Source organism: Cornus florida, unplaced genomic scaffold (assembly GCF_030987335.1).
Source record: "Cornus florida cultivar Cherokee Brave unplaced genomic scaffold, ASM3098733v1 CherokeeBrave_3.0.0_Hap2_Chr07, whole genome shotgun sequence".
NCBI classification, from domain to species: Eukaryota; Viridiplantae; Streptophyta; class Magnoliopsida; order Cornales; family Cornaceae; genus Cornus; species Cornus florida.
In genome coordinates this window covers 44,469,459-44,613,637 of record NW_026775577.1, presented here as the reverse complement: position 1 = coordinate 44,613,637, position 144,179 = coordinate 44,469,459, and the positions used below count along the sequence as shown (strand labels likewise).

General features: G+C 36.5%; 5 protein-coding genes and 1 long non-coding RNA gene across 12 annotated transcripts; 5 read left to right on the top strand and 1 right to left on the bottom strand.

Moving 5' to 3' along the window:
- Positions 1-42,489: 42,489 nt before the first annotated feature.
- Positions 42,490-54,265, bottom strand: LOC132267656 (uncharacterized). 2 transcript variants are annotated; one of them, XR_009469038.1, is made up of 3 exons: positions 54,023-54,265; positions 42,920-42,965; positions 42,490-42,534 (listed from the first exon to the last, which is right to left on the bottom strand). It is a non-coding gene; the product is annotated as an uncharacterized LOC132267656 (long non-coding RNA). The 2 variants fall into 2 exon arrangements; XR_009469039.1 differs by lacking the exons at positions 42,490-42,534; positions 42,920-42,965 and adding exons at positions 53,024-53,271; positions 53,458-53,672.
- Positions 54,266-55,556: 1,291 nt separating this feature from the next.
- Positions 55,557-82,876, top strand: LOC132267120 (receptor kinase-like protein Xa21). 6 transcript variants are annotated; one of them, XM_059768185.1, is made up of 9 exons: positions 55,557-55,808; positions 62,260-62,419; positions 62,559-62,830; positions 63,922-64,000; positions 75,872-76,234; positions 76,328-80,667; positions 80,748-81,530; positions 81,649-82,024; positions 82,543-82,876. In XM_059768185.1, exons 7-8 carry the CDS (start codon positions 80,759-80,761, stop codon positions 81,999-82,001), a joined length of 1,125 nt encoding a protein of 374 aa, XP_059624168.1. In that variant the 5' UTR covers positions 55,557-55,808; positions 62,260-62,419; positions 62,559-62,830; positions 63,922-64,000; positions 75,872-76,234; positions 76,328-80,667; positions 80,748-80,758; the 3' UTR covers positions 82,002-82,024; positions 82,543-82,876. The 6 variants fall into 6 exon arrangements, with proteins under 6 accessions (XP_059624168.1, XP_059624162.1, XP_059624163.1 ...); XM_059768179.1 differs by having other exon boundaries at positions 76,328-81,530; XM_059768180.1 differs by having other exon boundaries at positions 76,328-81,530; positions 82,540-82,876.
- On the top strand, positions 74,438-80,030 carry LOC132316657 (LRR receptor-like serine/threonine-protein kinase FLS2). Its single transcript, XM_059815130.1, has 4 exons — positions 74,438-74,636; positions 75,872-76,234; positions 76,328-76,530; positions 79,992-80,030. Exons 1-4 carry the CDS (start codon positions 74,438-74,440, stop codon positions 80,028-80,030), a joined length of 804 nt encoding a protein of 267 aa, XP_059671113.1.
- A 4,326-nt stretch (positions 82,877-87,202) lies between the features above and the next one.
- LOC132316656 (putative receptor-like protein kinase At3g47110) lies at positions 87,203-91,822 on the top strand. Its single transcript, XM_059815128.1, has 4 exons — positions 87,203-88,064; positions 88,148-88,510; positions 89,266-91,248; positions 91,403-91,822. The coding sequence occupies exons 1-4, from the start codon at positions 87,203-87,205 to the stop codon at positions 91,765-91,767; spliced, it is 3,573 nt and encodes a 1,190-aa protein (XP_059671111.1). The 3' UTR covers positions 91,768-91,822.
- Positions 91,823-93,388: 1,566 nt separating this feature from the next.
- LOC132316655 (putative receptor-like protein kinase At3g47110) lies at positions 93,389-93,766 on the top strand. The gene has a single exon (XM_059815127.1). The coding sequence runs from the start codon at positions 93,389-93,391 to the stop codon at positions 93,764-93,766; it is 378 nt and encodes a 125-aa protein (XP_059671110.1).
- A 1,347-nt stretch (positions 93,767-95,113) lies between these two features.
- Positions 95,114-101,917, top strand: LOC132316654 (receptor kinase-like protein Xa21). The gene is made up of 6 exons (XM_059815126.1): positions 95,114-95,315; positions 96,256-96,618; positions 96,991-97,094; positions 98,257-98,331; positions 100,777-101,356; positions 101,538-101,917. The coding sequence occupies exons 1-6, from the start codon at positions 95,114-95,116 to the stop codon at positions 101,915-101,917; spliced, it is 1,704 nt and encodes a 567-aa protein (XP_059671109.1).
- Positions 101,918-144,179: the final 42,262 nt, after the last annotated feature.

Here is a 144,179-nt window from a genome sequence, read left to right as displayed (position 1 = left end):
CACCATTGTATGATCTCCATTCTTATGTCTGAGAAGCTATTAGCTGCCGATCTTGTACACTAAGAACGGGTTGAGAATAATTAATGAATACATAAATCTAAGACAAGGTATTAAATATTCAAAAATTATTTAAAACATTAAAATCCAATTGAGTTGACTCAATTGCTCAGAATCATGCAATAAAAAATATATAATTTATTGAAATTCCCAAAGTTAAAACAATCAAACCATAGTACTCAGACCGGGTTACATCAGTGCCCTAAGAGAGGGATTAGCTACTCATGACAATACAGAATATCATCTGTGTTGTTGTGGTCTTCATCATCATGGATGGCACTTTTCTTTTCAGGATCTTCACCTTCTAAGATTATAGAAACCCTAAAAGCCGCCACTAGAATATGAAAACTCTAAAATAATACGAGAGAAAAGGACAATTCTTCTGTGGCCTTGTGCCTTCATTTATAGAAGAATTAAGGTTCTAGCGGGCTTTTAGATCTTTTGGCCCATCTTTAGTGAAATTAGACTTAAAAAGGATAAATCCCGTAACTTATAATTCTAATATGTCATGGATGGCTTGAGCTTTAGAAGTAGAGCTCGAGCTATTTGGCACAGGCTCAAGCTTTGGAAGCTAAGCTCGAGCTTTCTTGAACATGGCTCGAGCTCCATAGAATAGCGCTTAATCTTTACTTTTGTACTTAGTCAAATTTCTTCAACTATTTTCCGAAGCGTCTTTTCCATCAACACTTAGAATATTTTTTTGGGTTCTCTTCCTTTTAACAGTGCTCAATCTTCTCTTCATCGTGCTCGAGCTTTAGGTGTAAAGCTTGAGCTTTTGGCTCAGGGCTTGAGCTCTGAGTGATAGTGCTCGATCCCTTGAGGTCTGGCACGATGCCCTAGGAGCTTGACTTTCTCTAAAATTAACTTTTCAAATTCTAAAGCCTTGGGCTCGAGCTTTTAGGCAAAGGCTTGAGCACCCTGAGGTAAGGCTCAAGCACCCTTAAGTAGAGCTCGAGCTCTAGAGGTCAAAGCTCAAGCTTTGATGCCTTAGTTGATTTTCTTGTTTTCTTGCGGAGCTCGAGCCTTAGAGCTGAGGCTTGAGCCTTGGCACTTAAATTCCTCTAAACTTCACCATTTTGGCTCTCGGCTTGCTTTGAATGACCGTTAACGACTCTGTAAGCTTCAATATCAGTTTTTTCATCATAAAGTCTCGGTTTGAACATTTCTTTGGGAAAGTACCTACAAACACATAATAAACATAAATCAGTCTAACAATGGATATAAGTATCACTTTATGTCTTAACATATGTATATTTAAGGGCTTGAATAAGCAATATTCAGCACTCATTACACCCCCAAACTTACAAATTGCTAGTCCTTTAGCAATACAGAACTAAAAAACCACTTTCGTGTACAAAAAATTAGGGTTTTAGGGACAGTCGAAACTGTCCCTAAAAGCTAGAAATTTGTCCCTAAAAGTCAAATTGGTTCGTCACTAAAAGTAGCATGACAAAAGAGCTTTAGGGACGGTCAAGTTTGACTGTGACAAATACATTAACCTTTAGGGATAGTTCTTACTGTCCCAAATAATACCGTCCCTAAAACTTATTAGGGACGGTATAGACCGTTCCTAATAAGATACAAATTAGGGACAGTTTCTGGGACTGTCCCCAATACATAGAGCATTAGGGACGGACAGACCGTCCCTAATACGTTATTTTTTATTATTATTATTCTATTAGGGATGGATAGGCTGTCTTTAATACATGATTTTTTTAATTATAATTATTGTATTAGGGATGGGTAGACTGTCCCTAATACTTTATTTATTTTTTATTATTATTATTTTTTTGTATGCTTGATTTGTGGGTTTAACCATTCTAAATATATACAAAACATAAACAAAATAGATTCACAATAACATTAAAAAAGATATTACTAGCCATAAAACAAAATAAATCCACAATACATATTCAAGATCCATAAAAATCTCCAGTTTTCTAAACAAAAACTAAAACTGCTAACTAGTTTTCTAAACAACAACTAAAACCATTTGTACATTTCTTTCCTTAGCAATTTCGGCCCTTTTCCTAGAAGCCTCGTCACATGATGAGGAGGCACGTTGACGCTTTGGAGCCACGAAACCATGTCCGAATCCATGGCAATATCCCTTCCTTATGCCTAGTTGGTTTTACACTATCTCAACATCATTTATGGTTAGACTTGGACCATCAGAATTTTGAGAATTTTGTGCAGCCTTTTCTTTCATTTCATCCTGCAAAATATTTAAGTTCGCTATCAAATTGAAAGAATATGGCATAGGAATAAATCATGTGTAAGCTAGAATATTAATCTCAATAGAGAAAAAAAAAAATGCTTATTTTCAAAATGGAAGGATGAGTACACTGCAATGACAAACTGTATATCATGTGTGGAAAAAAAATGCTTATTTTCAATGGCTAGTTTTGTATATCATGTGTGGAAAGAAAGAGATAACAGAATAAAAAGATTACAATACCCCTAAATACACTTTTAATGGAGAATCTCAGTTTCTGGAAACTTCAACAAGTGCTTCTCCAATGGTCAAGGCATTAACACCGTGGACAATTTTTCTAATCGGAAGCATGAAGAACAATAAATAAAAATGTCATATCTAAATATTCATATATCATTGTGTATATAAATATATGAACAATTGTGAACATTGAAAGATTGTCACTAACATGTAATGTGCAACTAATCATTGGGACCATTAGCCCAACTACAAAACTAATCATATTTCAATTTTGATGCTCAGAATGATAACAAGCAGCAACCACAATACAATAAAGAATCATCACCATCTGCATATAATATTTCAATTGGCCATGACACATTCATAAGCTCCAATCCTATGGAGCAAAAAGAATAAAATGACTACATACCCAACAAAATACATGTTAGCAAGTGGTTTCTTCAATTAAATTACTCAGACAGGAGCTACATAAACAGCCTGCTTGGGATGTAACCTATGGTGCAAAAGAAGTGATTTTTTACAAGAGAGAATCTTGAGAATGGAGCATTTTATCTGGAATGAATTACATTTGCTTCATACTTGTATATGATAAAACAGAGAATATGGATGGCGTGCTTGTATGTATCAAACATTAATTCCACGTCCATAAATATCCAGCAATCTTTGCCAAAAACTACTAAAAGAAGAAAGGGCCAAAAAAAAAAAAAAAGACAAACAACATTTGATTATGCGCGACATTATAAATAATTCACCACCCCCATCAGTTATACCCAACACAAAACACCAATTCAAAGTTCAAAACATGTACACATTAATACCCAACAATCTTTGCCATCTACAAACTTTGATTTATTTCTTATCTGAAAAAGGTTATTTTAACTTATAGATCCATAAAGAAGTGCCAAATAATAGAAAAAGTAAAGCTAGTAAAACATATCCTAAATTAGGAGATCATGCAACATCTTTGCAACCCTTGATTTCAGTTTCACACATGGTTGCTAGTTATTGAGTTTGATATTTGTTTTGAAAAAAACATTTGCAAGAAGTGCACGTAGAGTAATTAAGATGTCTTTTGAGGCGATCTGCAAATTTAAACGTATCGACTTTGAATCAAGAGGTTGTGGAGAATAATTATTGGTCTAACAAATGAATGCAATCCACACTAAGAACACTCTCATAGTAAATTACTTTTTACTATCATAAAATAACCCTCATCTGTTATGTACAATAGTATAAGTTTGGAATTTATGTCCAATGCTTTCAATTTATCTTCAAAATATAAAGATGAAATTAATACGTAGTACTAATATAACTCAATTTGGATTTCCTTTAGTGAATAATTTACAGTGATTTCAGTTTCACACATAGTTGCTAGTTATTGAGTACAATATTTGTTTTGAAAAAAACATTTTCAAGAAGTGCACAGGTGGAGCAATTAAAATGTCTTTTGAGGTGAATTGTAAATTTGACCGTATTGACTTCGATTCAAGAGGTTGAATGTGTTGGGAAACGTGCAAGTTTTTAAAACTTTTGAGGGATTTGCAATCACGGATCTTGATTCATCACACAGAGACAAGTTTTATGCAAAGATAAATAAAAGATGATGCATAATTCAATAAACAGATTGAATACTTACATCAAAGGTCTGAGTAAACCTTTTGAACTTTCCTCTAAAGCGAATGTTCTCACTTATTGTAGATCCCTTTAGCAAGATCCTTTCTCCTTCCGTTCGATTATTATCTTCCCTTTAGGAATCACCAATATGCCTTGATGAATGACCTTGGAATCTAGGCTGGTGGTAGCCTTCTTTAGAGGAGAAAACAAAACCCTAAAATCTAGAGAGAGAAAGTATATTCCTTTTTCTTGTTCTCCAAGTCCCCCTAAAATATGCATGAACTCATGTATATATAGGCAAAATAAAAATAAGAATAAGAAAACAATAAATCATTCTCCATCTCTAATTCAACTTTCTCAATCCTAACATGACTCCAATATCAACTTGGGCTATTGGTGAGAATCCTTTTGGGCTTACTATTTTCTTGGCTCCTATAAATTAATAATTGGTCCGGTCCATTAAACCATGGACCCAATTCAATTAATTCATAAATTAATTTCTACTCCACTAAAAGAAATTAATTGCACTCCAATTAAATAGTAAATAACCTCTAAGTCAATGTTGCATTTTGACCCCTCTATGCTTAATTATTTATCGGATAATTAAAGCCATCAATCCGACAACATAATTAATATAACTATTTTGTTACCTTTGATTATTTCCGGCTCGATCACAATAAAATATTTATTTGACAAAAAATAATAATAATTTATTAAATAAATATATATAGAAAACATTTGTCTAAAACATACGAAGGCCTTCGAATTTAATTTGTGATCAACCATAATCAAAACAAAATAAATACAAATAGCACTGATGTAAATATTGAGAATATAGACCTCTAATTATTAATTACATAACTACCCAAAGTGTCGATCTAAGGATCCCGAGGTATCCGCCGAACAAATCAAAGTAATTATTAATTAATAAAAGAGTCTATACTTCTCTCATGCTTGAGAGTCAAAAGCCATGACTGTAATAGAGAGCAATTGCATACGACAGCTCTCGCAATATATCTCAATCTATCATGGACTCGGTTTAAGTCTTAACTAATTAAATGTCCATCCATAATTACCGACTTTAAACCATTTATGATTACTAATTTATATCATAGTATTAATTGCCATTACATACATATATAAATATATTTTGTAATCAAGCAGACACCATCAATTCCATAAAGAATCGAAAAATAATACATTCCATTCACCAATTGTATAATGCTTTAATAATAATATCCAAATAAGAAACCATGACTTTTACAATCCAAAATTAGAATTTGCTATGCTAGGGCACACATATCCTAACAGAATGCAATCCACATAAAGAACATTCTCATAGTAAATTACTTTTTACTATCATAAAATAACCCTCATTTGTTGTGTACAATAGTATAAGTTCGAAATTTATGACCGTCACTTCACATAAATAGTATCAAATGTTACCTAAATATCCCAATTAACTCCTTCCCATGCTTTCAATTTGTCTTCAAAATCTAAAGATGAAATTAATACTAATATAACTCAAGTCAAGATTTCCTTTTGTGAATAATTTACAGCGTTTCAGAAGTAATGAATATGAATACAACCTTAATGGAGTAATTGAATCCATGTTCTAGATATTTGACTTGTACGAATATAAAAAGATGAAAAGCATGTGCATTAAAGATGATAGACCAATATACAATGTCTTTAGCATTATTAATACTATGGAAAATAAAAAATTTATATATATATATATATATATATAAGAGAAATAGATATTACCATGAACACTTTGATGGTGAACACTTTGATGGTGAAGCTTAAGGCCTTCAATACTGGGAAAGAATTGTCGACACGCTGAGCAAGGAAATGTAGTAGTCCTAGGAGATGGGAACCAATAATTTCATTTCAATTTATAATTATAACAATTAATTAGTAAAAACAATAGAAATTATTAAAAAGGGCTTTCATATATATATATATATATATATATATTACCTGCATAACACCCAGAGAAGTGCCAAATAATAGAAAAAGTAAAGCTAGCAAAACATATCCTAAATTAGTAGATCAGGCAACAATTTTGCAACCATTGATTTTAGTTTCACACATCAAAGATAGCAAGGGAACCACAAGCATTCAATGTTTCCACAATAAAAAGAACCATAAAGACGTATAACCCAGAAAGAAAATCACTAAGATTAGCAGTTCAACAAGAAATTAAAGACTGTTGAATCCGCTAATGGTAAGACCAGAACCTTATCATTTTCCCCTGCCAATTGTTGAACCCCAGTGGTAAATTTTCATAAGCAATTGGGCTTCTACACAATATTGCCAAATAGTTTGATGGTAAATTGGCCGATGTTGATCCAATGGTTAACAAGGGACTGGCAATTGGGCTTTACTAATTCAATTAAACATTTGAGAAAATTTTCAAATAAATTCTGGCCTTCATATTTTGCTACTGATCAGGACATCAATAAATCGGGAAAGAGAATGTATATAATTTTGTATATCATGTGTGGAAAGAAAGAGAAAACAAAATTTTTAAAAATAAATCCTTTCCTCCACTACAGATGATGAACAATGTGATCAATACAATTCGATTAAAGAAGCTGATTTATGTTAAGAAGTGTAATTGCCCTTTGCTAAAGAAATTGTTGCGGCAAAGATGGGAACACAAGCTGCAATGATGAGCAGAATTAGCAAATGATTGATACAACATTAGCAACCACATCTTTTTCATCCTCAGAATAAAATAAAAGCAGGACTTTCTGAACCATTATTCAAACATTCCAGGTACCAGAGTTAGCCCTCCAATTTTATACTAAAAATTGCAAACATTTTGTTTCCAAAAAATCCAATAGAATATATCTATTCCAACCCTCAACCTTTGTTTCATACTCATTTCCTTCACATATTTGAAAAGACTCTTGCCATCTCCAGTTCAACCCAAAGTTTCTTGAATCACGGCGTTCTTTCATTTAATCTAGAAATTTTAGAATTCCTCATGGGCTGTTGTGTGCTAGTTCTTGAATTAGTTGTCAAGAATTCCAAGTTCTACTGAAACTTTTCTTGCCAAAAAATTTTTGAAAATTTTAATGCTTTGATATGCAATGTTTTGGTCAAACATTGTACATGGAAGATTTCTTGCTGGACTAAATCAAATGCTGGTCTGCCTTCACAAGGGTTCTTGAAATAATTTGGATTAATTAGATGTCTTTCCTCATTACTTCGACAGACCTCTGTTTAGACCATTCATTGCTTCCGCACATAGCTGAACTATTTTCACTCATCTTATTCCCAATTGGTGGTACATGCGCTTAACTTCTCATAGACATTCATTATCTTATTCCCAATTGGTGGTACACTTTAGTGTATCAATTTATATAATTAATGTTCTATCTTTTTCTAGAACCTTTCATATCGTACAGACCCTATCATATGCTTTTTCTATGTCAATAAACTGATATATGCATAAATTTTTCTTCTCTTGTAATTTCTTCATTAATTGACTCGGTAGAAAAGTAGCTTCCATCTTTAATCTCTCAATCATAAACTAAATTCATTTATAAGTTTTCTACCACGATACAACTTTGTATATCATGTTTAATTTATATAGGAACAAGGGTACTTTTTTCCATTAACCAGTCATCCTCCTAGTTTGTAAAAGCTAATAATCAGTCCTAGAAATTAATCAGACCAACCACATCAATATCACATAATTAGATTCCCAGGAAAATTATCAAAAAAATAAAACAAAAATAAAAAATACAACCTGTTGAATAGGTATTGGTAACACAACATCAGGTGTTATTACTTCAAATCTGATACCATTATATACTTTCCTCAACCACCAAAGTTGCAAGTACAATTCTACAAATGTGACTTTTTTCCTAAATTGAACATAATACAACAAACAAAATAAAAATAGAACCCAGGATTCAAATTCTGTCAAAGTGATTTCATAGTCTAACAAGCACATAACAGAGTTTTTTAACAAGCGCATAACAAGTCAAACTCGTGATATCTCAAACCTATATTTCCTACACTGATACAGAATCAGACCACAAGCCGACTCCAGATTTGTAATTTGCCCCTTTGATTATTAGGCCTTTTGCAATTTCGAAACCCTACAACATATATTTGCATAAAAAAAACTAGGGTGAGGATCATTAAACCGAAGTGCGTTATATGAATGTCAAATCAAAGATGGGGGTTCTCTGAAAATAGAAGAAAGAGGCATAATCCCTAAAATTTTGAAAAAATAAAAATATTGTACCTGAAGAGTAAGAGTCAATATTGGAACGATTGGGTCATTCAGCCAGTGCTGCTGAAAGAGGGCGGAAAAGGGTGGAAGAGCCTCAATCTTCTGCGAGAGTGGAAGAGCTTCAATCTTCTGCGAGGGTGGAAGAGGTGGAAGAGGGGGTGAGGGCTTGAGGCAGGTTGGAACTGATGATAGTATATGGATCGGATGTAATATTATTAAATGACATAGTTTTTTAGTATTTTATTAAATAAAATAATTTTATATATTATAATTTTTCTTATAAATGCGCCAAACAAGGAATTAAGCAGCAAAACAAAAGCGCCAAACAAGGAATTAAGCGCCAAGTTTTGCCGTATAATTTTTTGTGCAATTGGGGACGGGCCATTTAAGTTTTTAGGGACAGTCTATATGGCTGTGCCAAAAAAATAAGGTTTTAGGGATAGTCTTTGAAGACTGTGCCTAAAAAAGAAGGTTTTAGGGATAGTTTTAGAATTTCTTGTAGTGACGGTTGCATTTAGCCTATGCAACAAACCTTTAAACTACTAGGTTATCCCTAGTGGACGAGTTATAGTCTCGTGAGATTTTCAGTGATGATAGACACAAACATCTCAAATAGTGCCTTAATTGCACAGTAAGCTCATTCAAGCCTGTTTTCAAATCATAATATCCCAGCAGTTCATCAATTAATAAAATACAGTAAGTACAACAAATTATATCAATTAGAAAAACTTTCAAACTTCCAATTTCAATTTAGCAGCCATGGTCCCCACATGTTAGTTTAATCATTTATTCAATAATCTCAATCTCCAAAACCCTTTTTAGAAGTGAACTCACAATTTCAAATATGTGGCTTACTATCCAAACTTGTATTTATTCCATGCTATCCATTTACATGCAAACTTTTAAAATTTCTAATTCCCAAGGTATTTTTCTTATTTTCTACAGGTATGCATTTTTCAAAAGGGTACTGTGTAATGTTCAGGTCTATTAAGCTTTCTAAATCACACATGTAACGAACTTTCGGCCAATGACTCCCAAACTAGATGATTTTAGGGTACTAAGTGTTAAAGCACCCCTCCGGACCTAATTGTTCAAGTAATTTAGGCAACATAAACCTCTTATGTAACAAACTTTCAGCCAATGACTCCCAAGCCAGATGGTTTTAGGGCATTAGGTGTTAGAACACACCCCTAAGAACTTAATTGCTCGAGCAATCTAGGTACAGACCTGAACTTGACCCTTTTCTTTTTCTTTCCTTCATTTTTTTTTTTTTTCCTTGGTTATCAAAATCATCAAATTTACTTGTTCATCTTAGTTTAACACAAAACAAAACAAGACTTTAAATTTATACCCCACATAATTCATGCAAGTGTGAATATGTGCAAAGTGAAGTATTTCAAAGATCAAAATTATCAAACAGTAATTATCCTGACAAAGTGGACCATAGGCAATTTCAAAAAATTTAAAAAATTCATTTCCAACATAAATTTGACATACAAGCCATCGCTAACCAACATCAGACTGTATAAAGACATCATAATAATCAACAGACTCGAAATCATGCTTTAAACATCACAAGTCATGCCCTTGTGTTCAATATATCATAAACAAAAATTTTGAAATATGTCCCTTACCCCCAAACTTAGCGTGCACATTGTTCTCAATGTGTGAAAATGAAATAGAGTTTGATATTATCATGCTTATCTATCAAAAGAAAATATAGACTAGCCCTAGAATGCTAATCTACATGGGATGACGGAAGTTCGGTAGAAGAAGAACTGGCAGATGGAGTGCGGCGTAATAGCTTATTAAGTTTGTCGTTGATTATGAATCTATTATTTTTGATAGTTTGCTTAGTTATATGAAAATATTTCATGATATAACTATGACAGATGGCACTTAGATTCACTAAAAATTGTTGGCTAATGCAATGCGCACACAATTGTCTAGCAGTTTGATTTTTTTATGAATAAAGTTTAATTTTAATAAATATTTTGGCATTAGTTTGTCATCTAAAATTATCTTAAACAAACTACTTTCGCACTAATAAGCAAAATATTTCTTATTTTTCAAACAACTACATTAGAAAGTATTAACCTCTTTGCTAAGCAAATCCATGTATTATATTCATTAGAAAGTTAACCTCTTTTGTCAGTTTTCATTCTAAGTTGTTTCTATTGAATAATTCGCTCCTTTGACAGAAAAAAAAAAAAAAAAAAGTACGAGTAGTATAGAAGGTAAATCTTTTTTTTATATATAGAAATATGCATTAATAATCTTAGGGACATTCTTATCATTTTTTTTAGAAGAAAAAGAAAAGTGAGAGTGCATTAGTAAAAAGAGGAGCATGAATTAAGTTTTTCTTGCTTCCTCCATTTTGTATATCACAAACTCTTAGGTCCAATAAACAACAAGAATTAGTCTTGATACATTTCCATGCTTTTGAAATATTGTATTAATTCCATGGAAATGACACAACAATGGTTGCACCATGCATAAGAAGTGTGGATAATTCATGAATGCATACCTCTCAACTCAATTACCAAAGTCAAGGTAATTTGTAAGACTATTAAAGCTTCAAGAATAATGCTGGTGTGTTCATGTTGTGAACGGCAGGCAGTGACGGAGCCAGGATTTCAAGTGAGGGGGGGCACACTGCCTTAAAAAAAAAAAAAAAAAAAAAACAATACGGAATACATTATATATATATAACAACTATAAAATTCAAAAAGACAAAGAAGAAGAAAATTATTAAAATATAAAAGGAAAGAAAAATAAAAGAACTTTAATAGGAAATAGTTAAAAAGTTTCAATTGAGGAAGAAAATTTTTGACTTTTTTCACTAAGAAAATTTAAGAAATATGAAGAGTAAAAGAAAAAATAAAGAAAAAATAAGAATATAATTTTAGGAACTACAAATTTGAGGGGGGAGGGGGGGCGGGGGACTATATAAATTTTTTCATATATATGAAAATTTTTTTAAAAATTACCACATATATTATAGGTTGCTGGCCAACTCAGGGGGGGCACGTGCCCCCCCTAGCCCTTGATTGGCTCAGTCCCTGATGGCAGGTACTTTACCAGATGAGATTGGTAACCTTAATTTTGAGGTACTTTATGTCTATGGAAACGCTTTGATTAGCACCATTCTGTTCAAGTGGAAAAATACCAAGCTCTATCTCGAATGCTTCTAGGCTAATCATCATTCAAATAAGCCATAATTCATTCACTGGATGTATACCCAATATGCTTGGTAGTTTAAGATTCTTGCAGTTTCTCGGCCTTGATTCAAATAGTTTGACTGGGGAATCCTTTACCCCGGAGTTGAGATTTTTCTCTTCTTTAATAAATTGCAGACAATTGAAGCAATTGAGCATATCATTAAATCCCCTAAACATCATACTTCCAAATTCATTGGGAAATTCGTCTTCCTCTCTTCAAGCCTTTTATGCATCTAGATGCCAGTTCAAGGGCAACATCCCAACTAGAATTGGGAATTTTAGCAACTTGTATATCATACACTTGGGAACTAACCAACTGACAGGACCTATCCCAAAAACAATAGGGGCATTACAAAATCTTGAAAGTTTTTATCTTCAAAATAATAGATTGCATGGATACATTCCAGATGATTTTTGTCAGTTAAGGAGATTAGGGGACTTATACTTAAGTGATAATAAGCTACTGGGACCGATTCCTACATGCTTGGGTGAGCTTAAATCTCTAAGATGGCTCTATCTTGACTCCAACAAATTGTCTTCCATAATACCATCAAACTTGTGGAGCCTTGAAGATCTATTGGGTGTTAACTTATCCTCAAACTTTCTACGAGGTCATCTACCATAAGATATCAGAAATTTGAGGGTCATAACACAACTAGACTTGTCATGGAATCACTTATCAGGTACACTCCCAAACACAATGGGAGGAGCTCAGTCATTAGTTTCTTTCTTATTGGACCGCAATGAAATTCAAGGTCCTATTCCTCAATCACTGGGCAACTTGATAAGCTTGGAGGTCTTGGATCTATCGAGTAACAACTTGTCTGGAGTTATTCCCAAGTCCTTGGAGGATCTCAGATATTTCAATTATTTCAATGTTTCTTTCAATAGACTAAAAGGAGAAATTCCTACGGGAGGACACTTTGCCAACTTTACAGCCACGTCATTTTGGCATTATGATACACTGTGTGGTGAAACACGATTGTAAGTTCCCCCATGCAAAACCAACAAGAATCCGCAATTAGCTATTCTGAAATATATCTTACCCCCTATTGCATTAGCAATTCTTGTTATGGCCCTTGTGTTTTTGTTGATGGGACGCCGAAACAAGAAGATCAAATTACAAACCCAAGTAGATTTGCCTTCTCTTGCATGGAGGAGGGTTTCGTATGAGGAACTTCTATAAGAAACAAAAGCATTAAGTGATACAAACCTAATCGAAATGGGGGGTTATGGTTCAATATATAAGGAAGTGCTCTTAGATGGGATGAGTATTGCAGTAAAGGTTTTCAATTTGCAACTAGAAAGAGCTTTCAAGAGTTTTGATGTCGAGTGTGAACTAATGCGCAACATTCGTCATCAAAATCTAATTAAAATTATCAGCAGTTGCACTAACTTGGATTTCAAAGCCTTGATACTAGAGTACATGCCTAATGGGAGCCTCGAGAAGTGGTTGTATTCTCACAACTGTTGCTTGGATATCCTCCAATGATTAAATATCATGATAGATGTTGCATTAGCCTTAGAATATCTACATCATGGTCATACAACACCCATTGTTCACTGTGATTTGAAGCCCAGCAGTGTCCTCCTCAATGAAGACATGGTTACATGCGTTGCTGATTTTGGAATTGCTAAACTCTTAAGTGAAGGGGATCTTATGGTATAAACCATGACCTTGGCAACAATTGGGTATATGGCACCAGGTGATGTTCCATTTCTGTTATTTAATTTAGTTCATGCTGAGGTATTCCTATTTTATTATTATTATTATTAAATACATTAAATTCTCCATTCCATGCTAAAGTTCAGTTCCAATTTTGATTTCATAATTAACGTTAATGTCATGTATAGAACATGGAATGGGAGGAATAGTTTCTATAAGAGGTGATGTCTACAGTTACGGTGTTATGTTGTTGGAAACATTCACTAGGAAGAAGCCGATGGAAGAAATGGTTGCTGGGGAGATGAGCTTGAAGCATTGGGTGAATAAAGCATTAATGGATGGTTCAATCATTGGAGTTGTGGACTGTAATTTGATGGGAAGAGAAGAAGAAGATTTCTCTGTGAAGGAGCAATGTGTATCATCTATCTTGGGTTTGGCCATGGAATGTTCAAATGATTCACTTGAGAAAAGGATCAACATCGAAGAAGTCTTGGTTAGACTCAAAAAAGTTAAGGTCTCCTTTCTAGCAAATATTGGTAGGACTATAATTTAAAAGTAATCAAGATTATTATGTATCAGGTTTAGTAATATTATGTACTTCCCACATTATTCCTGTTATAGTGAGGCTAATATCTTCTTTTTATTTCACAATTTAATCAAGAAAAAAATGTCTCTATATATATATAATCAAAACTGAAAAAACTACTTCAATTTGAGCAAACTATGCAAATTGAATTTGAATCTTTAAATTCAAAGTCAATTGAAAAAAAAAAAAAAAAAAAAACCTACTTCAAATTTTTTTTTCCCCCTAAATAAACCTACTTCAATTTGCATATTTTGACAAATAAAAAAGAGAAATCAGATGTGGACATGGAATTGTCAAAATGCAACAAAATTAGTTATAGCCTCTCTTCTTTTTTTTTTTTTCGATCTTGCATATAGTGCCTAAAATGTATTAATACACAATTTTTTCTCTTAACATAAAAAAAAAAAAAAAAAAAAAAAAAAAATGATTTTTATTGAATTTTTAAAGATCATATAACACGAGTAATGATACATTGATGATTAATTCCAAGTCATTGTTAAGAGTGAAGATGATATTAGGGCAATATTATTGAAAAAAGAAAAAGAAAAAGAAAAGAACAAATATTAGGGTAATAGGGTTAGAGTCGTTAGACAAAAAAGAGTATAGATGGGCCTGGGTTCTATTTTAATAGGGATAAATGGTTATAATCTGAATTAAGTTGGGCTCATATTAAATAAAAGGAGCTCATATTAGGTTTATAGTACGTGGGCCAAGCTTTCATCACATAAAATTATCAAGGAATCTATATAGTTTTCATCAACTCCAAACGAGTCTATTAACAAGTTTATTCACGAACATATTCGCAAACATACTAGCCGAGCCAAGATTATTTGAAATTAGCTAGTTAAATAAACAAGATTAAAAAATCTATTTGAAATTGATTCGCGAGTCGAAGTCCAACTGTTCATCGAATGCTGGGTTGATCTAAAACCCTAACCACACATAATCAATCACATAGTTGCTGAAGGTATGTACTATATTCTTCGACAGGTGGAGACACATAAAAAGTTGCTGAAAGTAAATTACAAGGAATATAGTAGTCTCTTCTTTTTGACTTGACTCTTCAGTGGCAACTATAACCTCTTTCCTTACCCTTTAAAAAAAAAAAAAAAAAAGAAAAGAAAAAAAAAAAATCTATAACCTCTTTCACATAGTCTTGCAAAAAGCATATTTATTATTATTTTATATATATATCACAAAAAATAATTGTTCAACCAATGAAAATTCCTGATTTGTGTCCCAAGAAACTTGTATTGTTTTTTTCACTAAATGGTAAATTTTTACTAGCATAAAGCAGAACTAGAAATGATTAATATTTCTTCTTTCCAAATATGAAAAGTTTAGATTTAAATTATATATCGCAAATAATATTGGTGGTGCAAAAAGTAGTATGAAAATTAATCTCTTTGTTTAGGAGAAACACCATGTACAAGAAAAGTGAGTGTGTAACCGAGTACGTACTTGTGAAATGTATGCCATTCAAGTCTTCGGAATCTATAATTAGTCAAGTTTCAAACGATGTTTCGTGATTCCATACAATGCTTGATTTCTCTATCTTATATAAGTCCCGCTAAACTAATCTATCGTTATACAAGTCCGTTAATAGTAATTTACACATATGACTGCCATGGACAACACCAGTTGCTTCCTTTTTTCCATCTCATTGCTAGGAAGCTTTTTCATGGTTTGCTTGTCTAGCTCCATCACAAACTTGACCACCGATCAATTTGCTCTTCTTGTCGCCAGAGACCATATTACTCGCAACCCTGAAGACGTATTGGCTAGTAATTGGTACGCCACTAGTTCAGTTTGCAATAGGGTTGGTGTCTCATGTGGTCTTAGGCACCATAGAGTCACAGCCTTGAATCTCTTTTGTATGGGACTCCAAGGCACCGTCGCTCCACATCTTGGAAATCTTTCATTCCTCGCGTCACTCGACATTAATCACAACAATTTCAATGGCTATGTACCTCAAGAGTTGGCTCGTTTGCATCGATCGAAAGAAATCCATCTACAATACAACTACTTTAGTGGAGAGGTGCCATCATGGTTTGGGATCTTACCAAAACTACATCAGTTGCATTTGAATAAAAATAGTTTCACAGGTACGGATATAAGAAACAATTCTTTGCATGGAAACATTCCAAAAGAGATTGGTAATGTGACGACCCTGGATTTTTTTAACCCAGTGTGTCCTGTGATGACCCGAACCGGATCCAAGATGCAGAAGCAAAATGGCCTCAAGAGATGTACGACATCCCTAGGCACCACGATGACTCCCTATGAAGCCACGGAATTCAAATGAATAAAGCGCGGAAGCAAAACAAAGATAAGTCCTTAGAGATGTGCATCATCCCTAGGGCACAAGAATGGACTCTCAAAGAGTTTTGAGACTCAACGAAAACAAAATGAAGAGAAGGGCATCAAAGCCCTACAAGAGAAGAGTCAGGGGAAGAATGGTCATTTTACCCTAAGAGGGAGGAATATAACTTTCAACAAGTCAAATTAGATTTAACCATCCCCGAGCACTCAAGATGACACTAAGTGACGAGAAACCGAACTCAGAAAGGAAAAAATCAACGGAAAAAAAATATCCGTGAAAATCTGAGAAAAGAAAAGGAAAGAAAATGACCGGGTCATTACAACCTTCCCACCTAAAAAGGGATTTCGTCCCCGAAATCCAGCCCCAACAAAACAAAAGGCGGAACTAGGATAATTACGGAGTACATTTCCGAGTATCCCACACAACATGCTACAAAAGCAATCCCAAAACTGAAAGACAAAGTACAAACCGATGTCATTCGCACGACAGGACAGCACTCAAAAGGAAAGTGACCACGCGGCGACACGACAAGTCGAAGGTCACACACAGAATCCAAGGTCAGGCAAGGGAAAGGAAGACAACAATCAAAAGCATCTCTCCTGACGAAACATCATAAGGAATGAAAAACAACCACCAAAAGAACTCCAAGATACCCACGGATTAAATCAAGGTACTGAACAAAGACGACGTGGCAGCACGAATAGTGACCAGAACCCGCCCACGATGTACTCAAATGCGTGGTAGCAATGAAAGTTCTAATACCCGCCCACACTTACTCGTCAGTAAGGTAGCATCGACGGTAACTAACACTCACCCACAACACACAACTTTGTACAGTAGCATGATGGTATAAGGCACTAGTTCATAACTTGCCCCCCACTAGGTCTACCCATGAAACCTCTCGATACCAATGACATCAATGTCGCAAAACGATCATGGCTAAAAGCAATGTGGGAACCAGACATCTGTGAGACTTGGAATATGGTCCAAAGACGTTCCGGACCATCCTGGCCAATTCCAAACTCTGACAACAATATCATAGGCACCATTATGCTTAAGGCCCCACATCCTCAATACAGTAAAACCAACATCTCTAACATCTCAAAATACTACTATCAACAATATCAATCATGAATCCAAAGCCTGAAAAGCAAATCGAAACCTTCAGAAATCAAAACGAACCTTACTACAAGACATTTCATCGAAAGTCCTTTATATCTCCCTGAAACAGATCAACTACAAGACTACACCGTAATCAAACATCAGATCCAAATCCCTATCATGGATAACTAAATCCTCAAAATACAAGTCCACCAAGTGGCACAAACATCAAAATCCTGACAACTAAGGTGACAAAAATAAATCTCTCGAAATCGTGTTTGGCAACACCAAGCAAAATCAAAATTCCTCAACTTCGATCCATAAACAATCACTAGAATTACGATTCCTCAAAACTACACCTAGTCACAACTAGGATGAGATGACTCCACAAACAAGCCATATCCAACAGCGATCCTTCAAAACTCCTCCTAAGGGTCAACCACATCAAGGTCTCCAAAACTGAAACAAGTCTCCAAAAGACATCCCGGAACAGCATCAAACTCATACAACGAGTCAACCAAATCCTCAATCAAATGGACACAAGTCCCCGTAAAATGATCTCACATCAATCAACTCACTCTGAGCACCACAACCCGTCAACAACCATGGTAAAAACTCCCCAAGGGAAGACACGAAAGAAAGGAAACCACCAGTCCTAAGAAGGACAACACCATGACTCAGTCTTTGAAACGAAAGACAACAAGGTTAAAGACTTCACCCCCTACATGGAAGTAAGTCGACCAAAATCAATCAAATCCTCACCAAGGACTCAAGACAACAATAGTGATCCTCACGGACCAACCAACCCCAAAACCGTGCACAAGGCGACGAAGAGAAGAGACTCACTCCTTGTGAAGTCCCTTACTTGAACCAAGAAAGAGAAAAAAACCCTATTCTCCCACAAATGTCAACACAACAAACACGAAAAGGGAACAAAAGGGAGAACCAAATATGGGAGTCATGCATATGACAAGGAATGCAACAACCAAATAAATAAATCTACTCACATAAATAAAAATCAAGGGTACATGCAGCACATCTTCACGTAAGCACAATATCATATCACTAAAGCACAGTAACAACATGGCATCTCAAAGCATATAAAGAAGTCATGCTAATGCCACACTATAAGGAAACAAATGTGGATAAACTTCCACCTACTTATGCATCACAACATCATAAATCATACTACTAACATGGTAGTAAACAAAACTACAAAAGATAAAAACGATGCAACAATGAACCCTATGGACATCGTGTCCTAGAGTGCCTAGAAAAAAGGAAAGATCAATCCTAGCCATAATCCGACTCCAAAAACCAATGTGACAACAACCTGTCTCAAAGCAAACGTGAGCCCTTACCACAATTGTAAAACTCTAACAATCCATCTCCGAATGTAAATGTGACACCATAAGTGACACTAACAATGCAATGCTCTCACTAACCCAAAACATCAATCAACCGACTCGATTCCAAAAGCATTATCACACAAGGAAAACTCAAATGAAATGGCTACTCTAGCCATACAATCAGACAACCGAATCAATCTCAAGAATCGTCCTAAAATGACCATCAATTACTGACTAAAAGGACTACGCCTATCGGAACAAAAACCAATATTGATTCCATCCGAGCTGCACTCGTAGCTAGCCAGTATGGTAGCATGATAGTGCGATGCACCTGCCCACAAACGTACTCGCCCAAGAAAATTACAATCTCAGAGGAACCTTTCGAAACAACCAAGGATCCTAAGAGGTCCATAACCTCATCATAGCCCCAAACCAACAAATCCAGCACTACGGCTGTGCCTAATGGCTCACCCCATGAGAGCCTAAACAAAAGGTGACCCTCCACCTATCCAAAGCCAACTCTAAGTCAACGACGACCCAAACTACCATAAAACTATAACTACCATCACCATCAACCTCAACTCATGCCTCAATGACCAATCTCGTGTCATGCCAAATATGTAACACAGTTATGCATACACAAATCTAATCTAGCACATATCATATGTCATGCTATTTACATTAGAATCCAAAATAAACTAAACAGATAACATACCACATATAGCACATAAGCACATAAACATGTTATCAAACCAAAACATGTTATCATGAAGCATATAAACACATATAGCATGGCAACAAAAGCATGATATGCACCCAAAACCCGTCGTCGTAAGGTTTTTGAACCTAACAGCTCTGATACCACCTGTGCAACCCTGGATTTTTTTAACCCAGTGTGTCCTGTAATGACCCAAACCGGATCCAAGATGTGGAAGCAAAATAAGCAAAATGGCCTTAAGAGATGTACGCCATCCCTAGGCACCACGATCACTCCCTATGAAGCCACGGAATTCAAATGAATAAAGCGCGGAAGCAAAACAAAGACAAGTCCTTAGAGATGTACGTCATCCCTAAGGCACAAGAATGGACCCTCAAAGAGTTTTGAGACTCAACGGAAACAAAATGAAGAGAAGGGCATCAAAACCCTACAAGAGAAGAGCCAGGGGTAAAATGGTCATTTTACCCTAAGAGGGAGGAATTTAACTTTCAACAAGTCAAATTAGATCTAAAACATCCTTTGGTAACTTCATATGAAGTCCCAAGGTCAAAGGAAGAGAAATCTTAGATGAACCCTATCCCGGTTCAAACCGAATCCGACACCCTCTTACTAAAACAAGGATATCCTGAGCTAGGAGAAAAATATGAAACTAAAACTGGTACCACTGGAAAGAAAATGAAAAATTAATGAAGTTAGAGTCAAGAATCACCTGATTCGGAATCCGGACAGAAAAGATACCAAGTCCTGAAGTCGAAGGAAGGGAAACCCTATCCTGGTTCGAACCAAATCCTGACACTACTTCACTAAAATATGAATAACTTGAGGTAAAAATGGAATATGAAGCTCTAATTGGTACCATTGGAAAGCTTATATTGACACGGTCAATTTAGACTCAAGAACGGACCAATTTGGTGTTAAAACGAGTGAGATATGGCCCGATGAAAAAAAGTGTCTGGAGCAGGAACAGTACTCGTGGGCGCCCACCCAAAACCTGCGGGGGCCTGCCAAATGTGGTAGAATCTCGTGGGTGCCTGCCCAAAAGCTGCTGGGGCCCACCAAATGCGGCAGTGGCATGGGCTGGAACCTCAAAAAATGCAGAAAATGGTAGAAATTGCAGAAAATGGGTTTGCAACGCGGTTTCCAACACCAAGACGACATTCAGAAAAATGTCGTGAAGAAACTCCCCTCGAAATCACATTTTCTATGTGACGGAGTAGAGAATGAATTTATTTCCTAAAGGAAATCCCTAAAATGCCCTTAAGCAAGATTTTTCAACAAATGGGTAAAATTAGTCCATAGGAGGTTCAAAACACAAACGAAAGGGTTTTTCCTGGAAACGATCATGCACGCAGACATAACTTATCTATTTGAACGCGCTACAATGATCCATGGCTTAAAAATACCGCCAATGCAAAATCTAACCCCCCAACGGCCAAAATGACAAAAAAGGAACTTGGAATGAAAACTTAGAATTCAAAATTTTGAAATGGTTTCAAAATACCATTTGGCCCTTGGACACACTTCATACATGGTTAATGAGATCCTAAGGAAGAATCAAAATAGAATTCTCACACCCAATGCAAACATGGTGAAACAAAAACTCAATATTTTTCAATATTTTTATAATATTCCATGAAGTCAAAAATTACATAGGATACAAATTACATGTCATTGGCCTCCGGCCTCATCTCATACATGCCAACTACATTGTAAAGAGTGTACTCATGTACACATTACATATATAGAATCAAATATATACATTTTGATATAAAAGACTATAAGTGGCATTCCAAGCCAACCTTTACAAGAGTTAAAAACCTTCAAGTCTAGAATCATCCAAGCATAATGACAATCTCGAACCTTGATTCTTGTACCTGAAAAATGTCCCCACTACGTGGGTGAGTAACATAAAGCTACTCGTAGGAAATGAACATGCATTGACCTAACATTTTACAATTATATCACCTTAAGGTGAAACATGTTAAAAGGGTTCATGCCACCTAACGTCTATATCAAGTGAGACTTAAGGAGCATCATAAGCTACTTATGCAATTCAAAGCGAACAACAGCATACAAGTATATATGCTCAAGTATACTAAACAATGTTGAAACATATTATGCGACATATAAGCATACATCTCCAAGTATACTAAACCATATTAAGATAAGTCATGCAATGTCTAAGCATATCTACACAAGTATACATTAATATGGAAATCTCATGAATCAAGTACACAACCACAAGTATACTAAGCGAAAAGGATTGCACATAAGACAAGTATACACGTCACAAATATACTACATGCAATTTAAACTCACGGAACAAGTATACAAGTTCAAATATACTAAATAGTATTCAATTACCCCAAACAAGCATCAATTCTCAAGTTATAAGTAATCCATGATTAACAATTTGGAATTAAATACAAAAACAACAAATAGTGGAAAGACTAGGACATGCGGTCGCTAGACCAAGCAAGTATTTTCGGGTAATTACGACTCACAAGGTACCACCTAGTGCGCACTTATAACTTAGAAGACTCTTGTCTCCGTACTAGAGCCAAACCTTTGCCATCATATAATTTATGTCCCCACAAGCTTTCTAAAATCAATAAGTTCAAAACTTATACAAAATCAAATGCAAGTTACCACATTCCATGCACAAGTAAGGTTAATTCCACACAAACCATGTCCTATAATTCAAGTCTAAATAGCATATGACATGTCGTGTCCTCAATATGCAATTTATACATAAAGTAAGAATATTTTACAATCATTGAACCACATTACCATCCTAAGCCACAAGTACTAAATAGGCTACAATTTAGTATCAAGCTTTTAAGGAAATCAATTATAATATTTTAACAAGTTATATACCTACACAAGGTATATATAAACAACTTATACAAGTCAATGATATTATATATCATGCTAAGTCCAATTACCATTTCAAGAGGCCACAAGTACTAATTCTACATCTAATTAGTAATATGCTCACAAGGTAATTAATTTCACTACATTTTAAGGGATTTTCAACCTAACATGAAAAGTCTCTAGATTCTAATCCCTAATAACCTCAAATTAATATATGTTAAACAACATAATATGTTTAATACATATATCAAATCAAAAGAGCAAAATGGGCAAGACATCATCATGTAGATTTTAATTAATTTAAATTAATTAAAACTCTAATTTTTTTAAAGTTATTCAAATGATCCCAAATAAATATATAACAAAGACTAAGCCATGGCCATGCCATATATCAAGTCAAAAATGGAACACAAGCAAAGTACAATTTAGTAGAATTTAAATCAATTTATTTTCATTAGATTTTTATATTTGAAAACTCATTTAAATCACTCCAAATTAATATACAACAAAGATCAAGTCATGGCTATGTCATATATCAAGTCTAAAGTGAGTTATATGCAAGTTATAATAAATCATTTATTTCTCAAATTGATATAAAACATGCATACAACTTGTATTTCATACAAAAGTAAGTAAAAACACTTAGATAATAACCTATAACACCCCTTACCTCACAAGAGGATTGTTCCTCTTGAATCCAATGAAAATCTACACAAAATGGCAAACCCTTCAAGGGTTATGAAGAGGAGGATGGGGGGAACAAAAAGTATTCCAAACTTTATGGTCTAAGGTAAGTGGAAGGGCCTCAAAGATCAAGGTCAAGACCTATGGCTTCAAGCTCCATCCATGGAGGCTAGGGTTTTCTTGTAAGGAAGAGAATGAAATAATGTGGTTAAGTGTGAGTGGAGGAAATATAAATCCTCCACTCAGTATGTGCTCTTACACCATGGTCAACACATACATCTATGGTCAATTATACAAAAACCCTTCTTTAAAACCATAATCCTAAAGTAGCCCAAAAATATTTGTAAGACTTAATTTGGAGCATACACTTGTCACTCATCCAAGCATCCATTGTAGGCTTAATCCTAAGCCTACACTTATCAACCATCCAAGCCAACAAGTGCACCTATCCTAGGTCAACAAGTGGTTCAATCTTCACCCTCCACATGTCATCATCCAAGGCATCAAAGTGTCCCCACACAAATGTCAACAAATGGACCAATGAGAGTGTGACACTTGTCACACTTTTCGAAAAATATAAAAAGGTCATTTTTGAAAATATCTTCCAAAGCAAAATGCAAAATGGTCCCCAAGACGAAAAATAATTACTTTACAGTAATTATACAAATGACTCCAAATTATGAAAAATTCCAAAGAAGGGTACATCCACACCCCTAAGGAAGAAAGACCACAACTAGCATGTTTTTCTACAAAAGTAAAAATACACATAGTATGGAATTTAAATATCATGGATGCATGCAAAACCGGAATCAAATCCGAACACGAAAAGTGAGGTTATGCCAACAAAGTGACAACCGAGAAAAAGACGAAAAGTAAATAGTGTCACAAAAGTGAAAATGTGAAAATAACTCAGTCCTCAAAGGAAGTCGTCAATCCACAAAAAAGAGTCTCAGAAACCATCCCCGAGCACTCAAGATGACACTAAGTGACGAGAAACCGAACTCAGAAAGGAAAAGATCAACAGAAAAAAAATATCCGTGAAAATGTGAGAAAAGAAAAGGAAAGAAAATGACCGGGTCATTACAGGTAATCTCTCTAAACTAGAAATGCTGCACTTAGAGTTTTAGCAAGCTCAAAGGGTCCATCCCATCTTCGATCTTCAACGTTTCTTCTTTGAAGTCAATTGATTTCACAAACAATAGCATCTCTGGAAGTTTGCCAATAGATATATATAGCCATCTTCCTAAACTTAAAGGGCTTTATCTTTCTTTGAATAACCTTCATGGCTAGATTCCCTCCAATTTATATAAATGCAGGGAGCTTTAATATCTATCATTATTATTCAACAACTTTAGTGGCAGCATACCAAGAGAAATTGGCAACTTGACTATGCTCAAGGGGTTATATCTTGGTATAAATAACTTGAAAAGTATGATTTTAACCTCACATCCAACTCATACATCATATCATGTAATTATGTATTCATTACAAGCATATACTAATATAATAAGAGAGAAAATTATGTATGTGTTACTTTTAACGAATTTGCAAGTGTATTTCCATCAAAAATGTGTAATCTTCAACGTCTGAAGTAATGAGTTTAATCAATAGCTCTCTAATAGGGTCTATACCATCTTCAATCTTCAACATTTCTTCTTTGAGAATAATTGATTTAACAGACAATAGCCTCTCTGAAAGTTTGCCTATAGACATGTGCAACCACCTTCCTAAACTTGGAAGACTTCATTTTTCTTCGAATCAGCTTAATGGGCAAATTCCATCCAATTTATGCAAATGCAGGGAGCTCCAAATTTTATCATTGTTATTGAATAGCTTTAATGGCAGCATACCTAAAGAAATTGGCAACCTAACTATGCTCAAGGAGTTATATCTTGGTAGAAACAACTTGAAAAGTATGCTTTTAAGTTTACATCTAACTCACAGGTTAGTAGTTTCAATATGTACCTTTTTGTGGTGAAGAAATTCCTTAAGCAGAAGTGAAAATTGATAAACTTGCGTAGGAGCTATTCTCCCATACTAGCTAATTGTTCAACCATATCATTCATAACACTAGCTAAATATGTCTTATAAGTCTTTTATTTTCATTTTTATTTTCAATGAGTGCATATGTGAGGATGTTGTTTTGTGGAGAAAAAATTCCTTAAGCAGAAGTGAAAATTGATAAACTTGTGTAGGAGCTATTCTCCTATACTAGCTAATTGTTCAACAATATCATTTATAATACTAGCTAAATATGTCTTATAAGTCTTTTATTTTCATTTTTATTTTCAATGAGCGCATATGTGAGGATGTTGTTTTATTATTTACTTATATATGTCAATGTCGGATGCTCTAAATATACCTGACCATCAAAACAAGGTATTCATATGATCATCATAACCCGCCCGGTGCTTTTGTGCTTGGAAACATGGATACGGACATGGACACGGGTACGATACAGTATGAACATGGCTATATGACAAATCTTTAAAAAATAAGCCATAGATACGGCATTGATACGTCAAAAGAAATATATATATATATATAATATTATTGCATGTAATAATATAAATAATAATTATTATTATTTTTACTCATTTTATCCATATAATCATTAATGAAATCATTATAAATTTGGTGCTTAGAGCTAGATCCTTGTTATTTTAGTGAATTTTATATTATTTTGTAACTAACCCATAATATTTTTAAGTTGCACTTATTTTCATCTTTTACAAAAAATAATTACAAAATCATCCCACCGTGTTTTGAAAGTGTCCAAAACATGTCATTGCCTTGTCCATGTTGTGTCCCAACTATATCCAACCTAAAAAATATTCAAATTTCAACAAACTTTTAGCTGTGTGTGTGTGTCTTATACCGCCATAACACCCCTAGGTGAAGTGTCTATGCTTCTTAGCTCTTGTGTGACTAATTATTGTTATTACATAATTATATATTCATTACAAGCATCCTTGTATAACAAGGAAAAACTTATATATGTGTTGCTTCTGACAACTTCGTAGGTGTTATTCCATCAGAGATAGATAATCTTCAAAGTTTGGAAAACATGAACTTAATCGATAGCTCTCTAACAGGGTTCATCCCATCTTTAATCTTCAATAATTCTTTTTTGAGAATAATTAATTTCTCAAACAATAGCTTGTTGGGAAGTTTGCCTGTACATATGTGCAACCATCTCCCTAAACTTGGTGGACTTTATCTTTCTCATAATCAGCTTAATGGGCAAATTCCATCTAATTTATACAAATGCAGGGAGCTCCAAGGTTTATCATTGTCAATCAATAGCTTTAATGGCAGCATACCTAGAGAAATTGGCAACTTGACTATCCTTAAGGAATTATATCTTGATGAAAACAACTTGGAAGGCATAATTTTAAGTTTCCATCTAACTTAGAAGCTAGTTTTGATATATATTTTCTTGTTATATATAAAAAAATAGGTGATTTCAAGATTGAAAGGAATCTGTATATTGCCTTACTTTGAATGTGTTTGAATATATATTCTTTATAGTGTTGGGTCATTATGTAATTACTCATAGTAGTTAGGGTTATTGTGTAATTATGTAATTAGGGTGTCTAACCCTTGTTCTTATATAAGCCTTATTTAGAAGGCTACAGATAGATAATAATACACAAGGATACATTTTTATCTCTATCGCTCTTTCTCTCCCTATCTCTCATGAATATGAATATGGTATCAGAGTGGTATAAATTCATAGGTATGGGAAACAATAAGTGTGTTGTCCTTGTATGAGAGTGACTGGAATCGTGAGTATGTCGTCGGTGTCTTTGTCGGAAGTTCGTGTCGCCAGTAGGTTGAGAACATCACCTATAATCGTCATCATCCTTAGTCGCCGTCAGATCTGAAGCCCGTAGTCGTCGTCGTCAGATCTGCAGCCTCCTTCGTCGCCGTCAGATCTGAAGCCCCTTGGCCGTTTGTGTTGTTGCCGCGTCGATCGTCAACAAGCTCGCCGACACCCACCGTCATTGTTGGCAGAGGTGAAGCTTCATCGATTCGCCCTTTTTTCTTGGTCAGAAGTTGCGGAGGTTGTGTGGTGTCACCGTTGTGTGCTCACCGGAGTCTATTGGTGGGGTTGTGAAGAAGAACAAACCTGTTTGGTTATGCAGCAACACTATGCCAATCCTGGTTTACTAAAACCGGGATAACAGAGACTTGTTTTGATCCAATCCAGTTACCCAGATCCGATCCGATTCCAGATCCAACCCAGATCTGACCCGGTTCCTGATCCGAACCAGATCCGGCCCGGTTCTAGATTTGAGTCCGGTTTCAGATCCTACCCGGTTCCGATTCTACATTTTTCCCAGGTTCATTTTTTTAAAAAAATCTTTTCCATGGCTTCCAGTTCAGATCTCCTATCTCTTGCATCCTTTAATCCTCCCATGACTTCAGTCAAGCTTAATGGAAAAAATTACATTTTATGGGCCAAGTCAGGGGCCATTTTCCTGAAAGCCAAAGGCTTTAGCGATCATTTGGTTCAAGATAAACCCAAAAGCAGTGATGCTAATTTTAGTTCATGGGAACAAAGCGATGCTCAGATCATCTCCTTAATGCTGAATTGTATTGAACCTCATATTAGCTCCAACCTGTTATATCTGGACACTGCCAAGGAGATATGGACCCGACTCCACCAGTTATATTTTGGTGCTGGTAATATAACCAGAGTTTATGAGGTGTGTAGACAATTTTTTGATCTCCAGCAAAGGACTCACAGTTTAGAATAATACCTCTCACGGGCAATGGGACTGTGTGAAGAAATGAATATGTATCAAACCATCACCTCTGATGTGAAAAGCATGTAGCAGCAACGTGAGGATTTTAATGTTGTTCGGGTTCTCACAGGATTGTCACAAGAGTATGAACCTATTCGTGCACAGATTTTGGGTAGCCCTACACTTTCCTCTCTACCTGATATGTTATCCAGACTCCAGCGTGCCACTTTATCTAGTGGCTCTTCAGGTAGTACTTCCAGTGGTGTCACTGCTCCTTCTAACAGTGAACGTTCTGCCTTAGTTATGAACCAGGGTGGCTTTCAGTCTTCTCGTGGAGGTGGTAGTGGTGGTCGTTTCGGCCGTGGCCGTGGCCGTGGTCAAGGAAAAGGCAGAGACTCAAAAATTTGCACTTATTGCAATCTTACTAATCACACGGTCAATTACTGTTAGGATCTTCAATGGAAACCACCATTTTCTTCCAATGCACATCAACTGACTGCTAGTGATGGGGATTATTCTCTCTCTGCCACATCCACTGCTCCACATGTGGCTGTTGAGACTGCTATGGTCACGATTCCCCGTGATGAGTATGCTCAATTTCTATCTCAACAACGGACTTCCACCTTATCTTCCATGGGGTCCTTGGCTCAATCAGGTAGTGCCCCTACTTGTCTTTTGTCCTCTAGTCAAAGTCCCTGGATTCTTGACTCTGGTGCATCCGATCACATGACTGGTAGTTCTCATCTCCTATCTGATTTTCAGTCTGTTCCTTCCTCTCAAAGTGTTACTCTTGCTAATGGATCATCAACTAAAGTCTTGGGTTTGGGAACTGTTCATCTTACCCCTTCTATGTCCCTTTCCTTTGTGTTATATGTTCCTCAATTCCCTTTTAATTTGTAGTCTATTAGCAAAATTACTAAATCTCTTAACTGTTCTGTAACATTTTATCCCATATGTTGTCTTTTTCAAGATCTCAAGACGAAGAAAAGGATTGGTATGGGACATGAAGTAGGTGGCTTGTATTACTTCGATCTTACACCATCTCCCACGGCTCTTTAATCATCTTTGTCTTCTTTCTAGTGGCACTGTCGTCTCGGCCATCCCTTACTATCAGTTTTGCAACGTCAAGTTCCCGATCTTAGTTATGTTAAGTCTCTGTCTTGTGAAACATGTCAGCTTAGTAAGCATTGTCGTGTATCTTTTAAGCCAAGAGCTAATAATCGTGTGGCTAGTCCTTTCCAATTAGTTCATTCAGATGTATGGGGACCAATAAAACATATTTCTATTAATGGATTTCGTTATTTTGTGACTTTTGTGGATGATCATTCTCGGATGACTTGGTTGTTTTTAATGAAAAATCGTTCTGAGTTGTTTTCTATTTTTCAAATATTTCGCAAAGAAATCAAAACTCAATTTGGGTGTTCCATTAAAGTTTTACGTTCTGACAATGCCAAAGAATATTTCTCGGACCCTTTTGAGACTTATTTTCATGCTAAAGGTATCATTCATCAATCCTCTTGTACTTATACTTCGCAACAAAACGGAGTAGCTGAGCGTAAAAATCGTCATCTTTTGGAAGTCTGTCGTGCCCTTTTATTTTATATGCATGTTCCCAAACATTTTTGGAGTGATGTTGTTCTTACGGCATGTCATCTTATTAATAGGATGCCCTCGTCAATGCTATATGGTAAATCTCCTCACTCTATTCTATTTACCGACTCCGTATTGTTTAATCTGACTCCGCGGGTCTTTGGTTGTGTGTGTTTTGTCCATAACCTTGGACCTGGTCTTGATACACTCAACCCTCGTGAACTAAATGTGTTTTTCTTGGGTATTCACGCACTTAGAAGGGCTATCATTGTTACAGTCCTCATTTCCAACGCTATTTTAGTAGTGCTGATGTAACATTTTCTGAGTCTATCCCATATTTTTCTGATTCTACTAGTCCTCTCGATATTACTTTTGAGCCACCTCTGCCATCGGTTCCCTCTCAGTTTCCTGTTTCCGCACCTCCTCGGTCTGCTGTTCCATTACAGGTTTATACTCGACGACCTCGACCGCCTACTTCGCTCCCTCCATCTCCTTCAGAGTCTTCGGATCCGACGCCTTTACCTAATGATTTGCCTATTGCCTTTCGTAAAGGTATTCGGTCGTGTGTTACTGCATATCCCATTTCGAACTTTGTCTCCTATCGTCATATTTCATCCTCTTTATCTTGTTTTTTATCCAAAGTATTTGCTACTTTTGTTCCAAAGACATTGCAGGATGCTCTCTCTGATTTCGGTTGGCGGCAAGCCATGGTAGATGAAATGGATGCCCTTCATCATAATGGAACATGGGATCTTGTTCCCTTACCTCCGGGCTCCAAACCAGTTGGTTGTAAGTGGGTCTACATAGTTAAATACCTTCAAGATGGATCTATTAAGCGGTTGAAAGCTTGTCTAGTGGCAAAGGGGTACACTCGGACTTATGGTGTTGACTATGATGAGACTTTTTCTCCTGTTGCTAAGATTTCTTCTATTCAGATTTTTATTTCCATTGCTGCCAATTGTGACTGGCCGTTATTCCAATTGGATGTCAAAAATGCCTTCTTACGTGGTGACTTGGTTGAAGAAGTTTATATAGAGCAACCACCTGGGTTTGTTGCTCAGGGGGAGTATTGTCACACTGTTTGTCGCCTTAAAAAGGCCCTGTATGGATTGAAACAATCTCCATGGGCTTGGTTTGGGAAATTCTCTGAGGCGGCATTAGAATTTGGTCTTAATAGGTGCCAAACCGATCATTTGGTATTTCACCTGCGCACTAAAGCTGGCTTCATCTTTCTTGTGGTGTATGTAGATGATATTGTGATCACAGGTGATGATTCTGCAGGCATTGCTAAGTTGAAGTTGTTTATGCAAAATCGGTTCCACACTAAAGACTTGGGTAAACTTAGATACTTCTTGGGTATTGAAGTTGTTAGATCCAAGGAAGGTATAAGTTTATCTCAACGAAAATATGTGTTGGATTTATTAGAAGAAACGGGTATGTTAGGTGGTTGTCTGGTTGATGCTCTTATGGATTCAAATACAAAACTTGTGTCTGACGAGGGTGATCTATTTAATGACCCAGGTAGATTTCATCGCCTTATTGGGAAATTAATATACCTCACTATCACTCAACTTGATATTTCATATGCAGTTAGCGTTGTAAGTCAGTTTATGGGAGCTCCTAGAATGCCACATTGGATTGTTATTCTTTGGATTATCCGATATCTCAAGCGAGTTCCAGGTTTTGGGTTACTATACCATTCAAATGGTCATCTCAGGGTGGAAGGTTTTACAGATGATGACCGGGCTGGTTCTTCTTCAGATAGGAGATCTACTACAGGCTACTGTACATTTGTAGGAGGAAATCTTGTTATGTGAAAAAGTAAAAAGCAAACGATGGTAGCTCGATCTAGTGCTAAAGCTGAGTACAGGGCAATGGCACATACCACTAGTGAGTTGACATGGATACAAAATCTTCTAAAATAACTTGAGTTGACAGTTGAAACTCCTACTCCATTGTTCTGTGATAACCAAGCAGCAGTTCACATTGCATCGAATCCTGTGTTTTATGAAAGAACCAAACATATTGAGGTTGATTGTCATTTTACTCAGGAAAAAATATTAAGTGGTAGCATCTCTACTACATTTGTGAAGACTGAAGATCAACTAGCTGATATGTTTACCAAAGCACTGGGTCATAATCGGTTAAGGACTATCTATTCCAAGCTGGGATTATTTGATATATATTCTCCAGCTTGAGGGGGTGATGTGACGGCTCGAAGTAATGATGTGGGGAGGCGGATGGCTTGAACGGAGATCTGAACTTTGAAAACTGAAGCTTTATCATTGCCCCGTGACGTTTCAATCAACGTGACGGTCTTCTATAAAATCACTGATCTACGCCTCCAAACCTCTCATTTGTCCTCTCCATCTCATATCCAAGCACTCCGTTTCCCCATTCTTCTTTGACAGCGAGGAAATTATCTCCGGCGAACCTTTCTTAGAAGTTACTCGTTTTCAACTTTCTGCAGTGACTTTGTTGACTCCATTTCCTAAGGTTAGTTCCAATCTCTTAGAAAATTCTTTCCTCTTCTTCTTCTTTTTACATTCGAGTGTTCTTTCTGTCATTGTCACGATGAATGACTTAGAGTCCATTCATGCAAAATACGAGATCCCCAACGAAGTTCTCATTAAACGTTGTCTCAGGAATCTGACCATGAGGACTGGTAATGGTCTCCTCCAAGGGGAGATCCTCTTTTCTTCTCTTTATCTAAATTTAATTAGATTCCCCCTGCATCCTTTCTTCTTTCTTGTCTTTAATAAATTAAACCTCTGTCCCCTTCAGGTAAATCCAAACTTCTTTAGGATCTTGTCAGTCCTTCTGGTCATGAACAACGACAGAAACCTAGAGCCTGATTTTCTGGACCTTCTCCTCTGTTATAGGATCTGTAAAATTAGGCAGGGGGACATGTACTATCATCTCTTCCCTATAGCCAAACAGTCGATCTGCACGGACAAACCTGACTTTGAAAATGGTTGGAAGAAGAGCCTTATAGGGGTTTGAGGGGCCTAGCAAGCTCCAGCATCTAGAAACTTCCCCATCCCGACTGCTTTCAGCGAGTGTTCTATCCCCTTATATGTTAAATATAAAAAACATAAGAGCGAGTGCAAATGTGAAATTTACCTCCCACGCTATTATTCTTTCCTTTGCCATTCTCTGGGCATCCCTTATGATGACTTGAGTTATGACATTTGCAGGGCTAGGTTTCGTATTTTGGAAGAAAAAGTGTGGACCAACATCCCTTCATCTTTCGAAGTACTTACCTCAGACGCTCTTAATAACATCTCCCTCCGAGGATTCTGTATGGATGAACTATAGATCCCATCATTCGGGAAGAAGAGGGATAATCCTAGTGCTCCCAATGCTACTCCTGCCCCTACCCCAGCTTTTGGGTCAGCAAACCCTCCACGCGCTCAGGAATTTGACCGGGGGAAGGGGAAAGTGAAGGGACCCCAATCCGAGAAGGGTGCTGATTCTGATCTGGATGAAGTTCCCTTAGCCCAAAAGATCTGGAGTTCTAAAATGACAGGGCCCAATACACAGAAGGAGTTGCCCCCTCAGCTAGCGCTATTGGCGGAGCAGAGGGGACCTTATCCAACCTCTCGACGGTGACCCTATGGGCCCTTATGTTCGTCCAAGTGGATGGAGCGGTGGTTGCCCCCAGCGACACCATGTTCAAGGATGGTCTGACCGCTCTGTCTTACTACTCGCATATTGGTGGTACTCCTTTGGAGTGTCGCTATACCACAAGCTTAAGAGTGTGTGCATTAAGGCGAGGGCCAAGTTTTACATTTATAAAAGCCACTACTACCATTCACTAAAAATATAGCTAGGGCGAGTAGGGACCGTCCCAAGGGATTGTGAGGATCGAGCAATGTCGTGGAATCGTTATTAGGGCTAGTAGGTCAAGTGATCAAACAATTGGTTGGTTGGTTGATTGAAGAACAACTAAATTAGAATAAGTGATAGCTAAAGAATGCAACTAAGAGTAAGTAAGAGAGAGAGATCTTGGGGTTTAGAGATCACCACCAAGCATTGCGTTTCTATATCATTGACAAGTGATTAATGAGGGCAAATAGTGTGTTGCAATATTGGTGTGTGTGTGTGTTTGGTTGATTCAACAACCAAGGATGACTAGTTAAGCATGTATTGTCTAAACATCATACGAAAGGCACAATATATCTAAGCAATGAAGCATTTATTGTCTAAACAACATGTGAAAGGCACAATAGATCAAAACAAGTCATTAATCCTTTCATTAAGCTCACAATCCAAATACAACACAAGGATAGAGACATATACTACTTGCATTCAAAAGCTTGGATCATCAAACAACAAGCATAGATTATCCTCCCATTTAACACTACACTACAACTACACTACATCTATATTACTGGCATAAAAATATATTAGGGGAGAGGCACAATCCATCAAGGAATAAGTATGAACCATCAAGAGAATCACAAGAGCATTCCTTTAAGCAAAGCACTATGTTTTGACAATCTCCAAATCTATAGCATCAATACACATAGACATGCATCAATAACACAAAATCTAGAGACAAGCACATGAACATCTATTCTAGCATACATAGACATATAGATAGAATAAAATGATCAATTGGAAGCATTAAACTACATAAATTATTGAATAAACAAGATCTAAGTATATCAAAGAGTCAAAACATTAATTATAACACTAATCCCTTAATGATACACAAGATTAAGATATAGAAAGCATGCTTGGGGCTAACTCTAGCCCCAAGAGGATGTCTAGCCACTCATGGTGATGATGCTCTAACCCTCAAGGGCTAATTCCATGGTTGAAATCTACTCATAGTTAATGAAGAACTCTAATGGTGTCTCTAGCGTCCTCTCCTCTAAACTTCCTCTCCAAGAGATGATATGAAAACAATATTGGCTCCCTTTGTAAAAACCAATCCTTATCCTTATATAGGTAGGTCAAAATGATACCCAAAATGAGCTGGGGTCGTGCACACAATATTCCCTAATGATTGGATAAAGGACAACTTTCAATGAGATGGAAATTTAACTTTTTCGCACTGAAGGAAGTTCGATCGATCGAACCTTGGTCTTGAATCGATCGAACTGGCTGAGATCTATCGAACTTAGGCTGGATCGATCCAACTGGCTGAGCTTTTTGGAAAAAAGACAAATCCGAGATATTTATGGGAAAAGGGCAAAAGTGATTAGTGGGTGGTACAGCTGTGGATCGGATCAATCATTTGAATAAGGACAAAAGTGTTTGATCGATCGAAAGATGGTGTTGGATCAATCGAACTTTGGACTTCATGCTTTGGGTCAAGGTTTGGATCTATCTTAAAGTGCTGAGATCGATCATTGTTCGATCGATCGAACCTTGATCTTGGATCGATCGAACTTTGCTGCTTTCCACCTTCGGCTTCATTTGCTTCTTTCTTTCTCCACTTTACTCCTTTCTTTGTTTAATCCCAGAATTGCTTCAATTAAGCTCTTATTTGGCTAAGTTAGCTTATTTTCGGGATAAATGCCTGAAAATAGAAATAATACGAAATCAATCTAAAACGGTAAAGTAAGATAGATAAAGGTACTAGAATGCCTAAGCTTAAGGGGTTTAAATACGCACTTTTCAGCGCTCATCACATATGTGGACTCTAGAGGATGTGAGGATTCAGAGGGAGATGTCTAGAAAAGACGTGTTCTCTTGGTTCCCATTTCTACCATGGTGGTATCCTGTCATTTGACTTGTATTTATTTCTTCTTCTCTTTTCTAACCACTCTAATTCTGTTTGGCTTACCTTGAGTATCATAGTTTTCTGATGTTTGCATACAGACCCTGTTCGGGATAGTCACCATACAAAGGCATCTCGAGGTTGCAGATAAGAGGGTGCATAATCTCTCCAATGGGTACAGAGCTATGACCCTTGACTTGAAGAAAGCTAACGCCCAGCAGAGCCCTTCAAAAGGAGAGGGATGATCTTCACTGCGCTCTGGAGACTAAGTTGACTGCTTGAAATGCTTTGGAGAAAAAAGCCTCGGATGACCGTACTGCTCTCCTGGGAGTTATGAGCAAAGTGGAAGGTAGGGTGAAGGCTTTGCATGGCCATTTTTCTCTGGTTGGATCCCTTCAGTATGCCCAAAGGTATAGGGATGGGTTCATTGACTGCTCCCCCCCTGAAGGGCATAGGAGGTCTTATGCTGACCCGGATGACTGTGACCAGGATCTTTATATTGACCCACTCCGTAAATATATCGATCCAGCTCTTGATCAGGCTAAACTAGTCTTTAGGGAATGCAAGGAGATAGTGACCACTGGGGTTATCCCTTCTATTCCCGTCGTTCAACCTTTGAACTCCTGCTCCCTCAGCCACACATCCAGGGAATGAGACTCCACCGGTTTATGCATCTGACAGTTAGGGCCTAAGGAGGTTGTTCACATTGACTCTCCATCCTGAGGGGATGAGGTGGTGGAGGACCCTTGGGAGGATGCAGAATTAGCCCGGGAGGACGAGAGGGTTGCTTAGGGACCAATCATTTCTTGTTTTTGTTCTTTTTGAATCTGACTTTTACTAGGCTGAAAATGCCTTTTACTGTACCCCTTAACAAAAATATATGAATATCTTTTGGATTCCGTTTTGCTTTCCCTTTTGCTTGCGAAATTCATAAGTGTTTGGTGTTCAGTTTACAAATATTACTTGCAAATTTTCATCTACTAATTTTCACAAGCATCTGGAGTTCGGCTTGTAGTGCCACTTGCCACTAATTTATATGAATTTGTACAAGTGCTTAGCATTTGGCTTATAGCTCCACTTGCCATTGACATGGTTAAGTTCTTGGCGCTCGGGCTAAAATGCCACTTGCCACTAACTTAGTTAAGTTCTTGGCGCTAAGCTAAAATGCCACTTACCACTGATTTAGTTATAACTTTTTCGTTGAATTCCAAAGTGTTAGGTGGTCGGCTAATAGTTCCATTTGCCTCTCTCACTTGGAATTTTTCTTTGAATTTCCTAAGTGTTAGGTGATCGGCTAATAATGCCACTTGCCTCTCTCACTTGAAATTTTTCATTGAATTTCCTAAGTGTTAAGTGATCGGCTAATTGTGCCGCTTGCCTCTGTCACTTGGAATTTTTCTTTGAATTTCCTAAGTGTTAGGCGATCAGCTAATAGTGTCACTTGTCTTTTTCACTTGGAATTTTTGTGTACATGCATTCATTACGGTTGTGCTTTTGGAAAGAGGTTTTTATTAACCACTCATCTCCGAGTGCTACACCCAGGCACTCGGTGAAGTGCTTACTATAAACAATAGATTGTAATCTAGTTATAACTTTAATAATAGTACCTTTTTAGGTAGGTGGCATTCTACGGTTTGTTCATCTGCTTCCTTCACAGTGTTTTGAGCCTATAGGGTCCTTTCCCAATGACGTCAGCTATTCGATACCCCCCCCCCAGTGGGGTTGCATTTTTGACACTAGTCCCATAGTTCACTTTAAAACCATTCCCCTTGGGTGAAGGCTCGGTGTTTCACCTTCCGGTTGTGCCTTCGCATAAGGATCTGTTGGCATGAGGCCAGTCGAATCGCTACGTCCTCTATTTTCTCATCTATTAAATCGAGGCTTCGTTCGAGCAAGTGATCGATTCCCGAGGGGTTCCAATCAGTGCTCTTAAGCATGGGGATGACCTGCTCAGTCGGGATCATTGCCTCGGATCCGTAAGCCATGGTAAACGGGCTCTCTCCGATTGGTCTCCTTGGGGTGGTTCGGTAGGCCCACAATACCTTTAGGAGCTCGTTTAACTAATTCCATTTTTTTTTTCTTCTAATATCTTTTTGATACAATCGAAGATTGTTCAATTTGTAATCTCGGCCTGGCCATTTCCTTGTGGGTGGCTCATTGATGCCAACTTCTGGTTGATTCCATACTCATCGAGGAGTTCTTTGACATGTTGATTGTCCAAATTTGTCCCATTGTCCATCACGATCAATCGAGGAACTCCAATCCTATAGATGAGGTTGTTCCAAATGAAGTGTTTCACCTGAGTGTAGGTCACAGAGGGGTAAGGCTCGACCTCTACCCACTTGGTGAAGTAGTTTGTAGCCAGCAGGACATACTTGTTCTGTGATCGGGCAGGTAAGAGTGATCCTACCACATCCATCCCCCACTGAGCGAACGGCCATGGATTTGCCATAAAGTGTAAGTACTCCAGGGGTTGATGGATGAGTGGGCCGTACCTTTGACACTTGTTGCATCTTCTGGAGAACTCCTCTACATCCCTCAACATATGTGGCCAGAAGTAGCCTTGTGTTAGGCCTTGTGAGCTAGCGATTGACCTCCAGTACCTTTGACACTTGTTGTATCTTCTGGATTTGGTTAAATTTAATTTGGCTAAAACCTGGGCCTCTTTTTCTACTACAGATCGGTAAGAATTCATGTGTTCTTCTTTTGCGATGTTATCTCTCACTACCTGTTTCACAACCAACTGAGAATCACTGAATACGTGTAGGTTTTATATTTGTAACTCCTTTGCCAGCCGGAGGCCAGCTAGTAGAGCTTCATACTCTGCCTCATTGTTTGTAGTTGGGAACTCAAGTTTGATCACTTAGGTTAGGAGTGATCTGTCTAGAGTTTTAATTACTACGCCGACTTCTGACCCTACTTGATTTGAGGAGCCATAAACGTAGAGATGCCATTAGGGCTCTACGAGTGCGTTGAATTCATCATTAGGCTCTTGGTCTAATAAGAAATTTGCCACGGCTTGTCCCTTGATCATAGTGCGAGGCTCGTAGCATATCTTGAAAGGGCTCAGCTTAATCGCCCATTTGGCGATCCTCCTGGAGAGGCCCGGCTTGTGCAGAATTGCCCTCAAGGGATAACTGGTTAGCACCACTATTGGATAAGACTCAAACTAGTGTCGCAACTTTATTTTCGCATTAACTAAGGCGAGAACAATCTTTTCCATTCTCGGGTACCTCCATTCGGTATCCCCCATTATCTTACTTGTGTAGAACACTGGTTTTTGCTTCCCGTTCTCTTCCCTTATCAATGCTGTGCTGGTTGTTACGTTAGACACGGTGAGATACAGGTACAATGTCTCACCCTATACGGGGGTAAAGAGGATCGACAGTTTCTGCATATACTCTTTCAGGTTGGTTAAGGTCTCTTATTGCTCTACCTCCCAAGTCTGTTTCCCTCTAACTCTAATAGTATCAAAGAAAGGCTTGCACCTATCTGAGAGACGCGATATGAATCTACTCAGAGCAGTAATTCTTCCTGTCAGGACTTGTACATCTTTAAGAGACCTTGGTTCTTCATTCTGTACCAGCGTTGTAGCCTGGATTGGGTTGGCCTCAATACCTCTGTTGTTGACTATGTGGCCTAAGAACTGGCCTGAGGAAACCCAAAATGAACATTTTGAAGGATTCAGTCTCATATTATACCTCCTCAGAGTTTTAAATACATCTTGTAAGTCACGAAGGTGATCTCGCTTCAACTTACTCTTTACCACCATGTCATCGATGTAGGCCTCCACTGTTCAACCCATCTGGCTCTTAAATACTTTATTAATGAGAAATTGGTAGGTTGCCCTGGTATTTTTCAATCCGAATGGCACGACTCTGTAGCAGTACGTTCCTCATTTTGTGATGGATGAGGTTTTCTCTTCATCCTCTGGGTCCATTGGGATCTGGTTGTAGCCGAAATATGCATCCAGTAGTGGCATCTACCATTTGGTCTATCTTTGGGAGGGGTAGCTATCTTTGGGACAAGCCTTTTTCAGATTGATGAAGTCAATGCACACTCTCCATTTTCCATCCTTTTTCTAGACTACCACCACGTTGGATAGCCATTGTGGGTATTGTGCTTCTCTTATGAACCCTGCCTCCAGCAAGCAGTCAACCTCCTCGGTTATGATTCGATTTCTTTCTGGGGAAAATCTCCTCTGCTTCTAATGAAATGGGTGAAAACTTGGGTCAACACTAAGGTTGTGACATGCAACCTTAGAATGCACTCCAGGCATGTCCAAATAGCTTCAGGCGAACACGTCTGAGTTGGCATTAAGTGAGCTTGTTAGCTCAGCCTTCTCTTCTTTAGACTACAGGGAATCGATCCTGACCACTCTATCTGGGTGGGTTGGGTCGATCTGAACCTCGTCTAACTGTTCCTCCGTGAGGAGCTGCTCCTTCGCATCCTCACTCAACTGATCATAATCGGACGGATGGGACGGTAACTGCTATTTGTCACCTTAGGTTTGGGTTATGCCCTTCCCCTTGTGCTTAGAACTGATAGTTACCGCATAACATTCCTTTGCTGCCACTTAGTCTCCTCGAATGTTAACCACATTACTTCTGTCTGGGCTAAGGCATCGCATTACTTGGTGTAGGGTAGATGGTACTCCTTGAATGCGGTGGATCCATCCCCTTCCCATCAGAAGGTTATATGTGGGGTGGACATCCACTATGACGAACTTCTCTTTCAGATTCCTCTGGGCTGTACAAACGAGTAACTTTATTACCCCGATCGGTTCCACTCTCTTCCCATCAAACCCCATCAACAGGTTTCTAGTAGGCTTAACCTACATTGGGTCGATCTGTAACTGCTTAAATGCAGACTTGGTGATTATGTTTGCACTGCTCCCTAGGTCGATCAAGACTCGCTTCACTAGACAGCTTGATACCGTGAGGCTAATAACGAGGGGATCCTCATGTGGACTCTGTACTCTCTGCAGATCAGATCCATTAAACTTGATCTGGGTGTCCAAATCCATTTTCCTTACGGTGCTGACGTGGTTCACTCTTCTCAGCTTTTGTGCCTGCCTCAGGCGTGTTCAAAGTAGTTCTTTAGTTTCCTCATCTCCCTCGGGACGCCCATAGATTGTGTTAATAACTCTTACTGGTTGGACCTCTTGAGGGTTCTTCTTGTCATGCACTCTGCTTTGTGCGTTCGGTCTCGGAGTTTAAGTGGGATTAAATTGTCTCTTGGGCAACACATAGTTGGAGAGTTATCCCTTAGTTATCATAATCTCCGCCTACCTTCTGAGATTCCTGCACTCGTTGGTCTGATGTCCAAAATCACAATGAAAGGTACAGCGCTTGGATTGGTCTCTCTACTCGATTGGTTGTCTTATAGGCGGTGGTAGTGTGAACTTGGTCTTGTTGTCTTGATTGGTGTGACGGCTTTGTCTTCCCTCTTGCGCTTTGGTGGCCTCCATGGGGTTGTGGCAGCGCTTGGCTCGATAACTTCTGCCCTTTGATTTTATCACGCGAACAGCTCTCAGCGGTGACCATAGTGGCCTAATGCACCCTCCTCCTCTTCTAATTGTATATAGCCTTATGCTTTTTGCCCCACGTCTCTCATATTCTTAGGCGTTTTGTGCACCAACACACCATAGAATAGAGTGCCTGGAACGAGAGCCAACTTGAAAGCTTCAACTGCTGCTCGCATATCACATCCTTCGAGGTTAAATTTGGTGAAGAAAGCCTACAGCCTCTCCCCCTTGTGCAGCCTCATAGTGAACATGATGGACACATTCTTTTGGATCTGCTAATTACCGAAATAATGCATCATGAACACCTCATATAATTGGCAAAAACCTCTAATAGACTGCCTCGCCAAGTGCTTGAACCACTTAAGAGCTGGTTCGGTTAAACTTCTTGGAAATACTCGGCACATTTGGGCATCATCATCATTGTGCAAGGCCATCTTCAGCTGGGCATGGTAAACGTGATCCATTGGGTCTGTTGAGCCGTCGAACAATGCAAATAGTGGGTCAACGAACTTCCTCGACTTAGGTGCCTTTAACACTTCCTCAGTGAAAGGCGAATTGACCATATCAGCGGACGCCTTGGCGGCCATGTCTGTTGGTGTTGGTGCCTTCAGATCCTTAAGTTGTATATCCACCTTTCGCTGAACCTATGTTTGGATATCGGTCTTTGACATTTCTTCAAATATTTAGTGTGTGCCTGACCTATGAGCGATCGTTTTTCTAGTGCTCTCCTGATCGACCGGTTGGCCTCTTGGTCTGCCATCAAACTCCCTTTGACGAGGGTCATGGTGGACGGACCCAACGCGGTCATGGTGGATGGATCTAACGCGGTCATGGTGGATGGATCCAACGCGGTCATTTTGAGGGTCGACCTCGTTCACTACCGTTTAATTCACCGGCGGTGGTGGAAGATGAGGCTCCAACCCACACTCCAATCGCGATCGGAGCTCTGCGTTCTCTCTGCACAAAATCTCCACCACGTCTGCGTTCTCCTTATAGAGGGTCTGGATCAGTTGCCAGAGATCCTCCTATCGATTGTTTCAGCCAAACTTTTGATGCTGCGTGCCCTCGTCACAGATCATTGTCCCAGAAGGTAGCTGTGTCATCAATTGGATAAAAAAAACTATTGAAAAATCACTTGTCGACTTCCCACAGACGGCGCTAAATGAAGGTGCAAGAAACTGCTCTCTCTATTTGGAAAGTAATTTATTACACTTCAATCAATATTTTCTTACATTCTCTCTCTCCTTCTATTTATAGAATTGTACACTTGCCCTAATTCCTCTCCCAAAATTCTCAATCTTGGGCAGTCTTCCGTAGACCTCATCTTTGGGCCGTAGTGAATGGGAGTCTGTCCCGCGATGCTGAGGAGCCTTGACACTGCTACAAAGGGTTCAAGCTTTTATGGAGTTAAACATAAATATATATACATATATATCTTGAGACTTCAAAAAAAAAAAAAAAAAAAAAAAAAAAAAAAAAAAAAAATTTTGTTAAAATTTACATCCTTCTACATTCAAATTCTTCCTATAAACTTAAAATCCAGAAAAAGAGGGAAAGTAAATAAATAAAAGAACAAAAAGGTAAAGAATTAGCAGAGCCATATGAGATTTTGAAGTTGCCTTAAACTGACTCACCTAGAATTCGTGGCTTTTTCTTGCCATGTTTATCTTCTGCTTGGATCACCTAGAATTCAGAGACTTGTATGATTAAAAATGTAACCCTTGGGCTGTCATATTTATCTAGCCACTGCAAGTCTGCATCTTTAATCATAAACCAGTAAATTATGTCATAGTCATAGCTACTATCAGGATGAAAGAAAAGCACAGAATCGTCACAATCATGATTGTAAATCAAGTAAAAATTATGGTGCATAAGCTGCAATATTGCTTAAATTGAAAGATGAGGCATTCAAACCATCCAAAAAATAACTCATACATGTTTTACCATCCAGACCATTCAGAGATTATATCGAACATGTTATGAGCCTTACCTCAATTGTTCTTGGTAGGAATTTGATTAAATTTCGTCGATCCTGTGTGTGAAAATTGTCACTATTAACACAAAATTTAAAGGAATGGTAAAAACTTGAAAAAAAAAAAAAAGAGAGGAAAAATTAAAGTGTATATATGTATAAACCTGTTTCGTATTGAACCTGTTTTTGTGATATGTATATTTGTATATCGGTATATGCATGTATCTATACTACAACTAGTATAAAATAAAAGTGATGATCCTACCTTGAAGATCAATTATGAGACTGTGTTGTTTAATTCTATACATTTTATTTTAATTTGTAAAGTTTATAAATAAAATAGTGATTTAGTCAATCATGAGTGAGCTTCGCGTGAAAGAGAGAGTGAAACAATGAGAGATCGATGGTGTTCTGTAAAGACAGAGAGAGATATCAATGGTTTTACCTGAAAACAAAGAGAGAAATCCAGTTGATCTTGAACTTTATATGTTCTGTAAAAGTGAAAATAAAAACATAAAATCAATCATTTTCTATGAAGGATTTGCTTGAATATGCTTCCTGTATGTATGTATGTTAATGTAGCAGCAGATGCATTATACAAGAGATAATGCAACTTGGTAGCTCACTTCTTGGGACAGTTTGCTCTACCCCACAAATGTTCTACGGTATTTCTTTTGTAAGTTTGTATGCCAGTAATGCAACTTGCCGAGATGGCCAGTAATGTTGTTGTACCTGATTGAATTCTTTACTTTTGTCAATATCTTTTTTTTTTTTTTTTTTTTTCCTTTGTCAAGACAGATTAAAAAAAGTAAAATTCCAAAACATTCTAAACTTTTTTTATATAAAAAAATTAAATGATGTTAAATTATAGAATTTAATATTTATATGGTAGGTTTTGTTTTTTATTTATTTTACATTAGATTAATTCTATAAAATGTATATAATTGAGGTATAATCATGCGGGTAAACTATGAGTATATGTGTCCGGGATTATATATGGGATTAGAAGAAACTTATATTATTGTGGACTTAAAAGCGTCCGTAGATGTGGACACGGAGATAATATTACAGAATTAAGTTTGCACCCGTAATAAAATCAGTTACCACAAGTGTGAATTTTTTTTCAACCTCACACATAAGGCTTTTCTCTGCAAAAAATTTCAACTTAGAAGACAATCTATGGTGAAAATTGTCTCACAAGTAAAACTTTCACGATTTTGTTTTCTAATTATAGCATGAGTGTATATATTTATATTTATACACACATTTTTTTATCTTTATCAACAATATGTATAGAAGAACCAAAAATGTTTATATTGTCATGTCTGGGGTAATGTGAAACTTATTAAGGGTTGTGTTGCCTAGTGGTACCTCCTCACCTTTCCAAGTAAAAGGTTGAGAGTTCAACTCTCACTAGGAGCAAAAGGTAATGAAAAACTTATTAATATTCTAATTTCCAAAACACTTCAATGGCAAGTGGGGCCTCGATTGACTGGGGAGACTTGTGCAAGTCTTTTGTTTTTTTCTTCTTTTTTTTTTTTTTGGTTTGGTAAAAGACTTATGCAAGTCTACCCATAAGGCCAAGGGGGAAAAAGGCCAACAGAAAAAACAAACCAACAGCAGGGAAAGCCAAAGATTTCAGAATCAGTGATGGCTCAATATAAGGTAAAGGTGTAAGGCAACATTTTAAAATAATCTTTATTATTATTGTTGTTGTTAAAATACTAATATAAGTAACAATAATTGACTTTTAGTGTATTTTATTTTATTTTATGAAAGTTAAGTGTGAGTATATTTAAATGACTGATGAGACTTGCGAAAGAAAATAAACACCTACAATGTTCAGAATTTAATTAAGTATTAGAGGGCCTTAACGTAGTAAATATATATTAGCCTTTTTCTGTGCTTTCAAGTAGTTGTTTATAGGCAAGTGTTAATAATCATTAATAATATTTTTAATATTGGGCGGCCCAACTGGTGAGAGTGACAAACAAGCAACTCTTCGCAATTAAGTTGGTGTTAATAACACAAGAAGAAATTAAGAACTTTGTTAAGTGACTGTGATTATGGATAATCAATTATGCATCTTCATAATCACAAAGAACTATGAGTCATTCAACCCAAAAGTAAGGTCAAGTGATTTACAGCTCAAACTCATGGTAAAGGTTTGCATCCTTTGTTCCATTGCATTGTTGATACAGTGTCCTATGGTTTGCTTGGCTAGTTTCAACACAAACTTGACTACAGATCAATATGTTCTTCATGCCTTCAAAGCCCATATCACTTCTGACCCTGATGATGTGTTGACAAGTAATTGGTCCACCGCTTTCTCAGTTTGCAATTGGATTGGTGTGTCTTATGGTCTCACCCACAAAAGGGTCACAGCCTTAAATCTTTATGATATGGGACTCAAAGGCACCATCACTCCACATCTTGGAAATCTCTCCTTCCTCACATCACTACTCACTAGACATCAGTCACAACAATTTCAATCCCTATATACCCAAAGGGATTGGCAAACTTTCTAGATTGAAAGTATTAAACCTGGGTTTTAACAAACTCACAGGATTCATACCATCTACCATATTCAACATTTTTCTTTGGAAATAATTGCTCTTCCAAATAAGAGCCTATCTGGAAGCCTGCCGGTAGACATGTGTAGCCATCTTCCTAAACTTGAATTACTCTCTCTTTCTCTGTATCAGCTAAACGGCCAAATTCCATCCAATTTATACAGATGCAGGAAACTTCAAGTCCTATCATTTTCGTTCAATGAATTCAATGGCAGCATACTGATGCGCGGTGTGCCGCACCACTGTCGTCAAGTTTGAGAGAGTGCGTGCATTTTAGGCGAGGGCCAAGAGTTTTACATTTATAGAAGCCACTACTACCTTTCACTATAAATATAACTAGGGCGAGTAGGGGTCGTCCCAAGGGATTGTGAGGATCGAGCAATGTCGTGGAATCGTTATTAGGGCTAGTAGGTCGAGTGATCAAACAATTGATTGATTGGTTGATTAGAGAACAACTAAATTAAACTAAATGATAACAAAAGAATGCAATTAAGAGTAAGTAAGAGAGAGAGAGATCTTGGGGTTTGGAGATCACCACCAAGCAATGCATTTCTATACCATTGACAAGTGATTAATGAGGGCAAATGGTGTGTTGCAATATTGGTGTGTGTGTGTGTTTGGTTGATTCAACAAGTAAGGATGACTAGTTAAGCATATATTGACTAAACATTATGTGAAAGGCACAATATATCTAAGCAATGAAGCATATATTGTCTAAACAACATGTGAAAGGCACAATAGATCAAAACAAGTCATTAATCCTTTCATTAAGCTCACAATCCAAATACAACACAAGGATAGAGACATATACTACTTGTATTCAAAAGCTTGGATCATCAAACAACAAACATGGATTATCCTCCCATTTAACACTACACTACAACTACACTACATCTACACTACTAGCATGAAAATAAACTAGGGGAGAGGCACAATCCATCAAGGAATAAGTATGAACCATCAAGAGAATCACAAGAGCATTCCTTTAAGCACTATGTTTTGACAATCTCCAAATCTATAACATCAATACACATAGACATGCATCAATAACACAAAATCTAGAGACAAGCACATGAACATCTATTCTAGCATACATAGACTTATGGATAGAATGAAATGATCAATTGAAAGCATTAAACTACATAAATCATTGAATAAACAAGATCTATAAATATCAAAGTGTCAAAACATTAATTACAACACTAATCCCTCAATAATACACAAGATTAAGATATAGAAAGCATGCTTGGGGCTAACTCTAGCCCCAAGAGGATGTCTAGCCACTCATGGTGATGTTGCTCCAACCCTTAAGGGCTAACTCCATGGTTGAAATCTGCTCCTTGTTTGATGAAGAGTCTCCAATGGTGTCTCTAGCGTCCTTCTCCTCTAAACTTCCCCTCCAAGAGAATAAACCCTAGAATAGTCTATATGTCTCAAAAAGTGCATCATATTCCTTTTATAGGTAGGTCAAGTGGCACACAAAATGAGCTGGGGTCGTGCAAAGAATATTCTCTAATAATTGGATAAAAGACGGATTGCACAAGTTGGAAATTTAACTTTTTCGCACTGGAGGAAGTTCGATCGATCAAACCTTGGACTTGGATCGATCGAACTGGTTGAGATCCATCGAACTTAGGCTGAATCAATCCAACTGGTTGAGATCCATCAAACTTAGGCTGGATCAATCCAACTGGTTGAGCTTTTTGGGAAAAGACAAATCCAAGATATTTTGAGAGATATTTTTGGAAAAAGAACAAAAGTGGTTAGTGGGTGGTACAGCTGTGGATAGGATCAATCATTTGAATAAGGACAAAAGTGTTCGATCGATCGAAGGGTGGTGTTAGATCGATCGAACTTTTGGATTTTATGCTTTTGGGCCAAGGTTTGGATCTATCTTGAAGTGCTGAGATCGATCATTGTTCGATCAATCAAACCTTGAAGTTGGATCGATCGAACTTTACTGCTTCCCACCTTTGGCTTCATTTGCTTTCTTCTTTCTCCACTTTGCTTCTTTCTTTGTTTAATCCCAGAATTGCTTCAATTAAGCTCTTACTTGGCTGAGTTAGCTTATTTTCGGGATAAGTGCCTGAAAATGGAAATAATATGAAATCAATCTAAAATGGTAAAGTAAAATAGATAAAGGTGCTCCAATGCCTAAGCTTAAAGGGTTTAAATACGCACTTTTCAGCGCTCATCACATACCGAGAGAAATTGGAAATCTGACTATGCTCAAGGAGTTGTATCTTGGGAAAAACATCTTGAAAGGTATGATTTTAATATCAGGTCTAAGTCGAAAAAGAAATTTTGAAAAAAAATAGCCAATGAATTCCAAGGTAAAGTGATCATTTTTGTAATTTTATGACTTTGATAAGAATTTGTTATTTGGCTAGATTTTATAAACTTATGGTGTATTACATAATCCAAATCACTTCACTTGCAGACCCCCAATAATGATAATTATGATATACAATTATTAGGCAATTGCAAAATGGCTTACAGTGTGACATTGAGGTAATTAAAAGTTTACAGACTAGGTCATGTGAGGATGAAAATTGATAAACTTGTCTATCTGTTTCTCTTCTCTAACTTTTCAATCATATTATAAAAAAATTCTAGCCAAGTAGATTTCTTGAGTGCTTTTTCTTTTATTTTATTTTCTTTTTTATTTTATTTTATGTTTGAGTGTATGTGTGTTTTACCTAGACAGATTCGGATATCTTGACATTTAAAGTAGAAAGTTTAAATTGGAACTCATAGTCACATATATCTAGTCGGTTTCATCACCTAATGGCACCCATCACATTTTTTATTCATTACAAGTAAACTAGTTATAACAAGGAAGGAATTTATGTCTTGCTTCAGACAATTTTGTAGGTGTAATTACAGCCGATATAGGTAATCTTCCACATCTCGAAATATTGAGCTTCCAAAGTGGCTCTCTAACAGGCTCTATTCCATCTTCAGTCTTCAACATTTCTTCTTTGAGACGTGTTGACTTCGCAAACAATAGCTTGTCAGGAAACCACCCAGTAACCATAAATAATGATTTTCCTGTTCTTGAAGAGCTGTATCTTTCTGAAAATTAGCTCACTGGTCAAATTCTGTCCAACTTGTGGGAATGCAGAAGGTTCTGAGTATTACAATTGTCATATAATAAATTCACAGGCAGCTTATTTAAGAATATTGGAAACCTTACTGCGCTCAAAGATCTATATGTGAGTGGTAACAGTTTTACAGGTAATCCCTCCTTCATACTGCCTCTATTTTGGTCTATGAATATCTTGTTGGAAGGGAGGAAAAAAAAAAAAAAAACAATGGGAAAAGTCTAAAGTTCACACGTACCTTCCAGATTTCACTGCCTTTATAAATTTGGTTTCAGTAAATGTATCTCATTTACATAATTATTCTTGATTGAGTAATGCAAGTGTTCAGATTGCTACAGGTGCATTACCTAATGAGATTGGTAACCTTGATCTTGAAGGATTTAGTATCCATCTAAAGTCTAAACAACCTAACTGGCCTCATTCCGTCCAAAATCTTCAATGTGACAAAAAAAAAAAAAAAAAAAAAAAAAAAAAAAAAAAAAAAATCTTTGATTTGAACAGAATGAAAAGTTTGGTGATGGGGCTTTGGCTTCCCAATCTTGAAAAGCTTTATCTAGGAAGGAAGAAATTCAGCGGAATAATCCCAAGCACTATATCCAATTATTCTAAGCTTACCATGCTAGATATGTCAGGCAACTCCTTCACTGGCTCTATACCAAACACGTTTAGTAGTTTAACACTCTTACAATGGCTCTACCTTGGTGAAAATAACTTGACAGTGGAATCTTCTATTCCAGAATAAAGATTTTTCCACTGCTTTAACCAATTGCAAACATTTGGAAGTAGTGAGCATAGCAGTAAATCAATTTAATGCATAGTTGTCAAAAGCGCCGAAGGCGCGCGCCCGAGGCGCAAGGCGCCTACAGGCGCAAGTCCTGCGCCTTTGTATGCATAAGGCGATGCCCTTTGAACAGGCGTGCGCCTTTACATAAGAGGCGAGAGGCCCCGGGCGTAAAAAAGGCGCGCCTCCTTTAATTTGTTAGTATTCTGTTATTAGTTTATTATTTGCTGTCTGTTTATTATTTATTATTTGTTTATTATACTTTTTAGACAACTTTACTAAAATAAAAGAATAAATAAACGCAAAAGGAAAGTGCAAAAGTGAAGTGAGTCGGCTAGGGCTGAGAAACTTTGAAGCAAAGAGAAAGACAGAGGCTTGTGATTTGAAGGCTTGAAGCAAAGACACGATCTGAATCTGCCGACTTTCTCTCACGAATCACGATCTTGGAATCCAAGTAAGTTACTGTTCTCTCCTTCTTCTCTCTTCTTTTCTCTCTCTTCGGCAGATTCTTCTCTCTTCTTCTGCAGATTCTTCTCTCTTTTTTTCTCTCTTCTTCTTCTTCTTCTTCTTCTCTCTTTTTTTCTTCTCTCTTTTTTTCTCTCTTCTTCGGCAGATTCTTCTTCTTCTTCTTCTTCTTCTTCTTCTTCTCTCTTTTTTTCTCTTTTTTTCTTCTCTCTTTTTTTCTCTCTTCTTCGGCAGATTCTTCTCTCTTCTTCAGCAGATTCTTCTTCTTCTTCTTCTTTATAGTAAACTTTCTCTGTGCACAGTTTTTTTTTTTTTAATTTTTTTATTTTATGAAATATGTGTCTTCATTTCTTTTCTCTTTTGAACTGAACTGTAAGTTTGGAACTGGACTGCAGCTCTGTGTCTTCTTTTCCCTCTTTTTTTTTTTTATTTTTTTATTTTTTTTTAATGAATTGAACTGGAAGTTTGGAACTGGACTGCAGCTCTCTGTCTTCTTTTCTTTTTTTATGAACTGAACTGGAAGTTTGGAACTGGATTGCAGCTCTGTATTTTTTTTTTAATTGAAATGTTAATATTGCTTTGAAATTGAAATCTGGTTTTGCTAATTGAAATCTGGTTTATTTTGTTACAACACCAATAATTGACATGAATTTATTTTGTTATCTTGAATTTGAATGTAGTTTGTACTTTAAAAGATGCCTAGTATTTTATTGTCTATGTTTGTTTTAGTTTTATCTCATAATTCTCATTAGTTGACTTTTGCATCTTTATATTATTATGTTTAATTATTTACTGTTGAACTCAAATACTTGATTTAGTTGGCTTTGGCATCTTTATGTTGAATATTCAACTTAAGTAATTGATTTAGTTGACTTTTGCATCTTTATATATAGGTTTTTTTTTTTTTTTTTTTTTCAACGTGCGCCTTGCTTCAGTCGGGCGTGCGCCTCGCCTTGCGCCTTGCGCCTCAGGCTCCAGGAGGCCTTTGCGCTTTTGTGCACCTTGAGCCTTTAACAACTATGATTTAATGGCATACGTCCAAATTCAATGGGGAACTTGTCCACTTATCTACAAATTTTTCAAGCATTTGGATGCAAAACAAGGGCAGTATCCCCAGTGGAATTGGCAATTTGAGTAGCATGGAAGTCATAAGCTTGGATAGCAACGAGTTAAACGGACTTATCCCAACAACAATCGGAGGGTTACAGAATCTTGATCGTTTGTGTCTTGAATACAATAGTCTGCAGGGACCTATCCCTGATGATCTCTGCCATTTAACCAACTTGGGAGACTTGTATGCAAGTAACAATAAGCTTTATGGACCGATACCAACATGCTTGGGAGAACTCAGGACTCTTAGAAGACTCTACTTAGACTCCAACCACTTAACTTCCATGATACCTTTAAACTTGTTGAGCCTTAATGATCTAGTGGGTCTAAATTTGTCCACAAACTCTCTAAAGAGGTAATCTACCAATACATATTGGGAATTTGAAGGTCATAACTCAATTAGACTTGTCATGGAACCAGTTATCAGGTGATGTCCCTAGCACAATTGGAAGCGCTCGATCATTAGTTAATCTCTCCTTGGCGGATAATGAACTGCAAGGACATATTCCTCAATCACTAGGCAACTTGATAAGCTTGGAATTCTTAGATCTATCCAACAACAATTTTTCCGGAGAGATTCCAAAGTCCCTAGAGACGCTCAGGTATCTCCAATATTTGAATGTATCTTTCAATAGACTCCAAGGAGAAATTCCAACTGGAGGACATTTTGTGAACTTTACAGCTCAATCATTTATACATAATGATGCACTTTGTGACCTAGCCCAATAGCAAGTCCCGCTTTGAAAAACCAACAAGAACCAAAGATCGAGGTCAAAAATTGTACCGTTGTTGAAATATATTTTACCTCTTATTGCGTTGATAACTCTTGTGGTGTCTCTCATAATTGTGCTGATACGTCGAAAACAAATGGTCAAATTATCAACAAATGCATAGTTGTCGCCTCTAACATAGAGAAGATTTTCTTACCAAGAGCTTTTACAAGCAACAGACGGATTCAGTGAAGCCAACCTTCTTGGCATTGGAAGTTTTGGTTCAGTATATAAAGGAACGCTTTTAGAGGATATGAATATTGCCGTAAAGGTTTTCAATTTGCAATTAGAAAGAGCATTCAAGAGTTTTGATGTCGAATGTGAAGTGATATGCAATACTCGCCATCGAAATCTGACAAGAATCATCAGCAGTTGCACTTATAACATGGGTTTTAGAGCCTTGGTACTAGAGTACATGCTTAATGGGAGCCCTAAGAAGTGGTTGTATTCACACAACTATTGTTTGGACATCCTCCAAAGGTTAAACATAATGATAGATGTTGCATCAGCCTTGGAATATCTACATCGTGGTCATGCAACACCCATTATTCATTGTGATTTGAAGCCCGATGTCTTGCTTGATGAAGAGATGATTGCACATGTTTCTGATTTTGGTATTGCCAAACTCTTTGGTGAAGGGGATCTTATGGCACAAACCACTGCCTTGGCAACAATTGGTTATATGTCACTAGGTGATGGTCCATGCTTATTATATCAATTAATTTTCAGGCTTCCCTTTTTATTTTTTGCACTTGTATTGTCCTTTTCCTTTTTAGATTTTATTTTCATTGTTGATTTTCTAATTAATGTTGATTTGGTGCATAGAGTATGGAATGGAAGGAAGAGTATCGACAAGATGTGATGTCTATAGTTATGTTGTCATGTTGACGGAAATATTCACAAGGAAGAGGCCGACAGATGAAATGTTTTCCGGAGAGATGGGCTTGAAGCATTGGGTGAAGGAAGCATCAGATGGTTCAATAATTGAAGTTGTGGATACCAATTTGATAGGAACAGATGATGAACACTTCTCTGTTAAGGAGGAATGTGTATCATATATCTTGGGTTTGGCCCTGGATTGTTCAAATGATAAACCTGAGGAAAGGATCAACATCAAAGACGCCTTGGTTAGGCTTGAGAAAATTAAAATCTCCTTTTCAGATAATATTGGAATGGCTGGCAAAAAAATCCTATGAATTAAGATGTATCAAGTTTAGTAGTATTTTGTACTTGCTGCATTTTCTTTATCTCCATTTTTTATATAGTGAACATCCATCCAAAAATTCTGAATAATAGTTTGCAACTATTTTCGGGAAGAGGCAAAAATTTGTAGAGTTCTTTATTAGACTGTTGGGTTATTGGGGAAAATGGAAGGGCAGTGTAAAGAAAATTTAAGAGTGAACTTGTTATCAGAAAGTATTGCGTGGTGTTGCATTGTTATGCTAAGATTTCTAAAAATTTACAAATGTAATTTTAAACATTTGACAATACCTCATTAATAATAAAAAGGATATCCGATAAATTTGGGTTAGTATAGGAGAGTCGATGGAATGTCTCCTGTAATTTAATTTAAGAAGATTCTTCTTGGAACGTCTCCTGTGAAAGGTTTAAGGTTTTATTTTTTTTTTTATTTTTTATTATAAAAAAAATGTGAAAACGGTTTCAAAAATTCTAATAATTAAGAATTATGTTTAGTAAACAAAAACAAACTTTTTTCCCAACTAGTTGGGGTCGGTTGAAATTCCAGAGACGATATTGAACTAGATCATTTTTCCTTAACATAATTCAGCCACAAGAGTTACTAAATTCTAATAATCAGCATAACCTAGCATGGATTCACTGTTGATAAGAAATAATTCACTGCATATCTTGTAAAAAATTATACAAAATTAGAAAATTCACAAAAAAACAAAAAAAAATGATCACATTTGTAAAGTCTTAAATTACCTGATATATTTGAGTACATCCTAAATCGCTGATATATTTGAGTATATCTGTAAACAATAAACTTAATCAATACATATATATATATATATATATTGTGAGGAAAGGAATGGGATCTCCCAGTGACAAAACAAATGTCACAGCATAGTGAATATTAACATCCAAAAATGAGGAGGGGAGAGGAAAAAAAAAATTTATATTTTTTATAAATAAATGGGTTAATTGCGGAAAATTACCTCCAACTATTACCAAGTTGCAGATTATCCGATAAGAGTTGTAAATACTCCTGAACTATGTAGAAGTTGCAATTGGTCAAACACCATTACTGCAAGGAGGGGAGCCTATTCGCCATCAAACAGCAACTGTAAGAGTGAGCTGCTCGGGGCTTGGTATGAATATTTTTGTTCATCTTAATCCAAAAGCAAAAGGGCTTCTGATGATTTTACATGTCCTGGTGACACCACAAGACAAACAAAATTTCCTGTTTGAACCCTCAGAAAATTGTGCAGAAAATTCTACATAGATTTCCCGAGGGAAAAAGGGAACAACCACATCCACTAGCTGTTGCTTTTCTCGGAAAAATCACATACAGATAGTTCATTTCACTAACTTAAAGTCTAATCGGCAGAGTATCTAAAACAACCAGAACGTCTTATATACAAAATAGATCATTTCACTCATTGGGACATTTCACCAACCCTAAGACGCGCATATTTAAAAATGAGACGTGAATTTAACGTCAAACCACAATAGAAAATTGATTCATATAAATTAGAGAACAAATTAGCTCATCACACTTACTAGCTTGAAAGCCCACCTAGGGTTTGCAAATGGGCTCCTCGCATGCAGAAAAAGGACTGACATTGACCAGAACTAAAAGCCCAGATCTTTCCACTCCAACTCCAGAGAGAGAGAACAACAAATAATATCAAGGGAGTTTTTGTCTATGCAAAAGGGGCAAATTTGACATTTTGATTTACATCAATGACTAAATAACCGTTAGTTTTTAAACCGTTTGTTGACGGAAGGGGGTTATTTGTAAGAATAGAGATAGTTCCGGGAGTTTCCCACTAAAATAGAAGTTGAGAGAGGTTTGATGCAACTTCGGTCATAGTTGGAAGGGATTTTTCTGCAATAAACTCTAAATAAATTAATTGAAAATTCAACAATCCATAAACAAGCACATACACATGAAGGAGACTTAACAATTAATAAATTTTAATCATTTTAACACATATGGCCATATTTTTCATTTGCATTCACAAAATTTTGACATATAAATTCTGAGAACTCTATTTTTGCTAAGGAAGTTTTTTGTCCTTCGAAACGCGGTTGAAATTTTGATAATGTATTTCAAAATGATTCTTGAATAATTTTTTATCTTATTATTATATACATATTATAAAATTATATTTAATTTAACCGCAGACATTTTAATTTGATTCCATACTCCTTCGTCCCAATTTTTAGAATTGTCTCAAAATTTCTATCTACTTAAAAGTTCAAACAACACATTTTTTAACATCTTTCCATAAAATGCTCTTAAAATTTTAAAATTTTCAAACCTGAATAAACATATATTCAAACTTAAAATGGTGACTTAATAATTTTTATAGAAGATAATACAATAATTACATACCTTCAAAAAAATTTATTCTCCAAAAAGGACATCTAATGCTAGATAAAGCCACAGAGGAAGTATAGATTTAAGCTAAACAGGCGCGTTGTTCTAAAAACTCTCAACCCTTTAGTCAAGGGCGCTAGGGGGTCCCATTGTCCCACAAAAATTTTCAAAATTTTTATAATACCCAAAAAAAATGGTTTATTTACAAATATAACTTAACTTGTGGTCCTAAAATTCATTAAAAAAATTAATTGGCCTTCCCAAATTTATTTCAAAACACATACATTGGCCTCAAAATAAAATAGTTTGAAAATAAATTTTAACTTGTATCATCTAAAACTTATAAAAAAATAATAATAATAATTTAATTTGTACCATTTTAACCATATTCTTGAAAGAACAAATCTTTTAAAGCAAAATTTAAATTCATTCTTATTGTAGTCTTTACTTAAAACTAATACTTTTAATTGTCACTTGCTAAATGATAATGTCTATGATTACTTTTTGTACAAGTATTTATTTATTTATTTTTAAACGTTTAAACAATTATATGTGTGCCTATATATATATATGTATGGAAAATTACAGAGCCATTATTGGGCCCAAGCAGCCCAACATCCAGGCAACCCAGATTACAGGCAGCCGAAAGGCCCAAGGCCTTGAACTAAGACAGAACAAACCTACAAGTCTGTGACAACAAAGTGAATCTGTGACCCATGACCATGATCGAACCAAGGGCAAGCATAGCTGTTGATATCTATCGATGACAATCCGGTGGGGTCTTCGAGCAATGGGCTGTTGATCGCCCATGTCCTTTCATTCCGGTGGCCGTGGAGGTGGTCGGTGCCACCCTTGAGGAATAAACCATTCACTCGCGAGCGCGGAGATGGAGATCCTTTGAAAACTTGAGGATTCGGGCGATGGAGTTAGCAACGAGTTTGAGAACTGCTGTCTGTGATGAAGGTGAGTTCCTGTAGATGCGATTATTCCTTTCTTGCCATATATTATACACCAGCACTGATCGAGCCAGCTTGCATAGATGAATTCTAGGTTTTTTGTTAAACCCAGTGTTGGCTTGTCGTATAACTTACTGAAGTAATAGTTTTGTTATCTTACAACTTTCGGAATTTCGTTTAGTTAAAATTATTTTGTTTCTTAATCTTTCATCAAAGTAATAATATATTTTTTAGAGCAAAATCAAAGTATTCAAAACCGTTTTTAAAAAATTGAATTTTTAATAAATTAAAACAATTCCTGAAGACAAATTGATTTAGGTTGTATTTGTTTTTTTTTTTTTTTTCAATTTTTGAATTTTGTAAGGTATGTGTGCTCTGACTATATATTATGAACAAAATTATATTACAATTGATTTTTAAAATAATTTTTTTAATTTTAATTACATAATACAAAGTTGGCCCTCCAAAGTAAAATTCCTGGCTTCGGCCTGCCTATAGTCCATGGCCACAACTGTAGATATTGTTGTTGTATACAAATATATCTTCCATATGTGTTAGATGTCAGTTTTTAGTTAGTGGTGGATACCATGTATTTGATATTACTGTTGTATTAAAGTTATTTTCGTGCTCTAGATGCTTGTGTTTTAGAAAATGTAGTTTTTAAGAAATATGTACTTTTCAAGTATTTATCAACATTAGGCTATTAAGGACATTGTTTACAAGACTTTAGAAGAAAATATAATAAATGAATATAAAATGAAAATCAATGTATATTTAGTGCTCTTTTATAATAAAAAAATGTATAAAATGTCAATAATTCTGGTAAGCATTAGATTGACAGTGCCCCAAATAATATATAAAATGATTGTATATATACTTGTTCTGCGGTCCAAACAAATGCTTCAACTAATTTTTTTTTTTTTTTGAAAGTTAAGGTAAATTTTATTGAATAGAAAAAAGATATTACAATAGCCTAAGAAAGGTTATGATAAACAAGCCTGGCCCATAGGCGGCCCAACCACAACAAACAACAAACAAAGAAGACGTCATCGAGCATGACTAGAAGCAGTCAACATTCCGGTAAACAGCAAGAATTGCAGCAGGGTGATGACCACCTTTCAATGATTAATCAGGTGGTTTACGAGGTGGCCGGAGAATGGAAGAAGGAATTTCCCATTCATGGAGGATTCGATGGTTGATTGGAGAGTCCAGTGGAGGGTCTGCCATGATTTTCAATTTGATTGTCTCAATGGTTTTGTGGAGGATTGAGTTCGCCGAATCCTTCTTCTTCTTGAAAATACGTCTGTTCCTTTCAGCCCAAACATTATAGACAAGTGAGGAGAGTGCTAATCTAGAGATAAAACCCCTGAAGTCTGCGAATTTGTTCCTCCAGTGGTGTGAAGCCCATGCTACAAGTGCATTCCAACTAGTTGGTAAAATGTGGAAGTCACATCTGGATTGAATGAATGACCAAATGGGAACATGGTAATTGCATTGGAAGAAGAGGTGGTCATGGGATTCAAGTGAGGCTGAACAAAGAGGACAAAGGTTAGGAGAATTGAGGAAGGATGTGCAACTTCTATCAAGGGTGGATAATCTAAATTGAATAGCTAGCCAGAGGATGAAAGAGTGTTTGGGGATCATGGGTTTCGACCATACCAATTTAGACCATGGAACAGATGGGATATGCTGTGACATAAACTTGAGTGTATGAGCTATAGAGAATTCACCTGATGGTGAAGGGATACAGTGAAATTTGTCAGCAGTGTTTGGATTGGGTGTTGGTAAAGAATTTGGATGGAGGAGTTGGGGTAATATGTCAGTGATTAAGCTGGGGAAGGACCATGAGTGTCCATCAATGAAAATATTCAGCATTGTGTTGCTATCAAATGTGGATTGAGAAATCTGCAAGTTGGAAACTTGGAGATAAAGTGGACCATGTGAAGACCAACTGTTAAACCAAAAATTGGAGGACATGCCATTCCCAATTTCTAACTTGACAAGAGGTCTTATGGCTGGTCTAAGTTGAAGTAGTTTCCTCCAAGTCCATGAGCATTGGCTAGGAATATTGACCTCCCAAATGCTCCTCCCTTTCAGAAGATAAGTGTTGACCCATGTGATCCAAAGCATGCCTCTTTTTTGCTTGATAATGTTCCACAGGTGCTTCATAATTGCAATTTTGTTCCAAGGCTTAAGGGAAGGAATCCCAAGGCCACCAGCTCTGATAGGCAAGCAAATAGAGGGCCAAAGGATTTATGCTCCATGTTTCTTGAGTTCTAGACCTGTCCAAAGGAATGCTCTGAAGATGCATGTTAGTTCATTGATAATAGATACTGGGAGTATAAATTTTGAGCTCCAGTAAATTTGGATACTATGAAGAATTGACTTGAGCAGTTGAAGTCTTTCTGCAAAGGACAGAAGCTTACTTATCCAATGCCTAATTCGAGCTGTGATCCTATCAGTGAGGGCTTCAACTATTGGTTTCTATGCAAGTGTTAGAATCATTAATACTGGGTGGGGTGAGAGTGACACATGCAAATCTTCTCAATTGATTTGGTGTGGCTGCGATTGTGGAAATTCAATTATGCATTATCATAATCACCAATATATGGTGGTTGTGATTGTTACTAATCAATTATGTATCTTCATAATCACCAATAATGGTGGTGGATGTGATTGTGGATAATCAATGATGCATCATCATAATCACCAATATATGATTTTACATCTTATATAACTTCTCTCCAATCTATAGTTCTTTGCTACGTACAAGTCCTATATATATTATCTCCACAAAACTCAAACTTTATGGAAAAGGTTTGCTTCCTTTTGTCCATTGCATTGTTGATAAACTATTGTTCTAGGGTTTGTTTAGCTAGGTCCATCAAAAACCTGACTACTGATCAATCAGCTCTTTTTGCCTTCAGAGCCCACATCACTTCTGACCCTGAAGATGTATTGGCCAAAAATTGGACCACCATTACCTCAGTTTGCAATTGGATTGGTGTGTCTTGTGGTCTCACCCACCAAAGGGTCACAACCTTGCACCTTTCTGACATGGGTCTCAACGGCACCATCACTCCATATCTTGGAAATCTCTCATTCCTCGCATTACTTGACATCAGTTACAACAATTTCGATGGCTATATACCCGAAGAGATTGGCAAACTTTCGAGACTAAAAGTACTAAACATGGGTTTTAACAAGCTCACAGGTTTCATACCATATAACATCTTTAACCTTTTTTCTTTGGAAGTAATTGCTTTCACAAGCAATAGCCTATCTGGAAGCCTGCCACTAGACATATGTAGCCATCTTCCTGAACTTAAAGTACTTTATCTTTATAAGAATTGGCTTAACGGTGAAATTCCATTGAATTTATACAAATGCTGGAAACTCAAAAGTTTATCATTGTCACGCAATGAATTCAATGGCAGCATATCCGGAGAAATTGGAAACTTGACTATGCTCAAGAAGTTGTATCTTGGGGAAAGCAGCTTGAAAAGTGTGATTTTTTTTATCAAGTCAGAGAAATTTTGATAAACTATGTTTGGATTTCGCAATGATTTCCAAGGAAAGTGATCATTTTTCTATAAGGATTATGCCAAATTGTGATTTTTTTTTCCCCTTATACATAAATTGTGATTATATGACTGTGATAAGCATTTAGTATCATTTGATATTTGGCATAGATGTTACTATTATGAACTTTGTTGTTATCCTTCATTTTGGGAAAAGTAAAAATAATGATATACAAAGATTTTAGGCAAATGGTAAATGGGTTACAGTGTGACTTTGAGGATAATAGTATAAGTTTGTAAGGTGGTTGTGATGAAAGGAATAGAAACATCAATATTGGCATGGATGACAACAAACACTCATGTAAGCGTTAATAGAAACATTTTAAAAATTTGATGAACTTTTGACAATTCAAGAGCTTTTATAACTCAAAGATGACCCTGTGGGGAAAAAAAATTCCACAAGGAGAATACAAATTAGGTCATGTGGGGCTACATATGGGTCCACATCATAAATATGAAATGAGTGTATTTGTATGTATATATTTATATAAAAGAAATAATATAAACAAATATTTCATCTATAAATTTGCAATACAAAGTGAAAGAATGTAATATGAGCTAAGAAGCATGGATACGATGTGGGACACAGATACGATAACAATAATATAACAAATCTAAAACAAATAGGTTATGACGGGATATGGCAATACCAAAATAATAGATTATATTTAAATATATACAAAAAATTGATTCTATGTTATACTCCGTATAAATTAATATTTCTCTACAAAGATATTATGATTAAAAAATTAAATAAGTGTCAAGAGTCATATTGCATAATTTGCATGGATAAATTTTGTACTAAATCATGATATATATATTCTGAATAATTCTTTTTTAAATAAATTTTAAACTTCTCTTAATCATCACTACAAGAAAAAAAAAAAAAGGTCTTTTACGAGTGTCTGGACCTCCCGTGAAAACTTTTTCACGGACTTCTGAGCCCCTCGTCTATTATGGTCCTGTAAATAGTCTCTACTTACTACGAGAAATAATAACACTCGCAAAAGATTAAAGCACGACGATTATAGCGTCCCGTAAATAAAACTCACAAGATTTCTAGCCATTCATTAATAATTAATTTACGAAACTAATAGCCTCTTGTTAATAATTAATGTACGACACATTTGACATCTCGTCAATACATCTATATATTTTATTTATGAGGTCTAAGGCCCCCCGTAGATAGCTATATATATATATATATATATATTTATATTTATATTTATATCTATATAATAAATGCACTCTGTTACCCAATCATTCATATATATAACCTGGCCACAGTTTGAACTAAACAATAATATAGAATGCTAAAAATTTACACTTAATGCCAATAAAAAAAACAATCCATGTTTAAATTCACCATTAAACAAATCAAAAGAGTAAGACATTAATTTTCAATTCATCATTAATTGTTCAACGTGCCAAAATTAAAAAGAAAATTCAATATTTCCCAAAAATAGATATCAATCTTCACATTGTTCATTAATTCCTGGCGCAAGTTGACTTCCAATTTTTCACACTTCCTCCACCTTGTTGTCCATTGTACAAAATCCAAGTACGTACCTGCATCACACAAGTCCTAATTTTAGTATGATGCTTTGCTAGGGACTCAACTCCGTCATTCAACTGTCTAATTCCAGATCGAACAAAAAGGTCAAAAAAGGGCAAACACCCCGCAAGTGCAAGTTTCGCATCTACAACTTGATTACCAGGAATGTCAACTGCCAATAAAGGTTTAGACATAGAATGTAAGAAACATAACTGTTATGCTCTTTTAAATCTTTAAGGCACATTGATAGTTTGACATCAAAGAAAAAATAACAACTTTAACATGGAACAAATATAGTTAATAGTTGTAAAATAACAACAAAGCTAAACTCATGCTAATAATTAGTTCAAAAGGACATATTGGAGAACTCATTGGCTTTAACATAATATACTACAAGAAAAACATATTGGAGAACTTATTAGAATCATATCAACAAGTGAAATTTCTGAATAACATACAATTCAACCAAAAAAAAAAAAAAAAAGACACAGAAAAATTTAATCAATGATTTGCTATCCTTTTTATTCTTGTTCTTCCCTTTATTGAAATTATATTAATGGCATTATCTTTATCGCTTTGTAATTTTCTTTAATAATGCACTTAACTATTAGATCCAATCATCCAAATAAAACAGACCAGAAGTTTAAAATAAAGGGGAAACATGAATAATACCAATATGCAAGCAATACAGAAAAATATTATGAAAACGAATGAGTATTACAAAGTTACACTTTAGAACTGTTTTGTTATATCATTTGCATTACCATGACTGTTGTTCTCTATTCATCTCTCTCCCTTTAAAACAAAAAGAAAGCACAAGAAAGGAATAATTTCTTAGAAAAGTCTCTTTTTTACCTGATAATAATTATGATAAGAAAGAGTGTTATTTTTCATACCCCTGAAGGGGGAGAACTGGGTAAATTCTATCTTCTTCCAACCTAATTTATAATTTATCTTTTGAAAATTTTGAAGATTTAACTTATCCAAGAAATACCAAATGCATATAATGTTGTAGTTTATTGCTTGGTTCAGCTGTAATTACCTTGTGCCATTCCTTCTCTCTTTCATTCCTGCCAAAGACGAGACAAAAATATAGCTCTAATTTTTACAGGGCCTAAACTTTAGAATTAGTTAATATTATGAGCAAAGAAATAAGATATTGGGAACTTAAGAAAGATTATTTCTTGCCCCATTTACTTCATATTATTTGAAACGAACTTATTTTTCAAGATTTCTACTTTTTTTTTTTTTTTTTTCTTCCCACTATTTTGATGACCTTTTAGTCTAAGCCATGGTATGACGATGATTTTTACGCTTTTCAGTTACATGGAGATCAACATGCACCTATTCTAGTTATGTGGCTAATAAAACACCGCTATGCTGTGCTTCACTCTCATCATTTTATAATCCGACAATCACATCATGCCCCAATTGCAGCTGTGGATGCCGAGCAACAGACCAGAATACTACTAAATGCACTAGGTTTGTTATTACTAACAACATCCTTAAATTATGAGAGCAAGCAGCTGAAGGCATGTTTTTGTTTTGTGATTATCTTTTTATCACCAGACTATAGTTTGCAATTTAATTCACCACTTGTGTCTGTATTTGTGTTCAACAGAGAAAGTTCTCCTTTATCAATTGAAAATGCTCTTTATAATCGACCTGATCCTGACATTGTGCAATGCTTTGATCATATGTGCCCAATTCGAGTTCACTGGCATGTTAAGAACAACTAAATGGATCACTGGAGGGTGAAATTGACAATCTCCAACTATAATTATGGAAGAAACTACTCAGACTGGAATATGTTGGTTCAGCATCCAGGTTTCAGTCAATCTATTCGAACCTATACCTTCAACAGTACAGTGCTTCCTACTGCGGGCATAAAAGGTATTATAGCCAATGCGACATTTCATGCCCTAAATGGAACTCTTTTATCTGAAAATGTTATAATATCATGTGGCAGTAGTGGAAGTAACTCTAATTAGAAGAATATTCCTAACTAAAAAGCAAGATATGTATACCTCTTAACCCTTGATACATGCACTAAATATATGTGTGTGTGTCAAATGATTATCTGGACATGTAATGTGATTGACCTTGTTGTACTGATTAAGATCATATATTGAATATGATCAATGGAAGAGATTTAACTATCCATCAAAAAGTTTGATATACATTAAATGGCTAAAATAACTAATTGGTCTGGATTTAGTAGAGTCAATTTACTACTGAGACATATCAAAAGTTGGATCTTCATTTGACTTAAACATAGTTACTAGTGCTATGTAAAGATTTCTTGAACCACTGGTCATTTAGTTTGAGCAATTTACCTACTTTTATGAAGTATGTTGGGGAGGATCAAGACTGCACTATAAGAAAATTGATATTTTACAACTTTAATTGACGACATTCATAAAAAACAAGCCATCTATATGCTAATTCACACCTTATTTTTCCAGCATTTCATTAAAAGCTAAAAAAATGGTTATATTGACGGCTTGCACTTAATTTTCCTTTCAAGTTTCTTTTTAAGGCCGGCATTTTCTATTATAACGACTTGCATGCTATATCGTTAATATTGGGCCCAAAATTTCTTTAAAGATTGCCACTTTCCCTCAAATATTTGGGCCAAAATTTATTTAAAGATCCACTTCCCTCCTATATGACTTTAAGAAAAAAAAAAAAATCCCTCACTATAAGCCTAGTACACACATTGTTTCTTTTCCCTTTGTAAACCCTAAATTTCATCCAGTTTCAGCAGAGCCCTTAATCTACTCCTTCATCGGAGAAAAATATTAAGACATGAAATTGATGTCTGAAAAAGGTAGTAATGAGACGAGTCTATATCCAGGGAAAGCTTGAACTCAATTCCAATCTTTGATTATTGCTTAGGAGCTGCTCCTATATAAGAAGATGAGAAGGAAATTGGATGTGTTTGATAATGGTTCATCCGGGTTTCTTTATTTTTGTTGATTCAGGTCAATCGGATGTGTTTGATAATGGGTCATCCGGAGATAATTATGAGGATTCAATGTTTGATATTGAAAACCTTAAAAGGTCAGAGCTATCAAAATTTTGTACACTACACATATGTTACTCCTCTATGACCAGTATATAATATTGAAGTTGTACATTTCATATTTGTTGGAATTATATTTTTGTCCAAATTCCACCTTGTTCTTTGACATTTCAAATATTTTTAAAGTGGCATCAAACTTTTTGAAACACCTGTATCCATAGTTAGGTTGCTCTATTCTCCATAGACACGGATGTTTTGCCTACTTTTATATTTATATAAATATATATATATATTCATGGTAACTGTCACACATTTTTTCCACATCCATGATTCCAAGTTGAAGTGGGTGAAAGATTATAATGATATGTGCATATTATATTTTATTAAATGAGATATTTTTCACAAATTATGTTCAAATTTTGATGGACGACTTATTATAATATAGAATACAGTCCAAACAATCACAACCTTAGCTTCGAAATAGGGGCAGCTAAATGTTTCAACTTATAGAAAAAATAGGATTTGTTGAAAATTCTATGTTATGATTGACTAACTAAAAACTTCATCACCTACGCGGAATTATTTACTTTATTTATTTATTCTTTCATCGGAAGTTTTAGAAGATGCATACACCCAACCTTGACCTTCATGGACTAGAAGTCTTGAACTTTCAATTTTCTCTTCGAAGTAAAATAGCTGTTATTAGACGATTACTAGTGTTAATTATTGTTTACTGCGAAGAATAGAAAAGAATGTTGCAAGTTGTGAGTTGGTTTTTGAGAACACGAGAAAATAGATTATGGGATACATATCTTTTATTATAATTACCAGCCAAAAGTGAAACCTGATTAAACACAAGTCCTTTAGGCTTTGGAGCTTGAACTCCGGGAGGGATTTGACCTAGAGGAAGTTGTTGGATTATATTGGGGTCTAGATAACCAAGATTCACATTGTGGTATTCCATTAGAGTGATGTGATGATCAAAATTGGAATGAGAGGAATGGTAAGAAACTTTCTACCTCACGTACACAACAACAACCAACAACTTCACAACAATCAACAACAAATAACAATCAACCACAATCTCCGCATACGATGTTCCCATACTCATATGTTATATCAATGCAATAAAGTAATGGCCACGACAAAGACCCATGCTTTCAACATTAAAGTAATAGCCACGATAAGAGCCTATGCTCGGCAAAAGTTGGAAATCTAATTTTTACACATATAATATTATTTTTCAACATAGGCCTTACAAGTTATAGCAATGTGACTTTAATATATCATTGATCAAGATCACTTTGGCAGGTTAATTTTACCTGAGTTCACATAGAGATAATTGAAAAATGAACTTCATTAGCTAGTAGAATTTAGAACATACCTGCCAGAGACGAAGATTGAGAACCAAAACTATGCTCCTAATCTTACTTCAAAAGTAATGATTTTGTCCTGCTCCTAATAAGCTGGTTTAAATAGATCCTGTGAGGAAAAAAAATAAAAATGTAATGCCAACATATAAAAAAAAATAAAAGAAAATAAAATCAGATCATATGTTAATTACTACTTTTCAAAAAAAAAAGAAAAAAAAGAAGGTTAATGAATGACCAATTGACCTCTAGAACTTTCACATATTTGGTAGGCCATATAACCATGCTTTCACAATAAGTTAAGATTATGAGAAATTACATTCTGGTAACAAGTAAATACAGGAGGAGGAATGCATATAGATGCAACACCCGAACTGAATAGATAAAAATATGAAATTAAAACAACTTACCAGCATAAAATCTTCAAGTTAGATTATTAAGGGCGTTCACAGCATGTTCTTCCTCTAAAAACTGAAAATAAACATTACATATTTTTCATTAAATCAGAAGTATATTATACAACAAATCAAACAAGAAGCACAAGAAATTTTTGAACAACACCAAGCAAGCTGGGAGTGGGTACATAAAGGGGAGGTTTCAGACTAAGCCAAAGAAATTGGTCGATAAATGGGTGGTTAAACAGAAAGGCAATTTGGTATTAATAATATTGAGAGGCTACCAAAATTGTATGGAATATTGGGGTGTGGTGGTAAATGAGAATCAAACAACACTACTCCAACTCTTTTAAAACACCCTCCAAAAAACCTTACAACTCAGGAGAATGTCTTTGCTATCTATTAATTGTTTGTTTTATGTTTTCAACTTAAATTCTATCAAACACAACCAACAGTATCTTCCTTCTACTGAGATCCTTTCCTTCCAAACATGTGCACTTATGATGTGTTCACAAAACAGAATTTACCGTTTCCAAATTTCCTTTCCAATTATGCATTGCCCATAGCAATCATCCACGCATTTAGCTAGCTGTAGTGACAATGCAAGATTCAGAATCTATCCATGGTTAGAATATAGAGCTCGGAAATTCAGAAAGTAGTTATACAAGTATTTGTAGTGTTTTGATGGATGACGATGAGGGAAAGCTGCATTAATGCATTTGAACCTACTTTTCATCAATATCAAATTTATAGACTTAGATGATTTTTGTGATTAATTCAAGAATATATATATATATATATATATAAAACTGGAAATAATAGAATTATAATACTTGAGGGAGAGACCACAAGGTAATGATAGGGATGGACCAGTACAGTACAGTGTTACACAACCAAATTAGCTTAGTAATGAATTAAAAGTGTTAGGTATATAAATTTAATTTCGTGACTTTTGAATGATGACTAAGTAGTGTCAGTAGCATCAAGTTAAGGATGTGTTGATTAAGAGTGGGCAATGATTAAGCAATTAATAAGTAGTCCCCAATTCTACTAGTAAAGTGGTCCTTAAAGCTTCTCTTCTAAGCTTGGATCCATCTATAACTCACTTAGCTTTAAAACACTCAAATGTAGTTCACCGACATTAATATCAATTTCATCAATACGTACACACAATTATTATTATGATCCATTCTACAGCTTGCCAACCGGCCTATATATATATATATTCATGTATACATATATCATTCAGGCTCTTCAATAATTCTCAGCCAATGTATTTTTAAATATATAGTCGCACGCTTAGAACCTAGCTTATACCAAATTTGGTACCACCTATAATATTATATGAGGTACAAAACTAGTTGGAATTTTAATTAGAGCAACATTATTGAGGCTGTAAAATATTTTTTGCAATGATATATAGAAGCATTCATATTTGATTGAGACTTCACATTGTTTATCCTTATTGAGGGAGGGATCACAATTTTTTTTGATACATATATACACACACACACACACACACACACACACACACACACACACACACACACACACACATATATATTAGCAATCTATACATATATATATATCTGATTAGAGGGAATATTGTTACACAGTCAACTAAAGTGTGATAGGATTGCAATGTGTTGTCATATATAATACGACTCCTGTAACATCTTACTAGTATGGAGAATTAATTTGGTCCATTGCTTGGTGACCACTATATATCAGAATTGAGTTTGACAGATTGTAGAACACAAGTAGTTTGAATATATATATGTGTGTGTGTGTGGGCGCGCATGTGTTGTGTGTGTCAGCATGAGATTTTTTTTATTTACTACTGATTTTAAATCAGATTTACGGTGGCATTCATTTGTTACACACTCAAAACAATCTGTAAGAAGTAGGTTTAGTGAAATTAATACAAAATTATATATATTCTTTAGATATATACATTATGTTCACATGCAGCTTTAGCCTTTCCATATTATTGATGTGCTTTCTAGGCTAGCTCTCTGTTAAAAAAAAAATTATTAGGTATAGTTAACTGAACACACCCACACACACAGACAATTATCATTGAATAGTTTTTTGTTTGGTCATTTAGGAATGTCAACAAAGATGTCATATATGCATTAGTAGTTGGGAGGATCATATACCATTCTTTAGCGTTTAATTAATATTTTCGTATATAATTCCAATTCCAATTAAGTGGTAGCTACTGAGAAGTATAATATTAATAAAATTAAACATCACAAACTAGTGGATATTATGAAACAAGAAAGTAAAGCATCCAAACCAAAGGCTTGGCACTGAAAATGAAACATCTTTGATAATAAATGTTCCAAAAATAGTAATTTATTAATTAACTATAATATTTGAAAAAATCAGGTAATTAGTAGTATTGTGCAAGCTAGTTTTATTTTTTAAATCGTGGGTTATTTGTATGTCATCATAGGTTCTGTTCAATTTTGATATATACACATTTTGTATTCATGCCTCTGGACCAAACACTAATATAAAATAAAACAAAGAAAGAAAAATAAAAAAGATTACCTATTTATTGGCCAATCATACAGTATAAGAATTGGGGATAATGGGGACATAATCATATCGTTTTCTTCATTCTTGAAGATCAATTTTGGATTATTTGGGGCCAGGATGATCAATGTTTTGTTTTCCAATATCTTGAAATGCAGGTGTTTTAACAAACATGAGGGGCACAAGACTAACAACTTTATTTATATATATTTATGAAAAAGGAAATTCAAGAGAATATTTTAATTAAGCTTAAGTTTGTAATTGGTTTGTTAATTTTCTAATATTGTGATTATGTGCATTTGCTGCAGGGTCACTGTATTGAGCCCTCAATGGGTCATGAGAATGTTTATACACTATCGGCCTATCACATATGGTCATTTTCACTTTTCTCCCGACAATCTAAATTAAATAATTATTTATTTACTAATCATCTTTTCATTGTATTCCTTCCTTCCTTCCTTCGTTCATATCAAACAATTAATTGGGCATTAAAATTAAAAAAATTAAACATTTGACTTAGGAGCATCAACATATATAGTTAGATGATAATTCTCTACTTTTTGGTAAGCAATTATTCCTAAATGGAGAGAAAGTGCTTAAAATTCTTCCCAGAAAAAAGTAAAGTTAATAATGACAACATTTAATCAACTCTTATTTATGCTATTGTTTCATTCTTGACTCATATATGTGTGTGTGTGTGTATATATATATATATGTACATATACTTGATGCATTCTTAAGTAATCCTTTGCCAAGCTTGTACTTTCGTATGCAAAAAAATAGTTAGGAATGTTTCTTATTCTTGTAAGCTAGCTAGAGAACTTAGTCAAGTATTTTTTTTTGATAAGTAATAATAAATTAAAAAAGCGTTCAAAAGGGGAATGCGTCCCTAGAACAATAATCGGGGACTAAGGCCCCAAAGAAACCAGAAAAGAAATTAAAGCATCAGAAGAAGAGCAAGAACTCCTCTTCACATAACTAAAAAGAGAGCGAATAATAATAAATTTTAGCGTCACCGTAGATGACTCTTTCCCTTCAAACATTTTACTGTTTCTCTCCTTCCAAATGCTCCACCATACGCAATGTGGGACATTTCTCCAAAAATCGCACACACCTCTACTCACGCGACATCCTCTCCAGGTATAAATCAAATCCTTAGTAGAACGTGGCATTACCCAACACATGCCAAACAATCCAAGAATAAGATTCCAACAATCGTATGCTACAGGGCAATGCATAAGAAGATGATTAACGGATTCCCCATCTTGCTTACATAGGCAACACCAATTAACAATACAATTTCCCCTCTTCCTCAAATTATCAATTGTCAAAATCTGACCCCATACAGCTGTCCACACAAAGAATGCCACCCTAGTAGGTGCCGAGAAGCGCCATATAGTTTTCCACGGGAAGACAAAGCTAACAAAATTAGATAGGCATAAGAACAAAAATCTTACTTCAAAACGACCGTGAGAAGAGGGAATCCATATCAAATTGTCATGCCCCCTACCAATTCCTTCCTGCTGATACAATTGGTCCAAAAAAATACTCACCTCATTCAACTCCCAGTCCTGAAATGATCGCCTAAAGTGCACAATCCATGTAATTCCACTATTATCAAGCCGATAATAGTCAATCACATAAGCATGTTTGTCAAATGCAATACTGTATAATCTGGGAAATGTGCGAGATAATAGTTGATCCCCACACCAAAGATCTTCCCAGAAACGGACGCATCTACCATCACGAACTTTGAATCTAATATGAGGAGAAAAAGCATCCCATCCCTTCCGAATGGATTTCCAAGCCCCAACTCCTCCCGTAATAAAAACCGGGCGTGTAGTCCAACTGCCAACATCTTCCCTATATCGACACGATACTAGCCTTCGCCAAGGACATTGCCTTTCCTTCCCGAACCTCCACAACCATTTGCCCAACAAAGCTTGATTAAAAGGAATCAATCGTCTAATACCAAGACCACCCAACTTCATAGGCTTGCAAACTCGCTCCTATCTGACAAGGTGATACTTAAACTCTTCTCCCCTTCCGCCCCAAAGAAAATCCCTTTGAATTTTTAATCCTTTCAGCAATAGAGCAAGGAATTTGGAACATAGAAAAAAAATATGTGGGAAGACTAAATAAAGTGCTCTTAATAAGAGTTACTTTGCCCCCCTTTGACAAATATTACTTTTTCTATCCTGCTAACCTCTTTGCATAACTGTCGAGCACAGAGTCCCATCTCCCCACTAACCTTGAGGAGACCCCTAAAGGCAAACCCAAATAAGGAATAGGAAAGGAACTAACCCTGCAACCAAGTACTGCAGCCAAAGAAGAGATATCCTGAATATTCCCAACCGAGACAAGCTCACTCTTAGCCATGTTAACCTTTAGCCCAAAAACCGCTTGAAAACATGCCAGAATGCACCTCAAATATCTAAGTTGAGACACATTTACATCATAGAAAACCAAAGTGTCATCTACAAATAGCAAATGAGAAATCTCCACCTGATGGTCAATATCTCTTCCCACTCTAAATCCCTTAATGAGCCCAAGATTCTCTACCCTACGTATAAGTCTGCTAAGGCCCTCCATGACAATAAGAAAGAAGAAAGATGACAATGGATCACCTTGTCTTATTCCCCGAAACACCCAAAAAAAACCAGTAGGAGAACCATTCACAAGAATTGAAAACTTGACAGACGAAAGACATGTCTCAATCCATTTCCTCCATTTACTTCCAAACCCCATTCTTTGTAGCAAATAGAGGAGAAAATTCCAATTAACATGGTTATAAGCTTTCTCAATATCAAGTTTCCATAGAACTCCAGGAACACAACTGCGCAATCTTGAATCCACACATTCGCCTGCAGTAAGAACTGAATCAAGGATTTGCCGACCTCTAACAAAAGCATTCTGGGAGTCTGAGATAATCCCATCCATAACTTCTTTCATCCTTTGAGCAAGCACCTTAGCAATAAGTTTGTAAATACAACCCACCAAACTGATAGGATAAAAATCCTTAATGTTAGAAGCGCTTCCCTTCTTATGGATGAGGGCAATATATGAGGCATTTAGCGACTTCTCAAAGATACCAGAAGTATGAAACTCCTGAAAGGTACCCATCACCTCACCTTTCATAACCGTCCAGCTTTCCATCAAAAAACGTATAGTAAACCCATCAGGCCCTGGAGCTTTATCCCCATTATAACTTGACAAGGCTTTTAGAACTTCTTCTTTAGTGAAAGGAAGCTCTAACCCATCTCTCTCTAACTCAGATAGCCTCAAAAGGGAGTCCATCAAGTTTAGGTCTCTAACCTAAAGGTTCTGTGTAAAGCTTCTAATAAAAAGAAACTATCCCATTAAGTACCTCTTCCTCCCTCCACAGTTCCACACCTTCCACCCGAATGCATCCAATGTGACTACTCCTTCTGTGAGCATTAGCTAATTTGTGAAAAAAATTTGTGTTACGTTCCCCCTCTTTCAACCAAAGAGCCCGAGATTTTTGACGCCACGAAATCTCTTCCATACTAGGAATCTCAGCAAGAGCTGCCTGACAGGAAGTTCTCCTAGAGCAAAGAGACTCCATATCTCCACCCGCCTCCTCAAGAGGATCAATCTCAGAAAATTCAGCAAGGACTTCATTCTTTCTCCATTCAAGATTCCCAAAAGCATCCTTATTCCACTGCTTCAGATTGAATTTGAGAGCTCTTAACTTCTGTGTTAATATGAAGCTGGGTGCTCCTAAAACCATCGCTCTATCCCACCCAGATCGAACTTTCCCTTGGAAATCTTCCGATCTCAACCACATATTCTCAAATCGAAACGGGGTTCTACGAGAACACAAACCCCTACTATCCAAGACTAGAGGAACATAATCTGAAACAACCCTTGCTAAGACTGCCTGAATAACATCCGGGAATTTTTCTTCCCATTCCCCAAAGATCAGAAATCTATCTAGTCTTGAGAGAGTAACTGGATCCCTGCTACTAGACCAAGTAAAGGCTACGCCTTCTATTATTAGATCAATAAGAAGATGCTCATCAATGAAGTCAGAAAACTAATCCATATCTAAAAACCTCCTTCCCCCAGTAAACCTCTCTGACGAGGACCTAATAGAATTGAAGTCCCCACCTAGACACCAAGGGAGAGGCCACATTCTTTGAACATGGCTTAGCTCCTCCCAAAAATAGGTCTATCATTATCAACAAGCAGTCCATATACCCTAGAAAAGATCCATCTGAAATCATCCTCTTCCATTTTAAACTCACAGGAAACAAAAAATCTCCCTATCCACACATCTATTCTAGACAACCATCTGCTATCCCATAACTAAAATTCCACCCGAAGAACTTATAGGATCCAAAGCCTCCCATTCCACAAATCTTGCTCCCCACAAACTTTTAACCACCCCGTCAGAAATGGATGCCAACTTGGTTTCTTGCAAACAAACCACCTTAGCCCCCCATTTCCTTAACGTTACCTTCACCACCCTCCTCTTATTCGGGTCATTAAGACCACGAACATTCCAAGTAATAATTCGTAGCTTCATTAACAACCAGATAAGAGTAACTCCCCTCCCCACTTCTTTAAACTCCTACTTCTGGTCCTCCCCCTTTCCTTCACCACCCCTTTCTTCCCTTAACTTCAGAAATTAGATTCTTGATCTCCTGTGCCCCCTTCCAAGATGATAGAGGCCTAGCATTTACCTCAGCAGTCACAGCAATCTCTCTTCCTTCCACTATATCATGAAGGATAAATAAAGTCTTATCATTATTACCCTCTGATGAGACACCCAACAGCTTGCTAGTGGCTCCTATATTATCAATCACCCAGTCCTTTCCCATATCTGCAGAAGAATCAGGTGCAAAACAGCCAAGGGTTCCACATTGGCACATTCATCCTCCAACCAAGAGGCTAGCTCATTAGAGTAAACCTGTTGGATAGAACTGAGGTCATCGTCGTCTTCAACATCTCCCACATTATCAAACACCGAACCTGTAACTAATAGCTAAATAACTAATAGGTGCATTCTCCTCTGTCCCTGTAGTTGGCAAATAGTTAAGACCTTCCAAATCGACACGCATGAGACTAACAGATTCATTCTCTGCATCCCCTTCAGGAGGCAAGCGAAGGCCTTTTAAGGCTACATGTAAACGGAGTTCTTTAAATAGAGCCGAAGCCTCAGCATTAGATAACTGAAAATGGCGATCCCTCCCTACACAAACCGAAACCCCCTCAGATGAATCCTTAACTGCGCATTCCCCTGGATCATCATTCCGTGAATCAGAATAGAAAGCAGCCCTTCTTTCCGTATTCGATCCAACCTCAGCTTCAGGTATAACTGAGAGCGCACTTCACTTCAAGTATTAACTTTAGTTGTTGACTTAATCAGTGACAATTAATGCAATAATTAGCATATTAAATCTTTATTTGAAATTTCTTATTCAATTTTTTCATTTAAATTTAGAAGATATATTAAGGAGCTACGCAGCCTTTGATCCATTGCTGGACCTTAGATCCATATAATTTGAGTCCCAAAAAGAATATATATATATATATATATATATATATATATATATATATATATATATCCTCCACCAATCTGTCCATGCCCACCACTTCTTCCAACTCTTTCTGGATTTTTTTATAATATATATGCATCACCTACAAACTTGTCATCTACAAGCCTCGAAGAAAATTTGATATATTTATATATATATCTATATATATATATATATATATATATATATATATATATATATATATTACATGAATGCAAATAAAAACTGAAACCCAATCAATAATGAAATAGAAAACAAAAAAACCCAAATCCAGTCATAACCAAAGCAAATTCAGCAAATAAAATCGACAATAAACCAGAGAAAAAAAATATGCATGTGTTAGCCCTAAAAATGTTTAAGAAATAGGGATTGAAGAAAATCCTTAAAATGTTTGAGAAAGAGGGATTGTAGATTACCTGAAAAATGAAGTTAAGTCCGGATCCTCGGTTCTAAAGAGTAAAGAGAGGGTTGAACTCAGTTTGGTCAAGGTAGAAATTGGTTGAGATCGCTCAACTCTCCTTTTCCCGTCGAACCATAAGATAAGGCCTTCACATAGCAGACCTTCTGCTGAATCTGATTTCTTGAAGTGAGACTAGATTATATCGATAATGGAAGAAACAAAAGGATTAAGGCATTTTGAGATACTGGCTAGGTGTTGTCGGCAGAGTAAGCAACAAGGTGGAGTAGCGCTCGTGGGAAAGAAAGAAGGATTCATGGGAAATAAAGAAGGGCCGGGCTTGTGGGAAAGAAAGAAGGCCGGGCTTATGGTCTGTGTGTTGGTGACGTGGAAAAAAGGGCTTTTGGCGGGTTGTTCACTGTTGCTCTTTTGCGAGCGCGGGAGACGAAAAGTGAGGGCGGGATTTTTAATTTTAATTTTTATTTTCATATTCACGGGAAGAAAATACTCCCTTAAAAATATTTTTATCTACGAGTGGCTTTTTCGGGCGGGATTTTTATTTTTTATTTTTATTTTCATATTCACGGGAGGAAAATACTCCCTTTAAAATATATTTATCTACGAGTGGCTTTTTCCCCGTTAAAGTTGAATCAATCTTCCGTAAATATATGTAAACATTAACGGGCTCCTTAAACTCCCATGAAAACGGTTTTTAACGAGGATTCTATTAACATTCTGTGAAAACATGACCCTTTATGTGTAAAAAGGGGCTTCTATGAGAGAAAATAAAAGATCTCATAAATGCTACCTCATAAAAGCCCACTTTTCTTGTAGTGATACTATGATATTATTGTTAGAAAAGCTACATTTTAATGATCAAAATTGGTTAAAAATGTGTTATTAAGTATCTGAGAAGCATCAGAAACATGGTCAAAGTATCTAAAAGTATCAAAGACATATTAGAAATGAAAATATATATTTTAAAATTATAGATACATTTAGAAAGTATCGAATACATATTCATGAGTATTCGAGGAGTATTGGTATCTAATACAGACACGATACGGGTACGCCACTCTTGTAGAAATACTCATGCTTTCTGTATGAGAGTAATAAATGTGCTGCAAAAGGAATGGATAAGTATATTGGTAGAGACATTGCAAGATATAGAATAGTTATAGGATGGCTAAAGGCTCAATTTGTACAGCAAGCTTGTATATAAAAATATGTATGATGTATTGAACAACAAAGATATTTTTTGAAATGAAGAATTGAGAGAAATATTATAATTATAACTCTTTTGTGTTTGAAATTTTTGCTTTGTCACTGTCTCAAAACATTACCTTTCAGCTTCCACTTAATCAGTTTCTCTTCTCTAACTTACCAATCATATTATTTCTTATGTGCTATTTCTTCTTCTCTCTCTCTCTCTTTATTTATTTATTTATTTATTAATGTGTGTACTTGTTATCTAATCAGATTTGGATATCCTAATATTAAAAGTAAAAAAATTAGATTTGGGCTCAAATTCACATAAATATACTCTGTTTTATCACCTAATTGCACCCGGCAAAAAAATTTTCATTACAAACAAACGAGTATAACAATGGGAGAAATTCAAGTGTTGCTTATGACAATTTTGCAGGTATAATTCCATCGGAGATAGGTAATCTTCCACGTCTCGAAATGCTGAGCATTCATAGTGGCTCTCTAGCAGGAACTATTCCATCTTCTATCTTCAACATTTCTTCTTTGAAAATTATTGATTTCATAAACAATAGCCTGTTTGGAAACCTCCCGGTAAACATCCATTGTGACTTCCCTGTTCTTGAAGCGCTGTATCTTTCTTCCTATTTGCTCACCGGTGAAATTCCGTCCAACTTATGGGAATGTAGAGGGCTCCAAGAATTAGCATTGTCAGACAATAAATTCACAGGCAATATATCGAAGAATATCGAAAACATTACTTTCCTCAAAGCTCTATATCTGGATGGTAACGGCCTAAAAGGTAACCCTTCCTCATTCATACTACATTTATATTTTTTGTCTTAGTAAATGTATTTTGATTGAGTAATGCAAGTGTTCATATTGATTGCAACAGGAACATTACCTAATGAGATTGGTAACCTTAATCTCGAAGGATTTAGTATACATGAGAACAACCTAAGTGGCCTCATTCCGTCGAATATCTTCAATGTGACAACAATGAAAATCTTTGATTTGAACGACAACCAATTTTCAGGACATCTTCCTTCAACCATGGGATTTTGGCTTCCTAATCTTGAAGAGCTTTCTAATGACCCGGTCTTTTTCCTCCTTTTCATTTTCAGTGATTTTCTTTTTTTTTTCCGTCTTTTTCCTATTTTGTCCTTTACCTATTTCGTCTTTTTCCAGTTTATCAATTTTCCTTGCATAACCTCACTTGTTGTGCTCGGATTTGATTCTGGTTTTGCATGCATCCATGAGACTTGGTTTCCATGATATTTGTATTTTCACTTTTGTAGAAAAGCATGCTAGTTGCTTTCATTTTCGTAAAAGGGCATGGATGCATACTTTATTATAATTATTCTTGATTCTGGGGTTTTAGTGTAATTATGTAAAATAATTATTTTTCGTTTTAGGGACCATTTTGCAATTTATTTTGGAAGAAATTTTTAAAAATGACCTTTTTGCAATTTTTGAAAAGTGTGACAAGTGTCACACTCTCATGGTGCCACTTGTTAGCAATTGGGTGGGGAGACTTGGAAGCATAACCTCTTAATATTTGGAGGGTGGAGATTCACCCAAATTTTGGCCTAGGATTGGTGCACATGTTGGCTTTGATTGTTGACAAGTGTAGGCTTAAGATTAAGCCAAGGAAGGAGCATTGGATTAGTGACAAGTGTAGACTCATGGTTTAGTCTTGCATTGTGTGTGTGTGAGAGGTAGTGTAAGAGCACATAGTGAGTGGAGGATTACTAGACCCTCCACTCACCATTTTCACCTTCATCCTCTTCATTTTCACTTGTTCTTCAAAACCCTAACAAAGACACCATTGGAGAAAAGCTTGGTTAATAGCTTTCTTCTTCATTTTGGCTTCCTTACATTCACCTTAGACCATAAACCTTGGGAGTGAAAAATTTCCTCTCATTCTCTTCTTCAATAACCCTAAACTTGTTTTACATTTTGAGTTTGGTTGCTTGGATTATAGAGATTCAATTCTCTATTGAGTTAGGGGTGGTAATATGTTTATATTTTAAGTGTTCTATAATCATTGGGGTTTAATATGTATTGTATACATACTTTTAATATGATAGTCTTGCATATTATAGGAAACCCTCACATCTTAACTTAGGGTTTATTGATTTAAGCATGTATGATATGTATAAACCATGTGTAGAAGGATTATATACTTTAGTAGTATGCTAAATTCTTGTATTTTCACATGCAGTGATGATATAGAACTCTTGTAGAATTATTAATGTTATATGCACTTTCCAATGACTTGAATTGCTCTATTTGTTGAGATGATAATTCTATATTCTTGTGGATTACTAATTGTAGTTACCTTAGGAGCTTATTACTAATAACTTTCTTCTTCATTTTGGCTTCCTTCCATTCACCTTAGACCATAAACCTTGGGAGAGAAAAGTTTCCTCTCATTCTCCTCTTCAATAACCCTAAACTTGTTTTACATTTTGAGTTTGGTTACTTGGATTATAGAGATTCAATTGTTTATTGAGGTAGGGGTGGTACTATGTTTATATTTTAAGTATTTTATAATCCCTGGGGTTTAATATATATATTGTATACATGCTTTTAATACGATAGTCTTGCATATTATAGGAAACGCTCACATCTTGACTTAGGGTTTATTGATTTAAGCATGTATGATATGTATAAACCATGTGTAGAAGGATTATATACTTTAGTAGTATGCTAAATTCTTGTATTTTCACATACAGTGATGATATAGAACTCTTATAGAATTATTAATGTTATATGCAATTTCCATTGACTTAAATTGCTATATTTGTTGAGATGATAATTCTACATTCTTGTGGATTACTAATTGTAGTTACCTTAGGAGCTTATTACTATAATGTTGAGATTTAGAATATAAAGCTTATTGTTGAGACATGATTTAAAATTGACAAGTTGGTGGTATTGTATTGTGCATAATATCATAACGAGGACTTGTCATTTCGTATGCCATTTTAGACTTGGAACCCTAAGACATGGTTTGTGTGGTTTTAAAATACTTGTGCATAGAAGGTGGTTTATATGCCTTAATTATAGTGTATGAGATTTGAACTTGATTATGATTTTGGATTTTCTTGGGACATTGTTACAATGACATGGCTAAAGTTTTGCTTGAGTGTGGGAGGTATGAGTCCTCCCCAATTGAGATAGTGCGCATTAGGGTGGTCTTCCCAGCGGGTTAATGCCCGGAATAACCATTTTGATCTTGGTTTAGTTCGAGACGTGATATCCAAGTCTTCCACTAATTGATTTCGCATTAAATTTCAAGTTGACAACTAATGTTTAATTGTAACTTGTAATGATATTGAAACTTTAGGGTATACGCATATGCTTCTTCCTACGAGTAACTTGATTACTCACCCTAGTGGTTTGGGTTGTTTTTCAGGTAAAAAGACTATGTTCTTGGATACTCATCATCCTTAGAGGCTTATGAGCTATTTGAAGCATTTTTGTGTATTGACATGCAAGTGTTTAGCATGCCTTTCTTTTGATGTCACATTTTGTATACCATGGGTGTATGGTACTTTAGAAGCTTATGTAACTTTAATATCCTTAGAGGCTTATGATCAAACTTCGGTCGACTGATGGCAAATGGAATCATTAACGCACAGTAATTCATCATTCCAGTAGCCAATTCTACTGTTCAGGGCCTATTTCGGTCGACCGAAACTTTATTTCGGTCTACCAAAACAACCAGCACTTAAATTCAAGACCTAAATAACTTTCATATTCCAGTTTCTTCAGTTCAGTTTTAGCACTGCTGTTCCGACTTTGAATGGCCATATCTCCTTCATTTCTTATCCAAATGGGGTGATTTTTGAGCCTAAATTCATGGATTTTGAGTCATATTTCCAATGGTACCAATGCCATTCTCAGATTCCAATCAAAGTGGGAGTTATTCATGTTTTAGTGAGGTAGTGTTAGTTTTCGCTTAAACTGGAAAAGGGCATTTTGCGGGATTCTTGGCCAATATTCTTAGAACCTCTTAGAATGTTATGAAATGATTAGATTAGGTTGTATTCACCTTGTTTGACTTTTTTAGAGTCAATTTTCTCCTTTTAAATTGTGAATTGACCATTTTGCCCTTTATTAACGAATTTTGCCCGTTTTAACTCTAGTTTCCTCTTTTGCTCACTTTAACTTCCGTGACCTCATGAAATGTCACATTGATGTCTTAGAGATGGTTTTATCTCAAGGGACTATGGTTTCATCTTTTGCTTCAGCATTTCGGATCCGTTATTGGGTCAACTTTCGGGTCATCACTGACGCACCGGGTTGAAAAACTTGGGCCGTCACAGGCTTTATTTGGGAAGGAATAGATTCAGCAGAATAATCCCAAGCACTATATCCAACTATTCTAAGTTTACCATTCTAGATATGTCAGTTAACTCCTTCACTGGCTCTATATCAAATACGCTTGGTAGTTTAACACTCCTCCAACGGCTCTTAATTGCTGAAAATAATTTGACAAGGGAATCTTCTACTCCAAAATTAAGATTTTTCACTGCTTTGGCCAATTGCAGACATTTGGAAATACTGAGCGTAGCCGGAAATCAATTTAATGGCATACTCCCGGATTCAATTGGGAATTTGTCTATTTCTCTATGAATTTTTGAAGCATTTGGAAGTAAAATCAAGGGCAGCATCCCCAATGGAATCGGCAATTTAAGCAACTTGGAACTTATACGCCTAAATAGAAATGAGTTGGTTGGACCTATCCCGATGACAATTAGAAGGTTACTGAATCTCGATCATTTGTACCTTGAACACAATAGACTACAAGGACCCATCCCAGATGATCTCTGCAAGTTAACCAAGTTGGGAGACATTTACGTAAGTAACAATAAGCTTTCTTGACCGATACCAACATGCTTGGGAGACCTCAAGTCTCTAAGAGGACTCTACTTGGACTCCAACAACTTGACTTGAATGATACCTCCAAACTTGTGAAGCCTTGAGGATCTATTGGGTTTGAATTTCTCGACAACTCTCTCAGTGGTAATCTACCATTAGATATCGGGAATTTGAAGGTCATAACACAATCGGAGCTGCTCAATCATTAGTCAATTTCTCCTTGGCACATAATAAACTACAAGGGAATATTCCTTAATCACTGGGCAACTTAATAAGTTTGGAATTCTTGGATCTCTCCAACAACAATTTCTATGGAGAGATTCCCATGTCCTTAGGGACACTCAGGTATCTCCAATATTTTAATATATCTTTCAATAAACTCCAAGGAGAAATTCCAACTGGAGGACATTTTGTGAACTTTACAGCTCAATCATTTATGCATAATGATGCACTTTGTGGCCAAGCCCAACTGCATGTCCCACTGTGCAAAACCAATAAGCACCAACGATCAAGGTCGAAGATTGTGCCTCTTCTGAAATATATTTTACCTCCCGTTGCATCAACAATTCTTATGGTGGCTCTCTTATTTGTGTTGGTCCAACACCGGAAACAAAAGGTTAGATTACCAACAAATGCAGATTTATCACCTCTGACATTGAGAAGAATTTCATACCAAGAGCTTTTACAAGCGACAGATGCATTTAGTGAAGCCAACCTGCTCGGCATTGGAAGTTTTGGTTTAGTTTATAAAGGAATGCTTTCAGATGGGATGAATATTGCATTAAAGATTTTCAATTCGCAATTAGAAAGAGCATTCTACAGTTTTGATGCCGAATGTGAAGTGATATGCAATAGTCACCATCGAAATCTTATAAGAATCATCAGCAATTGCACTAACTTGGATTTTAGAGCCTTGGTACTAGAGTACATGCCTAATGGGAGCCTTGACAAGTGGTTGTATTCTCACAACTATTGCTTAGATATTGTGCAAAGACTAAACATAATGATAGATGTTGCATCAGCCTTGGAATATCTACATCATGATCAAGTGACACCCATTGTTCACTGCGATTTGAAGCCCAACAACGTCTTACTCGATGAAGATATGATTGCACATGTTGCTGATTTTGGTATTGCCAAAATCTTAGGGGATGGGGATCTTATGGCGCAAACCATGACCTTAGCAACTATTGGGTATATGGCACCAGGTGATGTTCCATGTTCCTTATATTGATTCAAGTTCTCTTTATTTATTTTTTGAACTTGGTATTTTTTTTATTCTATTTTCATTTTTTATTTTTCTAAATACTGTTGTGTGGTGCATAGAGTATGGAATGGAAGGACGAGTATCAACAAGATCTGATGTCTATAGTTATGGTAATATGTTGATGGAAATGTTCATGAGGAAGAAGCCGACTGATGAAATGTTTTCTGAAGAGAAAAGCTTGAAGCATTGGGTGAATGAAGCATTGGATGATTCAATAATTGAAGTTGTGGACACCAATCTGATAGGAAGAGATGATGATCTCTCTGTAAAGGAGCAATGTATATCATCAATCTTTGGTTTGGCAATGGATTGTTCAGATGATTTGCCTGAGAATAGGATCAACATGAAAGACACCTTGATTACACTCCAGAAAATTAAAATCTCATTTCTAGCAAATGTTGAAATGGCTTGAAAGACAAAGCTCTGGATTAACAGGTACCAAATTTAGTTGTATTTTGTACTTGTCATGTCTTGCTTTATTCAAATTTTACTATAGTGAATATCCATCCACAGGAGAAAATTTATGAATGATTTATTAAAAACAACACCAGATGTTGTGTTGGCATTTCAAAATGAGTTCTGATAGGGAGTCTGACTGTTTTGATGTGTGGGGGCGCATGGGGCAATTGTGGGATGCAACACCCCCCTTCCTTCTCCATCAAAACAGTATTTGAGAATACCTCGTTAATACTACTCGTAGAACAGATTTTTGACATAATTAGGACCCATCAACGGATAGAGCTATTGGAGTATGGTTTGTGCTCAGTAGAATTTTTTTATACATGCTAAAAACTTAGTGCCCTCACTATTTTTTTTTTGGTAATTAAAGCCCCCTATTATTCAATCAATCGTCTTCCCAAACTATCATTCAATGTATCAATCAAGTAGTTTGTGAGAGCTAGATTAATCTGTTGAATTGAGAATTGCTTCTAATGCCAGAAACTTTGCAGCAGATTGGTTCTTGCTTAGCAGCTGCATTTAAACACCAGTCCAGGTGCTCCTCCACTGGACCTAAGTTGGATGGTTGATGTGTTTCGTGTATTTGGAGTTGCTCATTTTAGCTTTCTTGCCTTTGTATACTTTAATTTTGAGTGTTCCTTGTTTGTGGTTTGGCAGCATTGACTGCTCTGCTTTATTTTCTTGTATATATTCCTAGTTTTACAAGAGAGAATGCAACTTGGTAGCTCACTTCGTTGGACAGTTTGCTCTGCCCCCACAAATGTTCTATTTCTTTTGAAAGTTTCTATGCGGAGATGGCCAGTAATGTTGTTGTACCTGATTGAATTCTTTACTTTTGCCAATATCATTTTTTTTTTTTTTTTTTTTTTTGTCAAGACAGATTAAAAAGAATAAAATTCCAAAACATTCTAAACTTTTTTTATATAAAAATAAATAAATTTAAATGATGTTAAATTATAGAATTTAATATTTTTACAATAGGTTTTGTTTATTTATTTATTTTACACTAGATTAATTCTATAGAATGTATATAAAATTGAGGTATAATCATGTCAGTGAGTATATCTAGGGGTGACAAATTACGACACGACATGAACACGATACGAGTTAAAAAAATTTGGGTTTGGCATAAACGGGTTTGGGTCATAAAAGTGATTGACCCGTTTACTTAGCCGTATCAGGTTAGGTTTAAGGGGTTCAACCCATATAACCCGTTTATGACCCATGTAACTCAATATGTTATAATTGTGAATATGATCTATGTATTATGTTACTTGTTTAAACCCAATTATTATATATAGTTAAGTCATTTTAACATAAATCTTGTTTATGCCTTATGATTTTTTTATTTATTATTTTGAATATTTAGGTTAATTATGACAAATTTTTTTTCTATTATTTAGTATTTAATTAAATATTTAATGTCTCGTTTTGATAAACAGGTCATTAAATTGGTTAACACGTTTACCTGTTTAATAAATGTGTTGTGTTAGTGTTGATAATTCTTGACACAATTATTAAATAAGTTGGGTTTGGATTTACCTATTTAATATAATACTATTATATCGACACAACACAAATACAAATTGTCACCCCCAAGTATATCATATATGTGTATTGGATTATATATGGGATTAAAAGAAACTTATATTATTGTGGACTTAAGAGCGACTGTTGACATAAACACGGAGATAATATAAAAGGAGGGATAATTCTATAGAAATGGGGTTTTGGGGGTCAAAAGGCAAAAGAATGGAGTCAAAATTAAGTTTTCTAAATTAATGAAATTTTATGAAAGTCTGAGATGGATATGAAAAATTATTGTACTGTCATCTTTTTATTCCCAAAATACATTTCTATTGTTGTCATGAAATTATGCCACTAACCTGGCCTCTTATATATAGAGAGAACTTATCTATGACAACCCTTCTTCCCAAATGAATAGCCAACAATCCCATCCACCATCTCTCTCTTTCAACCACCTAACTAGCAAACCCATTTTTAAAAAAAAAAAAAGAAGCAAATCTTTGTTCTCCCTTTCACGTTCCTTCCAAAACATCTTTTCATCCAAACCCGATTTAAACCCAAAATCCATATAAGACAAAAGCAAAATCAACATCCAAGTTGAGATTCAAAAACTTAACACGAAACATCCTAAAAAAACCAACACAATCCTCTGTACACGGCTCGACAATACAAAAGGTTGATGCAAATGCTTGTGAATCCACAAGACATCTTCAAGTGGATCTGTGAAATCCAAATCACACCATAAAAATTGGAATATTCAAAAATGAGAACTGGGCCTCTGTCCATTTTTCTTGAAGGTTTACAGTATCAAAGTAGCAAATATCTACCTTTCAAAAAAAAAGTAGCAAATATTTCTTAATTTCTAGGGTTTGGTTGGACTTGGCAACATCGGCGAAGGCTTGGGCGTAGCTTCCGGCAGTGCTGTCAGCCATCCTGGCTTCACTGTGTCGTTTTCCGGTAATTTTGACAGTGTGTTTCAGGAGTTGGAGGAAAAAGGAGCTACCGGAGAAGGAGAGTTTGAAAGGATTGGTACAGATGTGTTTCTCTTCTCTCTCTAGATATGAGGGGTAGTAGCATAATTTCATAGAAACAATAGAAGGGTATTTTGGGAATAAAAAGATAATGTACAATAATTTTCCATGTCTACATATAGTCTTTCATAAAATTTCATTAATTTGAAAAACTTGATTTTGATTTCATTCTTTTGGCATTTGACCCCAAAACTCCATTTTTATGAAATTATTCCATAAAAGAATTAAGTTTGCATATGTAATAAAATCAGTTATAGCAAAGTGTGAATTTTTTTTCCAACCTCACCCATAATGGCTTTTCTCTATCTCATCTAGGAGCTAGACTGTTGTAAAGACGATGTGAAGTGAGACCAAAATTTTCAACTCAAAAAACAATCTATAATGAAAATTGTCTCACAAGTAAAACTTTCACAATTTTGTTTTCTAATTTTATATATATATATATATATATTTACACACACACATATTTTTAACTTTTTCAACAAATTGTATAGAAGAACCAAAAATGTTTATATTGTCATGTCCCAGGTAATGTGAAACTAATTTAAGGATTGTGCAGTGGTACCTCCTAATCTTTCCAAATAAAATATGGAAAGTTCATGTCAGCAAAAGGTAATGTTTAACTTATTCATATTCTAATTTCCAGAACACTTCAATGGCAAGTGGGGCCTGGATTGGCTGGGAGACTCGTGCAAGTCTTTTTTCTTTTTTTGTTGGTTTGGTAAAAGACTTACGCAAGTCTACCCATAAGGCCAAGGGGGAAAAGGCCAACAGAAAAAAACAAACCAACAGCAGGGAAAGCCAAAGATTTTAGAATCAGTGCCGGCTCAATACAAGGTAAGGGGTCTAAGGCAACATTTTAAAATAACTTTTAATATTATTGTTGTTGTTAAAATAATAATATAAGTAACAATAATTGATTTTATTTTATTTTATGAAAGTTTTGAGTATATATATTTAAATGACTGATGAGACTTGCGAAAGAAAATAAACACCTACAATGTTCATTCAGAATTTAATTAAGTATTAGTGGCCATAACGTATTAAATATATACTAGCCTTTTTATGTTCGTTTGAGTACTCCGTAGTTGTTTTGGGCAACTGTTAATAATCATTAATAATATTTTTAACTATTGGGTGGCTTAACTGGTGAGAGTGACAAACAAGCAACTCTTCGCAATTAAGTTGGTGTTAATAACACAAGAAGAAATTAAGAACTTTGTTAACTGACTGTGATTATGGATAATCAATTATGCATCGTCATAATCACAAAGAACTATGAGTCATTCAACCCAAAAGCAAGGTCAATTGATTTACAGGATAAACTTTCGTAATTTTTTTTCTAATTATAGCATGAGTGTATAGATATATATATATATATATATATATATATATATATATATACACACACATTTTTTTTACCTTTATCAACAATATATATAGAAGAATAAAAAATGTTTATATTGCCATGTCCCAGGTAATGAGAAACTTATAAAGGGTTGTGTGACCTACTGGTACCTTCTCAACTTTTTAAGTAAAAGGTAGAGAGTTTAAGTCTCACTGAGAGTAAAAGGTAATAAAAAACTTATTCATATTCTAATTTCCAAAACGCTTCAATGGCAAGTCTTTTTTTTTTTTTTTGGGTTTGGTTAAAGACTTGTGCAAGTCTACCCATAAGGCCGAGGGGGAAAAAGGCCAACAGAAAAAAACAAACCAACAGCAGGGAAAGCCAAAGATTTCTGAATCAGTGCCGGGTCAATATAAGGCAAGGTCAAGGGCAAAATTTTGAACTAACTTTATTTTTATTATTATTGTTGTTGTTAAAATACTAATATAAGTAACAATAATTGACTTTTAGTTTTTTATTTTATTTTATTTTTTTTAAGAAAGTTAAGTGTGAGTGTATTTAAATGACTGATGCGACGTGCGAAAGAAAATTAACACCTACAATATTCAGAGTTTATTTAAGTATTAGCGGGCCTTAACTTAGTAAATATATATTGGACTTGCGAGGTCTTAGCAATTAAATTAGTAATAAAGTTGGTGGACCCAAATTTCAAATAATGTAATAGTATTGTATATTAGCGGTGGCAATTAAATTAGTAATAAATATTTCAATGGACCTAAAGTCCAAATTTGTTCTAGATCTTATACTAGTAGTTGTGACTTGTGAGACTGATTCTATATAACATACCCCCGACCATTCCTTTCCTATAGACTCATGGAGAACACTAGCTTCCTTTTTTTCTATAGCTAGTTTGAAAATCTTGTTTATTTTGGAGAATTTTGGGTTGCGGTCAAAGTACGTGGAGGTCGGTCAATTGAACAATGAATCACATAATTCCAATCTTTGTTGTTGTATGTAGTAATCTTGATTGGATAACTAAATGGGTGGTTGTGATCAATGAGCATATATTATCAACTATGCATCCTCATCATCTCCAGATCATGACCATGATTTCACCATCTTATATAGCATCTTGCTAAGCCTGACTTGTTTGCTAAGTCGTCCATAAGTCTTTCACATGAAACTCAACCCATGGAGAGGACTAGCTTCTTTTTTTCTATCGCATTGTTGATACACTCTTGTTGTTCTATGGTTTGCTTGGCTAGGTCCATTTTTCCAAACTCGACTACCGATCAATATGCTCTTCTTGCCTTCAGATCCCATATCACTTATGAACCTGAAGATGTATTAGCTAATAATTGGTCTACCACTACCTCAGTTTGCAATTGGGTCGGTGTCTCCTGTGGTCTTGTCCACCAGAGGGTCACAGCCTTGAATCTCTCTCGTGTGGGTCTCCAAGGCACAATTGCTCCACATCTTGGAAATCTCTCATTCCTGGCATCACTTGATATCAGTTATAACAATCTCAACGGGTATATACCCGAAGAGTTGGCTCATTTGCGTCGATTAAAAGAAATCAATTTGGGATACAACAATTTCAGTGGAGGGATACCATCATGGTTTGGGATTTTACAAAAACTCCATAAGTTGATATTGTATAACAATAGTTTCACAGGTACTGTCCCAAAATCACTATGCAACATCTCGAAGCTTCATATATTGGATATCTCAAACAATTCTTTACATGGAAATATTCCGGAAGAGATTGGTAATCTTTCTAAACTGGAAGTATTACGCTTGCATTTTAACAAGCTCACAGGTTCCATACCATCTTCCATCTTCAACATTTCTTCTTTGAGAAAGATTAGTTTGGCAAGCAATAGTCTATCCGGAAGTTTGCCACTAGATATGTGCAACAATCTTCCTAAGCTTGAAGGATTTTCTGTTTCTTGGAATCAGCTTAGCGGGCAAATTCCATCCAATTTATACAAATGCCGGGAGCTCCAATTTTTATCATTATCGGTCAATGACTTCAATGGCAGGATACCTAAGGAAATTGGCAACCTAACCATGCTCAAGGCGTTATATCTTGGTATAAACAACTTGAAAGGTATGATTTTAATTTCACATCTAACTATTCATTATAAGCATAACAAGGGAGAATATCATGTGTTGCTTTTGACAACTTTGCAGGTGTAATTCCATCAGAGATAGCTAATCTTCAACATCTGGAACTAATTAACTTGAGGAGTAGCTCTCTAACAGGAACCATCCCATCTTCTATCCTCAACATGTCATCATTGCAATTTATAAGCTTCAATAACAATACACTATCTGGAAGCCTCCCAGCGACCATTCATTATAACCTTCCCTTTCTTAGAGAGCTAGATCTTACTTCAAATCAACTCATAGGTCAAATTCCATCCGGCTTATGGAAATGCAGAGGGCTTCAATGGTTATCACTCACCGGTAACAAATTCACCGGTAGCATATCCAAGAAAATTGGGAACCTTACTTCAATCAAAAACCTGTATCTTGATCAAAACTACTTGACAGGTACCTTCAAGACTTTACAACCTTTATTTCACTTTAGTAAATGTTTTCCTTGTGCATAATGAATCTATATGAAGTTCCAAATTCAAGAGTGCTCCTAACGTTAGAGAAGCTTGTAATTTCATACATGTCATCAAATTTAGTCAGTACATTAAAGAAACATTATTCATCTTTACTTAATTTTTGTATTTTAAATAAATAAATAAATAAATAAATATATATATATATATATATATATATATATATATATATATATATATTACAATATTATATCTCACAAAAATCTATGTCAGAACATCCTTAAATATACAGCCTCCAATTGTTTTATTCCATTTAAAGATCAAAAGTGGCACGACAAATTTCATTTCATTTCAGCCATGGTGAGAATAGATTTAAATTAAAACTTTGCTTGTATATGCTTGTATTCGGGTTGGTCGTTGTCACAATTTAGCTAGTTCTTTTTTCCTTTTATAAAAAATATGGTTGTCAAAATCGCGATTTTGAGTTGTAGAATCGCACGATTCGTGCAATTCTACGACTCGCACCGCCAAAATTTTCCAAATCTCACCAAAATTGTTCAATTGGTAAAATCGTGCATGAAATCGGTAGTAGAATCGTGGAATCGCACGATTCAATGCGATTCCACCCACTCTACTGAATTGGATTGTTTAGGCCTTTTTTTGGGGGTTGGTTCCTTCTTTTGAGGGTTGGGCTACAAAATAAAAAGGGACCAACTTTGTTGATGTTGTGAATCGCAGGTACTTTACCAGATGAGATTGGCAACCTTAATCTCGAGTTACTCACTGTCTATGGGAACACTTTGACTGGCACCATTTCGTTCAAAATATTTAATGTGTCAACAATGAAACTCCTTTACCTGTCAAACAATAACCTCTCAGGCCATCTTCCTTTGGACATGGGGGTTAGGCTTTCTAATCTTGAATACCTTCATCTGGGTCGCAATAAACTCGGTGGAAAAATCCCAAACTCTATCTCGAATGCTTCTCGGCTAATCGAGATTGACATGTCCTATAATTCATTCACTGGATGTATACCCAATACGCTTGGTAGTTTAAGATTCTTGCAGGTTCTCTTCGTTGGTTCAAATAGTTTGACTGGAGAATCTTCTACCCCGGAATTGAGACTTTTCTCTTCTTTGATGAATTGCAGACAATTGAAGAAATTGAGCTTATCATTAAATCCCCTAAACAGCATACTTCCAAATTCATTGGGAAATTTGTCTTCCTCGCTTCAAATCTTTGATGCATCTGGATGCCAACTCAAGGGCAACATCCCAACTAGAATCGGAAATTTTAGCAACTTGTACGACATAAACTTAGGAAGCAACCAACTGGCTGGACCTATCCCAAAAACAATAGGGGCGTTACAAAATCTCCAACGTTTATCTCTTCAAAATAATAGATTGCATGGATACATTCCTGATGATATTTGTCGGTTAAGGAGATTGGGGAACTTATACTTAAGTGATAATAAGCTACATGGACAGATCCCTACGTGCTTGGGTGAGCTTAAGTCTCTAAGATGGCTCGATCTTGACTCCAACAAATTGTCTTCCATAATACCATCAAACTTGTGGAGCCTTGAAGATCTACTGGGTATCAACTTATCCTCAAACTTTCTAAGAGGTCATCTACCATTAGAAATTGGAAATTTGGAAGTTATAGGATCTATAGACTTGTCAAGGAATCACTTATCGGGTACAATCCCCAGCACCATCGGAGGAGCTCAGTCATTAGTTTCTCTCTCCTTGGCCCACAATAAAATGCAAGGACCTATTCCTCAATCGTTGGGCAACTTGATAAGCTTGGAGTTGTTAGATCTATCGAGTAAGAATTTTTCTGGAGTTATTCCCAAATCCTTGGAGGCACTCAGGTATCTCCAATATTTCAATGTGTCTTTCAATAGACTGAAAGGAGAAATTCCTACGGGAGGACATTTTGCCAACTTTACAACCAAGTCATTTTGGCATAATGATGCATTGTGTGGTGTACCAAGATTGCAAGTTCCCCCGTGCAAAACCAACAAGAATCCGCAATTTGCTAGTCTGAAATATGTTTTACCCCCTGTTGCATTAGCAATTCTTGTTGTGGCCCTTGTATTTTTGTTGATGGGACGCCGAAACCAGAGTATCAAATTAAAGACCCAAGCAGATTTGCCTTCTCTTGCATGGAGGAGGGTTTCGTATGAGGAACTTCTACAAGCAACAGAAGCATTTAGTGATACAAACCTAATCGGCATGGGGAGTTATGGTTCAGTATATAAAGGAGTGCTCTTGGATGGGATGAGTATTGCGGTAAAGGTTTTCAATTTGCAACTAGAAAGAGCTTTCAAGAGTTTTGATGTCGAGTGTGAACTAATGCGCAACATTCGTCATCGAAATCTAATTAAAATTATCAGCAGTTGCACTAACCTGGATTTCAAAGCCTTGATACTAGAGTACATGCCTAATGGGAGCCTTGAGAAGTGGTTGTATTCTCACAACTGTTGCTTGGATATCCTCCAACGATTAAATATCATGATATATGTTGCATCAGCCTTAGAATATCTACATCATGGCCATACAACACCCATTGTTCACTGTGATTTGAAGCCCAGCAATGTCCTCCTCGATGAAGACATGGTTGCACATGTTGCTGATTTTGGAATTGCAAAACTCTTAAGTGAAGGGGATCTTATGGTACAAACCATGACCTTGGCAACAATTGGATATATGGCACCAGGTGATATTCCATTTCTGTTATTTAATTTAGTTCATGTTGAAGTATTCCTATTCTATTATTATTATTTTTTATTTTAAGACATTAAATTCTCCATTCCATGCTAAAAGTTCGGTTCCAGTTTTGATTTTGTAATTAATATAAATGTCATGCATAGAATATGGAACGGGAGGAATAGTATCTACAAGAGGTGACGTCTATAGTTACGGTGTTTTGTTGCTGGAAACATTCACAAGGAAGAAGCCAACAGAAGAAATGTTTGCTGGGGAGATGAGCTTGAAGTGTTGGGTGAATGAAGCATTAATGGATGGTTCAATCATTGGAGTTGTGGACTATAATTTGATGGGAAGAGGAGAAGAAGATTTCTCTGTGAAGGAGCAATGTGTATCATCTATCTTGGGTTTGGCTATGGAATGTTTAAATGATTCACTTGAGGAAAGGATCAACGTCGAAGAAGTTTTGGTTAGACTCAAAAAGGTTAAGGTTTCCTATCTAGCAAATACTGGTAGGACTATAATTTAAAAGCAATCAAGATTATTATGTATCATGTTTAGTAATATTATGTACTTTCCACATTATTCCTGTTATAGTGAGGCTAATATCTTCTTTTTATTTCACAATTTAATCATGAAAAAATGTCTCTATATATATATAATTAAAACTGAAAAAACTACTTCAATTTGATCAAACTATGCAAATTGAATTTGAATATTTAAATTCAAAGTCAAATTTTTTTTCCCCCCTAAATAAACCTACTTCAATTTGCATATTTTGACAAACAAAAAAGAGAAATCAGATGTGGACATGGTGTAATGGAACCGAAAAAGTCAAAATGCAACAAAATTAGTTATAGCATCATTTTTTTTTTTTTTTTTTTTTTTTTTTTTTTTTTTTTTTTTTTTTGGATCTTGCATATAGTGCCCAAAATGTATTAATACACAATTTATGCTATTAACATAATTAAAAAAAAAAGGATTTTTATTGAATTTTTAAAGATCATATAACACGAGTAATGATATATTGATGATTAATTCCAAGTCATTGTTAAGAGTGAAGATGATATTAGGGCAATATTATTGAAAAAAGAAAAAGAAAAGAACAAATATTAGGGTAATAGGGTTAGAGTTGTAGACAAAATAGCAGTATAGATGGGCTTGGGTTCTATTTTAATAGGGATGAATGGTTATAATCTGAATTAAGTTGGGCTCATCTCAAATAAAAGGAGCTCATGTTAGGTTTATAGTACGTGGGCTAAGCTTTCATCACATAAAATTATCAAGGTATCTATATAATTTTCATCAACTCCAAATGAATCTATTAACAAGTTTATTCACGAACATATTCGCAAACATACTAGCAGAGGCGGGATTATTTGAAATTAGTTAGTTAATTAAACAAGATTAAAAAATCTATTTGAAATTGATTCACAAGTCGAAGTCCAACTGTTCATCGAATGCTGGGTTGAGCTAAAACCCGAACCACACATAATCAATCACATAGTTGCTGAAGGTATGTACTATATTCTTCGACAAGTGGAAATACATGGAAAGTTGCTGAAAGTAAATTACAAGGAAGATAGTAGCCTCTTCTTTTTGACTTGACTCTTCAGTGGCAACTATAACCTCTTTCACAGTCATGCAAAAGCATATATTTATTATTATTTTTAAATATATATATATATATATATATATATATATATATATATATATATATCACAAAAAAAAAAAAAAAAAAAATTGTTCAAGCAATAAAAATTCCTGATTTGTGTCCCGGGAAACTTGTATTATTTTTTTACTAAATGGGAAATTTTTACTAGCATAAAGCAGAACTAGAAATTATTAATATTTCTTCTTTTCAATTATGAAAAGTTTAGATTTAAATTATATATCGCAAATAATATCGGTGGTGCAAAAAGTAGTATGAAAATTAATCTCTTCGTTTAGGAGAAACACGGTGTACAAGAGAGAGTGTGTAACCGAGTACGTATTCATGAAATGCATGTCATTCAAGTCTTCGGAAGCAATGATTAGTCAAGTTTCGAACGTTGTTTCGTGATTCCATACAATGCCTGATTTCCCTACCTTATATAAGTCCCGCTAAACTAATCCATCTTTATACATTCGGTTAATAGTAATTTACACATATGAATGCCATGGACAACACCAGTTGCTTCCTTTTTTCCATCTCATTGCTAGTAAGCTTTTTCATCGTTTGCTTGTCTAGCTCCATCACAAACTTGACCACCGATCAATTCGCTCTTCTTGCCGTCAGAGACCATATCACTCGCAACCCTGAAGATGTATTGGCTAGTAATTGGTCCACCACTAGCTCAGTTTGCAATTGGGTTGGTGTCTCATGTGGTCTTAGGCACCACAGAGTCACAGCCTTGAATCTCTCTCGTACGGGTCTCCAAGGCACCATCGCTCCACATCTTGGAAATCTCTCATTCATCGCGTCCCTCGACATCAGTCACAACAATTTCAATGGCTATGTACCTCAAGAGTTGGCTCATTTGCATTGATCGAAAGAAATCAGTCTACAATACAACTACTTCAGTGGAGAGGTGCCATCATGGTTTGGGATCTTACTAGAACTACATCAGTTGCATCTAAATAAAAATAGTTTCACAGGTACTATCCCAAAATCACTAGGTAACATCTCCAAGCTAGAATTGTTGGATATAAGAAACCATTATTTGCATGGAAACATTCCAAAAGAGATTGGTAATCTCTCTAAACTAGAAATGCTGCACTTAGAGTTTTAACAAGCTCACAGGGTCCATCCCATCTTCGATCTTCAACGTTTCTTCTTTGAAGTCGATTGATTTCACAAACAATAGCATCTCTGAAAGTTTGCCAATAAATATATGCAGCCATCTTCCTAAACTTGAAGGACTTTATCTTTCTCTGAATAACCTTCATGGCCAGATTCCCTCCAATTTATATAAACGCAGGGAGCTCCAATATCTATCATTATCATTCAACAACTTAAGTTGCAACATACCAAGAGAAATTGGCAACTTGACTATGCTCAAGGGTATGATTATGCAATATCTAATATCTATGAATATCAAGAAATTTGTGAATAAGTATAATTTGAAAATAGAATATTTTTGCAATATGAAGGGACAAGAACAAAAAGGAACCTGGGAAGTCCTTGAAGAAGATTTATAGATAAAGAATAGAAAGAGGAGTAAGGAAATCCTAGAAATAACATTAATGTTATATTTGGGAGCACTGAATTGGTATCTTTAATTTGGAATTAGAGTAAATTTAGTTCAAAATTTATACTAAACGTTCAAAATTTGTTGATGCAAATGACGTGGCTCAATTTTGGCGACCCACAATGGAGCAGATTGGGTCGCCAAAATGAGCCCAACGCTTAAAAGGCCACCATTAGACTTGCTCTAACACTCCATTCCATTTGATATTTAGGTTCAATAAATTGAGTTCTAGAAGATTGGAGCCCCAATATAACAATTAAGTGTATAGTTAATATTAAAAAACAAGGGCTACTAATATTTATTGCTATTTTTGTTCTGATTTGTTAGTCCTGTTTGTTTGTGTTGGTATAAACAACTTGGTAGGTATGATTTTAACCTCACATCCAACTCATACATCATATCATGTAATTATGTATTCATTACAAGCATATACTGATATAATAAGAGAGAAAATTATATATGTGTTGCTTTTGACAAATTTGCAGGTGTATTTCCATCAGAAATAGGTAATCTTCAACGTCTGGAAGTAATGAGCTTAATCAATAGCTCTCTAACAGGTCCATACCATCTTCAATCTTCAACATTTCTTCTTTGAAAATAATTGATTTAACAGACAATAGCCTATCTGGAAGTTTGCCTATAGACATGTGCAACAACCTTCCTAAACTTGGAGGACTTCATCTTTCTTCGAATCAGCTTAATGGGCAAATTCCATCCAATTTATGCAAATGCAGGGAGCTCCAAATTTTATCATTGTCATTGAATGGCTTTAATGGCAGCATACCTAGAGAAATTGGCAACCTAACTATGCTCAAGGAGTTATATCTTGGTAGAAACAACTTGAAAGGTATGCTTTTAAGTTCACATCTAACTCACGAGTTAGTAGTTTCAATATATACCTTTTTGTGGACAAGAAATTCCTTAAGCAGAAGTGAAAATTGATAAACTTGTGTAGGAGCTATTCTCCCATATTAGCTAATTGTTCAACCATATCATTCATAACACTAGCTAAATGTTTTATAAGTCTTTTATTTTCATTTTTATTTTCAATGAGCCGCATATGTGAGGATGTTGTTTTATTATTTACTTATATATGTCAATGTCGGATGTTCTAAATATACCTGAGAATCAAAACAAGGTATTCATATGATCATCATAACCCGCCCGGTACTCTTGTGCTTGGAAACACGGATATGGACATGGACACGGGTACAATACAGTACTAACATGGCTATATGACAAATCTTTAAAAAATAAGCCATAGATATGGCATTGATACGTCAAAAGAAATATATCTATTTTTATATATAATATTATTGAATATAATAATAAAAATAATAATAATAATTGTTTTTACTCATTTTATCCGTATAATCATTAATGAAATCATTATAAATTTGGAGCTTAGAGCTAGATCCTTGTTATTTTAGTGAATTTTATATTATTTTGTAACTAACCCATAATATATGTTAAGTTGCACTTATTTTCATCTTTTACAAAAAATAATTACAAAATCATCCCACCGTGTTTTGAAAGTGTTTAAAACATATCATTGCCTTGTCCGTGTTGTGTTACAGCTGTATCCAACCTCAAACATATTCAAATTTCAACAAACTTTTAGCTCTGTGTGTGTGTCTTATACCACCATAACACCCCTAGGTGAAGTGTCTATGCTTCTTAGCTCTTGTGTGACTAATTATTGTTATTACATAATTATATATTTGTTACAAGCATACTTGTATAACAAGGAAAAATTTATATATGTGTTGCTTTTGACAACTTTGTAGGTGTTATTCCATCAGAGATAGGTAATCTTCAAAGTTTGGAAGTAATGAACTTAATTGATAGCTCTCTAACTGGGTTCATCCCATCTTCAATCTTCAATATTTCTTCTCTGAGAATAATTAATTTCTCAAACAATAGCCTGTCTGGAAGTTTGCCTGTACATATGTGTAACCATCTCCTTAAACTTGGTGGACTTTATCTTTCTCGGAATCAGCTGAATAGGCAAATTCCATCTAATTTATACAAATGCAAGGAGCTCCAAGGTTTATCATTGTCAATCAGTAGCTTTAATGGCTGTATACCTAGAGAAATTGGCAACTTGACTAACCTCAAGGAATTATATCTTGATGAAAACAACTTGGAAGGTATAATTTTAAGTTCCCATCTAACTTAGAAGCTAGTTTTGATATATATTTTCTTGTTATATATAAAATGTGTTCTATATTTACTTGTAAGTATCAAAACTGTGAGTTGCGTGGTTTGCAAAAGTGGTGTGAAAAGTTTAATCCTAGATGAGAAAACTAGAGGATGTTGGTTATTTCTGAGCTGGGAGAGGTCTTAGACAGGGCTGCCCTCTTTCTCCTCTTTTGTGTACTTTAATTACTGATCATTTCTCAACTCTGATGCATGATAAAATTGTGGGAGGACAGATTCAGCTGTGTAATGTGGTTTAGAAAACTGGAATGTTGGTTTCTCATGCATTTTATGCTGATGACCTATTTATTATTGTGAAGTAGATATCTCTACTGCTAAGACAGTTGATGAGGTGCTTAAAAGGTTTCATATGGTATCTGAGCTTGAAGTGAACAAAGATAAGAGTTCCATCATATTTTCTAAGGCTGTCAGGGGGAGAAGAAGAATTTTACAGATTTTGCAAATGAAATAAGAAGCTTTTCCTATAAAATATCTTGGAATTACTCTAGTGAACAGAGTTTTGAAGAGTGTTGATTGCAAGGGATTATTTGATAAATTAAATGCAAGGTTGGATCACTAGAATACTATCAACCTTTCCCTTGCAGGTAGAATTGAGCTCCTTAGATCAGTTCTATATTCATTCTTATATCATTGGGTATTTGGTTTCAAAATACCCTGGGGATGTATTACTGCTTTGGAGAAAAAGTTTAAACACTTTTTATAGAGTGGTAAGTTAGACTCAAGAAAGATGTCCCAACTCAAATGGAGTCAAGTAACTCTCCCTTATACAGAAGGTGGCTTTAATCTATGCAGAATCTCTGACATTGATTTTGAAGCTAAGGTTTCAATTTATTGGGATTTTTTGAGGAACAAGGAGACTTTATCGGTGTAGTGGATGCATGCTAGATACTTACAACATCATAATTTTGGATGGTTTTACCAAAATCTCAAGACTCAAGTATTTGGAAATAGATTTTGGATACAAAAGACTTTATTCAAGAAAATGTGGTGTTCAAGATTGGAAATGGTGGATCCTTTAATATGTTATTTGATCCTTGGTGTGCAGGTTTGTCATTGGTTTAGAGATTTAGGGCAACTATGTTTAGAAATTTTGATAAACAGGTTACATCAACTACTTTTCTTGTTGATGGTGGATGGGTTTTACCTGTTTTTTTTTTTTCCCGAAACCTGCTGCTGTATTTGTTGTTAATATCATTCCAAAAACTGGTAACGATGAGATCTGTTGGATGCATGGTATGTTCAGTTTGAAGAATGCCTGGATAGCTTACGAGGCTAGAGGGCAAGTGGTTCAGTGGAAGGGTCTATGTTGGAAATATTGCAGACCAAGGATTTCTGTGGTTTTTGCAATTATCATGCATAACGAAAATCTTTCTTTTGTTAATTTATAGAGAAGGGGTTTTCATGGACCATCAGTATGTCATAACTGTTTTCAGGCTGAAGACAATAATTATTATTTATTCTGTACCTGTGTGTATGCTATTGAAGTCTGGCAGCAGATTGTTTTTTGGTTGAAAATTCCTGATCAAAAGTTCCGAGAGCTTAATTTGTTTATGGATTGGATGCTTCAGATTACACAGCCTAAGGGTTTTAAGTTCAAGTTGTTGAAAGGGTTCTTTGTTGCGTTTGTTTGGAAGATCTGGCTGGTGAGAAATTCCGTATTACATTGTGATACAAAAGTCTCCTCTGCTACTGCTGCAAATGATATAGTTTAGGAAGTTTTAAACTTCTTTTCTATTGGCCTTACTGATTTTCTAGCTCTTTTTGATGTGGTGCATGTAATGAAGCTTTGCTGGTGGAATTGTTGCTGATAGAAGCTTGGCTGCATTACTGGTTTGAGTTCAGCTAGAATGGAAGGTCATGACATAAGGTTTTATGTATTTTAACAAGAATTTTCAAGTGCAGCATTTGGTCTGTTTAAAGGTCTTTATAATGGGCTGAAAATTAGTTTTTAGTCTGTTTAGGTTTACTTTGCTGCGCTATGTAAATGGATTTAGTCCATTTACTTTTCTTTCTGCTGGAGAGTTCATCTCTTATTTGTAATTGTACTACTTTTCCTTTATATATAAATAAAAAACACACCATTTAGGAAAAAAAAACAAAAAAACAAAAAAAAAAAAGGAAAACTAGAGGAGGTTAATAAGTTTAGCTTTCTCTTTTGATTGATTTGTAATTAGATTATTTTAATTTTACTGGATTTAAACTAAACCAACACACAAAGCAATAAAAATAATGCAAGAAAATTAAATAAAGTTAGGAATTTAAATATAGTGACTCGTAAACATCATATTTGAGAATAGGTTAATACAAGTATAATAAAATGTTTTCAATAAATATATAAAAGTAGTGATACAAATTTGATTTTTTCCAATATTTGTGGTTTGTACTCCTTCCCAATTCAATCATACTCAATTAATCTCTTGTATAAAATTCTACCTAAATTTATACTATTACTAATTATTTATATTAACTAAAAATGAACATCATATAACTTTTTTCTTGTTTTGTCATACTCTATATTACAATCTCTTAGGTCCAAATAACCAATTCAATCAACGATAATTTTTGTACACAACAATAGTCACACCATGTGTGGGAATTATGGATAACTCATAAATGAATACCTTTTCAACTCTTATAGCGTAATGAATAATTTGTAAAACTCATAAAGCTTGATGAATAATGCCAGGGTGTTATGTTGTGAATGGCAGGTACTTTACCAGATGAGATTAGTTACCTTAGTCTTGAGATGTCTTTGGAAACAGCTTAATTGGAACCATTCCATTCAAAATGTTCAATGTGTCAACAATGAAAATCCTTAACCTAGGATTTAATCATTTTACAAGAAATCTTCCTTTTGACATGGGGTATTGGCTTCTGAATCTTGAAGAGGTTTATCTAATCATGAATAAACTCAGTGGAACAATCCCGAGCTCTATCTGTAATGTTTCTAAGCTAACTATCATTAGCATGAGCATGAACTCTTTCACTGGATCTATACCCAATACGCTTGGTAGTTTAAGACTCTTACGTAAGCTCTTCCTTCATACAAATAGTTTGACCAGGGAATCTTCTACTCCAGAGTTGAGAATTTTCTCTTGTTTAACAAATTGTTGACAATTGGAGGTATTGCGCATATCATTAAATCCATTCAACGACATTCTTCCAATTTCTTCATTTGGGAATTTATCTACTAGACTACAAGTGTTTGACGCATTTGGATGCAAAATTAAGGGTAAAATTCCTAGTGGAATCGGCAATTTGAGCAACTTGGTGATCTTGCTCTTAGGAAGGAACCATTTGAATGGACCTATTCCAAAAACTATAGATAGATTACAAAATCCGTACGTTTGCATCTTCAAAATAATAGATTGGAAAGACACATCCCAGATGAACTCTATTGGTTAGGAAAATTGGGAGATTTTTCTGTAAGTGATAATAAGCTAGATGGACAGATTTCAACATGCTTGGATGACCTTAAATCTCTAAGATGGCTCTACCTTGATTCCAACAAATTGACTTCCATGGTACTATCAAACTTGTGGAGCCTTGAAGACCTATTGGGTCTCAACCTATCCTCAAACTTTCTAACTAACGACCTACCTTTATATATCAGAAACTTGAAGGTCATAACACTAATTGACTTGTCAAGGAATCAGTTATCAGGTATCATCCCAAGCACCATCGGAGGAGCTCAGTCATTAGTTTTTCTTTCATTGTTCGACAATGAAATGTAAGGACCCATTCCTCAATCATTGGGCAACCTCATAAGCTTGGAATTATTGGATTTATCTCCTTGGAAGAACTCAGGTATCTCCAATATTTGAATGTCTTTCAATAGAATGCAAGGAGAAATTCCTAGTGGAGGACATCTCGCAAACTTTATAGATCGGTTGTTTATGCATAATGATGCACTCTGTGGTGAACACTGACTACAAGTTTCCCCGCGCAAAACCAACAAAAACGGGCAATTGATACCAAAAATTGTATCCCTGCTAAAATATATTTGACCCTCTATTGCATTATCAATTCTTGTTATGGTCCTCATAGTTTTGTTGATAGGATATCAAAAATAAAAGATCAAATTGCAGTCCAAGGCAGATTTGTCACCTCTAGCATGGAGAAAGTTTTCGTATCAAGAACTTTTACGAGCAACAGAAGCATTAAGTGAAACCAACCTTGTTGGCAAGGGAAGTTATGGTTCATTATATAAAGGAATGCTTTCTGATGGGATGACTATTGCAGTAAAGGTTTTCAATTTGCAGTTAGAAGGAGCTTTTAAGAGTTTTGATGTCGAGTGCGAAGTGTTGCGCAACATTCGGCATCGCAATCTAATTAAAATCATGAGCAGTTGCTGCAACATGGATTTCAAAGCATTGGTACTAGAGTACATGCCTAATGGGATCCTCGAGAATTGGTTGTATTCTCACAACTATTATTTGGACATCCTACAAAGATTAAACATAATGATAGATGTTGCATCAGCATTGAAACATTTACATCATGTTCATACAACACCTATTATTCACTGTGATTTAAAACCAAGTAATGTCCTTCTTGATGAAAACATGATTGCAAATGTTGCTGATTTTGGGATTGCAAAACTCTTAGGTGACGGGGATCTTATGGTTCAAACCATGACTTTGGCAACCATCGGGTATATGGCACCAGGTGATGTTCTATGTTCCATCTTAATTCATTTTTCAGCTTTTCCTATTTATTTTATGACCTTGCATTGTCCTTTTTCTTGTTTAGAATCTAATATTTTTATTTTTTTTATTTTTTTTCCAATAAGGTAAAGTCAATCTAGTTTCATTGTTGATTTTCTAATTAATGTTGATGTGGTGCGTAGAATATGGAATTGAAGGAAGAGTATTAACAAGATACGATGCCTATAGTTTTGGTGTCTTGTTGATGGAAACGTTTACAAGGAAGAAGCCAACTGATGAAATGTTTGCAGGAGAGCTGAGCTTGAAGCGTTGGGTGAACAAAGCGTTAGAGGGTTCCGTAATTGAAATTGTTGACACCAATCTGATAGGAAGAGATGACGAAAATTTCTTTGTTAAGGTGGAATGTGTATCGTTTATCTTTGGTTTGGTGATGGATTGTTCAAATGATTCAGCTGAAGGAAGGATCAATATGATTGATGCTTTGGCTAGACTCAAGAAAATCAAAACCTCTTTTGTAGCAAATATTGGTAGCGGCTTGAAAGATGGAAGCAATCAAGATTAACATGTATCATTTTTAGTAGTAATTTGTACTTCTCATATTTGTCTCTCTAATAATTTATATCCACTTGGAAACAAATTTTTATTGTCAAAATTTGCATTCTTAATTTAAACTCATTTTTGGGTCAATTCTTTTTCATTAGCTACTTCCAAAATGAAAAAAATATATCCCAATAACTCAACTTCCAGAATTTAATTTAATCTATAATCTTTAGACAGTTTTAAAATTACGGTTGGCAACTCCAATTCTCCTAACGAAATAAATCAACATGCCCGCAAAATCTAGTGATCATTATTTTACAAGAAAGAAAGAAAAATATTGCTAGTCCCATGCACATGATTTCTAGAAGAGTAATGATATTTAAGCCTTTCTGTCCAGAAATTACTTGCATATACCCTGGTAACTATCACGAACTACGCCTGAAGGTGCAAGAAACTGCTCTTTCTATTTGGAAAGTAATTTATTACACTTCAATTAATCTTTTCTTACACTCTCTCTCCTTCTATTTATATAAGTGTACACTTGCCCTAATTCCTCTCCCAAAATTCTCAATCTTGGGCATCCTTCCGTAGACCTAATCTTTGGGCTGTAGTGAATGGGAGTTCGTCCTGTGATGTTGAGGAGATTGGGCCTGGTTGGTCTTTCCAAAAAGTGGGTCAGTAGCCCAATAATCTTCTGGGCTGAGTGGACCGGCCCGAAGATGGTTCGGTCCACTTTCTGCCCCTTTAATCTCTCTCTCATTTATGAGAGTGAGATTACAAGGGGACATCATGATTGATGTGACGGCTCGAAGTAATGATGTGGGGAGGAAGACGGCTTGAACGGAGATCTGAACTTTGAAAACTGAAGCTTTATCATTACCCCGTGACGCTTTGGTCAACGTGACAGTATTCTATAAAATCACTGGTCTGCGCCTCCAAGCCTCTTTTTTGTCCTCTCCATCTCATATCAAAGCACTCCGTTCCCCCATTCTTCTCTGTCAGCGAGGAAATTATCTCCGGCGAACCTTTCTTAGAAGTTGCTCGTCTCCAACTTTCTACAGTGACTTTGTTGACTCCATTTCCTAAGGTTAGTTCCAATCTCTTCTTGTTTGTTAGAAAATTCTTTCCTCTTCTTCTTCTTTTTACATTCGAGTTTTCCTTCTGTCGTGGTCATGGTGAAAGACTTAGAGTCCATTCATGCAAAATACATGATCACCAATGATGTTCTCATTAAACGTTGTCCTAGGAATTTGAATATGAGGACTGGTGAAGGTCTCCTCCAAGGGGAGATCCTCTTTTCTTCTCTTTATCTAAATTTAATTAGATTCCCTCTGCATCCTTTCTTCTTTCTTGTCTGTAAAAAATTAACCTCTGCCCCCTTCAAGTAAATTGTAACTTCTTTAGGATCTTGTCAGTCCTTCTGGTCATGAATAATGACAGAAACCTAGAGCTTGATCTCCTGGACCTTCTCATTTGTTATAAGATCTGTAAAATTAGGCAGGAGGACATGTATTATCATCTCTTCCCTCTAGCCAAACGGTCAATCTATACAAACAAAACTGACTTTAAGAAGGGTTAGAAAAATGGCCTTATAGGGGTTAGAGGGGCCTAGCAAGCTCCAGCATCTAAAAACTTCCCCATCCTGACCGCCTTCAACGAGTGTTTTGTCCCCTTACATGTTAAATATAAAAAACATAAGAGTGAGTGCAAGTGTGAATTTGCCTCCCACGCTATTGTTCTTTCCTTCGCCATTCTCTGGGCATCCTTTATGATGCCTTGAGTTACGGTGTTTGCAGGTCTAGGCTTCGTATTTTGGAAGAAAAAGTGTGGACCAACATCCCTTCGTCTTTCGAAGTATATACCTTAGATGCTCTTGACAACATCTCCTTCCAAGGATTCTGTATGGATAAACTATAGATCCCATCATTCGGGAGGACGAGGGACAATCCTAGTGCTCCCAATGCTACACCTGCCCTTTCCCCAGCTTCTGGGTCTGCAAACCCTCCATGTGCTCAGGAATCTGACCAGGGGAAGGGGAAAGGGAAGGGACCCCAATCCGAGAGGGGTGCTGATTCTGATCTGGATGAAGTTCCCTTAGCCCAAAAGATCCAGAGTTCTGAAATGATAGGGCCAATGCACAGAAGGAGGTGTCCGCCTCAGCTGGCGCTATTGGCAGAGCAGAGGGGACCTCATCCAAGCCCTCGACGGTGATCCCATGGGCCCCTATGTTCATCTGAGCGGATAGATCGATGGTTACCCCCGGTGACACCATGTTTAAGCATGGTCCGACCGCTCTGTCTTACTACTCGCATATGTGGACTCTAGAGGATGTGAGGATTCAGAGGGAGATGTTCAGAAAAGACATATTCTCCTAGTTCCCCATTTCTGCCATGGAGGTATCCTGTCATTTAACTTATATTTATTTCTTATTTTCTTTTTTAACCACTCTAATTCTGTTTGGTTGACCTTGAGCATAATAACTTTTTTGTGTTTGCATACAGACCCTATTTGGGATGGTCACCATGCAGATGCATCTCGAGGTTGCAGACAAGAGGGTGCATAATCTCTCCAATGGGTACAGAGCTGTGACCCTTGACTTGAAGAAAGCTAACGCCCAGCAAGAATAGTTGGAGCTCCAGTTGGCTGCCCTGTAGAAGAAGAGGGATGATCTTCACAATGCTCTGGAGACTGAGCGGACTACTCGGACTGCCTTAGAGAAGAAAGCCTCAGATGACCGCATTACTCTCCTAGGCGTTATGAATAGAGTGGAAGGTGGGGTAAAGGCTTTATATGGCCATTTCTCTTGGGCTGGAGCCCTTCAATATGCCTAAGGGTATAGGGGTGGGTTCATTGACTACTCCCCCCTGAAGGACAGAGGAGGTCTTATGCTGACCCAGATGACTGTGACCGAGATCTTCATATTGACCCACTTGGCGAATACATCAATCCAGCTCCTAATCAGGCCAAACTGGTCTTCAGGGAATGCAAGGAGATAGTGACCTCTAGGGTCATCCCTTCCATTCTCGCTGTTCAGCCTCTGAACTCCTGCTCCCTCTACCACACATCTAGGGAATGAGACTCCACCGGCTCGTGCATCTGATAGTCAGGCTTAGACGCCTGAAGAGGTTGTTTACATTGACCCTCCATCCCGAGGGGATGAGGTGGTGGAGGACACTCGGGAGGATGTAAAATTAGCTCGGAAGGACGAGAGGGTTGAATAGGGACCAGTCATTTCTTGTTTTTGTTCTTTTTGAATCTAACTTTTCCTAGGCTGAAAATACCTTTTACTCTACCCTTTAACAAAAATATATGAATATCTTTTGGATTCCGTTTTGCTTTTCCTTTTACTTGCGAAATTCATAAGTGTTTGGCGTTCGGTTTACAAATATTACTTGCAAATTTTCATCTACTCATTTTCACAAGCGTCTGGCGTTCGGCTTGTAGTGCCACTTGCCACTAATTTGTATGAATTTGTACAAGTGCTTAGCGTTCGGCTTATAGCTCCTCTTGCCATTGACATGGGTAAGTTCTTGGCGCTCGGCTAAAATGCCACTTGCCATTGACTTAATTAAGTTCTTGACGCTCAGCTAAAATGCCACTTGCCATTGACTTAGTTATAACCTTTTCGTTGAATTCCAAAGTGCTAGGCGGTCGACTAATAGTGCCATTTGCCTCTCTCACTCCGAATTTTTCTTTGAATTTTCTAAGTGTTAGGCGATCGGCTAATAGTTCCACTTGCCTCTCTCACTTGGAATTCTTCTTTGAGTTTCCTAAGTGTAAGGCGGTCGGCTAATAGTGTCACTTGCCTCTCTCACTTGGAATTTTTCTTTGAGTTTCCTAAGTGTTAGGCGGTCGGCTAATAGTGCCACTAGTCACTCTCACTTGGAATTTTCTTGAGTTTCCTAAGTGTTAGGCAGTCGGCTAATAGTGCCACTTGCCTCTCTCACTTGGAATTTTTTGTTGAATTTCCTAAGTGTTAGGCGATTGGCTAATAGTTCCACTTGCCTTTCTCACTTGGAATTTTTTTTTGAATTTCCTAAGTGTTAGGCGATCGACTAATAGTGTCACTTGCCTATTTCACTTGGAATTTTTATGTACATGCATTCATCACGGTTGTGCTTTTGGAACTATAAGTATATGCTCCTATTGCTACTGTCACTTTTCTTAGCCAGGTAATTCTTAACCTAGGCTCTGATACCAAACTATCACGCCCCAAAATCTTAAATATATGAACTCTTGTCTCGTATTAAAATTTTGCTTGACTTTCTCTACACAACCACAACTTTACAAAAAAAAAAAAAAAAAATTAAATAAAGAAGTAGATGTAAATCACCCACTAATTTATTAAATCGGTACAACCATAATAATAATCGACCTTGTAAAAAAATAATCCATGACAACTGGACAAAACGAACTAAATCTCAATATATATCGTCATTCTTATAACAATGCGAAATTGAACTAAACCAAAGAATACGAAAAGCTAGCTAAAATCCATCACCATCATGTGATCCCATCACGTTCCTACTCAACGTGTACCTGAAATGTGATAATGGAGTGAGCTCACAAGCTTAGCAAGAAATGCTAAACACAATCATCGTTCAGCAAGCTAACCTTACCTTGTATTCCTATATATATAAGCAACTCAAATAAGTTCATTTTTCAAATGTGCATAACCTAGTTAAATATAAACTCAAATAAATAATCATCATTTATTTTTAATAAATATGCATATCTCACATGAGCCCTTGGCTCCCGTCCAATAAAGTGGTATGAATCGTAGTCCCTGACTACCAAAAACACATGTGTGGTTGGATTGTACGTCTACTCCCCAGATGATCCCTGATCACGTCCACACACTAAGGGCTCATTAGACCCACAACCATAATAAAAGGGTAGTGCACTCCCAAATAGGTAGGTCTCTGACCATACCCAAGAGTCATCATAGGGTCAGTCCCTGACTGCCCTCCGACTAATCCAAAATCATCATTATTAATTATGGTGAATTATGAGAGACATTATTAATTAATAATTTCAATTAATAAGTAATACACCCAAACACATTTTTAATTTAAAACAGAACCCTAAAGACCTAACTAGTGGAAGTACAAAATTTCTAGACATAGCCTAACCTTAGATACATGACCCTACAAAAATTTCAGAATTTATCTCTTAATAGTTTTTCCATACTCTCCCTTTTAGTGTTGAGAATTAATATTTTTTATAAGGTTTAATTTGGTAAACTTACCCAAAATAACATTTAAAATCTGGATTTTAACCAAAACTAGATTCATTATACAAAAATATAATATTCTGGAATTTAACACAATTTTTGAAATATTTAACATATTTTTCCTTAATTTTCTAATGTAAAACTATAAAAATAATAATAATAGTTAAATATATTATTTTAGTGCAATAAAACAACACACTATTCCTCACTCTCTGTTGCCGAGAGTAGTTGAATCATAAAACCCCAAAAAAATGAGTCTTCTACCCAAAATAGATTCATACATACACATAACTACCCAAACTGATATCATGCTTATTCAGTGGAAATTCTCACCATAGTTGATATGCCTAGCATGTGTAATCATAGATTCATACATACACATAAATATATATATTTATATTAAATAATATTAATTATATTATTCTTACATGAAGCTAAGGAATCAATGTATATTAATTATACATATACCAAAACACTGATAGATACATTTAGTCACCCAACACATTGCTACAAGCCTATAACAGTACAGCCAACTAAAATTCATATTTGCAAGATACTGAACCACTTTGGAATTTAAGACATGCTCATTTAAAATTGCTAATTTTTTTTACACATACAGTATACCATTCTGTTCATAATTGTTATTGAAATAAAATACCACAGTTCACAAACATGCTACAAAAATTTTCTTAAATCAAGAATTTAACCTCGGCAAGTCTCAACTGATTTCATTAATATAAATTCCTATTATATCAAATCTTTAATAATTATTTGCCTACCAAGTCACAAATATAATATAAGAGTACAAAGCAAGATTAACTTGCCTGGGGTAGTTAATTCTTCCTTCCTATGCGAATGTCCGATTAACGTTCCTTCCTTCGGCTACTGCAGAAAGGCACAACGTCAGATCACTCTCTCTGGATCTTCTTCCTCTCCCATTATCGTGCTAATATTTTTTTTATGAAAATAATGTAGTGAAGAGTTATAAAGATATATGGAGTCTAGTGAGATAATTTAGCAATTTAATTTTTTTTAAATTAAAATTACTTAACTAACTTTATCTCAATATCCCGTTTAAAATAAATCAGAGATAACAATTAAATAAAATAAAATAAACAAATATATGTATATATATATATTTACACGGGTCTTACATTCTACCCTCCTTGAAAGAAATTTTGTCCTCGAAATTTGCGTACCTTATTCGAATAGATGTGGGTACTTTTCCTTCATTTCTGACTCTAGCTCCCAAGTAGCCTCTCTCTTGTCCTGATGATTCCACTGCACCTTCACCAGAGGTATCTCTGCCCGCCTCTACTATTTCACCATACTGCCAACAATGCGAATAGGCGTCTCAATATAGGTTATATTAGGACGAATCTGGACCTCTATGTTGTCAATGGCCTGAGTTTCATCCCTTAAGCACCTCCTCAACATGGAGACATGGAAAACATCATGAACAGTAGATAGTCTGGGTGGTAAAGCCAATCTGTACGCCACCTCCCTAATCCTCTCTGTGATCTCAAAAGGTCCAATGAATCGAGGAGGTAGCTTCACTTTCTTCCTACCAATCTCATAACCTCCTTCATTGGTGATACTTTCAAGAACACCAAGTCTCCCACACTAAACTCCAAAGCTCGACGATGTCGATCTGCATAACTCTTTTGTCGACTCTGAGCTGTGTGAAGTCAATTTTGAATGATGGCAACCTTCTCTATAGTCTCTTGCACCAACTCTGGCCCCAAAAAACTACAATCACCAACCTCAGCCCAACATACAGGTGAATGACAAGGTCTACCATAAAGTGCCTCATACAGTGCCATGCCGATACTAGCCTGATAGCTGTTATTATAAGCGAACTCAACCAATGAAATATGATCCTCCTAACTGCCCCGAAAATCTAGCGCACAAGCACGAAACATATCCTCCAACACCTGAATGACCCTCTCAGACTAGCCATCAGTCAGAGGATGAAAAGCAGTACTCAAACTCAAAGGAATACTAAAAGCTGCATGGAAACTACTCCAAAATCGAGATGAAAAACGCAGATCACGATCTGAGACAATAGACATCGGTACTCCATGAAACTTAACTATGTCTCTGATATAGATCTTACACAATTCCTTTATAGTATCAGTAGCTCGAATGGGTAGAAAATGAGCTGATTTAGTTAATCGATCCACTATCACCCATACTATATCATAGTTATGTGTCAACCTCGGTAACCCCATAACAAAATCCATTGTCACATGCTCCCATTTCCACTCAGGCATGGGCAAAGGCTGTAATAGTCCTGCTGGTCTTTGGTGCTCAGCCTTCACTCGCTGACAAGTGAGACATCTAGATACAAACTCTGCCACTTCACGTTTCATGCCTTCCCACCAGAACTGCCTCTTAAGATTATGATACATCTTAGTGCCACCTGGGTGCACTGTGTACCTAGAGTGATGTGCCTCCTCTAAAATCTCTCTATTGAGGTCTGCTAAGTTTGGAACACATAGCCTACCTCGAAATCTAATACCACCATCAGCTCTATACGTCCAGTCGACATTACCTTCATCGTTAACAGCCTCAACTGCTTTGGTCTGTAACCTGTCATCCTGAGTTTGAGCATAAATGATCCGGCTGATCAAAGTAGGTCGTACAGTCAAACCACAAAGAAGAGCCCCTGTACTCTGAGAACTCGGCATGATAAAAAATTCTGCCAATGCCTCTAACATCATCCACTCCTGAATCATCATAAAGGCAACTAATCCTCTTGGTTTCTGACTCAAGGCATCTGCTACCACATTCGCCTTTCCAGGATAATACTAAAGGGTCATATCAAAATCCTTCATCTTCTCCATCCACCTCCGTTGCCTCATATTCAACTCCTTCTGAGTGTAGAAGTATTTGAGGCTTTTGTGATCAGAGAATAACTCAAATTCCTCGCCATACAAGTAATACCTCCACACCTTCAATGCAAGAACCACTGCTGCCAATTCTAGGTCATGTGTAGGGTAATTCTGCTCATATGGCTTAAGCTGCCTAGAGGCATACGCTATCACCTTATCATCTTGTATCAAAACACAACCAAGACCCTGATGTGATGCATCTGTGTAGGTCACAAATCTCTCACCATTAATAGGAATGGTAAGAACTGGTGTTGTAGCCAATCATGTCTTCAACTCCTCAAATGCCTGCTCACAGCGGTGATCCCAAACAAATTTCACATCCTTCCGAGTCAAATGGGTCAATAGTGCAGCAATCTTGGAGAAACCCTTAATGAAGAGCCTATAGTATCTTGCCAGTCCCAAGAAGCTACAAATCTCAGTGATATTAGTAGGCCGTTTCCAACTCATTACAGCCTCCACCTTAGTAGAATCCACTGAAACTCCATACTTAGAGTTCACATGCCCCAAAAACTGAATCTGTTCCTGCCAAAAGTCACATTTCTCAAACTTAGCATAGAGTTGATGCTCACGCAAAGTTTGAAGTGTAATGCTCAAGTGCCTCTCATGCTCCTCCTTAGTCTTGGAATATATCAGAAAGTCATCAACAAATACCACAACAAACTGATCCAAGTAAGGTCGAAACACTCAGTTCATCAAATCCATAAAAGCTGCCGGAGCGTTAGTCAACCCAAAAGGCATGACTAAGAACTCATAGAGGCCATAACGAGTCCTGAAGGCAGTTTTAGGAATATCTTCCTCCCTAATCCTCAACTGATGGTAACTAGTCCTCAAGTCAATCTTAGAGAACAACTGTGCCCCTCTGAGTTGATCAGACAGATCATCAATGCGTGGCAATGGGTACTTGTTCTTAAAAGTGACCTTATTCAGCGCACGGTAGTCAACACATAAGCGAAGTGACCCATCCTTCTTCTTGACAAATAGAACAGGTGCTCCCCAAGGTGATGTGCTAAGTCGAATAAACCCTCGATCTTGTAACTCTTGAGTCTGCTTCTTCAACTCACTCAATTCAACTGGCGCCATTCTGTAGGGTGCCCTAGAGATAGGTGAAATACCAGGAGTGAGGTCGATGCAGAAATCCACTGCCCTCTTAGGAGGCAAACTCAGAATATTTTGAAACACATCTACATACTCTAACACTATAGGCAACTGCTCTATAGTCACGCATTGCTCAACTACCTCAATGTGGGCCAGAAATCCCATAGCCATGGTGCCCTTGAACTCCCCACACTTATATCGAGAAGGTAACTGTCCTGGAACTGAAAATACAATAATCCTCTCATGGTAGTCCAACTGAGCATGATATCTAGCCAACCAATCCATACCCAGTATAGCATCAAAGTCTCTCATACGTAATACTATCAAATCAATAGGATACTCCAACTCCCCAATTGTAACAGGGCAAGCACGACATATTCTATCAAGTGTCGTCGTGCTCCCAAGTGGAGTTGTAATAGATAAGGCATTACTCATATGTCCAGGTTCTAATCCCAGTGTGTCCACAAATAATAGTGCAATAAAAGAATATGAAGAACCTGAATCAAATAGTACTCTAGCTATACTGCCATAAATAGTAAGTGTACCTTACATTGCTGGTGGTGCACGATCTTGTCTCCTATCTGGAATAACTGCATAATCCCTTGCACCTCCTTACTGCTATGGTGCCTGACCTCTCTGCTGGTTATTCTTGTGAGGCTTGGGACAATTACGAGCCAAATGTCCTTGCTCACGATAATTGTAGCAATGCCCGCTGAACTGATATGGCTGTACATCATTAGGTATGGCTGGTACTAAAGCTGTGGATTGCTCACCTTCACCCACTCTCTGTCATTTCCCTGCTCACTAATCTTATCTAACTCTCTGCCAAGATTGACCCTGCCAGTTTCTCTGAGTCTGCTGCTACTGACCCCTCTAATTCTGTTGAGAGTTGCTCTGATTCTGTTGAGAGCTGCTAGCCCCCTTACTTTTCTGTTCTGCCCTATGCTCCTTTTGTTTTTGAAAGGCAATGTTATTATTCTCCACTACGACCATGGCACATTCCACCACTTTAGCATAAGCGTCAAAACGATGACCCACCACAAACTTCACATGAGAGATCAACCCCCGCTCAAACTTTCTGACCTTGTGTAATTCATTCGCAACAATGTGAGGAGCGAATCGGGATAGCTCTGTAAAATTTCTCTCGTACTCACTGACTGTCATATCATAATTCTGTTCCATCTGCATGAACTCAGTTGCCTTCTTCTCCTTCATTGATTGTGGAAAGTATTTGTCGTTGAACTAAGTTTTAAAATCATCCCAGGTCATAGTTGTAATGTCCACAACCATCCTGGTCTCTGACTGCCACCACTGGCTCGCCTCACCAAATAAAAGAAATGGATCAATCTTCCTATTCTGCACCTCAGTACAGTCCATCATCTCAAAATATTTTCCATATCCTCAATCCACTTCTCAGCATCAAGTGGATCGGTAGCTCTAACAAATTCAACAACCCCTAATTTGTGTATATCTTTGATAAATCCAATCATAGGATTCGGAGCATGAGGTGTATCCTCCAACTGAACATCGTCATGGTCAACACCACCACGGCCAGCACCTCCCTAACCTCTGCCTCTAGCAGGTCGTCCTCTGCCTCTTCCAGCTCCTGACATTCTATTTTTTAGTAAAGAATGTCAATGATAAGTCTCACAAGTAATTTATACTTTAAACTGGAGCATGGTAAGAGAGTAGATAATTCGTATAAGTATATGCTCCTATTGTTACTGTCACTTCTCCTAGCCAATTAATTCTTAACCTAGGCTCTGATACCAAACTATCACGCCCCAAAATCTTAAATGCATGAACTCTTGTCTCATATTAAAATTTGGCATGACTTTCTCTACATAACCACAACTTTACAAAAAAAGAAAAAATTAAATAAAGAAGTAGATGTAAATCACCCGTTAATTTATTAAATCGGTACAACCATAATAATAATCGACCTTGTAAAAAAATAATCCATGATTACTGAACAAAACGAACTAAATCTCAAAATATATCGTCATTCTTATTACAATGCGACATTGAACTAAACCAAAGAATACGAAAAGCTTGCCAAAATCCATCACCATCATGTGATCCTATCACGTTTCTACTCAACGTGTACCTGAAATGTGATAATGGAGTGAGCTCACAAGCTCAGCAAGAAATGCTGAACACAATCATCGTTCAGCAAGCTAACCTTACCTTGTATTCCCATATATATAAGCAACTCAGATAAGTTCATTTTTCAAATGTGCATAACCCAGTTAAATATAAACTCAAATAAATAATCATTATTTAGTTTTAATAAATATGCATATCTCATATGAGCCCCTGGCTCCCGTCCAATAAAGTGGTGTGAATCATATAGTCCCTGACTACCAAAAACACACATGTGGTTGGATTGTACATCTACTCCCCAGATGATCCCTGATCACGTCTACACAATAAGGGCTCATTAGACCCATATCCATAATAAAAGGGTAGTGCACTCCCAAATAGGTAGGTCCCTGACCATACCCAAGAGTCATCATAGGGTCAATCCCTGACTGCCCTCTGACTAATCCAAACTCATCATTATTAATTATGGTGAATTATGAGAGACATTATTAATTAATAATTTAAATTAATAAGTAATACACCCAAACACACTTTTAATTTAAAACAGAACCCTAAAGACCCAACTAGTGGAAGTACAAAATTTCTAGACATAGCCTAACCTTAGATACATGACCCTGCAAAAATTTCAAAATTTATCTCTTAATAGTTTTTCCATACTCTCCCTTTTAGTGTTGAGAAATAATATTTTTTATAAGGTTTAATTTGGTAAACTTACCCAAATAACATTTAAAATCTAGATTTTAACCAAAACTAGATTCATTATACAAAAATATAATATTCTGGAATTTAACACAATTTTTGAAATATTTAACATATTTTCCCTTAATTTTCTAATGTAAAACTATAAAAATAATAATAATAGTTAAATATATTATTTCAGTGCAATACAACAACACACTATTCCTCACTCTCTGTTGCCGAGAGTAGTTGAATCATAAAACCCCAAAAAAATGAGTCTTCTACCCAAAATAGATTCATACATACACAACTACCCAAACTGATATCATGCTTATTCAGTTGAAATTCTCATCATAGTTGATATGGCCAGCATGTGTAATCATAGATTCATACATACACATAAATATATATATATTTACATTAAATAATAGTAATTATATTATTCTTACATGAAGCTAAGGAATCAATGTATATTAATTATACATATACCAAAACACTGATAGATACATTTAGTGACCCAACACATTGCTACAAGCCTACAACAGTACGGCCAACTAAAATTCATATTTGTAAGATACCGAACCACTATTGGAATTTAAGACATGCTCATTTAAAATTGCTAATTTTTTTACACATACAGTATACCATTCTGTTCATAATTGTTATTGAAATAAAATACCACAGTTCACAAACATGCTACAAAATTTTTCATAAATCAAGAATTTAACCTCGGCAAGTCTCAACTGATCTCATTAATATAAATTCCTATTATATCAAATCTTTAATAATTATTTGCCTACCAAGTCACAAATATAATATAAGAGGACAAAGCAAGATTAACTTGCCTGAGGTAGTTAATTCTTCCTTCCTATGCGAATATTCGATTAACGTTCCTTCCCTCGACTACTGCAGAAAGGCACAACGTCAGATCACTCTCTCTGGATCTTCTTCCTCTCCCGTTATCGTGCTAATATTTTTTTTATGAAAATAACGTAGTGAAGAGTTATAAAGATGTATCGAGTCTGGTGAGATAATTTAGCAATTTAATTTTTTTTTAAATTAAAATTACTTAACTAACTTTATCTCAATATCTCGTTTAAAATAAATCAGAGATAACAATTAAATAAAATAAAATAAATAAATATATGTGTATATATATATATATATATATATATATATATATATATATATATTTTACACGGGTCTTACATTTGGAGGTTTTATTAACCACTCATCTCCGAGCGCTACACCCAGGCACTCGATGAAGTGGTTACCATAAACAACGGATTGTAATTTGGATATAACTTTAATGATAGTACCTTTTTAGGTAGGTGGCATTCCACGGTTTGTTCACCTACTTCCCTCGTAGTGTTTTGAGCTTATAGGGTCCTTTCCCAATGACTTCAGCTATTTGACAGGGGCCCTCCCAGTGGGGTTGCATTTTTAACACTAGTCCCACCTTTCGCTTTAAAACAATTTCCCCTAGGGTGAAGGCTCGGTGTTTCACCTTTCGGTTGAATTGCTATGTTCTAATTAACGGGCCAGTGGCCTAGCGGTATCATCCTCTTATTTCACAAACGGAGGTTAGGGGTTCAAGTCTCAAAAGAGACAAGTGTGTGTGAGTACCAACTAGGAAAAAAAAGAATTGCTACGTCCTCTATTTTCTTTTCTATCAAATCGAGGATCCGTTCAAGCCAGTGATTAATTCTCGAGGGGTTCCAATCAGTGCCTCTAATATATTGATTGTCCAAATTTGTCCATACTCATCGAGGAGTTCTCTGATATGTTGATCAGTGCCTCTGACATATCACTGAGGAGTTCCAAATTTAGACAATCAACATGTCAGAGAACTGGTCGATTGGGATCACTGCCTCGGATCAGTAAGCTATAGCGAATGGGCCCTCTCCGGTTGGTCTCCTTGGGGTGCTTCGGTAGGCCCATAATACCTTTGGGAGCTCGTCTAACCAATTCCCTTTTTCTTCTTCTAATCTCTTTTTGATACAATTGAAGATTATTCAATTTATGATCTCGGCCTGGCCATTTCCTTGTGGGTGGCTCATTGATGCCAACTTCTGGTTGATTCCATACTCATCGAGGAACTCTCTGACATGTTGATTGTCTAAATTTGTCCCATTGTCCATCACGATCAATCGAGGAACTCCAAATCTGTAGATGAGGTTGTTCTAAATGAAGCGTTTCACTTGAGTGTAGGTCATAGAGGGGTAAGGCTCGACCTCTACCCACTTGGTGAAGTAGTTTGTAGCCAGCAGGACATACTTGTTCTGTGATCCTACCACATCCATCCCCCACTGAGTGAAGGACCATGGACTTGTCATAAAGTGTAAGTACTCCGGGGGTTGATGGATGAGTGGGCCGTACCTTTAACACTTATTGCATCTTTTGGAGAACTCCTCTACATCCCTCGACATATGTGGCCAGAAATTGCCTTGTGTTAGGCCTTGTGAGCTAGCAATTGACCTCCGGTATGATTTCCACACACGCCACTGTGAACCATTCTAAGAACCTCTTGGGCTTTAGAGGGGTTAGGGATCGTAGATAGGGGCCTGAGTATGACCTTCGGTACAATTGCCCTTAGGCGATCACGTACTTTGTTGCCTTTGTCCTGATCACTCTGGCCTCATTCTTGCTCTCAGGTAATGCACCGGTCTTGATGTAATTCATGATCGGATCAATCCAGTTTGGCTCATATGGGATAATATAAACCCGTTTGGACTATACTATGGAAAAATGAACTAAGATGTCCATTGGGACTACTCTAGCCAAACTATTACCCGAACCAGATGCTATATTTACCACTTGATCGCCCTTCAGTTCTCCCCCCTAGGGATTTGGTCAAATTTAATTTGGCCGAAACCTGTGCCTCTTTTTCTACTATAGATTGATAAGCATTCATGTGCTCATCCTTGGCAATGTTATCTCACACTACCTATTTCACAACCAACTGAGAATTACTGAATATGTGTAGGTTTTGTATTTGCAACTCCTTTGCGAGCCAGAGGCCAGCTAATAGAGCTTCATACTCCGCCTCATTGTTTATGGTTGGGAACTCAAGTTTGATCGCTTGGGTTAAGAGTATTCCGTCTAGAGTTTTAATTACTACGCCGACCCCTGGCCTAGCTTGATTCGAGGAACCATAAACATACAGATGCCATTAGGGCTTTGCGAGTGTGTCAAATTCATTATTAGGCTCCTTGTCCAGTAGAAAATCTGTCACGGTATGTCCTTTAATCACAGTGTGAGGCTCGTAGCATATCTTGAAAGGACTCAGCTTGATCGCCCACTTGGTGACCTCCCGGAGAGGCTTAGCTTATGCAGAATTGGCCTCAAGGGATAACTGGTTAGCACCACTATTAGATGAGACTCAAAGTAGAGTCGCAACTTTATTTTCACATTAACTAAGGCGAGAACAATCTTTTCCATTCTTGGGTACCTCTATTCGGCATCCCCTATTGTCTTACTTGTGTAGAACACTGGTTTTTGCTTCCTGTTCTCTTCCCTTATCAATGCTGCATTGGTTGCCACATTAGACACGGCGAGATATAGGTACAATGTCTTACCTTGTACGGGGGTAGAAAGGATTGGCAATTTCTGCAGATACTCTTTCAGGTAGGTTAAGGTCTCATGTTGCTCTGCCTCCCATGTCTATTTCCCTCTGACTCTAATAGTGTCAAAGAAAGGCTTACACCTATCTGAGAGACGTAATATGAATCTACTCAGAGCAGCAATTTTTTCTGTCAGGATTTGTACATCTTTGAGAGACCTTGGTTCTTCATTCTGTACCAGTGATGTAGCTTGGATTAGGCTGGCCTCAATACCTCTGTTGTTGACTATGTGGCCTAAGAACTAGCTTGAGGAAACCCCAAATGAATATTTTGAAGGATTCAGTCTCATATTATGCCTTCTCAGAGTTTCGAACACATCTTGTAAGTCCCGAAGGTGATCTCGGTTCAACTTGCTCTTTACAACCACGTCATCGATGTAGGCCTCCACTGTTCGGCCCATCTGGCTCTTAAATATTTTATTAATGAGAAGTTGGTAGGTTGCCCCGGCAATTTTCAATCCGAACGGCATAACTCTGTAGCAGTACATTCTTCATTCTATGACGGATGAGGTTTTTTCTTCATCCTCTAGGTCCATTGGGATCTGGTTGTAGCCAGAATATGTGTCCAAAAATGCCAGTCGATCGAACCCAGTAGTGGCATCTACCATTTGGTCTATTTTTGGGAAGGGGTAGCTATCTTTGGGATAAGCCTTGTTCAGATTGGTGAAGTTAATGCACACTCTCCATTTTCTATTCTTTTTCTAAACTACCACCACGTTGGATAGCCATTGTGGGTATTGCACTTCTCTTATGAACCCTGCCTCTAGCAAGTGGTTAACCTCCTCGGTTATAATTTGATTTCTTTCTAGGGAAAATCTCCTTTGCTTCTGGCGAAATGGGTGAAAACTTGGGTCAACACTAAGGTTGTGACATGTAACCTCAGAATGCGCTCCGGGCATGTCCAAATGGCTCCAAGCGAACACGTTTGAGTTGGCATTGACTAAGCTTGTTAGCTCGGCCTTCTCTTCCTTAGACTGCAGGGAACTAATCCTGACCACTCTATCTGGGTGGGCTGGGTCGATCTGAATCTCGTCCAACTGTTCCTCCGTGAGGAGCAACTTCTCTGTCTCTTTACTCAACTGACCGTGATGGGACAGAGGGGATGGTAACTGCTATTTGTCAGCTTGGATTTGGGCTATGCCCTTCCCCTTGTGCTTAAAACTGATAGTTACCGCATAACATTCCTTTGCTACCACTTGGTCTCCTCGGATGTCAACCACAGTACTTCCGTTTGGGCCAAGCATCTCATTACTTGGTGCAGGGTTGATGGTACTCCTTGCATGCGGTGGATCCATCCCTTTCCCATCAGAAGGTTATATGTGGGGTGGATATCCACTATAACGAACTTCTCTTTCAGATTCCTCCAGGATGCACAAATAATTAACTCTATTACCCCGATTAGTTCCACTATTTTCCCATCAAACCCCATCAATGGGTTTCCAGTAGGTTTAACCTACATTGGATTGATCCGTAATTGCTCAAATACAGATTTGGTGATTATGTTTGCACTCCTCCCTGGGTTGATCAAGATTTGCTTCACTAGATAGCTTGCTACCATGAGGCTAATAACGAGGGGATCCTCATGTAGACTCTGTACTCTCTGCAGATCGGATCCATTAAACTTGATCTGGGTGTCCAAATCCATTCGCCTTGCGGTGCTGACGTGGTTCACTCTTCTCAGCTTTTGTGCCTGCCTCATGCATGTTTAGAGTAATTCTTCAGTTTCCTCATCCCCCTTGGGACGCCCATGGATTATGTTAATAACTCTTACTGGTTGGACCTCTTGAGGGTTCGTCTTGTCATGCACTCTGCCTTGTGCGTTCGGTCTTGGAGTTTAAGTGGGATTGAACTGTCCCTTAGGCAACACATAGTTGGAGAGTTCTCCTTTAGTTATCATCATCTCCGCCTACTTTCTGAGATTCCTGCACTCGTTGGTCTGGTATGCAAAATCACAATGAAAGGTACAACGCTTGTATTAGTCTCTCTGCTCGATCAGTTGTCTTATAGGCTGTGTTAGTGTGAACTTGGTCTTGTTGTCTTGATAAAACTTGGCCAAGGAGGATCTAAGTGGTGTGATGGTGGCCTCCATGGTCCTGTGGCGGCATTTGGCTCAGTAACTTCTGCTTTTTGAATATATCATGTGAACAGCTCTCAACGGTGACCATAATGGCCTAATGCACCCGCATGGCCTCCTCTTCTTCTAATTGTATGTAGCCTTATGCTTTTTGCCCCACGTCTCTTATATTCTTAGGCATTTTGTGCACCAACGCATCATGGAATAGAGTGCCGAGAACGAGAGCCAGCTTGAAAGCTTCAACTGCCACTCGCTGATCACATCCTTTAAGGTTAAATTTGGTGAGAAAAGCTTACAGTCTCTCCCCCTTGTGCTGCCTCATAGTGCATAGGATGGACATACTCTTTTAGATTTGCTAATTGCCAAAATACAGAGTCATGAACACCTCACATAATCAGCGAAAACCTCCAATGGACCCCCTTGGCAAGTGCTTATGATGAGCACTGAAAAGTGCTCATTTAAACCCATTAGGCTTAGGCATTCTAGTACTTTTATCTATCTTACTTTACTGTTTTAAATTGATTTCGTATTATTTCCATTTTCAGGCACTTATCCTGAAAATAAGCTAACTCAGCCAAATAAGAGCTTAATGGAAGCAATTTTGGGATTAAACAAAGAAAGGAGCAAAGTGGATAAAGAAAGAAGCAAATGAAGCCAAAGGTGGAAAGCAGCAAAGTTCGATCGATCCAAGTTCAAGGTTCGATCGATCCAACAATGATCGATCTCAGTACTTCAAGATAGATCCAAACCATGACCCAAAGAAAAAAGTCCAAAGTTTGATCGATCTAACACCACCCTTCGATCGATTGAACACTTTTGTCCTTATTCAAATGATTGATCTTATCCATAGCTGTACCACCCACTAACCACTTTTGTCCTTTTCCCAAAAATATCTCCCAAAATATCTTAGATTTGTCTTTTCCCAAAAAGCTCAACCAGTTGGATCGATTTAGCTTCAGTTCGATGGATCTCAGCCAAGTTCGATCAATCCAAGTCCAAGGTTCAATCGATCGAACTTCCTCCAGTGCAAAAAAGTTAAAAGGCCAGCTTGTTCAATCGGTCCTCTATCCAATCATTAGAGAATATTCTTTGCACGACCCCAGCTCATTTTGTGTGTCATTTGACCTACCTATAAAAGGAATGTGATGCACTTTTTGAGAGATTGAGCATTTTTGGTAGATACAACTTTAGAGGCTATTCTTAGTGTAGAAGAAAAGAGGAGGAGGCTAGAGACACCAATAGAGATTCTTCATACAAGGAGCAAATCTTAACCATGGAGTTAGCCCTTGAGGGTTGGAGGAGCATCACCATGAGTGGCTAGACATCCTCTTGGGGCTAGAGTTAGCCCAAGCGTGCTTTTTATATCTTACTCTTGTGTATTATTGAGGGATTAGTGTTGTAATTAATGTTTTGATACTTTGATATGTATAGATCTTGATTGTTCAATGATTTAAGTGGTTAAATGCTTTCAATTGATCATTTCATTCTATCCATATGTCTATGTATGCTAGAATAGATGTTCATGTGCTTGTCTCTAGATTTAGTGTTATTGATGCATGTTTATGTGTATTGATGCTATAGATTTAGAGATTGTCAAAACGTAGTGTTTAAAGGAACGCTCTTATTATTTTTTTGATGGTTCATACTTATTCCTTGATGGATTGTGCCTCTCCCCTAGTTTATTTTCATGCTAGTAGTGTAGACATAGTGTAGTTGTAGTGTAGTGTTAAATGGGATGACAATCCATGCTTGTTGTTTGATGATCCATGCTTTTACATGCAAGTAGCATATGTCTCTAACCTTGTGTTGTATTTGGATTATGAGCTTAATGAAATGATTAATGACTTGTTTTGATCTATTGTGCCTTTCACATGTTGTTTAGACAATATATGCTTTATTGTTTAGATATATTGTGCCTTTCACATGATGTTTAGACAATACATGCTTAACTAGTCATCCTTGCTTGTTGAATCAACCACACACATACACACACACACACCAATATTGCAACACACCATTTGCCCTCATTAATCACTTGTCAATGGTATAGAAATGTATTGCTTGGTGGTGATCTCTAAACCCCAAGACTCTTCTCTCTCTTACTTACTCTTAGTTGCATTCTTTTGTTATTACTTAGTTTAATTTAGTTGCTCTCTAGTCTAATCAACCAACCAACCAATTGTTTGATCACTTGACCTACTAGCCCTAATATCGATTCCACAACCTTGTTCGACCCTCACAATCCCTTGGGACGATCCCAACTCACCCTAGCTCTATTTATAGTGAAAGGTAGTAGTGGCTTTTATAAATGTAAAACTCTTGGCCCTCGCCTTAATGCACTCTCCAACCAAGCTTGACGGTAGTGCGGTGACACACCCCGTCAGTTTTTTGGCGCCGTTGCCGGGGATTGATTGATTTGATTTGGCAACGTCAGAATTGTGGAATCAATTAGGATTAGTACTCTTTTGATCGTGTCTTTATTTTACTTTTATTTTTCTTTTTGGTTACTTATTGTGTTGTTCTTACTTGACTAGGTGCATTGTTAGAGAGGAAGCAAGCAAATGAGCATTCAAGCAAAGCAAAGAAGGTAAAAAGCTAAAAATTTTAAAAAATTTGCTAAGCTAAGCTTTAAATTTGGAGTTGAAGTGCTAAAGGACCTTGTGAGCTCTTTCTTGACTCAATCCCTTAGTTAAATCGTCGGCTCGCGTGGAGGCTTATTTTTATTTGTTCTTTGTATCATTGTTGTTAAAGCATGGGAGTATGAGTTAAATGTTTATGGAGGAAGTTTCGTTGAAATTGTTGTGAAAGTATAGTGTTTGTCATTCTTTGTGCTTGTTGTGTTTTGCATTATGCATGCATGGACGTCGTTCATTGAGACCAACTCTTGTCCCTCTTGATTTGCATCTTGAATCCATTATTAGAAATCCTAGGGGAAGAGGAAGTTCAAATAGAACCAATCTATCAATGGATGACCATAATAATGATCATGTTGAGGACCTTGGTCACATAGACCAACAAGGTATTCTTCATCCTAATGTGCCCAATGAGAACATGCAAGTACCATTAGGCATGCCTAGGCCATTCATTCACTAACCACCATAACAACAAGGCCAAGTTCCATATAGAATGCCAAGGCCAATGTATGCTCCACAACCTCCCAACATCAATCAACGAATTCAAAACCAAGGTGTTTATGTTGCACCTCAAGTAGCTAATCCACCTCTTGCTTTAAAAGACCATTATTTACCTAATGAGTATAATGCACCTATATGCATCCAATTGCCTCCATTTAGAGCACATCATTATGAAATTAAGCCACAAACCATTCAAATGCTTCCTAACTATCATGGACTTCCAAGTGAAGAACCTTACAAGCATTTGGATGAGTTTCTTGAAGTATGTTCCACCGTAAAATATACGGACATGCCGAAAGAGGTTTTAAGACTCAAACTTTTTCCATTCACCTTAAAAGACAAGGCAAAGTATTGGTTTAACAATCTTAGGCCTTTTTCAATCACTTCTTAGGCAGAAATGTAACAAGAGTTCTTGAAGAAGTACTATCCGGTTTCTAAAACCAATGCCATGAGAACCTTAATTCGAGAAATTTCACATGGGGCTAGAGAAATGTTTCATGAGGTAAGGGAACACTTCAATGAGTTGCTTAGGAAGTGTCCACATCATGACATGCCCAAATGGCAATTAGTTCAATATTTCTTTGAGAGCTTATCAGACAACTATAAGGGTATGGTTGATACTTCCATGGGTGGCTCATACATTGATAGGCATGAGGATGACGTGTGGCGTCTTTATGAGAGCATGAGTGAAAATTCTTTGCATAGAACATTATCATCCAAGAATGGTAGAAATTCATAAGGTAGGAAGAGTGTTGGCTTACATCAAGTCGACCATTCAAATGAAATAGCCACCGAAATGAAGTCTTTATCACAAAGGTTTGATCAAATTTTTATTAACCAAAACTCGGCGAGCTAAGTATCTTCCTTCCCTACCCATTCTCATTGTGCATCAAATGAAACATGTATGACTTATTCTAGTGTTCTTCATTATACTTCTCATTGTCCTCACGAACAAGTGCAAAATGAACCTAATGAACAAGTCAATGCAGCTTTTGTGAACCAAGGGAACAATCCTTATGGTACTCACTATAATCCAAGTTGGAGGAATCATCCGAATTTCTCTTGGAAAAACCAAGAAGAGGGCTCAAACCCTTCCCAAGGCGGTTTTCAAGGGAAGTACATTCCACCTCCACTTCAAAACCAAGGATCCCAAGGTTATAGACCTTATCAATCATAAGGGAATCAATTTGCTAATTCTCATTTTCCCAACCAATCTTATTCCCATAGAAATACTAGAAGTTCCGCCTTTAAAGAAAAAGTTTTAAATACTTTGGGCACTTTAGAGGCTAACACTCAATTGCTTCATTCTCACTCTCAATCTATTACGAAGCTAGAAACCCAAGTAGGGCAAATAGTAAGCACTCTTAATGCAAGAGAGAAGGGAAAGATGCCTATTAATGCCCCACTTAAGCAACAATGTGTTATGGAAACCCATTCCTCGTCGGAAGGCCATACCATCGAACTTGTTAATGCGGTGACTACCTTGCGGAGTGGTAGGATTGTGGACAATCAAGTTGAAATGTCCAATGAAGAGAGTGAACCGATACAACCTCAAGTTGTCACATGTCCCGTTTCACATCCCATTCCTCCTTCATTGCATATACATGATCTTGTGAATGAGAAAGTCTTGAAAAATGTGTTTGAAAAAGAAGTTTTGAGAAATGATGTTAAAAATTTTTTGTTAAAAAATGATTTGAAACAAAATGATTTGAAAACTTCTTGTGTTGAAGAGAGTTCAAAAGAAAATTTTGAAAAAGTGTTAGAACCAAAAGTTCCATTTTCGGATGCCTTAAAAGGATCCATTTCAAAAGAAAAGCAAAAGGCAAAAACCAATGAAATCATGGAAATGTTTAGGCAAGTGAAAGTCAATCTTCCACAATTGGATGCAATCAAGCAAATTCCAGCTTATGCCAAATTCTTGAAAGACTTGTGCACCCAAAAACGGAAGAACAAGAGCCAAGCACCAAGAAAAGTGGTTTTGACCGAGCAAGTAAGCTCAATTTTGCAACATAACACTCTTCCAAAGTTTAAGGACCCCGGTTCACCCACTATATCATGCATTATTGGTGATCATATCATTAATCGGGCGCTGCTTGACTTAGGAGCAAGTGTTGACCTTCTTCCATACTCGATTTATGTCAAATTGGGCCTAGGTGAATTAAAACCGATGTCGGTAGTTTTGTAACTTGCCGACCAATCCATTAAGAAGCCTAGGGGTATAATTGAGGATGTATTGATAAAGATTGAAAAATTCTTTTTTCTCGTTGATTTCGTTGTCATAGACACGGAACCGGTCCCCAATCCTAAGAACCAAATTCCCGTTATCCTTGGCCGTCCTTTCTTGGCAACTACTAATGCCAACATCAATTGTAGGACGGGGATAATGAAGATCTCATTTGGCCACATGAAGGTGAAGTTGAATATCTTCAATCCCACACCCAATTCATTTGACAAATATGAAGGAGAGGTTAATGTTGTAGATAAATATCATGATCTTTAATGTCAAGGAAATAAGCTTTTGTGTAAGACCAAAACTTCTAAAGAATCATTTTCAACCTTGCATTCTAAAAGTCTTGTTTCAAATTTTTTCTTTGAAAGGGCATGGAAGCCCAAAGGTTGTGATTGCATAGACAAAGGATCAAAATTTTCTTTTGAGCTTAATCCAACAAGTTCTTCAAAGAACCATTTGTTGGATGGAGTTCAAAGCATCTATCACCCCAACAAGGAGGGGATGCATTACAAGATCTTTGATCCAGGCTAAAAGAGTCCAATGTCTTGCTTGAGACGTTAAAGACTAGCAAAAACATTTCGTAGGGTGTCAAAACCCTATTCCTCCCTTATTTCTATCTTTTATTTCATTTCTTGTGAAGTCTAGATACTTGTTTTTGGTTCTCATATGCATTGAAAGGAACTTTGGTGAGGATTGCATGAGCTTTCATGTCATTACTCAAACTTGAGTTCGATCGATCGAACTCCATTCTGCATCCAACACTTAGAAAATTTTTCGACCTGCAGAAACCTACATCCAAATCACCTCTCTGTCCCATCGTTCGAACTAATTCTTAGATCGATCAAGAGACCTTCGATCGATCCAACTTCAAAGTTTGATGGATCTCATGCATCAACACTTAGAAAATTTTTGAGCCTGCATCCATCTGCATATTTCAGCTCTCTGTCTGATTGATCGGAAACATTCCAAGATCGATCTGAGGTTCTTCGATCGATCCAACTTCAAAGTTCGATCGATCTTCAAGTTCTAACACTTAGCCAATTTTCTGAACCAAAAAACTTGCATATTTTTGCTCTCTGTCAGATCGATCGAACTCTTGTTCCGATCGATCTCAGTTCTTCATTTCATTATTTTGACTTTATTTTGACTTTTCAAATTTTCAAAAATCCAAAAATATTTTCATTTTTATTTTATTTTATTTTATTTTCATTTCATTTCATTTTATTTTATTTTTCAAAAAGTTTTCAAAATTTCAAAAATATTTTAATTTATTTAGTTTTTAATTATTATTGTGTATTCAATTAAAAAAAATAAAAAAACAACAAAAAAAAAACCCAAATATATTTTATTCCATTTTATTTTATTTTATTTTACAATTTTTAATTTTAAATTCTAAATTTTTAATTTTAGTTTTGCATTTTTCAAAAATTTCAAAAATTTCAAAAATCCAAAAATATTTTGAGGAAAGTTCACCAAAGTTCGATCGATCTAAAGTCTTAGTTCGATAGATCGAACTCTGTCGGGAATGTTTTTAAAATAGACTTAGAGGGTCTCAAGATCAATCATTTAGATCGATCCAACCCTCCAACCCCTTGCTTCCCTCTTCGTCGCCACTGTGCACTCTCATCTCTTCCATCTCTGGCGAGATCCAAGCTTCACTCTCTCTCTTATCTCGGATTTCCCTTCCTTCATACCTTCTCCACTTCTCTCATCGTTTTGAGGTAAGATCCGAGCATTTTATGTTCATTTAAGCTTCAATCTCATCCATATATACTCTATGTGTTGAATCCATGCCATTTTTATGATAAAATCCACCATTGATGACCTTGAAGCATGTTTTTATATATGTGTATATATATGTGTACATATGTTGTTATATTTTTTATTTTCGAATTGATTTAGGGAGGATGGGCCATGATTGGGTGATAATTTTTGTTGTTTTATTGTGTTGATGGGCCCACGAACATGTTCATGTGGGCCCCGTGCTTCCAAAGTTACAGATCTGTAACTGTTTACATTCATCTCACAGTTCGATCGATCGAACTTGTATCTCAGATCGATCTTGAGAGATCGATGGAACTCATGTCTCAGATCGATCAAAGTTGTGAGATCGATCTCACTTCTTTTTCTGATCGATCGAATTTCACAGATCTCACACACACACACTTCATTCTTCATATCTTATGTTCATGCTATCTCATATATGCCTAATACCTGTGATATTCCACATTGGATGCATTTCATACTTACATTGCTTAGCATACTTCACATCTTGCCACTTGCATAGATTAATGTCATATCTATTTTACTTGACAGACATGTTTCTATATTGTGCTTAAAATTTCTTATTATGGTACTAACTCCCATTGTAAGTTTTTTTCTTTTTCTTTTTGCAGGCCATGATAGAGGAGCCAGCAGAGTCATCTCATGCACAGGAGGAGCCGGTACAACCTACACCACCTTAGTCACCTGCTCATAAGGCTGAGGATGATCATATTCCATCCACCTCTGCGGCACATCCTACATTTACTCCATCACCATCTCCACCACATGCTGGAGCTAAGCATACACCCATACCATCTCCACCACGCCAGCCAGCTTAGCCAACTCAGGAGCGTGATAGGCCCGCGCCTAGATATGCGCATATGGCAGTCGACCATGAGTTAGTGTTTGACACAGCCTTTTTCTCCAGATCGGTGCTGACCCGATCAGCTTACCACGATATCATTCAGAGGGGCCTGGCAGCTATTCTTGCCCCAGTCACAGAGCCGGTCTACCCGCTGTTGGTACGGTTGTTCTTCTAGAACCCCCGACCATCCCCGCGTACCACAGCAAAGCCGGTCACTTCTATAGATGGCTATTAGATCACTATCACAGTGGACTCACTAGCCAGCTCTTGCCACTGCCCACACCGCTATCCTCCAGAGCTTCAAGAGACATATCCGAGGCTATACAGGCCTTCTTATGCCGACGTGGCAGTCTTTCTTACAGGACACCATGTCGCTGGCGAGACCTTCGCCACCCAGACATTCCTTCCAGATGACCTGTGGTTTACTGATTCCGTGCTCTTCCGGAACATATACATGGCAGGGCATAAGATTTAGAGGAGGGGAGATTATTTGACAGCCCTCTACGCCTTCTACACAGGCCATTGGGTGTCCATTCCTGCGCTCATCTGGAACGTGATGAGGAAGCTATTTGACGAGTATATCAGCAAGGAGATGCCTGGACGAGCTAAGTCTCTACCATTCGGCCACCTTATCACCCAGATTCTTATCGACTAGTGCTACACTATTCATCCTCGGGAGCACCCTGAGAGAGGTTCCTGTCACTTCTTGAAGAAGGACTGGAACAAGAGCTACAACGCCATTATTACTAGACTGCAGGACAACACAATAGTGGCTGCAGAGGAGCTAGAGGCAGAGGCAGCAACTCAGGCAGCAGCAGCAGATCCCGCAGCGGACGACGCACCAGTCGATCCAGTTGCCGAGCATATAGATATTGATTTAGAGCGCCCTGCAGATGACACAGAGCAGTACTCTCCAGCTGGGTCGCCCATTCACGAGCAGGAGTAGACTTAGGAGTTTTCTTCTGATTCATCTATACCTGAGGCTTCAGATCTGACCCCTGGCTTTGGAGTACGCCTGTAGACTCTTGAGGATGCTGTTATTGCCATATGAGCTGATCTTACAGCCCACAGAGCTGATTTTGCTGCCTTCTGCACAGATGTCGCGACCATGTTTCGAGATCTATCTAGAGATATCCGCGGAGCCCGACCTGCCCGTCCTACCTCATCATCCTGAGTTCCCAGTTCCTTCTATCTTTTGATCCCTCTCTGCTCTTTGATCTCTGATCTTTGATCTATATTTTTGTCACTGTACAGTACTATTATTTTTACAGCCGGTCTGTCGGCTTTGATATTTCTGTTGTACCTGCACTTTATCTATTTTATATATCTGTTTTTGCTATGGATGTCATATAATTACATTCTCATATCTATATGTTTGACTCCATCAGGTGCATCACAGTGACTTCAGTGGGAGAGTGCTACCTAATTTTCAGGACCACCCTTATATCTCTCTCATTTCTTTATCTGTTTATCCCATTCACACTTGCATGTCAACTGTGCACTAATTATCCCATTTTGTTATCTGATGAGTTTGTCCAAGTGCCAATTTTCAGGACCACAGTTCATCCCAAGTTTGGGGGGGCCATGCCACCCACTTCGGATACTTCAGTCGATCATTCTATGCCTTAGTTGCATTGGTATACTCTTTCCTTTGTTCTCTTGCACATTGAGGACATTATGCCATTTAAGTTTGGGGGGAATGGTGCTTTGCAGTGTTAGTTTTAAATTCAAACTTTTGAGCATGACTTGTGTATTTGAGGGATATTTCTATGATTGGTCCATATCTAGCTATGATTTTGATCTTTTAAGGACTATATTGCTTAAAATTTAAAAATTGCTTGACTTGAGAGTCCAATACTCCTTGTATGCTTTGTGGAAGCCATTTAGGAGTAAATTTTTTGAAAGATTGATTTCTTACTTGCACTTGTGGTCCACATCATCTTGATTTTGTGATTGTTTTGAGATTCATTCTAGGATTCTACACTAGCACAGGCGCACACTAGCATTCTTTTGTAGGGTACATGCTTTGTTGATTATTGAATTGGTTATATGCCAATTGAGCTAGTAGTGCATTGAAAGCTTTCATTCTTGATAAAGGTGGACAACAACCCCTTTTTCACTAAGTAGCTGGGATTCTAGCCTCATCAAGCGTTAAACTTCTCGCGCTGAAAGGTGAAGGGCCCAAACTCTAGGTTAATAATTGAATACAAAAAAAAGAAAAAAAAAAAAAAAAAAAAAGAAGTTACAAAAGCAATAAAAAGGTGAGGACTTCTCCCAAAAGGTGAGAAGTAGGAAATGATTAGATGGTTGTTGTCTTGATTTGTAGCCTAGTTGATTTGAGCTTGTAAGTCCGTAGGGGTATTTGAATGCCTAATGCCCTAAAGCTGTTTGGTTTGGGAGTCATTGACCTAACGCTCGACCTCATAAATCACTAGAAAGCTTAATAGATCAACATATTGCACTATGCTTCCATCTTTGATCCTATAAAAAATAAAAATAATAATAAAATAAAATAAAATAAAATAAATAAAATTCAAGCGAAAAGAATAAGCGCACCTAGAACAATAAGCTTTAATAAAAGGTCCACTTTTTGTCTTGATGATCGGTACTAGATTTGTGTGCTAGTTTGAGGGTAAGGATGTGATTAATTCTTTAGTTGGCTAAGATAGCAACATATTTGATGCCGGTCCACTCAAAAAGGATTCTAGAGTTGTTTTGATTTGCGTGATCATTTTCTTGATGTGTGGAGGACCATATTTGCTTGCTTGATGTTGAGATTTTGGGAGATTGCTTGGAAATGTTTAAAACATTGCATACTTGAAGTAGTTTTCTCCCAATGCTAGTTTGCAATATTGGTACCTCTTTTGAAATAATGAGCTTAATGTTTGTGGGTACCATTTCTGGAAACCCTCACGAGACTTCACTCGTCCACTAGGGGTAACCTAGGGGTTTAAAAGGCTTGTTACATATGTTAAGTGCAATCGTGTTCTCTACGAAAGTGGCGTTATCCATTTATTGTTTTCTAGATTCATACTTGTATAGTTGTTCATTTTATTCCTTTACTTTCTAGTTCATTGCTAGGGATTAACAATAGTTAAGTTTGGGGGTGTGATGAGCGTTGAAAAGTACGTATTTAAACCTCTTAAGCTTAAACATTCTAGTACTTTTATCTATCTTACTTTACCGTTTTAGATTGATTTCGTATTATTTCCATTTTCAGGCACTTATCCCGAAACTAAGCTAACTCAGCCAAATAAGAGCTTAATGGAAGCAATTATGGGATTAAACAAAGAAAGGAGCAAAGTGGAAAAAGAAAGAAGCAAATGAAGCTAAAGGTGGGAAGCAGCAAAGTTCGATCGATCCAAGTTCAAGGTTTGATCGATCCAACAATGATCAATCTCAGTACTTCAAGATAGATCCAAACCATGACCCAAAGCAAAAAGTCCAAAGTTCGATCGATCCAACACCACCCTTCGATCGATCGAACACTTTTGTCCTTATTCAAATGATTGATCTTATCCACAGCTGTACCACCCACTAACCACTTTTGTTCTTTTCCCAAAAATATCTCCCAAAATATCTCGGATTTGTCTTTTCCCAAAAAGCTTAACCAGTTGGATCGATCCAGCCTCAGTTCGATGGATCTCAGCCAAGTTCAATCGATCCAAGTCCAAGGTTTGATCAATCGAATTTCCTCCAGTGCAAAAAAGTTAAAAAGCCAGCTTGTTCAATCCGTCCTCTATCCAATCATTAGAGAATATTCTTTACACGACCCCAGCTCATTTTGTGTGTCATTTGACCTACCTATAAAAGGAATACGATGCACTTTTTGAGAGATTGAGCATTTTTGGTAGATACAACTTTAGAGGCTATTCTTAGTGTAGAAGAAAAGAGGAGGAGGCTAGAGACACCATTGGAGATTCTTCAACAACAAAGAGCAAATCTCAACCATGGAGTTAGCCCTTGAGGGTTAGAGGAGCATCACCATGAGTGGCTAGACAGCCTCTTGGGGCTAGAGTTAGCCCCAAGAATGCTTTCTATATCTTAATCTTGTGTATTATTGAGGGATTAGTGTTGTAATTAATGTTTTGACACTTTGATATATATAGATCTTGATTGTTCAATGATTTATGTGGTTAAATGATTTCAATTGATCATTTCATTCTATCCATATGTCCATGTATGCTAGAATAGATGTTCATGTGCTTGTCTCTAGATTTAGTGTTATTGATGCATGTCTATGTGTATTGATGCTATAGATTTAGAGATTATCAAAACATAGTGCTTATTGGAATGCTCTTATGATTTTCTTGATGGTTCATACTTATTCCTTGATGGATTGTGCCTCTCCCCTAGTTTATTTTCATGCTATTAGCATAAATGTAGTGTAGTGTTAAATGGGAGGACAATCCATGCTTGTTGTTTGATGATCCATGCTTTTGAATGCAAGTAGCATATGTTTCTAACCTTGTGTTGTATTTTGATTGTGAGCTTAATGAAAGGATTAATGACTTATTTTGATCTATTGTGCCTTTCACATGTTGTTTAGACAATATATGCTTCATTGCTTAGATATATTGTGCCTTTCACATGATGTTTAGACAATACATGCTTAACTAGTCATCCTTGCTTGTTGAATCAATCACACACACATACACACACCAATATTGCAACACACCATTTGCCCTCATTAATCTCTTGTCAATGGTATAGAAATGCATTGCTTGGTGGTGATCTCTAAACCCCAAGACTCTTCTTTCTCTTACTTACTCTTAGCTGCATTCTTTTGTTATTACTTAGTTTAATTTAGTTACTCTCTAGTCTAATCAACCAACCAACCAATTATCTGATGACTCGACCTACTAGCCTTAATAGCGATTCCACAACCTTGTTCGACCCTTACAATCCCTTGGGACGATCCCTACTCGCCCTAGCTATATTTATAGTGAAAGGTAGTAGTGGCTTTTATAAATGTAAAACTCTTGGCCCTCGCTTTAATGCACTCTCCAACCAAGCTTGACGGTAGTGCGGCGACACACCCCGTTAGCTTGAAACACTTAAAAGCTGGTCCGGTTAAACTTGTTGGAAATACTCGGTACATTTGGGCATCATCATCATTGTGCAAGGTCATCTTCAACTAGACATGGTAATGTGATCCATTGGGTCTGTTGAGCCGTCGAACAACGCAAATGGTGGGATAACGAACTTCCTCGACTTAGGTTCCTTTAACACTTCCTTAGTGAAAGGCAAATTGACCATATCAGCAGATGCCTTGGCGGCCATGTCTGCTAGTGTTGGTGCCTTCAGATCCTTAAGTTGTACGTCCACCTCTCGCTGAACTTGTGTTCTGATATTTGTCTTTGACATTTCTTCGAACTTCTGGTGTATGCCTGACCTCTGAGCGTTCATTTTTCTAGTGTTTTCTTGATCGACCAGTTGGTCTCTTGGTCTGCCATCAAACTCCCTTTGACGGGGGTCATGGTGGACGGACCCAACGCGGTCATGGTGGATGGACCCAACACAGTCGTTTTGAGGGTCAACCTCGTTCACTACTATTTGATTCACCGGCGATGGTGGAAGATGAGGCTCCAACCCACGCTCCAATTGTGATTGGAGCTCTGCGTTCTCTCTGCACAAAATCTCCATAACCTCTGCTTTCTCTCTGCACAAAATCTCCACGACCTCCGCGTTCTCCTTATGGAGGGTTTGGATCAGCTACCAGAGATCCTCCTGTCGATTGTTTCAGTGAAACTCTTGATGCTGCATGCCCTCTTAGCCGATCATTGTCCCAGAATGTAGCTGTGTCCTTAATTGGATTGAAAAACTATTGGAAAATCACTCGTTGACTTCCCATAGACGGCGCTAAATGAAGGTGGAAGAAACTGCTCTCTCTATTTGGAAAGTAATTTATTACACTTCAATCAATATTTTCTTACATTCTCACTCTCCTTCTATTTATAGAATTGTACACTTGCCCTAATTCCTCTCCCAAAATTCTCAATCTTGGGCAGTCTTCCGTGGACCTCATCTTTGGGCCGTAGTGAATGGGAGTCTGTCCCGCAATGCTGAGGAGATTGGGTTGGTTGGTCTTTCTGAAAAGTGGGTCAGTAGCCCAATAATTTTCTGGGCTGAGTGGACTAGCCCGAAGATGGTCCGGTCTACTTTCTGCCCCTTCAACGCCCAATTAACTCTTCTGATAGAAAATGGTTAACTCAAACTTAAATCTAAAAAACCTTGACACTGCTACAAAGGGTTCAAACTTTTATAGAGTTAAACATAAATATATATACATATATATCTTGAGACTTAAAAAAAAAAAAATTGTTAAAATTTACATCCTTCTATATTCAAATTCTTCCTATAAACTTAAAATCGAGAAAAAGAGGGAAAGTAAATAAATAAAAGAACAAAAAGGTAAAGAATTAGCAAAGCCATATGAGATTTTGAAGTTGCCTTAAACTGAATCACCTAGAATTCGTGGCTTTATCTTGTCATGTTTATCTGCTGCTTGAATCACCTAGAATTCAGAGACTTGTATGATTAAAAATGTAACCCTTGGGTTGTCATATTTATCTAGCTGTCGAGTAATTAAAATTTAGCCATTGCAAGTCTACATCTTTAATCATAAACCAGTAAATTATGTCATAGTCATAGTTACTATCAGGATGAAAGAAAAGCAAAAAATCGTCACAATCATAATTGTAAATCAAGTAAAAATTATGGTGCATAAGCTGCAATATTGTTTAAATTGAAAGATAAGGCATTCAAACCATCCAAAAAATAACTCATACATGTTTTACCATCCAGATCATTCAAACATTATATCGAACATGCTATGAGCCTTACCTCAATTGTTCTTGGTAGGAATTTGAATAAATTTTGTCGATCCTGTGTGTGAAAATTGTCACTATTAAAACAAAATTTAAAGGAATGGTGAAAACTTGAAAAAATAATAATAATAATAAGAAGAGAGGAAAAATTAAAGTGTATATATGTATAAACCTGTTTTGTTTTAAACCTGTTTTTGTGATATGTATATTTGTATATCGGTATATGCATGTATCTATACTATAACTAGTATAAAATAAAAGTGATGATCCTACCTTGAAGATCAATTATGAGACTGTGTTGTTTAATTCTATACATTTTATATTAATTTGTAAAGTTTATTAATAAAATAGTGATTCAATCGATCATGAGTGAGCTTCGCGTGAAAGAGAGAGTGAAACAATGAGACATCGATGGTGTTCTGTAAAGACAGAGAGAGATATCAATGGTTTTACCTGAAAACAAAGAGAGAAATCCAGTTGATCTTGAACTTTATATGTTCTGTAAAAGTGAAAATAAAAACATAAAATCAATCATTTTCTATGATGGATTTGCTTGAATATTCTTCCTGTATATATGTATGTTAATGTAGCAGCAGATGCATTATACAAGAGAGAATGCAACTTGGTAGCTCACTTCTTGGGACAGTTTGCTCTGCCCCCACAAATGTTCTCCGGTATTTCTTTTGTAAGTTTGTATGCTGAGATGGCCAGTAATGTTGTTGTACCTGATTGAATTCTTTACTTTTGTCAATATCTTTCTTTCTTTTTTCTTTGTCAAGACAGATTAAAAAAAATAAAATTCCAAAACATTCTTAACTTTTTTTATGTAAAAAAATTAAATGATGTTAAATTATAGAATTTAATATTTATACGGTAGATTTTGTTTTTTTATTTATTTTACATTAGACTAATTCTATAAAATGTATATAATTGAGGGATAATCATGCGGGTAAACTATGAGTATATGTGTACTAGATTAAATATGGGATTAGAAGAAACTTATATTATTATGGACTTAAGAGCATCCATAGATGTAATAACCCGGTCATTTTCCTTTCTTTCCATTTCCTGAAATTTTACGGATAATTTTTTTTCGTTTAATTTCCTTTTTTGAGTTCTGTTTCTTGTCACTTAGTGTCGTCTCGAATGCTTGGAATTGGTTTCCCAGACTCTTTCTTTTTGATTGACAACTTCCTTTGAGGACCGAGTCATTTCCACATTTTCGTTTTTCGACACTATTCATCTTTCGTCTTTTTCTTGTTTGTCAAATTGTTGGCACAACCTCACTTTTCGTGTTTGGATTTGATCCCGGTTTTGCATGCATCCGTGATATTTAAATTCCATGCCATGTGTATTTTTACTTTCTTAGAAATGCATGCCATTTGTTCACTTTCTTCCTTAGGGGTGTGGATGCACACTTTCCTTGGAATTCTTCTTTCTTTTGGGGTCACTTGTGGAATTACTAAAAGTAATTATTTTTCATCTTAGGGACCATTTTGCAATTTAATTTGGAAGATATTTTCAAAAAAAGACCTTTTTGTAATTTTTGAAAAGTGTGACAAGTGTTACACTCTCATTGGCCCACTTGTTGACATTTGTGTGGGGACAATTTGATGCCTTGGATCATGACATGTGGAGGGTGGAGATTGAACCACTTGTTGGCCTACAATAGATGCACTTGTTGGATTGGATGGTTAACAAGTGTAGGCTTGAGATTAAGCCTAGGATGGAGCCTTGGATAAGTGACAAGTGGACGCTCCAAATTAAGTCTTGTAATTATTTTTGGGCCACTTTGGGATTATGGTTTTAAAGAAGCGTGTTTGTGCAATTAACCAAGACTTATGTGTGTGGACCATGGTGTAAGATCACATAGTGAGTGGAGGATTTCTAATTCCTCCACTCACACTTCATCTCATTATTTCATTTTTCTTCCTCATTAGAACCCTAGCCTCCATGGATGGAGCTTGAAGCCTTAGGCCTTAACTTTGATTTTTGAGGCCCTTCCACTCACCTCAGACCATAAACCTTGGAATACTTTTTATTCCCCTCACACTCCTCTTCATAAACCTTGAAGGGTTTGCCATTTTGACCTTGTTTGCCTTGGATTCTAGAGAGACTCTTCTCTAGTGAGGTAGGGGGTGTTATAATTTATTTTTCAAGTGATTTTACTTGCTTTTGTATGAAATAAAAGTTGTATACATGTTTTATATCAATTTATGAAATCAATGATGAATCATAGTTTGCATACAACTCACTTTAGACTTGATTTATGGCATGGCCTTGACTTGATCTTGGTAATATAATTATTTGGAGCCATTTGAATGAGTTTTCAAATCTAGAGATTTAATGAATTTAATTTGATTTAAATTCTAGTTAATTGTACCTGCTTATTTTCCATTTTTGACTTGATATATGGCATGGCCATGACTTAATCCTTGACATATATTTGTTTGGGGTCATTTGAACAACCTTTGAAATCTAGAGATTTAATTGATTTAAATTAATTAAATTCCACATGATTATATCTTGCTTACTTTGTGAAATTGATGTGATATTTGTAATCACCATGGAATCGACATTCACATATATTAATTTGAAAATTTTTGGAAAACTTTGATTTCTAGAGAAATTAATTAATTGGTTAATTAATTTCTACTTAGTGTTTTAATGATTTGGACATCTATTTCATGAGGCTTTTGCCTATTTAGCATGTATCATGACTTGTTGCAACTTAGCTTCATTAATGTAGTTAATGAATTTGCACCCTTGCATTGGAATGATTTAATTATTCAAGTGTTATTAAACAAATGATTGAATCATTAATCTTATACTAGATGTATACTTACATCAATGGATTCCACGTGCTATATATATATATATATCTTGGTTGTAGTCTATGTAGATGCATACCATGATTTCTTGACATTTCACATGCCATCATAGTTGAGAATCTAGGGCATGACTTGTGTGTTCCAAAATCTTGGTTGTGCATGGAATGTGGTTTAATGCATTACTTGTATTTTGATACACTCTTGGTTACACAACTTATTGATTTTGGAACTTGGGATATCAATCAAGAATTAACATGGGTAGGACTTGGTTCTAGTACGGGGATTGTCCCTCTAACCTATAGTGCGCACTAGGAGAAGGTACCCATGGGTTAGTAGCTCTAAAGTGATCTCAAGAGTATGGTTTTAATCTGGGTGATATCCGAGTTTCCACATTGGTTGATTTCAGTCTTTAAATTTCAAGTTGTTATTCCTTAAAGATTTAAACCTTGTCGTGTATGTGAAATGCTCCAATCTTGTTTCATTGCATAAATTTTATGCTCCATTCGTGATTACGCTCCTTAGATTTCAAGTGTTATTCCTTAAAGATCTAAGACTCTTTTCGTGTTTCATGGAATGTCCCAATCTTGTTTACTTGCATAGACATTATGCCTTGCTCTTGATTTCTTGTATAACTTTTATTGTGTTAATTGGAATGTTCTAATCTTGTTCACTTGCATAGATATTATGCCCTATTCTTGATTTCACATGTAATTCTTTTCGTGTTATATGAATTGTTCCTACCTTGTCTAATTGCATAGATATTATGCATTATCCTGAACTTCATGTATTCTTCTTGTTGTGTTAACTGGATGTTCCAAATCATGTTAATTGCATTGATAATGTGATCCATGTTAATTCATAAACTTGTCGTGTTCTTTGGATTATCCCAACTTTGTTCAATGTCATAGACATCATGACTCATGTTGCTTCATGTTAATATGACTTAGGAGTGATCCTATATAAACAACTTGACTTAGATTCTAGGTGGCATGGACCACAGGTAATAGTTTATACTATCAAGCATAATCTTTGAACTCTTAGATTTCAAGTGTTATCTTGTGAAGATCTAAGAATCTTGTCGTGATTGTATGGAGTATTTCCTACCTTACTTAATTGCATAGACATTATACCTGCTTCATGTATTTAGATCTCGTTTGACACACTTGAAACCGTGCACTTGCTTCTTATATCTAGAACTCGATTTAGTATACTCGTGTCTTGTATACTTGCCTTATGTGTTTTTGATTCCGTTTAGTATACCTGTGTTTTGTATACTTATCTCGCATGTTTTTATCTTCGTTTAGTACACTTGTAACCAGTATGCATGTATGTCATGTATCTCCTTTCAATTGTGTGAGTAGCTTAGGATGATCCCTGAGTCTCACTTTAACATAGACGTTAGGTGGCATGATCCATTTTGAACTATATCATGTTTGTCTAAAAATCTCTAAAGAAATCGAGTCGATGCATGCTCATTCTCTATGAGTAAACTTGTTTACTCACCCTGAAGTTACTGGGGGGTTATTTCAGGTATGAAGACTTGGTGCGTGATGTTCATCATTGCTTGGATGGTAGTTGACTTGAAGGCTTTAATTTTTGTAAAGGTTGGCTTGAAATACCACTTGTAGCTTCAGTTGTCAAAATGAGTATATTTGATTCCATTTATGTAGTGTGTACATGAGTACACTCTTTACAATGTATTTGACATGTATGAGATGAGGCCAGAGGCTAATGACATGTATTTTGTATCCTATGTAATTTATGACTTCATGAAATATTATAAAAATATTGAAAAATGTCAAGTTATTGTTTCACCATGTTTGCATCGGGTGTTGGAATTCCATTTTTATTCTTTCATAGGGTCTCATTAATCATGTAGAAAGTGTGGCCGAGGGCCAAATGGCAATTTCCAATCATTTGTTAATTTTGGTTTTCAAGTTTTCCATTTCAAGTTTATTTTCGCCTTTTAAGCCATCGGGGGGTCGAATTTTGACTCGGCCATTTTTGGGAGCCGTGGACCATTCCCGCACGCTCGAAATCATTATTTGCATTTGCGTGCATAATCGTTTTCATGAAAAACCCTTTCGTTTGCGTTTTGAGCCCCCTACGGACTCATTTCACCTTTTGTTGAAGAATCTTGGTTAAGGGAATTTTGGGGATTTTCTTTGAGAAATAAATTCCGTTCTTAACTCCGTCACATAGAAAATGTGATTTTAGGGAGAGTTTCTTCTTCGTGTTTTTCCAAAAAATGCATCTTAACCACGAAAATCGCGTTGCAAACTCATTTTTCTGCTAAAAACACTATTTCTTCATTTTTTGAGGTTCCAGACCACCCTATTGCCTCATTTGGCGGGCCCCCGCAGTGTTCTGGTGGGCACCCGTGAGAATCTGCCATGTTTGGCAGGCCCCCGCGGGAACAGTTCCTGCTTCAGACATCTTTCTGCAGAGGGCCATAACTCACTCATTTTAACTCCGAATTGGTTCATTCTTGAGTCTAAATTGACCGTGTCAAAATAAGCTTTCCAATGGTACCAATTAGAGCTTCAGATTCCATTTGTAACTCAAGATATTCAAGTTTTAGTAAGGTAGTGTTAGTTTTTTGTTCGAACCGGGATAGGGTTTCCCTTCCTTCGACTTTAGGACTTGATATCTTTGCCATCCGGACTCCGAATCATGCAATTCTTGAGTCCATATTTGTTAATTTCTCATTGTCTATCCAATGGTGTACACGGGGGTATTCAATTCAGTTGGAATTACCATTTTACCCTTTTAGCCTTAAGTGCTCCTTTTTCTTCATCTTGTCGTTTCTCCGTCGTCCGGACTCCGAATCATGCGATTCTTGAGTCCATCTTGATTGGTTTTTCATTGTCTTTCCAGCAGTGTACTTCGGGGTACCTGAATCCATATTCTTAGAAATGACTATTTTGCCTCTGGGGGCTTAATTGTTATCTTTTCGATCTCTTGCTTCCACACTTATCCCTTTGGGTTTTGTGACCTCATGGAAGGTCATCTTAGGGTCTTAGAGGTGTGTTGTACCTTGGGAGACCGTTGTATTGTTTCTAGCTTCTGCATCTTGGATCCAGTTCGAGTCATCACAAGACACTGGGTTGAAAAAAATCTAGGGTCGTTACAGTAGACGTGGACACGGAGATAATATAACAGAATTAAGTTTGCACCCGTAATAAAATCAGTTATCGCAAGTGTGAATTTTTTTTTTCAACCTCACACATAAGGCTTTTTTCTACCAAAATTTTCAACTCAGAAGACAATTGATAAGCGCCGAATATTACATATTCAAGCTCCTTTATTTGCATTAGTTAAGTCCATTAATTGATCATAATGTATATATTAGCTTCATTTGTATGTTTTTGTTTATTTTCAGGTTGGTTCCCTAAAGAGAGTTAAAAGAGGCGCTTTGATGAGTTCTAGAAAAACCAAAGCATGCTGTTAACGGAGACCTTCATTTTGGCCAAGCCAGTACCCCTTTGATCTCATGGTTTCTCTGTAAAAAAAGTGCTAAGAAGGAAGCTCGCATGGTCGGGCTGAGCTAAGTTCAGATTCATAAAGCAAAGCGGTGCAGAGCTTAGGAACACTACGGGCGCCCACCCAAACAGGCAGTAGCATCTCGAAGGCACGAGGCCCCGCCGTTCTTTGCGGGTCCCCGCCGTGTGCCGCAGTGCACCTCCATGACAAAGCGCGGGCTCCCACCAAATGAGGCAGATTCTTTAGAAGATCGCAGGGCCCCGTGGCTTCCTGCAGGCCCCCACCAAGCACAGCCGTGACACTTTGCGAGTGCCCATCCTGTACTACGGGAGCCCGCTTATCTGCAAACAAATGTGCATGGGCTGCATTGTTTCATCCAATACTGTCCCCTTGACCCATTGTGTGGCTCTGCACTCTTTTAGGGATGGTAAGCCATGAAAATGGAGTGGTTGGGAGGATATTTTTGGCTAGAAAAGAGGCTTAAAGCATGTATTTTTGGGGATCTCTCATTTTATAAGGTTTTAGAGAGAGAAGTATTGGGAGCTTGAGGTTTGGTGTGTCTTGGAGCTCTGGTTACAAAAATGGAAGGGTTCTTCATCATTTCTCCTTCTTCCTTTGCATCCATGGGTAACTAACTCCCTTTCAAGGGAGGTGATGAAGCCCTTCCTTGTAAGCATGCCTTAGTTTTGGGTTTAATTTGGGGAAGAATGTGTATTTGTGGTAGTTTTGCAATCTAGAGCACTTTACATGTTGTAATGGATATAAATCTCTATAAATGATTATGTTGAAGTTATTGTCTTGTCTTCGATCATAATTTCTCATGATTGTATGGCTTGCATTTTTATAGTGACAATAAAAATGAGATTGCAAAATGGTTTTCATGGCATGTTTTATGAGAACCTTGTTAGTCTATAGCTTAGGGCCTCCCTTTGATGGATTAATCTTGATTCTTGATTTCATGTGCTTTTATCATTTGATTGAGGGCTTGATAATCTCTAGCTTAGTGATCATGTCTAAGGCTACACCCTAGTTTAGGTAGTTCACGTATGCAAATCTTTGATAGATTATTCTTGCATATTGATTTCACGAATTTCTTGAAGGATGTAGCAATTTTGTGTTGTCACAGTTCATAGTCACCTATTTATGTTGTTCCCCCAAGTTAATCTCAACTAGCATGTTAATAGGGTAGGTAGTGGACTCACTTCCCTAGTCCTCTCTACTTAAGTTTCTTTCCTCTTAATTTCCTTCACTTTATTGTTTAATGCACAATTTAATTCCAAGTATTAAGTATAAACCAAACAAAACTCTATACCTCTTTCATCAAACTAAAAGTGAATTTAAAGACCTTGGTTGCCATAAACTAGCAATCCCAGTGGTTCGACTTACCCGTCTAATAGCCCTATTTTACAATGATTTGTGCTGTTGAAAAGGGTTGATTATTATTGATAATCGACAAGACCGATCAATTTTTGGCGCTGTTGCCGGGGATTGCAAATGGTTTTGTAACCGAGGTTGAATGATTAACTTTGGTTTGATTGTTAACAATGTTTCTTGTGAATATTTTCTTATTCGGTTTTGACTATTGTTGTGTTTTAAGTATTCTAGTGAGATTCTAGGTACTTAAGGCTTACCGTGGGAAAACTGAAAATATCATAAGTCTAGAGGACTTCAGGTAAGTTTTCGAAGTTCTAGTTTTAAAATTATGAATATCTTGCATATGGTTAAATTAGAGATATTTAATTGTGGAGCCCTTGTCAAGGCTATTCCTGTTTTACTGTTTTGCAAATCATCGGTCCCTGTCGTGGCCATTTATTTTCTGTCTAGTTGATAATTGAGGAGAAAGGGAACATCGTATGTGGAGGTTATGGTGATGAATTGTTGTGTTGGTTGTGAAATGTGGTGTTAATGTTTGGGCGTATGTCATTATCTTTACCAACTCTTTGAATCTTGACATAAATTTGCTTGAAAGGACTCTTAGAAGAAACCTTAGGGAATCTGAAAATATAAGAGGAATTAAACTTGAATTTAATACAATGGACAAACATGAGGGAAATGTTAGGAATGAGGGAATCCATAATGATAGAGCTGAAATTCCAAATGTTGTTCCCATGACTCTTAGGGACCATTTCATCCCTACAACTTATGCCTCTCCTTCTTGTATAGTAATGCCAAACATCGAGGCAGCCCAATATGAGATCAAATCTAGCACCATTCAAATACTTCCATCCTTTCATGGCTTTGAAAATGAGGACCCTTATAAGCACCTTGATGAATTCCTTGAAATATGTTCTACCATCAAGTGGAGGGGCTTCCCCGACAATGCTCTCCATTTGCATCTTTTCCAATTAGCCTTAAAAGAAAGGGCAAAATATTGGTTGAACTCCCTTACTGCAAATTCCATCACTAAATGGGCTTAATTCCAACAAGAATTATTAAAAAAGTACTATCCAGTAAGTAAAACCAACCTAATGAGGCGTTCCATTCCTAGCTTTTCACAAAGCGATAGGGAACAACTCTATGAGACTTGGGAGAGACTTCAAGATCTCCTTAGGAAATGTCCGCACCACCTACTTTCAAATTGGCAATTGGTGCAAGCTTTCTATACTGGGTTAACCGACCCACATAGATTCATGGTTGACTCGTCATGTGGAGGGATGTTCATGTCTAAAAGTGCGGATGAGGCGTGGACCTTACTTGAGAATTTGAGTGAAAACTCATTGCAACATAATTCTCGTAGTGCTCCAACCTCAACCAACGCAAAGAATACCAACCTATGCTAACCGAAGATAATAAGGGAAGAGTCTTCTCAAGTGGATGCCATAGCTCATAAATTCTATTAATTGATGGCAACACATCTCTCTCATTCTTTGTCTCAAAATTTAGCCAGTGCGGTGTGTGCATCATGCACTAGTCCTTTCCATCTCTTTGAAGATTGCCCCACACCGGAGCAATTTCCTAGTAATACTCAAAAGCAAGCAAATGCTATGTTTTCCAAGCCCGGAAACAATCTATATTCCAATACCAACAATCCGGGATGGAAAGATCATCCAAATTTCTCGTGGAGGTAACCCGCCCCACAAAATTCGACGTTTCAAAATTAGCCTTCTTCTTAATTTCAAAATAGGCAATTTGTAATGACCCGGTCATTTACCTTCCTTTCCTTTTTCTGAAATTTCACGGATAAATTTTTTCCGTTTAATTTTCTTTTCTGAGTTTTGTTTCTCATTATTGAGTGTCGTCTCGAGTGCTCAGAAATGGTTTCTAAGACTCTTTCATTTAGATTGACAACTTCCTTTAAGGACCGAGTCATTTTCACATTTTTATTTTTTCGACACTATTCACTTTTCGTCCTTTTCCCTATTTCATCTTTTTCCCGTTTGTCACTTTTGGTACAACCTCACTTTTCATGCTCAGAGTTGGTTTTTGACTTCACGTGCCTTCAGTCTAA

Bases quoted from the DNA above. Each gene is read 5' to 3' on its own strand.
- LOC132316654 (XM_059815126.1), top strand. From the start codon at position 95,114: ATGTGCAACAACCTTCCTAAACTTGGAGGACTTCATCTTTCTTCGAAT. The intron at 97,095-98,256 runs GTCAGGGGGAGA...TGGATGCTTCAG, and splicing joins CCATCATATTTTCTAAGGCT to ATTACACAGCCTAAGGGTTT. The intron at 98,332-100,776 runs GTGAGAAATTCC...ATCAAATTGCAG, and splicing joins TTGTTTGGAAGATCTGGCTG to TCCAAGGCAGATTTGTCACC.
- LOC132267120 (XM_059768181.1), top strand. From the start codon at position 80,648: ATGTCCTTAGGGACACTCAGGTATCTCCAATATTTTAATATATCTTTC. The intron at 81,531-81,648 runs GTGATGTTCCAT...TGTGGTGCATAG, and splicing joins TATTGGGTATATGGCACCAG to AGTATGGAATGGAAGGACGA.
- LOC132316657 (XM_059815130.1), top strand. From the start codon at position 74,438: ATGGAAGAAACAAAAGGATTAAGGCATTTTGAGATACTGGCTAGGTGT. The intron at 74,637-75,871 runs GTTGTTCACTGT...ACAATTTTGCAG, and splicing joins GAAAAAAGGGCTTTTGGCGG to GTATAATTCCATCGGAGATA. The intron at 76,531-79,991 runs GTCTTTTTCCTC...GGCCAATTGCAG, and splicing joins AAGAGCTTTCTAATGACCCG to ACATTTGGAAATACTGAGCG.
- LOC132316656 (XM_059815128.1), top strand. From the start codon at position 87,203: ATGGTTTGCTTGGCTAGGTCCATTTTTCCAAACTCGACTACCGATCAA. The intron at 88,511-89,265 runs GTACCTTCAAGA...TGTGAATCGCAG, and splicing joins TGATCAAAACTACTTGACAG to GTACTTTACCAGATGAGATT. The intron at 91,249-91,402 runs GTGATATTCCAT...TGTCATGCATAG, and splicing joins AATTGGATATATGGCACCAG to AATATGGAACGGGAGGAATA.
- LOC132316655 (XM_059815127.1), top strand. From the start codon at position 93,389: ATGAATGCCATGGACAACACCAGTTGCTTCCTTTTTTCCATCTCATTG.